At 36.1% G+C, this 144,179-nt stretch overlaps 9 protein-coding genes across 10 annotated transcripts; 3 read left to right on the top strand and 6 right to left on the bottom strand.

Moving 5' to 3' along the window:
• Nucleotides 1-8,051: 8,051 nt before the first annotated feature.
• LOC127806120 (probable galactinol--sucrose galactosyltransferase 6) lies at nucleotides 8,052-11,287 on the bottom strand. The gene is made up of 5 exons (XM_052343164.1): nucleotides 11,080-11,287; nucleotides 9,652-10,982; nucleotides 9,335-9,544; nucleotides 9,108-9,242; nucleotides 8,052-8,911 (listed from the first exon to the last, which is right to left on the bottom strand). The coding sequence occupies exons 1-5, from the start codon at nucleotides 11,242-11,244 to the stop codon at nucleotides 8,221-8,223; spliced, it is 2,532 nt and encodes an 843-aa protein (XP_052199124.1). The 5' UTR covers nucleotides 11,245-11,287; the 3' UTR covers nucleotides 8,052-8,220.
• A 5,372-nt stretch (nucleotides 11,288-16,659) lies between these two features.
• Nucleotides 16,660-39,029, top strand: LOC127806635 (uncharacterized). Its single transcript, XM_052344048.1, has 10 exons — nucleotides 16,660-16,981; nucleotides 17,067-17,134; nucleotides 17,756-17,817; nucleotides 17,907-18,056; nucleotides 19,268-19,444; nucleotides 31,972-32,184; nucleotides 35,322-37,051; nucleotides 37,496-37,561; nucleotides 37,651-37,720; nucleotides 38,097-39,029. Exons 1-10 carry the CDS (start codon nucleotides 16,770-16,772, stop codon nucleotides 38,736-38,738), a joined length of 3,390 nt encoding a protein of 1,129 aa, XP_052200008.1. The 5' UTR covers nucleotides 16,660-16,769; the 3' UTR covers nucleotides 38,739-39,029.
• Nucleotides 39,030-41,927: 2,898 nt separating this feature from the next.
• LOC127806242 (uncharacterized) lies at nucleotides 41,928-74,964 on the top strand. The gene is made up of 6 exons (XM_052343395.1): nucleotides 41,928-42,404; nucleotides 61,681-61,767; nucleotides 67,512-67,676; nucleotides 67,815-67,901; nucleotides 68,064-68,135; nucleotides 72,599-74,964. Exons 1-6 carry the CDS (start codon nucleotides 42,213-42,215, stop codon nucleotides 74,564-74,566), a joined length of 2,571 nt encoding a protein of 856 aa, XP_052199355.1. The 5' UTR covers nucleotides 41,928-42,212; the 3' UTR covers nucleotides 74,567-74,964.
• Nucleotides 74,965-82,121: 7,157 nt separating this feature from the next.
• LOC127806860 (36.4 kDa proline-rich protein) lies at nucleotides 82,122-84,069 on the bottom strand. The gene is made up of 2 exons (XM_052344407.1): nucleotides 83,184-84,069; nucleotides 82,122-82,319 (listed from the first exon to the last, which is right to left on the bottom strand). Exon 1 carries the CDS (start codon nucleotides 83,942-83,944, stop codon nucleotides 83,198-83,200), a length of 747 nt encoding a protein of 248 aa, XP_052200367.1. The 5' UTR covers nucleotides 83,945-84,069; the 3' UTR covers nucleotides 82,122-82,319; nucleotides 83,184-83,197.
• An 8,368-nt stretch (nucleotides 84,070-92,437) lies between these two features.
• LOC127805947 (CO(2)-response secreted protease-like) lies at nucleotides 92,438-98,766 on the top strand. 2 transcript variants are annotated; one of them, XM_052342802.1, is made up of 11 exons: nucleotides 92,438-92,888; nucleotides 94,201-94,301; nucleotides 94,880-94,977; nucleotides 95,335-95,487; nucleotides 95,755-95,866; nucleotides 95,996-96,500; nucleotides 96,601-96,701; nucleotides 97,086-97,139; nucleotides 97,229-97,343; nucleotides 97,448-97,652; nucleotides 98,030-98,766. In XM_052342802.1, exons 1-11 carry the CDS (start codon nucleotides 92,811-92,813, stop codon nucleotides 98,584-98,586), a joined length of 2,079 nt encoding a protein of 692 aa, XP_052198762.1. In that variant the 5' UTR covers nucleotides 92,438-92,810; the 3' UTR covers nucleotides 98,587-98,766. The 2 variants fall into 2 exon arrangements, with proteins under 2 accessions (XP_052198762.1, XP_052198761.1); XM_052342801.1 differs by having other exon boundaries at nucleotides 92,439-92,888; nucleotides 96,897-97,139.
• Nucleotides 98,767-100,535: 1,769 nt separating this feature from the next.
• LOC127806744 (putative clathrin assembly protein At5g35200) lies at nucleotides 100,536-107,645 on the bottom strand. Its single transcript, XM_052344228.1, has 16 exons — nucleotides 107,504-107,645; nucleotides 106,649-106,769; nucleotides 106,498-106,567; nucleotides 106,260-106,357; nucleotides 104,173-104,314; nucleotides 103,966-104,066; nucleotides 103,544-103,627; nucleotides 103,391-103,441; nucleotides 103,166-103,231; nucleotides 103,018-103,083; nucleotides 102,798-102,878; nucleotides 102,628-102,705; nucleotides 102,106-102,261; nucleotides 101,912-101,987; nucleotides 101,512-101,624; nucleotides 100,536-101,345 (listed from the first exon to the last, which is right to left on the bottom strand). The coding sequence occupies exons 2-16, from the start codon at nucleotides 106,745-106,747 to the stop codon at nucleotides 101,004-101,006; spliced, it is 1,623 nt and encodes a 540-aa protein (XP_052200188.1). The 5' UTR covers nucleotides 106,748-106,769; nucleotides 107,504-107,645; the 3' UTR covers nucleotides 100,536-101,003.
• A 2,773-nt stretch (nucleotides 107,646-110,418) lies between these two features.
• LOC127806599 (probable glycosyltransferase At5g20260) lies at nucleotides 110,419-113,190 on the bottom strand. Its single transcript, XM_052343983.1, has 3 exons — nucleotides 113,061-113,190; nucleotides 111,535-111,889; nucleotides 110,419-111,297 (listed from the first exon to the last, which is right to left on the bottom strand). The coding sequence occupies exons 2-3, from the start codon at nucleotides 111,877-111,879 to the stop codon at nucleotides 110,632-110,634; spliced, it is 1,011 nt and encodes a 336-aa protein (XP_052199943.1). The 5' UTR covers nucleotides 111,880-111,889; nucleotides 113,061-113,190; the 3' UTR covers nucleotides 110,419-110,631.
• A 4,401-nt stretch (nucleotides 113,191-117,591) lies between these two features.
• Nucleotides 117,592-120,248, bottom strand: LOC127805790 (heptahelical transmembrane protein 1). Its single transcript, XM_052342569.1, has 4 exons — nucleotides 119,803-120,248; nucleotides 119,562-119,654; nucleotides 118,630-118,687; nucleotides 117,592-118,439 (listed from the first exon to the last, which is right to left on the bottom strand). The coding sequence occupies exons 1-4, from the start codon at nucleotides 120,057-120,059 to the stop codon at nucleotides 117,759-117,761; spliced, it is 1,089 nt and encodes a 362-aa protein (XP_052198529.1). The 5' UTR covers nucleotides 120,060-120,248; the 3' UTR covers nucleotides 117,592-117,758.
• A 5,134-nt stretch (nucleotides 120,249-125,382) lies between these two features.
• LOC127806192 (probable sucrose-phosphate synthase 1) lies at nucleotides 125,383-137,814 on the bottom strand. Its single transcript, XM_052343319.1, has 13 exons — nucleotides 137,469-137,814; nucleotides 137,221-137,310; nucleotides 136,104-136,345; nucleotides 135,796-135,859; nucleotides 134,925-135,623; nucleotides 134,110-134,226; nucleotides 133,856-133,987; nucleotides 133,570-133,746; nucleotides 130,409-130,462; nucleotides 130,258-130,320; nucleotides 129,210-130,148; nucleotides 127,907-128,034; nucleotides 125,383-125,976 (listed from the first exon to the last, which is right to left on the bottom strand). Exons 1-13 carry the CDS (start codon nucleotides 137,661-137,663, stop codon nucleotides 125,694-125,696), a joined length of 3,183 nt encoding a protein of 1,060 aa, XP_052199279.1. The 5' UTR covers nucleotides 137,664-137,814; the 3' UTR covers nucleotides 125,383-125,693.
• Between the last annotated feature and the right edge of the window lie 6,365 nt (nucleotides 137,815-144,179).

Genomic DNA, 144,179 nt, shown 5'->3' with positions numbered 1-144,179 from the left:
TCTCATCACCTAGAAATGCATATTTTAACTCACTTGGCAAAGGTTTCATTTCAGGTGTGGGTGAGGTATTATCAGATTGTGACTCCTCATTGTTCAGAGAACCCAATGGTTCTGATTTGGGAATCCATTGAGCCACAGGCATTGCTTCTTCCTCCCTAGTGTTCTCTAATTCTTTTAACTTTCTCTCTTCTTGATCTTCTTTCATAGATTTGTTCAAAAATTCTTTTGCAAAATAGTCCTCAGCTAATGTTTGAACCAAATCTACTTCCTCCACCTCATTCTCAGCTATGTGTTGTTTGGAAACTCTAAAGATATTCATCTCTACAGTCATGTTTCCAAATGATAACTTAAGTATTCCATTCCTACAATTAATTATGGCATTTGATGTTGCTAGGAATGGTCTACCAAGAATGACTGGAACAGGGGGTTGAGGGCCTTGATGGGGTTGTGTGTCCAAGACTATAAAATCAACAGGGAAGTAAAATTTGTCCACCTGCACTAATACATCCTCCACTATCCCCCTAGGGACTTTGATTGACCTATCAGCAAGCTGTAGGGTAACTCTTGTTGGCTTGAGTTCTCCTAAGCCCAGTTGCTGATATACACTATAAGGAAGCAAATTGACACTTGCTCCTAGATCTAAGAGTGCTTGGTCCACCCTCTGGCTTCCAATTATGCAAGAAATGGTTGGGCTACCAGGGTCTTTGTACTTAGGAGGTGTTTTAAGTTGCAGGATGGAACTCACCTGTTCGGTTAAGAATGTTTTCTCCTTGATGTTGATCTTTCTTTTAACAGTACACAAGTCTTTTAAGAATTTTGCATAAGATGGTGTCTGTTTGATTGCATCAAGTAGAGGAATGTTAATCCTCACCTGCTTGAACACTTCATAAATATCAGCATTTTGTTTTTCCCTCTTTGTTTGAGTAAGTCTTTGAGGGAATGGTGGTGCAGGGTTGCTCTTGAATTCTTCCACCTTATTTTTTTCTTTATCTTCCTTTTTTTTGTTTTCAAGTTTTTCCTCCAAAGCTGGAGCATTGTCATTTTTTATATTTTCATTTTGTTCTTCTTCTTGTGCATTAGGTTGGTTTGTCCTAGGGTCATCTGGTTTGTCAATTATTTTTCCATTCCTAAGGACAGTGACTGCTTGCACCTGCTCATGATTATAGTTCCCACTATTTGATGATTCCACTTGATTTGTTTGCCTCACGGGGTTGGGATTTGGTTGAGAAGGGAATTTCCCAGGTTCTCTCACAGTCAAAGTTTGAGTTAGCTTGGTTAGCTGACTCCTCATGTCCTCAATTGCCCTATTTGTTTGCTCTTGGAATTTTGCTACCTGAGCATTGTTCCCCATCTGCCCTTGCATAAATTGTTGTAGAGTATCCTCTAGGGATATCTTATGCGGTGGCTGATATGAGCCAGATGGTCCTTGGTTAGGCTGGTAGAGCTGTGGCTGAGGTTGTGGCTGTGGTTGTGAGGGAAATGGTTGGTGTGGTTGAGGTGCTGAGTCATTTCTCCAAGAGAAATTTGGGTGGTTCCTAGAATTTGGATGGTAGGTGTTTGAGTTTGGGTTGTACCCTTGATAATTTCCACCCTGGTTCTGGTTTTGGTATATCCTACCCTCTGTTTGCCTTGGTTGTGAGTTTGAAGTTTGGCCATACAACACTTCTTTGAAAGCAGGGAGAGTTGGACACTCCTCTGTTCTATGGCTATTGGCTTCACAGACTACACAATGCACCTCTACCTCATTGATAGCCTTCATTTTTTTCATCTCCAATTCTTCCATTTTCTTTGTCAACAGAGCTAATCTAGCACTGATGTCATCAGTTTCATTTAATTGGAGTTTTCCCTTTGGTTGTGGATTGTATTGGTCTCTCAAATCTCCCATGGTTAATGGCCCAACTTCCCAATTTCTAGAGTTTTCAGCTACATGGTCAAAGTATGCAACAGCCTCTTCAGGAGTTTTTTCATAAAAGTCACCATTACACATGGTGGACACCAGCATTTTCAAATTAGGAGTTAAGGCATTAAAGAAGAAACTAACTACCCGCCATTGTTCAAAGGCATGGTGTGGGCAAGAATGCAAGAGGTCCTTGAAACGTTCCCAAGTTTGAGCAAATGTTTCATTTGGTTTACAGACGAAATTCATCATTTTCCTTTGGAGTGATGCTGTTCTATTAGCTAGGAAGTATTTTTTTAGAAATTTTGTTTGCATCTCCCTCCAAGTTCCTATTGATCTGGGCTCTAGAGTCCCTAACCACATTTTTGCTTTATCCTTGAGTGAGAACGGGAAGAGTTTTAGTCTAACAGTGTCCTCATGAATATTTTGATCCCCACAGGTACCACATACCTCTTCAAAATCCCTCATGTGTGTATATGGATTTTCAGAATCCATACCATGAAATGTGGGGAGCATTTGTATGGTAGCTGGTTTAAGGACAAATCGATGATGGTTTATTGGTAGGATTATGCAAGAGGGAGTGGTTTGCCTTGGAGGGTTCAAATAATCCCTGAGAGGTTTAATCTCATCAACATCATGTTCTCCATGATCACTCCCATGAGCAGATAGGTTTTCATTTTGTTGAGACATTATGGATTGTAAAAGTGATATTTCAGTCTTTGATAAAGAATCTATAGAATGGTTTAACTGATGGCTTAAGATTCTACCAGATCTAAGTCTCATACAATTTGAATAATATGCAAACAGTTAAGAAAAAAAAAATTATTAAGAACAAAGTTACCCGTGGAGTGAATTTTTTTCTTCTGTTGTACCTCCCCGGCAACGGCGCCAAAATTTGGCTGCACTCCTCACCCTACAATTTAAATAGCGTTAATCAGTTTTGGATGTTCAGTGTTGAAATGGTGAGGAGGTTTAAACTCACCAGTGTGTGAGTGTAGTTGTAGCACAAATATAAATTCCGGACAAGTCCGGGTCGATTCACTTGGAGGTTTATTTAACAAAAGAATGGTTCATTCGGGTTGATTTATCCAAAGAGAGCTAAGTTTTCCTGATTGTGAAAAGGTTTTTTTTTTTTTTTTTGAATATTAAAAAGGTCTTGGGTTGAGGCGAGTTCAGAACCAATGCCTTATAAATCTCTTATAGTAATTTAAACAGCAATATTAATCTGAAATAAACAGATGATCGTTTCGTAGTTATAATTCAAGATACGAATGATTCTTAGCTAAGCAACCCTCATACATGATATGATGGTTCTGGGTTAAGATATCACTGTAAATTTTATTATACTAGAGACTATGATCTGATCGTCTGAGCTTGGGTATATCTCATCTCCAATTCTAGCAACTTTCATACATGGCATGAGAGTTCTAAGTTAGGATGATGACCCAATCCAAACTCACAAAATCATTTATACACTCAACTCGAGTTTAACTCAGGTAAATCTTGCATTCATCGAGGTTTGGCTTATCTTGAGATTCAAGAACATTGGACACTGTCCTCGCCTTAACCCAAGATTAGATTTAGCTACTCATTTCCATTTTTAAAATAAATTGGCAGGAATTTAAATGACGGGAATTAAAAGACAGTATTTAAAAGACTATTTTTTAACCGACCATATAGGCGGTATATAATTTAAAGACAATAATTGAAAGACTATTTTGACCGACCATATAGGCGGTATATAATTGAAAGATAATAATTGAAATTGCAAGAATTTAAAGGCAGAAATTAACCGACCATTTAGGTGGTGGATAATAAAGTAACAATAAATGACATAAGAATTTAAATAAGAAAAAGAAGAAGTAAGATTTGCAAGAGAAAATAAAAAAGAACAAGAGCAATTAAAACAACTAAAATTTCATTCAAGAATCATCCCCTTTACAAGTGCACCTAAGTGCTCTATTTATAGGCTAAAAGATGTAATGGAAACCACTTAATTATATAATTTAATAATACAAAATATCTAATTGATGATGTAAGCGATGATGTCATTTTAACCATGATGTAAGCGATGATGTCATCCTATCCCATGATGTAAGCGATGATGTCATCATATCCCATGATGTAAGCGATGATGTCATCCTATTTGTGGGACTTGGGCTTTTCATGTTTTTGGGTTTTGGGCCTTCTTTGTGTTGGGCTTGAGCTTGGGCTTGGGCTTGGACCTTCCTTGTGTTGGGCTTGAGCTTGGGCTTGGGCTTGTCTTATGTTGGATTCTATTTGATTGTTGGGCCAAGTGCACATGAAACATCCTCTAGACTCCATAGTTGGCCCATGATTTTGAGCAACAATAATGGGTAATCCAACGTCTTCGATTTATGCCCCTAATTAATTGTAGAAGACAGCTTTCTTGCTTCATCATGTAATAATATATAATGCAAATAATTATTTATTTTAAGCATAATTATAAAGCCAAAATAGGGATATAATTCATTAGGATATCGGAAATATTGACCCTTATCATTAAACCCCTAAAGTCTTATTTACTAAACCCATCATAGGTGTTAAATTAGTCAAAACAAAATAGAAAAATACATTAAATAGAACATAATCAAATAAATAATAGAACATAATCAAATAAATTAACTTACCTCTAGTCTCTTAGTCTCTAGAGTATGAATGGATGCCCACTAGCTGCCTGCCAAGAACAAGAATTTCAGCAATCAGCTTTTGTATATCTCGATCTTTTACCAGATATCCTTAGTGGCAGAAAATTTCTTTATTTGTCTCTTAAACGATGTGTTGACAAGATGAGTTGGGTACTGAAGCATGCTTAAATTGATGGCAATCTAAATCCTAATGATTTTTCCAGAGCAAATGAATAAATAAGAAAATAAATAATGCTGGAGCAACAACAACTTCAAGTTGAAGAATGTAAAAACCCAATAAATAATGAATAAATGGTTTGAGCATATAAAGAAATAAATAAGAAAATAAATAAAACACTTCACAGAACATATGTCATGGAAAAGGAAAAAGTCAATTGAGAGAATAATAATTGGGTACTAGCCGTGCTTGAAAGAAGACGGATATTGAGTTCCTTTATAATGAAAATGTGTAGAATATTTATTTTTTTTTTTCAGAAAATATGTAGAATATTTACAGTCAACCGACCGGTGAATCTCGCACCAGGCGTGGGCCATCCCCGGCGAAACCCCCTCCAGCTATTTTCTCTTGTCGCCTCAACTTTTTCTCTCTCTCACACTCTCTTTTTCTTTCCTTCTTTCTTGCGATCCAAACACACACTTTAAACGAATTTTAAACTAGATAAATGGAAGAGATAGAGAGAAGACATGGCTTACTATGTATATTTGCTGAATGTTGAGGAAGAGTTGAAGATTTAAGAGAGCTGACAGCTGAGACAAGAAGAAGAAGAAGAAAAAGATCGTCGCTTGGCCAAAGAGGATTTGAGTTTAGGTTTAGGACCTTTGGGTTTAGGTTTGAGAATTAGGGATTAGAGATTGAGTTTGGGCTGGTTGGGGTGGGCTTGGAAAAAAAATCATTATTTTTGGGTTAAAAAAATTATTTTTTAAAAAAATTGAGTGGGCTCCATCCCGTGGGCTGGATCCGCCCATTTTCACAGCCATTATAAATGGAGAAAGTTTTGACCATTTTCACAGCCATTAATCTATTGAGAAGCAAATTTCAAGGAGCAATTCCGGAGATGATTGGAGAACTGATTTCAATTCGAGGCTTGATCTTATCTCACAACAGCCTTACAAGGGATATACCAAAGTCTCTTGAGAATTTGATAATGCTCGAATGGTTAGACCTCTCTTCCAGTAAGCTTGTCGAGGAGATCTTGATGCAATTAACAAATTTAAATTCTCTTGGGAGTTCTAAACCTTTTGCAGAATCAACTAACTAGACGAATACCTCGAGGAGGACAATTTGCTACATTTTCAAATAATTCTTATGTTGGAAACCTGGGCTTATGTGGACCACCAATGTCAAAGGCATGCAGCTATCCTCGAGCACCACAAGCAGCAGCAGAAGAGGATTCACAATCTTCAGATGGTCTTAATTGGGTAGGCATATTGCCAGGTTATGGATGCAGATTGGTGCTTGGCCTTATGGGATTTCTAATATTCACTACAGGGAAACCTTTATGGATTGTGAGGATGATTGAAGGTATAGGACAGAAGTGCAGAGAGGCTAAAAAAGCAAGATCACTACCACTGAAGTAGTAGAAATTAGACAAGTTCAAATGTTGTTATTGGTAAGTATTGTGAAACATCAAATTAAAAATTCCAATAACCTTAACTCTTGATATGAACACCCACTGAAATGCTACAAGGAAAGAGTCTCATTTCTTGCAAAGAAATTGGATTTTTTCAAAATTTACATCAAGAGCTGAGATTACTTTATTGTTTGTCAGGTTAATTTGTTTTGCTAGTTGAGCTTAAGTTTGTGGTGAATGACTCAAATAACTTGATTAGGTAGCTTAAGACACATGAAAACATTTAGTCTCCTTAATGGCACACAGCAATGAGAATTTTAATAAAAAGCTGAAATACCCAATACTTTCTAATGACGAACTGTAACAAATATATATTATCTTTCGAATAACTATAACATATAAATCTTCAAATATATGGGTTAATGCTCTTCACAAAAGAAATTGATAGAATGTTATCCTGGAGAAACTAGGCAACAAATCAAGCTTTTACCAACTTAATATGTTATTTTTTCATAATAGTGCACATAATATGGTGTTAGAATGTTTTGAGTCAACACTTGAGCTATGTACAATCTCGCATGGTCTGATTGGCATATGTTTTCTTTTTTCTTTTCATGTTTCCCTTTCGCTAATCAGTATTTTGTTTAATATGTTTCTTTTATTAGGTATTATAGTTAGTTGAAGTTTCTATTTTAAATTGTGCAGAAACACTTTGATTGAAGTGATTCTTTTGATATTTTCTCATCGATTCAATGATCTTGGAGTGTGTAAATTTTTTATTGTCAAAAGTATTTTTATGAAGTTTCTAACCATTGGCATTAACTTCTTCCTACATCAGTTTATGTTGTATGTTTGTCTTTTAATGTGCACATGCCCTCACTGCCTCTCTCTCTCTCTCTATATATATATATTATTAGGATTGGACTGAGAATATTTAGTACTACAAATAAATAAGTAATACATATTTATATAGAATTATTTAAATAAGTGTCTAAAATTGTCTAGCAATATCTAACAAAAAAATCTCATGAAATATTTAGAATTTGTATTAAAAAATGGAGCAATCCATCATGACTATAGAAACAGTTAAAGCAAATTAAAATATTCAATGTATGCATTTTGTATTTAAGCAGTTAAAGCAAAGACAAGCGAGTAATATTAAAGTCAAATCTTCTTCTTTTATAAATTGATTCTTTTTCCTCCAATTTTCATAGCCTTTCAAATTGAGTCCCACTCTTCTAGCACCTCAAAATTAGTCCCTACAAAAGTAAACCATTCCCAACCAACTACCACAAAATTAACTCATTCCAATCAACCAAATAATAAACATATATATATATATATAGATTTCCATTCCTTAATCTTGGGGCATGGTTGTGACAAGGTTTGCAACCTATGGATCGGCTTTGATCTTGAATGACTGGTTTGTACTAATTGCTGAAGCATTGATTTTGTTGTTATTAGCTCGATATCATCCTTTGATTTCTGAAAACTGCATTGAGTAGTTGAATTTGAAGACGAATTTTACCTGTAGTTTGCCAGGTGAATGTTTGAAATTTCTTGGAAAATTAAAATATTCACGACTATAAAGTTCGATCTCTGTGATGCATTTGTTGTGGCCAACTCGACAATCAGATTAGGGTCTGATATATTGTTTCTCTGATGCATTTTCTGTACAGAGACACTTCTGTTGAATAGTTGTAAAATTTTGAGTTAAAGACTTAAAGATTTACGTATATATTTTCTTAAATTCTATTTCAACAACTAAACACGACTGCTGGCTTAAAAATCTCAGCTTTTTGGTATCATGTTGGATTGTTTCTAACTCTAAGCCTTGGCAGCGTTGTGATATGATTGGCAGGATGGTATATGTTTCTAGCGCAAAAAATAAAATAAAAAACTAGAAGCACGAAATTATTTGAATCTCTTACTTCTCCTTCCAATGTTTTACATAAAACCATTGAAAGTCATGAAGCTAATTAAATCAATACCAGAGGGAACGATACAATATGTTTCATGACAAAGATCATAACTACTAGAAGTTCCCTCTTCAATCTCTCTTGTGTGGCTCAACTACAATCAATCATATCTCAATCTCAACAATGTGATACTTGTGCTCCTTCCCAGGCATATGATCCAAGCTCCAAGTCACCAAACCAGACACTGAATCGTACTTGAAATCAACAATGGCTGATCCCACAGTGCACTTCCTTGGCTTAGCAGACGAATAAGCACCAAACCGGCCACACCCTTTAACCTCCATCCAGACAGTGGCAACCAATTCCGAGCTCAAGTTCTCAATCTTCTCTGCGGCCAATTCATTTCCTTCACCTCTATACCCATCTTCTAGTTCAAACAAATTGGCACCTGCTTTAACTTCGTATTTGAGCCCTTCAATTGCTCCACCAGCATTGAACATGTCAATGAGCCCCAAGGGTGCGAATCTAAAGCCAGGGCCCAAGACCCTGATGGGTGTAACGGTGAAGATTTCATGTTCGAGGACCTTTAGGGATATGGGCATTGCAGCATTGTAAGGCAGTGTGACCAGCTCGCGGCTTAGATGGCAGTAGACTGCACAGTCACCATTCCAAGCGGGATCTGTGGCAGCCTCGCGGATGAGGTGGACATCCCGGCCCCTGAGAAAGCCGGTTATCGCCTCGGCGCTGGTGGGGTGGAAGGTGTTCTTTCTCTCAATGATGTTCCAGGCTGCACCTTGGCAGTTGTAGACTCCAAGAACTCCAGTGTATTTGTTCATGTTCCATATCTTCAACAGGCTGAAACCAAGCAAATTTTGGTCAGTCAGACAAAATGGCCAAAGTCCCAGTCAAAACCAATAAATAGTTCAGAATTATGGTAAGAAGACGACTAAAACTTATTGAAATTCAATCATCATTAAAGATCAGAAGTATATTTCAAGCACAAGTATAGCTAAAATAGGAGTGCTCAGCTGAGTCGATGCAAAATGCTCACCTAATACCATCACGGGCCGGGTCAGAGAAGAGGCAATCTGTGGTGGGCCGGCCCGGTAAGCGGGCCCTGAGGATCGACCCATCGGGCAAGACGAGTTTTTTCAAGAGATCAAAATTATGCTTCCCAGGTGCATCACTGTCAAAATGAACACACAGTCATCTCATCAGCCGTCGAATTAAGTATATAGTACATGATGAAGAGAATGATGGACGGCTAGGATTTCATACCTGACGTAAACGGGCCCGCCGCTGATGGCTCGGGCCGAGGCGTGATACTCAGCTGCCTGATGGAGCGAGTGGAACATATCCCAGTCAGGCTGCATGAACTCTCCGAGGAAGACACTATTGTATGCAACCGCGGCTATGTGGATGGTGTGCGACACCGGATCGCGCGGGTAGAAATCGTCTGATGCCCTCACCACAGCCGTCTGTTTAGAGCTGTTCCACAACATCCGGTGCACCACAACGCATCAGATAAAAGCTCAGACCAAGAACTTGAAAATGAGAAAGAAAAGAATGGGAAGGAGAAAGAGCGGAAAATGTACCAGTAGAGCGCATCAGTATTGTGGCTCATGCAGGCGATGCAGCCATTCTCCGGAAAGTTCTTCGCCACGGAAGCATCAAGCGCCTGGTGATACTGTCGGGTCAGCTCGACCCGGCCGCCCAACCCGGCGCCTAGGGTTTCCAATATGCACTGAACGTCCACCTTCACGCCGTCGATCCCCGCCGCCGCCAGGTAGGTATGAAGCTCGTTGTAGAATTTGTACACGTTCTTCGGATTCACAAGACCAAGTCCCTGCACCGCAATCGCGTCCGTCTTCCATCCCGGCTCGTTCTCTACCACGCCCTTCGACACCATCGGGTACTTCATCAATGATCCGTATTGCTCCATCTCCTTTACCCCCGGCCGGACGCCGCCCCAGTATCCGGTGATTGCGTGCCAGACGTAGACGTACTTCAATCCGTGTTTCTCTTTGGCGATGTTGACGATGCTCTTGATCCCAGCCGCCGGATCCTCCTTGCTCTGAAATTTTGAGTTCTCTTTGATTCCGGTGAGTCGCATCAGCGGTTGCGGCTGTTCGAGGTCGCCGCCGACGGACTGCCATCCATCGTCGATAATCACGAACTTCGGAGGCGCGCCGCCGGAGGCGAGGCTCTGGAGGCCGGCCTCGACGCCCTCCTGAGTCACCTCCTGGTAGAACGCGTCCCAGGTGCACCACCCGAAGTAGTCTACGATTCCAGGCAACCGTTTCTCGTGCCGCTGCCGGAACGTTTTCAGATGCGATTTGACGGCCCTGATCGCGTCCGTGATGGTCGCATACGGGTCCGTCCCTGCGCTGACATACACCGAATAACTGAAAGCCGACGACGTCGTTTCAGTGTCGCCGCTTTCCAAACAAAGCTCAACTTCGTCTTGCGCGTTGCCCTGTAAACAGGCCCGAAACGGGCCTTCGATCAGAGGGAGGAAGACTGTGTACACGATCTGATTTTCTTCATTCCCACCGTCCGATTCGAGGTGAGACCCGTCCTTGGTTTCGACCAACAAGAACTGCGTTTCCAGCGGAATATCGCTCCCCCGGACGCCCATTTTCTGGGCCATCCACCAGAGCTTGAACCGGAAGCATGCCATGAACCGGACCTCGCGCAGGTTCCCGAGCGACACCACGTGTCGGCTGCTCTCCTCGTCGAAGACCGGCCCGAGAAATACTCCCTCGACCGGGCCCGATGTCGAACCGGACGTAGCGACCACATTGTCCGGCACGTTCGTTAGGATGGTCCGGTCCTTCACCACCAGCTTCCGGTCCGAGATCCGAACCGCCGGCTTGATCGTCATCTCTCTCTTTACCTTCTTTTCCCTCGATCCCAAACCCCTCCTCTAGAAAAGAATCAAAATCCGGCAATATCACTACTAAGATGAGCCAACAATATCAATGAGATTGAAATGTTGCAACTTACAGAATCGACTTGGTTACCTGAAAGGCAAAGATGGATGGTAACGGAGAGATTGAAGTGAGTTTTGAGAATTGGACAGGTACGGGAAAGGCAGTGGATGTGATGGGAGGGAAGAGGAGGGAATGGTTATTTATAGTGGTGGCCAAGGACTGCGTGAAACTGTAGCATGACGGATGCGCCACCATGGCCACCAATGGCAGATCCTGCCTCGGTTTCTTGTGACTCTATATCTTGTTTTTTGCTACGAAACAGGATTTAATCCCTTTTTAACGGTGTGGGAACGACTGCGCTGGTTTCGTCGTCCAACTTAACGGCGGATCAGATGGCCACGTCGGATCCACCTCGAATCACCCGCAAACTGAGGAATCCTCCCCCCAAGTAATACCATCATGATTTAATTTTAATTTTCAACATAGATAAAAATATTATTTATTGTAAGATATTAAATATTTCTTATCCTCTGCTTAATAAAAATAGGTAATGGTTAAGGTATATTGCAAATATAATTTATTTTTAAACAATATGTTTGTTCATTATATTTTGTTTTTATCTTATAAACATTTCTATAGGTTGATGATAAATATATTATATTTTATAATATTTTATTAATTAATAAAATTATTTTAAAAATACTAAATTAAAGGCAGGGATTGTGAATTTTAATAAAATCATTAAAATGTCAAGTATAATTTACTATTTAATTTTTAAACTTGTACTTATTAATGTAATACCACGGTTAAATTAAATATTTACTCATTAATGATTGTAGATGTCTCAATGGCAATGTTCCAACTTAAGGCATTGTTTCCACGTTTTTTTAGCTAATTTTGAATAATTATATTTATTTATTGCATATTTAATTCAAATATTGATAAATATACACGTGAAAAAAGGTCTCAAATTTCCCAAATTTAGTAGCATTATCCTATTTCAATATGCCACGTGTTGATTAGAATGGGGTGGACGGAAGGCTGGTAGTTCCGGTGGTGTTTGAAGATTAATCTCGCGTGCAATCATTAAAGTGGTGATCTGTTTCCACGTTAGCACTGTGGCTTGTAGCAAACAGACCCCGTGCACGACCGGGCTACCGCGATGACGTGGAGCGGTCGTCGATCTTTTCACGTGACCATGAACCCACGGCGGATGATTCCTTGCGACAAAATTAATTGGGCCAAGTCAATCAATGGCAATAACCATGGCTTGAGTATTGAATTAAATACCACTTCCGTGGCAGTCCATGACGGCTGGAAGATCATAGCCGTTGAATAGTTTGATCAGGCAGCCAAAATATCTTTGCTTGCGGAGAAGTGCGGTTTGGGGGAACCCACGTGGAGTAATTGCGGGTCCCAGTTGGAGTTTGATTTGCTAACGTAAAGGGATTGGGGGATGAGCTGTAGCCTGATCATCGACCTGCTTGCGTGGATGAAGATCTAATCATTCGAGCAAATTATTGTTTGGAAAATGGCATTTATTAATATTTTAATGTAGAAAAATGTCAATGAAAGTGTTTGTAACTTGACCAATTATTGAAAGAATGGTCGTGCCACGTAGGACGGAAAGTCATTGCTATTTATTCCGTCTACCTATAAGACGACCCAAAGATGGTTGCCATTAATTGTATGAGAGTCTAGTTCAATACAAAAATTTAAGAATAATTATAAAAATTTGTAATTGATAATAGTGTTATATTATGGATTATTATTATCTTTTTTTATTTAACGTCTTTTCTAATAAAAATACAATACATAATTGATGTCGTAACTCTTAACATTACTCAAAATTTAAATACATAACAATATCCATAACAGTTGATAGCATCAAAATTGTTATAGCTAAGATTTAAGATTTTTACAAATGAATAATCTAATTTTGTCATATTGATAGTTTAAGATTTTTACCTTTGATATTATAAAATACTCAAATTTTATGAAAAAAAATTTCTTTCGTTCTTGATGAGCAAACAAGGTTACATGGACTCCATCATCATAGTGATTTAATATTCGTGCATCGTTGATCTTGTTAATGTAGCATGATCGTACGAATTTTAAAAAAACAATCATCATTAATCATGTTCAGATAATATGATTGTTTACATGGGGATACACCATCATCTGACATTCAAGCATTCAAACTAGTTTTCTATTATCCACGTGTCACAATTCAATAGATAAATAATGTTATTCATCTTTATCATTGATCATCAGCAGGAGACATGGCAGCTCGTGAGGGATAAGTGTTTGTCTGACAATACACATTAATAAAAAAAAAAGATTTAAATTGATCTTTCAACTTTTCAAAACAAACATTTCCCTCTCATGAAGTGCCACCTCTCTTGCGGAAGATCACTAATAGATGGCATTGCTTAAAGCATAAAGTATATTATATAGGGTAAACAACAGGAAAAAAAAAACTCAAATTTTTGTGTGAATTTATAAATTTATTTAAGCGTTTCAATTTTAACAATTGTATATCAATTGATTTAATTGGGTACAATTTTATCTAATACCTGAAATCAATTTAGGAGGCATGTCTCATTGCTAATGTGACAAGCCACCCGTCATAAAAAATATATATATGAGAGTGAGGCTCACATGTACACATATAAATGAGATCTACGTATATAATTTTATTTTTTATTTTTTTCACATATATACATGTGGGTCCTTCTCATATATATTTTTTATGACATGTGACGTGTCACATCAGTAATGACACATGTCTCCCAAATTAATCTTGGGTGTTAGATAAAATTGTATCAAAATTGCCCTGTTATATATACAAAAAATGTATTATATAATTATCATGTAAAAATCTTGTATGTATATAATATACCATTTATATTATATATAATATACTTTTTCATGTTATATATCACATTTTCAGGTTTTTTTTTGTTGAAATTTATGCTCTTTTTATTATTTTTAAGTCATTTATAAAAAATTTAGGTATTTTTAAAAATATTTTTAGTTTTGTTATGAGATTTAGATTTTTTATAAAATTTGAAATTTTTTGATATTAATGACTAAATGTTAAATTTTTTAATTATTAATCGATCAAATATTATATTTATGTATTAAATTTAATTTAATGTGTATCGATTATATGATTTTTTTATATGATGTGACATCTATGTTATATAAATAATTATTTTATTTACACTTAATTATGATAAAAATTTAAAATAATAATTTTTAATAGTTGAGATTTAACGTTTTATATTTTAAAAATTAAGAATTAATATTTTTAATTATGGAGAGATGTCGTATGTTTGGAACTAGGTGAATAATGTGGTCCCTAACATGGCATGTTGTAACCAAGTTGGATCGGACCCATGTGACTAGAAGCGAATCTGTACAGTAATTTACGGGAACAATCAAAGACACGGACACTGTATCCAATCGACGCCTTACCCGTCCAACGGTTCCTCTTCCAATTCACGTGCTTTCAGTTTCAGCAGCCGCACGAGTGTCGATCGTAAACCGCGAAGCAGGCGATTAAGTCCAATTATCTTTGTCCACGACTACGGGGATCGAGCGAGTGGCCACACGCGTGAGGAGAGTTGAGGTTGATGTTTCAGTCGTGTCCGCTTCGTCAGTTCTGCTTGCTTGTCGCGAAATGGAAAAATGGGTCCAATGGGAAGGGTTGGGCTTCGATTCACCGCATCGTGGAGTTCAATAGGGTTTGATCTTTTAAAATGTAATTTAAAAGATATGCATTCATTTTTATTAATTTAATAATAAATATATTATATTTTAAATTATTGTATTAATTAACACAAATATTTAAATACTAAAAAACAAGCCCATTAAATGTACTTTAATGAGTGTCCTAAACACAACTCTTAACAAAACTTAAATAATTTTTATGATTAATGCTAACGGTTGTTTTAAGGGTTATGGTTAAGTAATGATAAATATATATTATTTTTAAGTAATTTTATTAATATAATAATAAATATATTGTGCCTTAAAATAATAATAAATATATATTATTTTAGATCCCAACATAATTTTATAAAAATTCATGTTATTTTACAACTTAATTTTATCATATTTTTTTTTTATCAATTTTGTTAGTAAGTGTCTCCCAAAAAAAAAAAGCTCATTAAAGTTTATTAAGAGACTGTTTGGTTAGGTTTTTTTTTTTTTTTAAATAAAGCTTTAAATTAGTTTTAGCTTAAAGGTGTTTAAAACTTAAAATTTATATAGTATTTTAAACTAATAAAGTGTTTGAATAAGATGTGTTGTAAGCTATTAGTTATACAATTATATATTTGATAAAAGAAAAGTTTATAAGTTGTGAATAGTTATAAAATAACTAAAAAGGATATACCCTTATTCATGTAAATAAATATATTAATATATATATATAATCATATCTCCAACCCTATTATTTGCAATGAGTTGCTCACTAGTGACAAAGTTGTCCATCAATAATCAAATACAACAAATGCAAGAGAGAGAGAGAGAGATTGATATAAATGGAGAAAGATATTAAGAGAAAAAACGATACAAAAAGCAAGAGAGAGAGAGAGAGAGAGAAAGAGACTAAAATTCATTGGTGATGGGTTTTGTTGATAACCATAATTGATAGTTGCTAAAATCTATTATTAATGGAACCAGAGATTTCAACTAGAACCCATTGCTGCCATGGGTTCTAGTTTTAAAACACCATTGCACTAATGGCTTCTTAATCACTAAACTCGTTGTCATTTTAACTCATTGTCGTTTTAATGGGTTTATGCAACTTGAAACCCAAATAAAAAGATATACAAATAGATAGAAAGAGAAAGAGAGATGGAGGAACGGCCGACAACGACTTATTATTGCTTCATCTTCTTCTTTTGGTTGTTGTTGTTTCATCTTAATTCTTTTTTTATTATTATTATATTACTTATTCTTCATTTGGTGTTAGCGGTCAACGTTTAATAGAGATGAAGATAGTAACATTAGAGACGAGATAGCGATATTCAAGATTGAACAATAAAAAATATAATGAATAAGATAAGAATAAAAATATATATGAATTTTTATATTTGTTTGAGGGTAAAATAATATATTTTACTTTGTCAAAATTAACTTTTTTTTCTCTTTAACTTCAAAATTGAAAAGTTATCCATTGATCTGTTAGTTTTTAAACATTAAGCATGCATATTCTCTACATTATAGGATAATGTTTAAAGGTAGTAGTCTTTGTATCTATTGTCAAACACAAATAACAAAGAAGTTTGATTAATTATAAGTTAGTAGGATGAATTAATATTCATTTAAGGAACTTTAGCTAAACCCATTTTTTTGTAATTGTAAGGCTAATCATTTGTTCTTAAGAGCAATGGTTTAGATCAAGTGCATTTACTTTATCTTATTTTTAATATTTAAATAATTATTTAAATTATTCAAAATATAATATATCTATCACTGTTAATAAATATTTTGTGTGTTATATATTTATATTAACATAACACGATACAAATATTATAAATATTACTATAAAAATAAAAACTAAATATCTAAATAACAATGTTAAATATAATTTTATTGTCAAATTTTTAATTCAATTAAACTTTTTTGTAAATAGTAAATACAAGGGCACACACTTCCACATACCTTGAAAAGGCGCGAATTCTGCTGCTCAACCGCTCAATTACCCTCCAAAATTCGGTCGGACGAGCGTTCACAATCCCATTTCCCAGACCAAAACCCCAACAAAAATGGCGGATTTCATAGAACAGCTCGAAGAAATCAAAACCCTTTTGTCCTCCAACGCCAAAGCAAACAGGCCATTCGCTTACTCCTCCCTTCTACACCTCCAAGAACAGTCCAGTTCCAGCGCCGATCCTTCTCTGATCCACTCGCTGGCAAATGCTTCTCGCTCCCTCCTCTCTTCAATCCTAGCCGATGTTTCAGACGACGATGAAGAAATGTGGGTTTTTGCCTTTGAACTTCTATTAAATCAATGTATGTATATATATGTTATGTTTATGTATTGGTTTTTGTTGGGTTTTTAGTGCTGCACAGGCTTTGAAGTGTTTGGGTTTCACGATTTACCATCCGACCCTTGTAGCCGCAATTTCAGGTAGTGAAATGTTCTGTTTTAGTTTTGAAGTTTTCTTTTCCGGATTTATTTTGGGTGCTTGCTTGTCGGTTTGATGGATTGGTAAGCGTTCATTTTGTATTAGAAGGATGACATGGTATTGTTCATGGAATTGGAGTTTCTTAATACACTATGTTAATGACACGCATTTCTCTGTAGTTTGCAGATTTTATTAATTTGAGGTAAATGGGAAATAGAGGAACGATAAAAATAATGACATTGGATGGGACTATTGAGTACAGAAGTGAAGGAATTGCTGAAAATTTCAATGAAACTCACACTTACTTCCTTATGTTAAAAGATTAGACATCAGTGGTGACCATGCTTAATCTTTGTGTTTATTTGTTTCTCATATGCTTATTAGAAAAGACCTCCAATGTCTCTGTGTGAGGTATGGGAGTCCCTGCTGTGCCTCCAATCCCTTCAACTTGCCCCAGGGTAGGTGCCACCATGGTCATGTCGCACTCATCACCATCCTAATCTTCAATTGAAATTAAACGTGGTCTAGATCTATGCCATAATGATTGCCATGTTTTATACTTCACCATAATTGAAGAAGGAAAGAGAGAATTCTGAACTAGTGTTAGCTTTTGTGCATTGCAGCTGCTGATGCTTATCGCATTCTAGCTTCATTGGCTGAAGTCATCATAACCACAAAGATGAAGGTAAATTTTGAAACATGATTGTTGGTATCAAATTCTCATTGTTCAATTGGTCTTGAAGGTTTTGTAACATGTTTACCCTGTTGTCACAGTCTGTCTGTAATTTAGGAGCTTGGTGTATATCAATCCAGCAACTTGATGCGGTATATTTATCTGCAAATTTGCACTCCTTATTGAGGGCAGTTGTCCATGCCATTGACAATCCTTCAGGTTCCATGTCTACGTCATTTGAGGCTATCCAGGTTATTTTATTTTGTGTAATACAGCTTTTTTCTTGCTTGTTATATTAATTGTTTGGATAATAGAAATGCCCCATCATTAATAGGGAAAACACTACTGTTTACTGAATTCACTTGCCAGACCATTTTCCTACATCCTTGGAGATGAATAGAACATGAATTGATAACTGAAACTCTTTGATGTCTATATTAATATTGAGAGAGATCTACCATACATGTTGGTTAGCAAGCTTCCTACTTATGCATTGTGATTAGGAGTTTGCAGTGTTACAGCTACCTTGGAAGGATATTAAAGTGTGTCTAAGTTAACTGATTGATGTGCTCTTGTTCTTTTTGTTTTTTTTATTTTTTTAACATTCCTAGACTTGATTGACTTTGTTCATCTGCGAGGACCACAAGTAGACTACTAAACCCTCTATACTTTCTGAATTCCTTCCTTCTCTTTAGTGGCTAGGGAAGAAGGAAAAATATTTCCAATGTTGTATTTTGTTTTTGTTTTTCGTTGTATAACTTTCCCACTAGTCTGCATCAGCTTAATTTCTGACAATAGATTTGATAGATAAAAAAAAAAAAAAACGTGGGCACATAGTAACTATAATCAAGTGTTGATAACATCCTTTTGATATTAAAGATCATCAAGTGCAATCTAATTGGGGTTTGGTGTAAATTTGTCGAAGGGGAATAATTGGGGTTTGTTAAAATGTCCAAATTCAGCATGCAAGTAAAATAATGAAGCTTAAGCTTCAAAATCAGTTACAGGGGAAAGCATTTGCATTTCTAGATGATTCAAGCTCATCTTCATCATTTTTATGTGAAATTATTCATGCTTACTTAAGCCATCAATCAATGCATTGGACAATGGCTGTTACACATGTGAAATTGTATTGTAATTGTTAGCTATTTCTGTTAACTGGCACATTGGTGAAATTTCATACGTATATATATATATATATATATTTTTTTTTGGGGGGGGGGGGGTTGCCTTTTCAACAAGTATCTTGAAATTCGTGCTTGTCTATCTGAATGTTGGTTGACCTTGGATTTTATCACTTGTTGAGCTCAAATATTTGGAGAATCTAGTGCAAAAATGTCTAAGATCAGTGGCTTGCATATTTCTATTCGGTTTATTAATCTAAATTCCACTGTTCATACGAGTGTTGAATTGAAAAGTCTATGGTCCAATATTTTCTACTGACTTGCTATTATTGTTATAGGCATTGATGAAGTTAGCAACTCAGTTAAATGAAAACATGAAGGAAACATCAAATATATGGGCTCCTACATTATACAGGAGACTCATCAGCAATGACAAAAGGTTGAGAGATATGTCAGAAAGATGTTTGCTGAAGATTAAGTCTATAATATGCCCTCCACCATTAAACCTCTCCAAGGTAATCCACCTATTTAGTTGTGAAATTCCATCTGCTTTTGAACTCATCTTTTGGGTGGATGTGTGTTTGTCTTAAACCTGAAATGGACAAATGGCATGAAGGGAAGTGTTATGGGATGAGAGGCATATGTGCTACTTCTAGTGCTGCACCTGAAATATCAATTAACTAGTGTAAGGCTGGTGCAAAGTAATGTGGTACCTGTATTGCTTTTATCATCCTCATGCCCAAGGTTCTAATATGATACATGATTTGGTCATCTGAAAATTGATCCATAAACAATATAACATAATCTGACTTCTACAATAACCTCATGACTGTATGGTGGGATGACCAGTTCCCGCTGACTTTTTATTTGGAAGAAACATTCTCATTAGAGTTGGATAATGCCACGCAAGTTTGTTGACAAATATCTGTTTCCTTGTTGCCTTTTCCTTTTGAGCTTTGAGGCTTCCTTTATAATTACCTGTCATATTGCAGATGATATAGATTAATTAAGCTTAGAATAAGAATCCGTTTGGATTTCAATAATTGAAGCATGTTTCCTCTTACATAATTATATTTTTGCTTGAGAAGCTTATTTCCTTTTTGTCTCAGGGTTATGTATTTAACCATCTCATAACACAATAACTATGGTAGGTTTAATTTCACTGACTGATTCTCTCTCTCTCGTGCTGCTCGCACACATGCATTTGTGCATGTGAGCTTGGAATAGTGTTTGACAATGGAAACAGGTTACGTGTTAGCCTCTCATTTATTTCTTAAAATGATAAAGGAGTTTAAAATATTGTAGTAGCTTTATTGTTTCTGATTGGGGTTCCTGACCTAATTGGGAGCTTTTTTGTCAAAGATTAAGCAAGCTATATTGCTTGCATTCTATAAATGGTAGCTTCCATGCCCCTTATTTCCAGTTGAAATTGATGAGAAATGAAAGCTTGAGAGGGATCTCCAGAGTTTTATAAGTCATTACCAACAAGCAAGGTTCAAGTCTCATAGTTAACTCATTTTTAACTTTGTATAATTAATGAACATTGGAAATTATTTAACAACTACTGCAATAGCATAAAATCTACATAAATTTACAGGCAGTGTGCATCTCTTCAGGGAAAAAACACCTATATTCTCATTATTTTCTTCATACAGATGGACTTAAAATACTTGAAATTCAAAGCATGTAAATAGGGGATCAAATGAGTTCAGAAATATCTGAATTCATTGACTTTCACTATGATAAATCTAGTTGTATGATGTGGAAGTCAATGCAATCATCAAATGCATTAAGTGCATGCCCACCTCACATTTGTAGGTGTAAAAAATCAAATTGTTGAACCTTGAGGTCTTGTCAATGATCATCTTACATAGAGTTTGGGAAGTAACTGTAGAAAAATATGTAATAATGCAGTTTTGTATATTTTGTTAAGTGTACAGTTTGTTACATTTTTGTCCCTAGGAGATTGTCTTTTTCCTACTGCCTTATCTGGCAGTTTCCAACTCTTAACCAACTCCTATGTTACGGTTACTCTGTATCACATATATTTCTTGTCAGATTTGAATGAGAGTATGTTGTTTTTCTGTGCAAAACTTCATGGTATCAGAGCAGTCCTAATTCCAATTTGGTCATCCCATATCCATGACTGATTCCGATTGTTGCACCAAAATTCTGTCATACTTCCTTCAAGTTTTTCATCTGAAATGGCATCCACCATTGAAGTGTCTTCTTCCTCTCAAATTCCCTCAATTTTGACCCCTACTAGAGGATTCGATTCCTCTGCTCTTCTAATTACCAGACATAAACTGAATGGAAACAACTATCTTCAGTGATCTCATTCAGTCATGATGTTCATTTGCGGCAAAGGTAAGGATGATTATCTCACAAGTGTAGCCCCTAAACCAAAGACAGATGACCCAATGTACTAGATGTGGAAGACAAAGAACAATATGGTCATGTCATGGCTTATCAACTCCATGATGAATGAAGTTGGTGAAAACTTTATACTCTACAGGATGACACAAGAAATTTGAACTGCAGCCAAGGAGACATATTCTGACACAGAAGATGCAGCAGAAGCCTTCGAAATTGAAAGAATTCTCCATGATTTCCGTTAAGGGGATCTTACTGTCACCCAATATTTTACTCGGTTGACAAGATATTGGCAATAGCTTAATATGTATGAGACAACATGGGAATGTCAAACTGATGCTGGAAAGTTTAAGAAGATTGTTGAGAAGAAATGAATTTACAAGTTTTTGTTGGGTCTCAACAATAATCTAGATGAAGTCCGGGGGCGGATATTGGCCATCATACCTCTACCAAATCTGCGTGAAGTAGCCTCAAAAGTGCAACACGAAGAAATGAATGAATTTACAAGTTTTTGTTGGGTCTCAACAATAATCTAGATGAAGTTCGGGGGAGGATATTGGCCATCAAACCTCTACCAAATCTGCGTGAAGTAGCCTCAAAAGTGCAACACGAAGAAAGTCGAAAGAAGGTTATGATGGGCATTGCAATTCAACCACCAACTACAGAAGTTTCTGCCATGCTTTCTTGGGGAACGGATGATCATTGCACCAAGAAAGGAAGACCCTGGTGTGGTCATTGCAAAAAAGCAAGTCACACCTAAGATATTTGCTAGAATATCCATGGCAAACTTGTTGATTGGAAACCAAGAAGAAAGAAAGTCGGGGACACCATACTATAATAGAAGAGAGTTCCATTGCAGTTCAAAATGGTCAATTCAACAAAGAATAACTGGAAATTCTTTAGCAATTGATCTCCCAAGCTCAACAGGCATCAATCACTACGACTCTAAAAATTACACTATGTATTAGTGATGGTTCCATATCAAAAGTGTCCGACATGAGTTTTGTGATCCTTTCCGAGAACCTCACACTTGAATCGGTTTTATTGGTTCCAAAGTTGGATTGTATTAGTCAACTTGCTTGGATAAAAAACTGTGCTACTAAAATTTTCCGAACTCGTGTTTTTTAGGATTTGAATTTGGAATAGATGATTGGTAGTGCTGAGTTGCATTCAAGACTTTATATGTTCAAAATGATCAGAAGACAGTTGAAGGGAAATGTTCTTTTTCAGTTCTTAGGTCTAGTAAAAATAGTGAAATTATGTTATGACACTATCGTTTAGGTCATCCTAGTCTTTTGTATGTCAAAGAACTCTTTTCATCCTTATTTAATAAAAAAATAGTTGATATTCATTGTGAAGCTTGTCAATTGTCAAAGCATGTTTGCTGATAGCGATTTTTTACAAGTGTACGGATTGCACAGGTGATAAAGTAGTGAGTAAGAGCATTGTTCCCACAAGGATCAGGTGATAATTACCAAAATTATATTAACCCAAATGTTATTTAAATAATTAATTAATTTAAGGAAACAAAATGAAATAATAACATAGAAAATAAATATGAAGAAGTTCAAGTTTTGGAGAGCACTAGGGTATTTCAATTTCATCTAAATAATCTAATTTAATTTAAATGGTTGATGATCCAAACTTAATTATTCATGCAAAGATAATTAATCACACATGTCAAAATTTTACTTTTGTTTCAATTATATTCTTGAGGTGTTTATTATCTAGATCAAGTTATAGATTTTTCCTTCCGGGCTAAATCTATATCAACATATCAATTAAATATTGACCAAGTATTTGATAGTATTAAGCATAATAATAAACACTTGCATGAATAAAGAAAATCAATCCATAAAAATCAAATTATCATATTACATCAAAACACCCGAGTTATAGAGTTTAGTTCATATTACAAATGATAAAATTCATAACAAAATAAAAGAACATAAATATAGAATTTAAAGGAAATGGAAGAAGAGAAAAGAAATTCTTTTGATGTGTAGAATTTCCTTATCCAAAAATGTTGTCACTAATCTTTGAAGAAAATACAAGAAATCCTCCACTAAGAATGCTCCAATTCTCTAATCCTTCAAGCTCTCTCACCTCTAACTTCCCCAATTTTTCAGCCTTCATTCTCTTTTTATACTCATCACTTTTTTCTTTTCCTTAATTTCCTCCTTAAAACATGGATTAAACCATACCCTACCTCCCTAATTTCCTCCTCCATTTTTCCCTTTCTATGTTTCATGCCACCCATGCCCAGTCAAAATTTTAAGTCCCACACTCAAGGAAAAGTACAAAAATAATCCATCAAAATATCAAGAATTACAATTTAAGAATTTTTGTAATATATGGGATTAATTTGATTAGACTTTTGGGCTAGGCTTCTTTGGTCAATTTTGGCCTAATTCTTCATGAAATAGGCAGCTCAAATAACCCTTAAAAAGCCCCTTAATTCATCTACAACTCAACCCAACTTGGGAAAAATGGAATGAAAAATTCGTAGGTAATTCTGGTTTTTTAATAGCTTTGACCTTCTGTCATTCCAACAGCCGTAACTTTCTGTAGAAAATTCGGATTTATGCATCGTTTAAAGCGTTGAAAAGTAGGCATATAGAGCTTTCACATATATTTTTTCAGAATTTTTTGAAATTTCAATTGGTCCAGTTTTTATTTTTAATCGGACCTTTGAGTAGCGGAAATCCATAATTTTTGTTTTTCTTTCTCTCTTTTTCTTCAAATCCTATCAACATGATAAATTACCTAAAATTAATATAGAAAACATATAAAAGGACAAGAATTAAACATAAAATTAAGCAAGAATGATATAGAAAATATGTAGGAAATTTTAGCACATCATTTGCAATTCTTATCCACATCAAAATTACCAAGAATCTCATCATTTCTCATTGACTCATCTATACCTTTTATAGTGTTTGGTTGTACTTCTTTTGTCCATATTCCTCATCAAAATCGATATAAATTTGACCCTAGAGCCATCAAATATATCTTCCTAGGTTATACTCCAAATTAGAATGGATATAAGTGTTATTCTCCTCTCACAAAGAGATTTTATCATTCTATGGATGCTATTTTCGTAAAAAAACAGCCATATTATTCTGAAACCCACATTCAGGGGGAGAGTGAGAACTCAAAAGTTCAGTTTTTGGATTTTGAACCCACTCCTAGGGTCCTTCTTTCTATTGTCATTGTCACAGAAAATCAACCAAAGGTATAGCCCCTTAGTGTTCCTTCAATTGTCAATGACAAAGAATTAATTGTCTACTCTAGAAGGAAGAAAGATCAAGGGCATGTAGAAGAACAAGTGCAACTCACTACTAACCATAAAGCTAAATCGAATTCAAATCCAAAAGAGACACAATAAGGTAATATTGTTTCTAATTCTGAAGAGGTGAATTTAGATGATCTTGATCTACCAATTGCCCAAAGAAAAGGTGTAAGGTCTTGCACGAAGTATCCCATCTATAACTTCCTAACTTATAAGAGGTTGTCCTCGGAATACGGTGCTTTTACTACTAATCTCATAGACATTCAAGTTCCCAACAATATACAAGCTCTCCAAATACCTGAATGGAAGCAAGCTATAAATGAAGAGATTAGAGCACTTGAAAATAATGGAAGTTGGGATGTGGTCAATTTGCCTCTTGGAAAGAATCTAGTTGGATATAAATGGATTTTTACCACAAAGAAGATGGAAGTGTTGAAAGGTTCGAGGCCTGGTTAGTTGCTTAAGGTTTCATATAGGCTTATGGTATTGACTATCAAGAGACCTTTGTTCTTGTTGCCAAATTAAACACAATTCGAGTACTTTTATCTCTTGTAATGAATCATGGCTAGAAATTATATCAACTAGATATCAAGAATGTTTTTCTCAATGGAGAACTAGAAGAGGTGTACATGGAGATACCTGCAGGTCTTGAGAATAGGACAAACCCAAACAAAGTCTATAAGTTGAAATGTTTTTGTGGTCTCAAACCATCTCCTATAGCATAGTTTGACAGATTTACTAAGTCTGTAAAGAAGTTTGGTTATTCATGATGTCAATCTAATCATATTTTGTTTATAAACAATTTTCCTAGTGGAAGAATATCCATTATTATTGTGTATGTGGATGATATAATCTTAATAGGAGATCATGAAGAGGAGATTGGAAAACCCAAGAGGTTTCTTGCACATGAATTAGAAATTAGAGACTTGGGAAATCTGAAATATTTTCTTGGGATGGAAATTGTAAGATCCAAGATAGGTATTGTGGTTTCTCAGCGCCAATATGTTCTTGATCTACTTAAAGAAATTGAAATGCTTGAATGTAACCCTTTAGATACTCCAATGGAGATTGTCACTAATGATAGAGGAGAAGGAAAAAGTGCTCTTGCTGACAAAGGAAGATATTAGAGACTTGATGGAAAAAATTTCTGCCTATCACACACAAGACTTGATATTTGTTTTGTAGTAAGCATAGCCAGGCAATTTATGAAATCCCATCGAAAAGCATATGAATCGATTGTATCACATTTTGAGATATCTAAAGAAAACCCTTGGGGAAGGTTTGTACTTTAAAAAGACTAAGAAGAGGAATATTGAGGTATTCACTGATGCAAACTATGTTGGTTTTATTATGACTGCAAGTCAACTTCTGGATATTGTACTTATATATGGGAGAAACCTGGCGCAACAAAAAGCAAATAGTTGTGGCCTGGAGTAGCGTTGAAGCTGAATTCTGAGCAATGGCTCATGGAATATGTGAAGGAATATGGTTAAAGCGATTACTTCTTGAACTCAAAATTGCAGTAGGTAATCTAATTAACATATTGTGTAATAATTAAGCAGCTATAAGTATAACCAAGAATCCAATTCATCATGATTGAACTAAACAAGTGGAGATAGATAGGCACTTCTGATAGGATTCCAATAGAATTCCAATACAATCCAATATCAATATATTCCAATCCCTTTCAACAGAAAAACAAGAATGAAACAGGGCATTCGAGAGGCCCTAACTCTCCCAATTCTCTACCAAAAGCTCGCTGTCCAATTCTCCATCTCCTATCCTACTTATACCACCTTCCCACGCTTTCCTAACAGAATTCCCCATTCACACTGCTGATTATTCCTTCAGCAGTGTGGATTACAACTTTACCCCTCCTTCCCCATGCGCACATGCTGGTTGTTACACCTGCATGTGCGGTCCCCTTAATTCCAGCCTCAAGCCTTCAGTTGCTTGTTACGCCTATGATAGGTTTGTTGCACCGACGGCCTATCAATACTCCCCTCTCGGACTTTCACCTTGTCCTCAAGGTGAAAAGCTGGAAATTGTTGCTGAATCATGTTGTAGGGCTCCCAAGTTGCCTCTAACGGTGGTAAGCCCTTCCACTGGATCAGGATATCCAGCCCGCTTAAGTTAGAACCCTTCCCAGGCCGCACTCCCAACACTGCTTCTGGTTCAACCTTCATTTCTAAGTCAGCCTGCAGCTCTAGGGGAATCTGCTCCATTGCACCGGGCCTGCCCTTAGCTTTTTTCAACTGAGACACATGGAAAACCGGGTGAACCCGGCAGTTGACTGGGAGTTTGAGTCTATAAGCCATTGACCCCACTTTCTGCTCAATTTCAAATGGCCCATAGTATCTCGGAGCCAGCTTCTCATTAGGTCTGCCAGCTAGGGACTTCCTTCTATACGGACGTAATTTCAAGTAGACAAAATCACCAACTGCAAATTGCACATCCCTTCTCCTCCGGTCAGCCCCCTTCTTCATAATCACCTGAGCTCGTTCCAGCTGGTTCTTGAGCTCATCCAATGCTAAATCTCTCTCCAACAACTGCTGTTCCACTGTTGATACCGGGGTTGATCCTTTGTCAAATCGGATCAAGGTTGGCGGCTCCCTCCCATAAACAGCTTGGAAAGGAGTAATCCGTGAAGCAATGTGGTATGAGGTGTTGTACCATAATTCCGCCCATGGCAGCCACACATACCACCCTAAAGGCCTTGCTGATGTAAAACAGCGCAAATAAGTCTCTAAGGTCCGGTTGAGTACTTCCGTTTGCCCATCCGTTTGTGGGTGGTAGGCCGTACTACGTTGAAGCTTAGTGCCTTGAAGTCGAAATAACTCCTCCCAAAAACGACTCATAAAAACCTTATCTCGATCCGAAACAATAGTCCTAGGCATACCATGCAACCGTACTACCTCTTTTATGAAAATTCCAGCTATTGCTCCAGCTGTAAAGGGGTGTTTGAGACCAATAAAATGGCCGTATTTGCTGAGTCTATCTACAACCACCAATATAGCATTCATATGACCTGATTTCGGTAACCCGTCAATAAAATCCATGGCTATATCCTCCCAAATCTGACAAGGAACCGGAAGAGGCTGCAAAAGACCCCCTGGAGATAAGGACTCATATTTACTTTGCTGGCAAATGACACACCTTTCCACATATTGGCGTATGTCCCGCTTCATGCCCGCCCAAAAAACACTTGCTGCAATCCGCTTATAAGTCTTTAGGAACCCGGAATGACCCCCTACACTGCTATCATGACCCTCTTGGAGCACCAAGGGAATTAGGGAAGACTTCTTAGGCAGGAACAACCGCCCCTTATAGAGGAGTTGGTCGCCTACCAGCTGAAAATCTGAGTTGTAAGCTGGATCCGCCTTTAATTTCTGTATGATTCCCTGTAAATAAGCATCCTTCTCCACTTCTTGGACTAGCTGATCGAGTTGCACCACCCTTGGCACCGTTAGAGCGAATAGAGCTGCTGGGTGGCTGATTCTCGAAAGGCTATCTGCAGCCTTGTTCTCCAATCCCGGCCGGTAGTGTATCTCAAAATGGAAGCCCATTAGTTTCAGCATCCACCTTTGATAATCCGGGCTCACCATTTGCTGCTCAAACAAAAACTTCAAGCTTTTTTGGTCCGTTCTTACTATGAACTTCCTTCCCCAAAGATAATGTCTCCATTTCTGGACTGCAAACACCATGGCCATCAACTCCCTTTCGTAAACCGATTTTTTCCTCTCCGATGGTTTAAGAGCATGGCTGTAATATGCAATCGGTCTATGATTCTGCATCAACACTGCCCCTACTCCATGCCCTGAAGCATCGGATTCAATTATGAGGGGCTGATCGAAGTCCGGTAGTGCAAGAACTGGCAGCGACACCATGGCTGTTTTGAGCTCCTGGAATGCTCGTTCAGCCTCTCCATCCCAACGAAAGTTGTTCTTCTTTAGTTTCTCGGTGAGGGGCCATGCCATCTTACCATAATCCTTCACGAACCTCCTATAGTACCCCGTAAGACCTAGGAATCCCCGCAACTCCTTCAAGGAACTTGGCACTGGCCAGTCGATCATGGCTTGCACCTTGCAACGATCAGCCGACACGCCTTGTTGGGAGATGATATGGCCCAGGTATTCAACCTCCAACTGCCCAAAGGAGCACTTCTTTTTGTTGGCAAACAACTGATTTGCGGCCAGCACAAAGCACACAACGTAAGTGCTGCAAATGTTGGTCAAAATTTTGGCTATAGATTAAAATATCATAAAAAAAAACCAACACAAACCGACGCAAATACTCCCTGAAGACATCATTCATCAAGGATTGGAAGGTGGCCGGGGCATTTGTCAATCCGAAGGGCATGACGAGGAACTCATAATGGCCCTCATGTGTTCGAAAGGCGGTCTTTGGTTCGTCTCCAGCCTTGACTCGAATCTGGTGGTAACCAGATTTGAGATCCAATTTCGAAAAAACCTTCGCGCCATGTAGTTCATCCAGCAATTTATCAATGACTGGAATAGGAAACTTGTCGGGGATTGTCACCTTGTTGAGAGCCCGGTAGTCTACACAAAACCGCCATCCCCCATCCTTCTTCTTAACGAGCAACACCGGGCAAGAAAAAGGGCTAACACTAGGTTTGATAATACCAGCTGCCAACATCTCTCGTACCATCTTTTCGATCTCATTCTTTTGAAGATACGGGTAGCGGTAAGGCCGAACACTAACTGGGGGGGTGTCGGGTAGGAGATTGATGGCATGATCTCTGTTTCTAGTGGGTGGCAGTCCCACTGGGTTGGAAAAAACTCCTTCAAACTCGACCAATAATTCCTCCAAACTTCCGGGCAACCCCATTTGCAGCTCATTGCATTCCGCAGCCACCTCTCCAATTTCCAACAACACTCCCTCCCCACTCTCCTTCAACGCCTTCATCATAGCTTTTAGGGAGACTAATGTTTTACTTAAGCTAGGATCACCCTGCAAAGTCACTGCCATCCCCCCTACTGAAAACTTCATGGTCAGATTCCTCCAATCCACACTCATCTTACCCAACGAAGCCAGCCATTTCATGCCAAGAATGACATCCGAACTTCCTAACTCAAGGGGAAGGAATTCTTCCACTATTTGCAAGTTATCCAAAGACAATTTGACCCCTTTGCAAACTCCTGCACCTTGTACCGCCATTCCAGTTCCCATTATCACCCCATATCCCGCCGTTTCCGTCCTCGGTAAATTCAAGCGTTGCACCAACTCGGAGGAGATAAAGTTATGGGTTGCTCCCCCATCCATCAGAACTACCACTGGCTGCCCTTTTATGAGCCCCCTTAGCTTCATCGTTTGAGGGGTAGTTAATCCCACCACTGAATTCATAGATAATTCAATCACCTCTCTTCCATATTCCACCCCTTCATCACCTCCTTGCTCCTCTTCTTCTTCTGTCGCAGTCTCGCCTATTTCTTCATCATAGAGCATAAGCACTTGGAGCTCTTTGTTCTTGCACCTATGGCCAATCGAGTACTTCTCATCGCAGCGAAAGCAAAGGCCCTTCTCTCGCCTTGCCTTCCACTCAGCCTCACTAAGTTTCTTGAAAGGAAAATTGCCACCATTACCTGCGGACTGAATTCGGAGGCCTGGCTGGTTCACGGACCTTTGGGAGGAACCCACACCTTTCGCGGGTACCGGTGACAGCTGACTCGCGATTGCGGTGGTGGTGGAATAACCGCTCCTAGTTGACCCAGCTGCCCGATGGTAATGTTGAAGAGCTAAGTTCTTGTCCTCAACGCTTTGTGCCACCACCATAATTCGATCCAGCCCCCGCGGTTGTAATACTCTGATCTCGGCTCGTATCTCTGGGTTGAGGCTGTTGAGGAATTGGCCCTCCAAAAACGCCTCCGGCACATCAGGTACTGCCGCAGCCATGGTCTCAAACTTCAAACGATACTCCTTCACCGATCCCTCCTGCCGAAGAGCCAAGAACTGCTCCTCTAACAACCCCTTCTGAGTGGGGCGAAACCGGCTCAGAAGTCCTTGTTTCAGGCCCTCCCAGCTCCGAATTCCTCTTCGCCTGGTCTCCCATTGAAACCACGACAGTGCTGCGGCTTCAAAACACAGGGCTGCAGAGTCAATCTTCTCTTCATCCATGAGTTGGTTGACAGCAAAATACCTCTCGGCTCGAAAGATCCACTCATCTGGATTGTCTCCTTCGAAGAGAGGCATCTCCAATCGTCTTCCACGTAAGTCCACCCGGTACTCGCCCCCACTACCCCTTCCCGGATTGCAACCCCCCTTAACTCCAGGGGTTACTTCGGAATCCAAAGTGAATTCCGAAGGCCCTTCCCGTTCTCTGGACTTGTTCTTCCTTTCCCGCTCCAGCTCATCCCACCTCGTTCGTATGAAAGCGAACTGTTCAAGCAGCATCGCTACATTACGCTCCACCGACTGTACATTCCCTCTAATGTCGTCGACCCCCCTTTTGACGCCTTCCACCGTCGACTCCAACTCGCCAACACGCTCTGTCAAGTTCACCATCAGGTGCGGATTGGCTCTGATACCAAATTGATAGGATTCCAATAGAATTCCAATACAATCCAATATCAATATATTCCAATCCCTTTCAACAGAAAAACAAGAATGAAACAGGGCATTCGAGAGGCCCTAACTCTCCCAATTCTCTACCAAAAGCTCGTTGTCCAATTCTCCATCTCCTATCCTACTTATACCCCCTTCCCACGCTTTCCTAACAGAATTCCCCATTCACACTGCTGATTATTCCTTCAGCAGTGTGGATTACAACTTTACCCCTCCTTCCCCATGCGCACATGCTGGTTGTTACACCTGCATGTGCGGTCCCCTTAATTCCAGCCTCAAGCCTTCAGTTGCTTGTTACGCCTATGATAGGTTTGTTGCACCGGCGGCCTATCAACTTCATAAAAGAAAAAGTTGAAAGTGGAACTGTCAATATTTCCTACATATCTATTGCTCTACAGATTGTGGACATTCTAACCAAGGCTCTACCAAAGACCAAGTTTGAGAATATGAGATCTAAGCTAGGTTTGCTTAACATTTGCAACCTAACTTGAGGGGGAGTGTAGAAAAATATGTAATAATACAGTTTTGTATATTTTGTTTAAATGTACAGTTTGTTACATTTTTGTCCCTAGGAGATTGTCTTTTTCCCACTGCCTTATCTGGCAGTTTCTAACTCTTAACCAACTCCTATGGAGCAGTTACTCTGTATCATATATATTTCTTGTCAGATTTGAATAAGAGTATGTTGTTTTTTTGTCCAAAACTTCAATGACCTTTATAGATTGGATATTTTATAATATCACATGGCATTTGCTGAACAAAATTTTAACTTTTGCTTGTGTCTTGTTTCAACAGGCTCTTGCCATAGACATTAAGAAGAAACTTCTTCCTGGGATAAGGGAACTGCTAAACTGTGGCTTGAAGATTCAGGCCATTAAAGCATGGGGATGGTTAATTTGCCTATTAGGGCCTTATGCCATGAAGAATCGGCATTTGATCAATGAGATGCTAAAAGTTCCAGAGCAGACCTTTTCTGATGCAGACCCACAAGTACAGATTGCTACATTGGTATTCCTCTAATTCCTGATAACAACATACAAGCCTTAATCCCACTATATGGTTCGGCTAATTCCTCCAATTCTTGATAGGTTAAGTATTTTCTTGTGCATAAACATTGGCATTTCTGATAAATTAGAACAAGGATCACTGTTTTGAAATACTTTATATGCCGCCCTGTAAAACTCATTTATTTTCAGAACCCTTGTCAACATCTTGCTTAGGAAGGGATGTGTTTAACCTTCTTATCCAAAATTTTTACCATTCACAACAACCACCTGGGCCTGTGATAATTTGGCCTAAAATACTTAATTGATAGAGGACAAAGGTTCAGGATTTGGATTTTTGGATAATGAACCTCAGATTTCCATTATCATTCCGAAAACAACTTGTACCATTCATGTGGTTAAAAATTTGCATATTTTAGCACTCTTGCATTGTTCATGACCCTGAAGGCACTTAATATGGATAATGTCAATTTATGTCTTTAAGGTAGGGAAGAAATCAGCTATGCCAAATTCCTGTAATCTAGATTAATATATACCTGACCCAAATTTTCCTTTTATTTTTTCTTTATTTTGTGGAGTTTTTTTTTTTCCGCCCTTGGGAGGGAGCAATTGGGCTATGGCCCAACCTAACACAATGCCTTGTTAAATATGTTGGTGAGAGAGTAAATGGGCAGACATCGAATGAACTAGTATTAAAGGTTCACAAGTGGGCCAATCAAACGCCGCACACTTGTTCCGCCTGAAGTATTCAGAAGAATGCCAAGCCACAGAACAAACTTTTGGTGCTAGGTTAACTCCCAGACATTTCATCCCAACCCAGATGTCATGATCCTAGGGTTTAAGCTAGGGTATTTTAGGTAGAAACCGAGAATACAGAGAATTTGGAGGGAGAATTAGATTGAAAGGGAGGGAAATACAACAAGAATTGAGGGAGAAATGTAGTCAGAACAAAACCAAGAGAGAGAATCAGAGAGGAACAAGAGAGATCAGACTAGCAATCTGAGATTCAATTATCATTCATCTATGCCACTCTCTACCTAATCTAACCTATTTATAGGCTACAACAACAAAGTACAATCATTACAACAGCAAAGTATAATAACAATGTACAACCTACTACAACACATATAATACATAATTACTATTATATCCTTGGGGATCCTTGGGCCCTCGACAATTTTCCCCTCCTTGAGAGAGTTCTTGTCCCTAATTACTTACGATGACTAGCCACTACTCTTCATCCAATCCCTGTCTTCTCTATCAGATTTATCCTTCTTTCTTTCTTCTTCTAGGCAAATTCCTTTTCACTCCTATGTTCCTTATCTTGTTGTCAACGGGGCTCAAGAGTCACATTTAGTTTATCCATGTACACCAGATCTGTAGGCCAAAACCTGATTTGATGCTGCAGCTAACCAACTGGAATACGAACAATCAAAGGAGCAAAAGTCTTGTTCCCAATAGCAGAACTTTTAACTTATTTTTCCTCCTTCTCTCCGGCTCTATCCGGCAGATCCTCAAATACTAGCTTTGCATTGTTATCAGCTATTGGAGGAGTACCTATTTCTTCAACCAGACGATCACCTTCAATATTTACAGACTCTAGCGCCTTTAAAGCATATTTTTCTTCCTGATTATCGTAATCTAGCATAGGTGCATTTTTAGCAAATTTCTCCTCAAAATCTCTCCACTTACAACAGGCTCCACTTCGAAATCCAAGGAGTTTGCTGCCCTAGGGGTTGGTCTAAGTCCAGCAAAGATTGGATCAGTCCTTTCCTTGGGAGGAAAGTCAGGTGACACCCTTACCTGATTCTGCCTTGCGAACATCACCATGAAATTTTGCATTTGCTCTCGAATTTGACTGCCTACTTCCTCGCGCATATTGCCGACTTCCACTTGCATCTGATTGATCACATTGTCAAACTTCTTTTCCATTGTCTCTTCCATCGATCCTACAAGGATTTGTAATTCTGACACGTCGCAGACATTTGCTGCAACTGTGACTCCATCTGTTTCATTCTGGTTCTATCCGCCATTGTTATCTCTATCTGAGGTTTGTGTCGCAGCTTCCTGAAAGTTTGTATGGATCACCGGAATCGCCTGACTCTGCTTCCTGCCGAGGACAGCCTTCTGAGTTGCCTGTTGCAATCGGAATTATTGCTAGGCTATCGAACAGATTCAACCTCTTGGAATCCGTTCTCTAGTAATTTACTTCTGAATTACCATCTCAATTCAACTATAAGTATCTCCTCTGATCAACTGTGACTGATCATCAACGATTGCACTCGCTATTGTTCAATAATCGCTCAAGATCCGCTTCCGACTGCGCCTTCCTTCTCACCTCTATCACAGGCAGCAACTTGGGTCTAGTCGCTCTGGTACAACAACCGAAATTGCCTGGATCTGCTTCGCCTTCACATGCCTTCACAATCTGGACCTTAATCACTGCTAAAAAACTTCCTGATTCTCAGTCGAAAATTGTTGCCCTGTTCCGCCTTTCAAAAGTTTAGCTGAATTCAGCTATTAAAGTTTCCGAAATCACAATCGAGAACTGTCAGCTCTGATACCATTTGTCATGATCCTAGAGTTTAAACTAGGGTATTTTAGGTAGAAACCGAGAATACAAAGAACTTGGAGGGAGAATTAGCCTGAAAGGGAGGGAAATACAATATGAATTGAGGGAGAAATGCAGTCAGAAAAGAACCAAGAGAGAGAATCAGAGGGAAACGAGAGAGATCAGACTTGAGAGAGCAATCTGAGATTCAATTATCATTCATCTATGCCATTCTCTGCCTAATCTAACCTATTTATAGGCTACAACAGTAAAGTACAATCATTACAACAGCAAAGTATAACAACAATGTACAACCTACTACAATACATAATTACTATTATATTCTTGGGGATCCTTGGGGTCTTGACACCAGATTGATGAAGTTAATCCTGAGATATAGTTTTGCCTGAAGCAAAGCAATTAATACATACATATATGTATTCTTGTTAGAGTGCCAAGGATACTACTTATCTTGCTTTATATACTGGACAGAATATCCTTCCAGAAAAAGATATTTCAGTATGCTCAGTAACATTTTCAATTCTTGTGTCAATTACTTTCTAAGTAAACCATACACCATCAACTTGCAGGTTGCCTGGGAAGGTTTGATTGACACCCTCATTCAACCTCCAGAAGGAGCTTCTGAGATAAATATGATGGCTGAGCATAGTCTTGAGCATGGCGGAATACGTGAAGGGAAAACTAGTGGAATAGAAAGGGAAGGATTTTCTAAGAGTGTAAAGCTCATAATGACACCTATATTAGGAATCATGTCAAGTAAATGTGAGATATCAGTTCACTCGTCCTGCCTTAACACATGGTGTTATCTGCTGCACAAACTTGATACCTCTATCAACTGCTCTTCAGTGATAAGAACTGTTTGGGAGCCGATCTTTGAGACAGTGTTCTGTGTTAAACCTGATAGTAAGAGCATTGGGTTATGGATTATCTGCCTAGATCTGCTTGATGAATTTATTTTGACAAGAAATAGAGATGTTAATGATGACTTGAATAACCCAGAAAACCGCCAACTATTAGCTAAACCCCCTACTATTGGACCTCCAATATCTGGTGAATGGCTATGGAAGCATTATCCAGTTAAATGGTGGCCGTGGGATTTGAATAAGTTGGCCTTCTGCATCAAGATGATTCGTGTTCTTCTCAGTCAAGGATCAATGGTGACTGTCCCAGCAGAAGAAAAGAGTTTGGCATGCAATGCCGCCTTTAGGGTATTCAGATCTGTCCTGAAGGGAGTCAGTGGTGTATTTAAAAATTCATCCACTACTTATGATGAGGTTATGTGTTGTTTCAATGGAATTTTAGGTTTAGTAAAGGGGATATATGCCAACATAAATCCAGAACATAATGGCACCAATGACTTACTTTGTACTTGCCTTGAGTTTGTAGAGGTTATGATTCAGGAGTTAGAGCCTTCTATCCTTGAATCTCCTCTTTATAAGGTACCATTAGACCTCAACTATATTGAGCATTTGCAGGCAGTTAATGAGTCTAATCTTGCAGATTTATTTGCAGTCCGCTCTATAGCTTACCTGGATATGGTTTCACCCATTGAATATTTAACTATACTTGCTTTTTGTGGGTTGTTCAATTCAAGTTTGGATGCACCCGGGTCAGAGTTCATACTGCAAGGTGCCTGCAGAGTTTTCAAGCTCGTATTGTCTTCGTTCGATCCCTCTGAAATTCTCCATGATATTATTAGTTTATTGTACAAACATGTGGGATTTGATTACTTAAAGGTGTGGATGGTAATAGGAAATAGTCTAAAAGACTACATCATTGAAGTGAAGGACATTTCGTTTTTGATGCATGGGTCTGATAGCCCTAATTTTTTGGGAGTCTGCAATCTCTTTTCCTATCCATTTGTTGCATGTTTGTATCTGCAAAAACGATTGACAATGGTGCAAGATAGCCTGCTGCAGGAGTCATGTAGCATTTCATTACAATCTCAAAGAAAACTTGACCTTGAGCTTGAACATGTTATTGAAGTCTGGAAATCACTCTATGTTTGTTTTCATGGTGCCTCATATTCTGAGAATTCCACCTCAACTGGTTTTAATGATGATCTTTTGTTAACATTGAATGGGTGCTTAGATAAAGTAATAGAAATGCTTGAGCGTGGCCCTGAACTTAATCCAAGAAACACTCCTTGTTACCCAGTTCTCCTCTTAAGTGGAAATGTTGCAATATGCATTCTGGAAGATATGATTTCAGCAATCAGTTCTAGAGGAAGCATAGAAAGAGATGATGTTGACCGCAAGCAATCCAGTGGCATCAGTAACAGCTTGGAATTCATTGCAAGGTAAGTAAACCCATGTGCCAATTTTATTATTGTATGCTGGTTTAGGAGCATTTGGCAGGCTCGGTGCTTGTAGTGCGTGAAATCTGGCTAACCATGTGAGGAGTATCCTTTAAAATTAGGAACTGTATTTTCAGAGGACGAGGTGACTTTTTCTAGAACTTCTCAATGAAGGATTGTATTGAAGATGAAGAGATAAATATGATTTGGTGAAACTCAGCTAAACTTTTTTTCTAATTCTTTCAGAACATGCTAAACCCACCTTTTGCTTAGTGATATAGCAGTTTGGTGAAGTGGATGACAAAATCAGAAATTTTGACCATAAAGGAATTTTCCTTTATTGAGGCTTCAATCCTCATTGTTAATTATTGCTAGAACTGCAATTCTCATCCTATACTTCAATCTTCACAGTTACTTATTGCCCATATTTCATGTGGTATTATGCAGATTCATGACCCTGTCATGGATAATACCAGAAACAAACCCGCCAACCAGTCTTGCTGTAATCTCAAGGTATGTTTTTGAAAGCTGCTGCTTTTTGTACTTGGTTCATGTCTTGCATTGAGTCATAACAAGTTCACGTCTTACTGCGAGAGTTGCAGGGTTTTCTCAGTGTTGGTGCACCTTATAGGCTGCCTTCACTTGAAGAAAGATATCCTTGCCTTCTTCCAGGTTTTTTTTATCTCTCACTTGTGTTCCCTTGTTTGCAAATTACAGTTCTATGTAACAAATTGAGGAAACAGAGCCTTTAAATAAGCTTATCTGCCATTTTTTTCCCTAATTCATTTCTTTTTATAATTTGAAGCAATATTATAATAGACTAGCAGCTACTTGGCTTTTTTTTTTTTGTTGTTGTTGCCGGATTGCAGCCATTTTGGAAGTTGAAATATAATTTACCACTTCATCCTTCACCCTGGATCACATTGTCCATGAAAATGGACTTTTGTGGTCACCTACTGTTGCTCTTCCTCAACTTGTTTCATATTTGTATTTGTTCTTGTCACAGAGCATTCATTCTTTTTGTTTTGAATTCTTGTTTCTTTTTCAGATAATATCAAGTCCATTACTACATTGGCTGTCAAGTGCGGAGCTGCCACGTGAGGACACAAATCAACTCCAACTACTATGGACTGAAACCCTTAACTGTTTGCAGAGTAGTCGCTCACTGATAACCTTCGATTCCTCCTTCCTTAAACTTCAAGCACCTCTCCTTGAAAGAACACTCAACCATCCTAATCCTTCCATTTCTGAGCCTACAATCACCTATTGGAATTCCACATATGCTGTGCAGACCAAGTTGGATTACCCTCAAACCTTACTTCCTGTACTAGACAAGCTTTCTCGGAATGGAAGAATAAACCTTTGCAAGAGAAGCAGTCTCGATGCAGCAAAATGTAATCCTTTAATGACTGCTTCACTTAGACACAGAGTGTCTGCAACACATAACATGAGCTCGAAAAGAGTAGAACTGGTGGAAGACAAAGCGATTAAGCACAACAAGAAGCAGTCCTCTTATCTGAAGAGGAGAAGGCAAGAGCTAACTGAGCATCAAAAGGACGTGAGACGAGCACAGCAAGGAAGAGACAGGGATTGCAACGGACATGGCCCTGGTATCCGAACTTACACCACTGTCGATTTCTCTCAGGGGTACGAGGAGTCGCAAAATAGTCAGGAAACTCAGGATCCATGAACCATCTTGGAGACTCGAATTCTGAGTGTTATAGTAATATTTAAGGCTTGGTTTGGCATTTAATTATCACTTTAATCTTATGCTCTTCCTGCCCTTGTTTCATAATCTTGTGTCGAATGGATGTGTTCTAGTTTACACATTTCTGTCTTTGTATAGAGATGTTGGATGTGCTTCATACATGTGTAGATATGTGTTACAGTGATATAGATCAGTCTCCATTGTGCATCCTCCTACATCTTTCAAATGAAATTCCCTTGTACATTTCTCGGCCACTGAATGCCTTTCGGTATCTCTGCTTCACAGTTTTACCTTATTTTCAGTTACTTGCAGTCTCCTCAATTTATTTTATTCTTTTTTCTTTTAAGCATTATAGCATTGGGATATTATTTTCTCGATGTTAATTGAATTATTATTATTTCAAACTCTTAATCTTTTTAAGCAGAGTCAGCGAAATTATTTTTTGTCCTGTTTGTCTTGATTGTGTCAAAGGATTTGATGGCTTTTATGCTACTAAGTTTACTGGGGCTTGAGACTTGTTGAGTAAATATCTCGCAAAACCCATAAAATCTATGTATTAGATTGAAAAAAATTACACAAAATACTGAGTAAAAAACAAAATGAGAAATGGAAAATACCAAAACAAAATTTCATGTTGTGCTTTGATGAATCGTCAGCTATGAAGGAGATGAAAGTGGGGCTTCAAGGCTCAGATTGATCGGTCCAAGATCCACTAAGCTAAAGTCAATAATTGATCTCAAGAAAAATCCAAACCAACCTTAGATTGAACCCAAATCTGCCCAATCGAAAGAAAACCTCAACTTGAGAATGACAAGCACACAAAGGTTGAAAAACCCCACATAAGAGAATACCAACAAGCACTATTTTTCTTCTCTTATCATTTTCGACTATCTTTATCACTCTCTTTCTCTTTTCGTCTATTCAAAACTACATCTATATATATAATATATAGATAACCATTGAAGAATCAGATAACATTTTACTAAGATAAGGATAAACTTCCTAAATATCTAAAAAATATGAGATAGGGTGACAAAAACATGGGAGAACAAACTTAGGAGTTGAATGGCTTTGATGACCAAGTTTTCAACTTCTTCATCAAATAGGCTAGATCAATATAAGATGGATAATGGAATTTAAATAGGGCAACTAATGGGCTTAGACTAAAATGGGTTGGGTTTAGTTCTTATTTGAGCAATTGGGCCAAGCCCACTTTTCTCAAAGACAAGATAAATTTACTTAAACCATCTTTTTATCGGGCTTCTATAAATGGGTTTAGATTTTTTTTTAAATCTATCAATCTCGCGTTGAAACCTATGATAGTTTTATACTTATCCTATTTTATTAATATCACCCTATACTTGTTAAGTATCAGATTCATAACAAAACTAATTATCATTTAATATTTATTAGACGTAAAAAATGAGGTTAAATTGATTATTTATGTTGAGGTGGATCTTAATATATAATAGTCTTGAGAAACAATCAAAATATATTATCATAAAACGACTGTTTGTGTTAATGTTACAGAAGAATTTGAAACCTTCTGTTTTTTGCTGGGTAAAATTTGAAACTCTATTAATGGGAGGAGCAGAAAGCAATAAAGTGAAAATGGAGCCAAGCCCAAAGTCCTTCTGATCTTGTTTTAAGTGCTCAAAGCCATCATTCCGTGGGCCCCATAGCTGTAATTAATAATTAAATAATTATGATCACTTTACTTGCAACAATAGATACTCAACTGTCTGAATTAAGGTTTTTATAATTCATTACGCAAAATGCAAATGCTGAGTTTTGGTTTAAATTTTAAATTTATTATAGTGTCTGATTAATATATTTTTTAAATAAAAATTAAGAAAATAGCACTTTAGAAAATTCTAAGTTTTAATACATCAAAGTGGGTGTTTGCCTAAATAATAAAAATAAAATAATAGATTATTCTAAAATACATTGACAAATAAACCTTCTAAATACATTTACTTGGCAAACAAGTTGCTATATTAACAATATATAATATGGTTAAAAATAAAAAAATAATTTATTGTAACTCGTATATATATATATATATATTTGCCCTTAATATTTTGATCAACTTTTCATTTACACATTCTCTTTCAATAATTTCAAAAAAAATAAAACAAAGCTACTTTTTTTTTTTTTTTTGCGCTATTGGAATTGAAAGACATTCCAGTACATAAACTTTCAACAGAAATCATTATTTTTTCTCCTATACCTATCAGTATCAACCTAAATTAGACAATCAAGTTAAGTCAGGTAAGATCGAGTTAAAAGTTCATGTCCGTAATATCTTGTGTAATAAACCAATATTTATCACATTACCTAATATTCGAACACACAACCTTAACATATCCAGTACCTGAATTCCATGCGATCAACCATTTGAACTATCCCAGACTTAAACAAAGCCCAAATATGTCCTCAACAATTTTGTCTTGCTAACATATAGAATCTCTTACAAAAATTATCATATAATAATACCTATTATGTTTATTAATTATTTTAAAATTTTAATTTATTATTTATAATTTTAAAAAATACCTATACTATTTAAAAAATATAAATAAGGACAAAATATTATCTATACTCTATATTATTATTATTTATGTAAACACCCTATTTGTGTTATTTATAGGTGAAATTTTTTATTTTTATTTTTATAAAAATACCCTATTATGTAATGTAACTTCCACAAAAAAAAAGATTATATTAATAAACTGTAAACATACCATCTTTAATTATAAATAATTTATGAACACCCTATTTATCATTATATCAAATCTTATTAAAATTACTCACTTAATTTTTATTTAAAATATTTTATTTTTTGACATGCAAGTACATAGAATGAGATATTTCTCTAATAAAATAAAAAGCTAGATATGTGACAAGTATAAGTAAAAAATATATTTAATAATTAAAATTTAATTTAAAAAATTAAAAAAACAAAATAAAGTATAATGATAAATTTTTTTTATGTGTTTAAATTTTGTTTGCATAATTTTATTTTAAATAAAATATTTAAAAGGTATAAAAATTAAAAAGTATTCATTGGAATTAAAATATATTTATAAAATCGACCAAATTATCTGATATACCTGACTCACTGTAGTAAAGAAGAGCTCATATATATATGTATATACACTGAAGCTTTCCCTCTTGTGTCTCTCTCTCTCTAGATTTTCTCTTTCCCTCTCCCTTTCCCCCTCTCTCTATATCGACGCGTATCAATCTATACCGACATACGCACGGAGGCGTGTTCTTCTTCTCCAGCGGTGTTGGTTTCAAATCCATGCGAATTCAAATTTGTAATGTGAGTTAGAAGAAGGGATAAGGCTTGGGGTTGTTGGTCAGGAAGTGAAGTTAGGGTTTTTGGCTTTGCGGAACACGGAGAGCCTTTTGCTTTTGCGTTTGGCTGTTGATTTCTCGATCGATCTGGAGATGGATTCGAAAGATTCGCCGTCGTCTTCGTCTGCGCTAGTGGTCGCCAACAGGGACGCCCCGCCGGCGGAGGACGATGTCGTGCTGTCCGTAGTCGCGAGGGATGCCGGCGCGGCCTTCCACTCGGGGAAGTTTGCGGAATGTATGGATTTGCTGAACCAGCTATTGCAGAAGAAAGAGGACGATCCCAAGGTTTGATTTATTTCTTGTTTATAAATAGTTTGGATTTCGTCTGCCTGAATTTCGTTTTCTTGTGAAATTTCATTCTTGTCTCGTGGGGAAATGCGTTCTTGACCAGTGAATGACATGGAGAAATGAATTTCTTGTTCTTCTCGTTCGAAGTAAATTCTAGATTATTATGTTATTCAGTGTTTTAGTGCTTCCAGTGCTGATGGTTAGAGTAGCATGGAAATCTGAATCTTGCATTTGATGTTTGTGCAGTGGTATGCTTTCCAAATCGAGAATGTAGTTAGTCTTACTGCTCATTTACATGGAGTTTTGGAAGGTTGAAGGTGGCTGTGGTAGTGGGATTATGATATTGATATTGTACCTTCCACGCCTAGGTGAATGGGTCTGTTTTAGTTTTGGAAATTCATACGCAAGTAGAAACCAAGGACAAGGAGCACGATGACAAGTGTTGAGATCTGATTGAAAGAATCTACTTTTTGTTGACGCAAGTAAGAAATAGCTTTGACCAGAAAGAAGTTTGAGTGGTTGTTCTGATAATAGGGAACATTGAGCATTGATAGTGTGTGGTATTTCTGGAATGGCATTCTTAGAAAACGTGGCATTTTTTTATTAAGTTTTTGAAGTTTTTCTTTTTGGCTTGGATCTTTTAGAAGGGTTGGAAATGGGAGTGTGGGATTGTGGTATAAAAAATTGCAGCTTCTGTTGAGATCACGAAAGCTAATTCAAGTGAGTTTATGGGTCAGAAAGGAGAAATCTGAATTGGTGACTCAAAGGTTGGGAAAGTTGACACCTGAACTGAATTGGCAGAAGATCTCATTTGAAATTATTATGACTCTAGTTGCACCATACCTTGACATAGGGAAAACATGGAGTTGTGATAGTGCCAAATTGGTTAGGAAAGACTAGTCTTGCCACGTTCATGCTGTTACTGTGAGCCACAGAACTGTGAAGAAAGTGTGGGGCCCTTTTTCGGAAGTTATCGTAGAACTTGTTGATTTTATTTTTGGTTTTTGCATTCTGTTCTTTATACTGGACTCTCTACTCATCATGTCTTTTCTGATGACGTTTGGTATACCTTCGAACTTTAAGACCTGCTGTTAATTTGCATGGATAAAATGTCATGGGGTAGCGTCTTGTTTAAATTGGCAGAAGACAATAAAACATGTTGGTTTTCCTAGGGAAAAATTCTGATAAGTGTAGTGAATTTTTATGTATTTTGTAAGGTTTTTTTGCAGTTGTTGGCCTTATGGGCTTGGAATTGTCTTGATACCAAAACCTACTTGTTGGATGTAGAGAATTTGTAATTATTCAATTTTGAATTTTCTATTTGAGTGTACGGTTTGTTATAATTTTATTTCTAGGAGATTTCTTTTGCCACTGCCTTGTTCACGAGTTTTTAAAATATAACCGACTCCTATAGAGCGTTTACATGTGTACCATATGTATGAATTTGTGAATTTCCAATGGATGAAAATCAATTTTCTGTAAAAAAAACTATATGGTATTAGAGCAATCCTAGCACTGATCTGTTCATTCCAAATATGCATTTGATAACTTCGGTTTGTTCTTCTCAATTATGTATCTTATTCCATTTCTTTTCCACCAAACATTTGGGTCCTGTTTCTCTCATGTTTTCATCTATAATGGCATCCACTGTTGAAGTTTCTGCTTCCTCTCAAATTCCCTCAGTTCCTACCCCAATAGGAGGATTTGATTCCTCTGCTATTCTTATTATCGGACATAAATTGAATGGCCTCAATTATTTGTAGTGGTCTCATTCAATCACGATGTTCATTTGTGGTTGAGGAAAAGATAATTATCTCATTGTTGTTGCCCCTTGTTGTGCCATGAAAAATTGGTAGGAAAAATGAGGGATTTTTAAAAAATAAAATAAAATCCTTTTGAAGAAAGTTAGTCGCGAGGGCCAGCCTCGCGACAATGTTGGTCGCGAGCTAGCTGCAAAGGCTAGCCTCGCTGGAGCCTGCCACGAGTTGCCTCTCGACAGAGCCAGCCTCGCGGCAAGGTTGGCCGCGAGTTGCCTCGCAGTAGGGCTGGTTGCGAGTGCCAGCCTTGTGACAGCCTGCCGCGAGAGGTCTCGCGGTGCCATTCGTGGTAATCGACCCTCCTTCTTTCGTTAAAATTGGTCCCATTCAGAAACCGTCACGTGTCAACACCAGCCAACCTTGGGAGTCGTGCCCTATAAATACTTAGCTACAAGACAATGAACATGACTTTTCGATTTCAGTAAACTTTCAACCTATTGACTGCATTTTACGGTTTTGGTGAATAGTTGTTTTGATCCGGCACTGACTTAGGCATCAGAGGGTCTTTGCGGGGGAAGATTCTCGCGAGCCTTCTAACCCATTTTTTGAGCATCAACAGGACTAAATCCTTGCGGCGAGACCAAATCCTTGTGACGAGATCTTACGGCGAGACCAAATCGTTGCGACGAGACCAAATCCTTGCAACGAGACCTAGTGGCGAAGGCAAAATCTTGTGGCGAAAGTGTTAGTGGCGAAGTCTTGTGGTGAAAGAGCTTGTGGCGAAATTGCTTGTGGCGAAGCCTTGTGGCGAAAGAACTTGTGGCGAAAACCTTGTGGTAAAGGAGTTTGTGGCGAAATCCTTGCAACAAGCATCCTAGCAGCGAACTCCCTTGAGACAACTTCTCTTACGGCAACCTAACCTCACCTGACACTGAGCTCGGGTGGACCCCACTTCATAAATTTTAATTGTTGTATGTTTGACAACAACAATTTGGCGCCGTCTGTGAGAAATGCAACAAAAAGCCAATCTTAACACAAGATGCCGAGAGGGACAAGATCAGCCAGTTCGACGAACCTGCCTAACCCCACTTGAAGGAGCGCTCGTACCAGGATGAGAGCCACAAGAAGCCCCAGTCAAGTTCACCCTACGGTACCAGAATTTTCAGAAGATCACCTTGACAACGAAGTGCGTTCAGGGAACTTTCCTATGCTCGAAGCCGACCAGACTGTCGGATTGGGGGGCATGGAGCGTTCAGAACAGGGTGAAGTACTCGTAGTTGGATTGAGTAGACATGCGACATGGCGAGGAAAACAAGTCCCACATGCAGCGCCTGCTAGTCAGGAACAACACTCCTTTGGGCAATCTTCAATTCCGAATAGAAATCTCGTGGTAACTTCAGTACTTCCGGGACCCACGGGGATAGCTCCATCCACAGTCTTGCTCTCAGATTCTGAACAATTGCAGAAGGATTTTGAGGAGTTAAAACACCAGAATGATGAACTCAGGATGAACAATGAGGAGAATATGAGAAGACTACAGGGAATCGTTGCCCCAGACATATGCATTCCCCACATGGAACAAACTGATACGAGGGCAGAACAACGGAGATCCCAAGACAACCCTCTAAGGACCACAGGGCAGGGGATAGGAATCGGAGCTCCAGGGGCGAATAACCAAGTCCCAGAAATAATAGACTCGAGAAGGAGACGTGACAGGAGGGCAAGGAAAGCTCCCATGTATAAAGAGACAACAGAAAACACCTACTCAAGAGTTCCTTATGACCCATCTCTTTGCAAAAATGAAGCGTAACTGGAAACACTCAGGACGTTTGACATGAAATGCCACATAGAAGAGGTGCTAGAGCGGAAGCGGGTAGTGATGGTGCCAAAGGAAGCTCCCCCGAAGGGGTTTCCTCTATCTGAGGAACTTCAAAGGCAACCAATGCAACTAGGATTCGAACTGCCATAGCTTCCGGTATACTCGGGAAGAGAGGACCTAAAGAAGCACCTACAACACTTTGTCGCAGTGGCCGTGTTACATGGATGGAATGAGGTCACTAGGTGCAGGGCTTTCCTGCTCTCCTTGGCAAGACAAGCTTAGCAGTGGTTCATTGAATTACCAGCAGGACATATACGATCTTCAAATAGTTGAAGAAAGAATTCTTGAATGCTATATATCTGATGAGATTACAACAGAAGCCGAATGAATCCCTAAAGCAATATATCGAGCGATTTAGAGCCGCGACGCAGGAAGTAAGGGATCTCCCAATTGGATTGGCGGCGTCAACCCTGCTTAACGGAACTGCATACGCCCCGCTTAGAAAATCCCTGGCCATTTCCAAGCCAAATTCCATGACTGAATTATTTGACCGAATAGAACAGTTTATCGTCCAAATGGAAATTTTGGACGCAGGGGGAAGGTAATAGAAGAGGAAGAGAAACCCAGCCCGAATTGCGAAGGACCCCACAGAATTCAGAAGATGTTGGGCTCCAACATGTGCATACTATAGACGTTACAAGGCGAGGTGATAGGAAAAACTTGGAACACCGTGCACCTCAAGAGGTACTTCCCAGCGTCACCAATCATTAACTCCAGGGAAGGGGACGAAGCACGAGACACAAGAGTTGGACCTGTCACTAGAAGTGTTACTCGATTTGGCTGGGGGTCGAGATTGTCTTTAATTTTCCATTGTAATAATATCCCCTAATAAATAAAAGAATATACCCCCTGTATTGCCGTGGAGTAGGCAAAACTATAAGCCGAACCACGTAAAATTTCCATGGGCTTAGATTATTTGTATGTGTCATAGAATGTGATGCAGGTACGGTGGCTCAAGCACAACCTGCTCCCGAAGGTCAAGTCGCCTAGTGACAATCTAGTGCTGATGAGCACAAGCTGGCCTGGGATCACCAGAACATCCGATGTCTATGCCCGCAGACTCACTCAGATCCTTTGTTTGAGTTTGGTGCTATGTCTTTTTGGCTAGACTCAACTCCTTGGTTGATCTGACGCCTAGGTCTCTCGGCAAACTCGAATGTTTAGTAAGAATCCTACGCCGGACCACTAGCCAAACCCAGATTCCCTCAGATAGGCTTGCCTTAAGAAGGCAGAAAAGAGGTGAAGCAATCACAAGATAGCTTTAACATGAGCTTGCTCTTGAAGGTCAAGTCGCCTAGTGGCAATCTGGTGCCGATGACCACAAGCTAGCCTGGGATCACCAGAACATCTGATGCCTATGCCCGCAGACTCACTCAAATCCCTCGTTTGAGTTCGGTACTATGCCTTTTTGGCTAGACCCAACTCCTTGGTTGATCTGGCGCCTAGGTCTCTCAGCAAACTCAGTTGTCTGGAAGAAATCTTGCGCCAAACCACTGGCCAAACCCAGATCCCCTGAGGTAGACTAGCCCAAGGAAGGCGTGAAGAGAGATGGAACAACCATATGATAGTTCTGCCATGATTCCGCCTATCGGAGTTAAGTCACCCAATTGCAATCTGGTGCAGATGACCATGGGTTGGCCCGAGATCAACAGAACATCCGATGTCTATGCCTGTAGACTGACCTAGATCCATCGCTTGAGTTCGATGTTATGCCTTTTTGGCTAGATCCGATTACTTGGTTGATCTGGCGCCTAGGTCTCCTGGCAAACTTGGATGTCTGGCGGGAATCTCGCGCCAGACTACTGGCAAAACCCAGTTTCCCTGAAGTAGACTAACCTTGAAAGACGGATGTGGAGGACAAAATAGCCAGTGCGCTATGATCTGACCCGGGATCACCGGAGGCATCGAAGCCTATGCCTGCGGGCTCACCGGGATCTCTTGATTAAGTCAGGTGCTATGCTTCCAAGCTAGACCTGATTCCTTGATTGATCTGACGCCTAGGCATATGGTAAACTTGGGCGCTCGGCAGGAATCCCGCAGCGGAACCTATCCTCGAAGGCTTGGTTACCCAGCGATAATCCAGTGCCTATGACCCCGGCTGACATAAGATCTTCGGGTGTTCTGACATTGATGCCCGTAGGATCATTGGGATCCCTTGATTCAATCCTTGCTATGATCACAAGCTAGATCCGGTTTCTTGGCTGATATTGTACTCTTCAATTTTGTCTAAAGACAAAATAGAAGAGTAGGGGGCAATTGTTGTGCCATAAAAAATTGGTAGGAAAAATGAGGGATTTTTAAAAAATAAAATAAAATCCTTTTGAAGAAAGTTAGCTGCGAGTGCCAGCCTCGTGGCGCCATTCGTGGTAATCGACCCCCCTTCTTTTGTTAAAATTGGCCTCATTTAGAAATCGTCACGTGTCAACACCAGTTAACCTTGAGGATCGTGCCCTATAAATATCCAGCTACAAGACAATGAACAAGACTTTTCAATTTCGGTAAACTTTCGACCTATTGACTGCATTTTATAGTTTTGGTGAATAGTTGTTTTGATCTGACACTGACTTAGGCATCGAAGAGTCTTTGCGGGAGAAGATTTTCGCGAGCCTTCTAACCCATTTTTTGAGCATCAACAGGACCAAATATTTGCAGCGAGACCAAATCCTTATGGTGAGACCTAGCAGCGAAGGCAAAATCTTGTGGCGAAAGTGCTAGTGGCGAAGCCTTGTGACGAAAGAGCTAGTGGCGAAGTCTTGTGGCGAAAGAGCTTGTGGCGAAGACCTTGTGATGAAGGAGCTTGTGGTGAAAACTTTGTGGCAAAGGAGCTTGTGGCGAAATCCTTGCGACGAGCATTTTAGCGGTGAATTCTCTTAAGGCAACTTCTCTTGTGGCAATCTAACCTCACCCGATATCGAGCTCAAGTGGACCCCACTTCACAAATTTTAATTGTTGTATTTTTGGCAATAACACCCCTAAACCAAAGATTGATGATCCAATGTACAAGGTGTTGAAGACAGAAAACAATATGGTCATGTCATGGCTTATCAATTTCATGACAAATGAAGTTAGTGAAAATTTTATTCTATATGAGACAGCACAAGAAATCTATTCTTCGGGCATATCTAGCTCAAGAAGGTATAGTCCATCAAAGTTGTTGTCCTAATACCTCTCAACAAAATGTGATTGCTGAAAGAAAAAATAGGCATTTGTTAGATATTACTTGAGCTCTTATGATATCCTCTCGTGTTCCTAAATTTTTTTTTTTGGGGATGCTGTTCTTACTGCTACATATCTTATTAATCGAATGCCGTCTCAGGTTCTCACATTTTAGACTCTATGTTAAGTCTTTCTCAAAGCATATCCTACTAGTTGTCTCATCTCATCTATACCTCTTAAAGTGTTTGGTTGTACTTCTTTTGTCTATATTCCTCATCAAAATCAAGATAAATTTGATCTTAAAGCCATTAAATGTATCTTCCTCCCTTATACTCCAAATCATAAGGGATACAAGTGTTATTCTCCTCTCACAAAGAAATTCTATCATTCTATGGATGTTACTTTCTTAGAAAAGCTGCGCTATTATTCCAAAACCAACATTCAGGAAGAGAATAAGAATTTAGAAGAATTTTGGTTTTGGGAGTTTGAATCATCTCCTTCAACTATCATTCCTTCTACTCCTAGTCCAAAGTCTCATGTCACTGAAAATCAGTCAAATTTACGGCCTTTGAGTGTTCTGTTACAGCAGTTACAACCTCCTTCAACTGTTAACGACAAAGAGTTAATTGTCTATTCTAGAAGGAAGAATGTAGAAGAACAAGTGCAACTCACTACTAACCATGAAGCTGAACCAAATTCAATTTCAAAAGAAACACAAAAAGGTAACACTTTCTATTTCTAAAGAGGTGAATTTAGATGATCTTGGTCTACCAATTGCCCAAAGAAAAGGTGTAAGGTACTACACAAATTATCCCATCTGCAATTTCCTATCTTACAAGAGATAGTCCCTAGAACACCGTGCTTTTACTACTAAACTCACACATATTTAGGTTCCTAATAATATACAAGAAGCTCTCTAGATACCTAAATAGAAGCAAGCTGTAAAAGAAGAAATTAAAACACTTAAAAAGAATGGAACTTGGGATGTAGTCAATTTACCTCCGGTAAAGAATCTTGTTAGATGCAAATGGGTTTTTACCATTAAACACAAAGCAGATGGAAGTGTTGAAAGGTTTAAAGCTCGTTTAGTTGCTGAAGGTTTCACACAGACTTATGGTATTTACTATCTAGAGACTTTTGCTCCTGTTACTAAATTAAATACAATTCGAGTATTTTTATCTTTTGCAGTGAATCGTGACTGAAAATTACATCAATTAGATATCAAGAATGCTTTTCTCAATGGAGATTTAGAAGAGGAGGTGTATATGGAGATACCTACAGGTCTTGAGGATCAAACAATTTCAAACAAGGTCTGTAAGTTAAAGAAATCTCTTTATGGTCTCAAACAGTCCTCTAGAGCTTGGTTTGACAGATTTACTAAAGCAACAAAGAAGTATGGTTATTCACAATGTCAGTCTGATCATACTTTGTTTATAAACGGTTTTCCTAGTGAAAGAATATCCATTATTATTATGTATGTGGATGATATAATCCTAACAGGAGATCATAAAGATGAGATTAGAAAATTCAAGAGGTTTCTTGCGAATGAATTTGAAGTTAGAGACTTGGGGAATCTGAAATATTTTCCTGGGATAGAAATTACAAGATCCAAGACATGTATTGTTGTTTCTCAACGTAAGTATGTTCTTGATTTACTTAAGGAAATTGGAGTGCTTGGATGCAAACCTTCAGATACTCCAATGGAGATTGTAACTAAAGATAGAGATGAAAGGAAAAATGCTCTTGTTGACAAAGCAAGATATCAGAGATTGGTTGGTAGACTTATCCATTTATCACTTACAAGACTTTTTATGATAGTGTAGGTATTGAATTTATGAACAATCCCACTAAAGAGCATATGAATCGATTATATCATATTTTGAGATATTGTCATGACCCTAGGTTTTACTAGGGTTTATAATGGGATTTTGGGAGGAAATTGAAGAAGGAAGAATAGGATGGAGGGAGAAAACGGAACAAAAAGAGGGAGAAATTGAGAAGAGGGGGGAATGGTTTAGATGTGTGTGTGTGAGAGAGATAAGAGTGAGAGGGAAAGCATAATGGTTTCATTCCATTCATAGCCCCCTATTCTCTATTCGACAGCCTATTTATAAGCTGTCGAAATCCTTGTGGTTATTACCAAACTAACACACTAACAAACTCAAGCAACTACAAACTAACAAACTCTAGTACAATTACAACTATTGCCCTTTGGGTCACGACAATTCTCCCCTTTGTCAGATTCCCGACTTGACAATTAGGATTCTCAATTGCTGAGAAGAATTGAGAATTTAGGGGGAAAAATCGAGAGAAAAGAGGGAGAGAGAGAATTCAGAAATGAAAGGGAAATTGATTTCCAATTTCATTCAACATGTGAGTATAGGCATAGATAAGAGATATTTATACTGATCTATAGCTAGTTTGGGGGCCAAAAACAATTATCCCCCAGCCCACTTGGCCTTACAATTTGCCATAGGACATGCTGGAACATTCCTCCAGTTGTGCCAAAAACGTGGCTTATTTAACAAGGCCTAACAACCTATTACATAAGGTTCAACAACCTACTTACGTGACAATCCCCTTCTTTAAGGCATTGCTTGTCCTCAAGACAAGAAATGTGTAGCAAGCTGATTGAGTTGGGAAATTGCTGGAGAAGATCTGGAAAATACTCCCATGTATTTTTGTCTTCGAGGAGGGACGACCACTTAACTAGAACTTGGGTGAGAGGAACCCCATGTTTGTGGATCACCCTTTTGTCTAGGATAGCGATAGGGACTGCTTCTTCCCTTTCTTCTCTCACTATACGACTGGATCTCAATGCTCCAATGGCTTTCTTGAGAAGAGAAACATGGAACACAAGATGAAATTGTGTCTCCTTTGGCAGTTGCAACTTGTAGGCTACTGTCCCTATCTTCTCCAATATAGTAAATGTCCCATAGTACTTGGGGTTTAGTTTGGAAGTGGGTTGGTTGGTTAGGGCCTTGAGATGCTGCTGGCCAGCCAAGCTTCAGGTAAACATCCTCCTTGACTGAGAATTCCCTTACTCATTTTCTGTCAGTCAATTACTTCATCCTATTTTGTGCATTGGCAAACTCCGCCTTTACTAGCCTAATAGTATCTTGTCTCTGCTATAAATATGTCTCAATTGCCTCCGCTGTAGACTGTCCCCCAATTGTCGGTAATAGCCTTGGCTTATAGCCATAGAAAGCCTCAAATAGGGTCATCTTGATCGAGTTGTGGAAGCTCAAATTATACTACCACTGAGATATTGCTAGCCACTTATGCCATCCCTTTGGCTATAAAAAATTGAAGCACCTCAAGTAAGATTCCAAACACTGATTTACCCTTTCTGATTGGCCATCAGTTTCAAGATGATATGCTGTAGACATCAATAGCTTAGTGCCTAACATTCTCATCAATTCTTTCCAAAATAGATTGGTAAACATCTTATCCTTGTCTGATACTATAGATTGAGAAATCTCATGCATCTTCACCACATTATCCATGAATGTTCTAGCCACTTCTTGTGTTGTGAACAGGTGGGATAGGCTAATAAAATGGCTGAACTTAGAGATCCTGTCCACCATTACCATGATGCAGTCATTCCCTTCTAATCTTGGGAGCCCTTTTATAAAATCCATTGTTAAATTGGTCCATGCTTCGTTTGGGATGGCTAGGGGTTGTAGCAGACCCGGATGAGCCACTGATGCATAGTCCCACACATTTTTTTAACTGAGGCCAAAAGAATACCTATTGTACCGTACGGTAGGTATTTTGAATGCTTGAATGACCCCTAATAGGGGACTCATGTAGTGCTTGTAGTATCTTGCCCTTCAACTCTTCACACTATCTGCCTTTGTACCTTATCACTCCATTATTAAATGGATAATATGGTCTACTATTTGCATCTGTGCTGAGCTGTTCCGACAACCCTTTGGTCCACTCCCCCTGTAGATAGCTGTCTGTAACCTCTTGGGGCCAATCTAGGACCACTGCTAAAATGGCTGCAATCATTCCTTCTTCTTGGTAGCGAGACAAAGTGTCTGCTGCTACATTCTCCTTCCCCTTCCTGAATTGTGTTTCATAATCCAACCCCATAAGTTTAGTCATACATTTCTTTTGCAATTGGGTATGTAGCCTTTGCTGCAATAGGAACTTCAAGCTGTTATGATCCATTTTGATAACAAATCTTCCTTTCTCTAGATAGTGTCACTGCTTCTCTACTGCCATTAGGACTACCATCAATTCTTTCTCATAGATCCTGAGTCCTTGATGTCTAGGGGCTAGAGATTGGCTTAGGAAGGCTAGGGGCCTGGAAGCCATTCCTTTTCCAACACGAATGGCTTGTTGAAATCAGGCAAGCCTAGCACTGGTACTTCACTTAGTGCCTTCTTTAATTGCTCAAAAGCCTCCTCAGCTTTAGGGTGCCATCTAAAGCCATCTTTCTTTAGCAACTTTGTCAATGGCTTGCTGATTATTCCATAATTCTTCACAAATCTCCGATAGTAACCGGTGAGCCCTATGAATCCTCTTAATGCCCTGATGCTGGTAGGTTTAGATCATGCCACAATAGCCTCAATTTTCTTGGGGTCTATGCCCATTCTAACTCTTGAAATTATATGCCCCACATATTCCACTTGCCTTTGTGCAAAAGCACACTTTGACCATTTGATATACAATCGGTTGAATCTCAAGATCTCAAATGTAGCCCTAAGGTGGTTTAGGTGTTGCTCAAAAGAAGGGTTATAGACTAGGATGTCATCAAAGAAGATCAACACAAATTTTCTAAGGTATGGTTAAATTTTTTTGTTTATGAGAGCTTGAAATGTGGCAAGTGTGTTGGTTAGGCCGAAAGACATTACAGTGAATTCAAAATGGCTGTAGTGTGTCTTGAAGGCTGATTTGGGTATGTCATTGGGAACCATCCTAATTTGATGGTATCATGATCTTAGGTCCAATTTAGAGAATACAAAGGTGTGTTTGAGCTCATCCAATAGGTCCTTAATGATTGGGAAAGGACATTTGTCTTTAATGGTTATGGCATTGAGTTGCCTATAATCAACATAGAAATGCTATGTACTATCTTTTTTCTTAATCAATAGGACGGGTGAAGCAAATGGGTTGTGGCTTGGTCTGATTACAAATTGGTTTAACATCTCTTCAACGAGTTTTTCAATCTCATATTTGAGTTTAGGTGGGTATCTATAAGACTTAATGTTCACTGGTTCAACATTAGGTTGAAGGGGTATTGTGTGGTCCAAGGATCTTTTGGGGGGAAGTGACTTAGGCTTTACAGGCTTTACAAAAAGATCTTGATATTCAACCAATAATGCATCAAGTAAGGCCAATTCGTGTACCTACCAAGTGGCTGTAGATGATTGGCTCCCTTGTTTAGAATCTCCTTTCATCCCTTATCTCTAGCTACTTAGTCGCTTTCATTGAAAACAATGGTGCTACTTAGGACACTTTCTTTCTGAATAGCTATTGCAATTTCTTCCCCTTGATCAGCTTGCACGATCCCACTTCCATGTTCCCTTGCAACACCACTCTCCTTCCATCTTTCTCTAGGGTCACCTCCATTTTGTTAAGTCAAAATTGATTGGACTCACTCCCCTCATCCAATCAACCCCAAGTACAATATGTCATCCCCCCAACTTTAGTAATCTCAAATTAGCTTGGTAATCCTCTCCTTGCATTTCCCAACAAAATCCCAAACATGCGGATTTGCTGATTACTTTACTCCCATTAGCTACTGTTATGAACAGGGGTTGAGTGTTGGCTAGTGGCCACTTCATTCTTTTGGTAGTTCCCTCATCGATAAAACTATGGATACTCTCACTATTTATTAAGACCATGAGTGTGCTGTCTTGCACCTTTCCCTCCACTTTAATAATCTTGCTGTTGGCCATCCCTTTGATTGCATGCAAGGAAATAACTCCCTTACCTTCTTCTTCCTCTTCTTCAATCATTGCCATCTTATCCTCTTCTTCCTCTTCCTCCCTTTCTAGTAGAAGCAATTTCTTATTGCACTGATGCCCTGGGGAATAGTTATCCCCACATTTAAAACATAATCCAACATTTCTCCTTTGCTCAATGAGCTTGTCCCTCTATTGCAAATTCGGATTAGGGGGTGTAATTGCCACATACCTCCCCCTGTTCCTCCCCTGAAATTTTCCTTATTCTACATCCTTCCTCCAGATTGTATCGTCCCCGAATTAATTCCTCTTCTCTGATCCCTTTGTTTCTTCATTAAGGCTTATACTGTTAACTCTTGTAGTAATGCATCCTTTGTCGCCTCTTGCACAGATCTAGACCTCACCATTTTCACCATGGATTTGAGATCGTCACTCAGTCCACCGATGAAATTTGATACAAAATACTCCTCAATCATGTAGGGGTTTATGTTAAGCACGAGTGACTTAAGCTCTTCAAACTTGAGCTGATTCTCGTGCACAGTCCCATTTTGCCTCAATTTATTGAACTCCTCCACAATATCCATAGTTCTTCGTTCACCGAATCTTTCTCACAAACCCCTAGCAAACTCTTCCCAACTACAACTATCTCTCACTCCTGACCATCCTTGAAGCCATACATCTCCTACATCATTTAGGTATGCTATTGCCAAAGTGACTCTTTGGTCATTAGCCACCAGATGAATATTGAACAACTTCTCGCAGCTCCTGATCCACCACTGAGGCCTCATTTCATCAAACACGGGTAATTCTAACTTAGGCACCGAAAAATTCGAATGGCCAGAATTCATCAGAGCTTCTGGCCTCCTCTCCACTACATTTTCACCCATCACTATCGAATCAACCCCCAATTCAGAAGATTTCACCACTATTTGGCTGGTGCCAACACCCAAAAGTATTGGATCCACTCACGAGGGGGAAAGTCAGGGGATAGCCTTACCGGTGCCTGACTTGAGAACATCAGCATGAATTGTTGCACCTGCTCACACACCATGTTGTTGTGCTTTCGCATCTCCTCCTAGATTTGGTTGTGCATATCTCCTTGCAACCAATTCGAAACATCCTCTAGCTTCTTGTCAACCACAGCTCCTATAGCTTTTTCCATTGATCCTACCATCTCCATCACTGTAGTAGTCACTTGCTGCTATTGCATCTCCATTTGCTTCATACATGTGCCGTTAGCCATCGCAATTGGATCATCGGAAACCATCGGCCAGGAATTTGCTATGATACCAATTTGTCAGATTCTTGATTTGACAATTAGGATTCTCAATTGTTGAGAAGAATTGAGAAAAAGGGAATTAGGAATTTAGGGGGAAAAGATGAGAGAAAAGAGGGAGAGAGAGAATTGAGAAGGAAATTGACATGTGGGTCTAGGCGTAGATTATAGATAGTTATATTGATCTATAGCCTAGTTAGGGTGCCAAAAACAATTATCCCCAGCCCACTTGGCCTTACAACTTGCCATAGGACATGCTAAAACATTCCTCCAGTTATGCAAAAAATGTGGCTTATTTAACAAGGCCTAACAATCTATTACGTAAGACTCAACAACCTACTTACGTGACACCCTTCTTGAGAGGTTTCTTGTCCCCAGGAAACTAATTAAAACTAAGCCGTTGTTTTTTCATCCAATTCTCATTTTTATGATCTGGTTTATTCTTCGCCTTTTCTTGTTCATTTCTTTTACTTGCCTTTTCTCTTTTTCTTTTTCCTTCTTGGTTTTATTTTATGGATGAAAGAGGAAATAACATCTTTTTGTTCAGCAGGTATTTCAAGCTCTCTTGAAATATCTCCTTTATTTTCCTTTGCTAAAGGCAGCACTAACGCCTCTATATCTTTAGCGGCTAATACATCTCCAACAATATCATCTGCTATGATTTCCTTGGTAGTGCCTAAAAGATTAACAAAATCTTTTGTCAGACGTTGACATTTTTGAATAGTCTTTTCCACCTCTTTGGCTCTATTTTGTAGATTCTCAAAAATTAGCTTTGTACTGTCATAAGGTATTAGAGGAGTACCTATTTCTTCAAGAGAAACAGACTCGAAGTCTTCAAAATCCACAACTGCTGTGATCATATCGCTTATTGATTTCATAGCATCTTTTACTTCCTCATCTTCCATAGAGATCTCCTCAATTAGATTATCTTTTATTTCCTAAATTTCCTGATCCATTGCGGGAATTTCATCAACTTATTGCTGCAAACTAGGTGTAGTCGTAGAAATGTCTTCATTCTGCTGGCTGCTCTTAAGATAACTTTTAGGTGGTAGTCCGTGCTTTCTGTAAATGGCTTCTAGCGCCCACTCTTGCATCCTAACTCTCTCAACTACTTGTTATATCGTGGTAGGACACATCATTTTCATCATAGGCTTCAACGTATCGTTAAGACCATTAATGAATCTTGATACAAAATAAGACTCAGTCAAGGTTGGATGAGAATTGAGTACTAGTGCTTTCAATTTCTCTCACTTGACCAAGTACTTCATAACCGGGTCCTCTTGTTTCAACTTGTTGAGCTTCTCTTTGTAACTCTCATCTCCAACCTGATCCTTCTTGGTAAACCTTATAAAAAATTCATCAAACTTACTTGATAGACCTTTTCATTTGCTGTCAATTTTGTCCCAAGTATTTGCAATTCATGTATCCATCTTATCAGTTCAAATCCTTGCAAATTCTCCTCGGTAACAACATCTGATCATCTTCTAAATTCTAATCGACCCTAAAATGCTTTGCTGATCTATTTCCAAGGATTGCTTGAGAATCGCAGACTGCTATTATCTTTCGGAATGATGATTGATCGTCGCACCAGCCAACAACCTAGGATTAGTTGCTCTAGATGAATCACTTCAGTTTGCCTAGATTGCAGTCGCCTATGAATCTGCTTCCCAATTTGCGATCAGCTGCTCTGGATCCGCCTCCTATGTTGGTCGATTCTGTTGCAGCTACTGAAATCCATTGGAATCAAGTCAGAAATCGTTTGGAACTCACCTCTAGCTCAACTTCCAGAGAATCAATTAGATATGCTTCATGAGGATCGCTTTTGATTAGCAATTCACTGATGTTCAACAATCGCACAAGAATTTGTTTCTCCGTAGTCGCCCTCCTGATTTGCTTTTGTAGCCAAGATGGCCTGACTCACAAGTCAGAATTCACCTTCAAATTTCGAATTTAATGGCTACGGGTTTGCCAAAGTCAACTATTGAAATTGGTGTACTCACAGCCGAGAATCATTGCACTTAACTTCAATCAAGATCGCTTCTTGAACATGCACCCAATTCGCACCTTCCTTCTCGTTGGAATCTCAATTACAATCGCTAGGGTTCCACGCTCGCCCAGTCCTGTTATGTCGCCTTCAAGTCCACCAAAAATGGATCGAAGGAACTCGCATGGTCTGCTTTGCCTTCAAACGACGAACAAGAATTGCTCGAACTTTCGTCGAAAGCTGCCTTTGATCACTGTCGAGACCAATCGTCAAGTCTTGATTCTTTTTCATTCAACTCTGTTGCAATTTAATAGATGTTGCAAGAATCACAACCCAAAATTCGCTGAACTCTCTTTCACTGAATCAGTGACGGAATTTAACAGCCCCAAATCAACCAGCTTAATTACCACTTTCCTTGCTTTGGAATTGCGCCTTAAGATTGCTGAAGATCGCCGGCTCTGCTGACCTTCCTGCGACTACCTCTTACGGCTCGGTCACTGCTTGCTTTGTGTCGGATCAAACCCTAATTTCACTGCTTAAGATTTTTACCCAAATTTCCAGAATCACAACCAATGATTGACTAGCTCCGATACCAAATGTCACGACCCTAGGTTTTACTAGGGCTTAAAATGGGATTTTGGGAGGAAATTGAAGAAAGAAGAACAAAGTGGAGGGAGAAAACAAAATGAAAAGATGGAGAAATTGAGAAGAGAGGGGAATGGTTTAGGTGTGTGTGTGAGAGAGAGAGAGAAGTGTGAGAGGGAAAACAGAACGGTTTCATTCCATTCATGACCCCCTATTCTCTATTCAACATCCTATTTATAGGCTGTTTACATCCTTGCGATTATTACCAAACTAATCAAACTAACACACTAACAAACGCCAACAACTTCAAACTAACAAACAAACAAACTCTAGTACAATTACAACTACTGCCCTTTGGGTCATGACGTATACTTAAAGAAAACTCTTGGGGAAGGTCTATACTTTAAGAAGATTAAAAAGAGGAATATTGAGGTATTTATTGATGCAGCTTGGGTTAGTTCTATTATTAATTGTAGGATATTGCACTTATGTATGGGGATTGGGGAAATTTGGAAACTTGGCATAGCAAGAAGCAAATAGTTGTGGCCCGAAGTACTGCATAGGCTAAATTTAAAGCAATGGCTCATGGAATATGTGAAGGAATGAGGTTAAAGCGATTGCTTCTTGAACTTAAAATTGTATCAGGTGATCTAATTAACATATTGTGTGATAATCAAGTTGGTATAAACATAGCTAAAAATTTAGTTCATCATGATCGAACTAAACATGTGGAGATAGATAGACACTTTATAAAAGAAAAAGTTGAAGATGAAACTATCTGTTAGAGTATTTCGTAGCACCCCCTTTGATTATCTCAACTCAAATGGCTCACTATCACACTTAATTACACACCAATATTTGAAACACACAAAACATATTACAAGCACAACAAGAAAGACACAGATTTATCTTGGTTCGGTCTTGGAAACAAGACCTACATCCAGATTGTTTTGCACCTCTCAAATCCACTATCTTGAACATCCATAGGATGAATTACAACGAGACCTTGAATCCCACCTTGCCCATATGCACTGAAAGCTAATAGGATCCTAGAGAATGCAAGCTATCCCAGCCACTATCTACCTCTCGCAGTCAATCCCAAAGTACAAGGCAGAAACCGGAAACTATCCTTTCTGGAAATAGGCACACTAAGCTATATCCTACTCCTATCCCACAACCCTTATTTATAAGATACATGGGCAAGGATTACAAGGCAATAACTAACTGCCCAACTGACCGAAACAAACTAACTTGGTCAGCTGCCCCTTCTAGAAACATACCTTCTAGAAGATGAGTTTAATTCTAACTCTAAGACAAAAAATATTCATGAAGCAATACAACGATATTGATTACATTTATTCTAATCTAATACAAATGACATAACACTATTAATATTCCCTACATACCTACTACTCTTCAGATTGCAGAAATTCTAATCAAGGCTCTACCGAAATCAAGTTGGAGGATATGAGATCCAAGCTGGGTTTACTCATTTACAACCCAGCTTGGTGGGGAGTGTAGAAAATATGTAATTATTCAATTTTGAATTTTCTATTTGAGTGTACAGTTTGTTATAGTTTTATTTTTAGGAGATTTATTTTCCTACTGCCTTGTTTGGCAGTTTCTAAAATATAACCAACTCCTATGGAATGGTTGCATCTGTATCATATATATGAATTTGTGAATTTCGAATGGATGAAAATCAGTTTTCTGTAAAAAAAAAAATACGTTTGATATTATGCTCTTATTGCACTTGGGAGAGCTCCTTGACTGTACTGAAGAATATAATCAACTGCACTCAAAACTGAGACCTGGTGCCCTGTCTGCTGTTCTTCAACTAAAAGATCAATTCATTTTTCTAATTAGCAGAAATCAAGTTGTTTGAAGTGTGTAATTGCAATTGCTAAATGGTGCAAAATATGTTTGTTATGATTTATTTCATGAGCCTGGGAAATTCAGTGGTGCTGGAAGACAGCTATATTCTTTCTTGGGGAGGGTTGGTTTTGTTTCATTCTTGAGGAGGAAGTTGTACTGTGTTGTGATGTGATTAAGGACTTGATATTGTAGCTTCTGTTTGTTTGTGGGGTTATATTTGTAATTCACGTGCATGCATACAAAAGAACCAGGCAGGTGGTTTGACAACTGTAGAGATCAGAAAGGCTGATCAGGACAATTTAGGTATGTCAGCATGGTAATTGAAGGAATTAGTCAGTAAGGAGAAGTTTGAGTAGTAGTCTCAAGAATAGGGAACATTGACAAGTTGAACTGAATTGGAAGAAGATGAAAATTTTAATTTAGTGCAAATTGATTTGACCATATAGAAAGCATAGTCATGACAACATCAAGTTGGTTAGATAAGAGTAGTCCAGCTATAATCATGCAGTTATTATGAACTATGAAACTAGATGGAAGTTTAGGCTCAATTGTGGAACTTATCCTAAACTAGTAGATTGGTTTTGTTTGGTTTTTCACTTGTCTTCTTCTTCTTCTGCCTGGACTTCTTTTCTTATTCTTATCCTATTTTTGCTTCTTTTTGATGAAACTTGGATCACTTTGCAACTTGAAGTTGATTTTCTGCTTTTAGGATTGATCTTGATGATGTTGATATCTTGATTAAAACCCTTTCTGAATAGACTGGGAAACACTTTTATAGTCTGTATTTGTTTACAGAATGCAAGTCTTATATATTGCCCACGTTTTAAAGTATATGATTCTTTTCAGGTTCTTCACAATGTTGCTATTGCAAGGTACTTTCATGATGGTTGTTCAGATCCTCAGAAGTTAATAGAAGTTCTTACCAATATTAAGGTATGTGTTCGCATGCAACTAATGCCTTTTGGCTTAGCCAAAAAAATAAAAAAATGCTATTATGGAATTAATATATTTGGTAATTGAATTTGTTGATTTCTTCATCCTTTCCATTTTGTTTAGTCTTCTTTGATGTTTGTACAACTTTGGTGTCTTTTTGAGAAATTATATTGTCAAAGACTTGTGGAAGGGGATTAAGTTGGCAGAAATAATTGGAAATTGATCAATAGTATATTAAAAAATTTGACATGTATAGCAACAATTACAAGATAGGTGAAGATACTCATTGATAGATTGTTATGGAAGGGCATGGAACAATATTAATGCAGTTAGCTATGGAGAAGCAGATGTTGATTAGGAACTTTATATGTGGAACATAGCAGCACACACAAGATCAGGTTAAGCTGTTGGTCTTCACTACTTGCGCTTGTACTGCTTATAAATGTGCAATCTGTAATTATTAGCAGGACACTAAAGTACCTTTGTTCTGGTAGCTTAGTTGAAGCTTTAGAGAAGTTTTAAGCTCTTAAACACTAGTTAATCGTTACTTGGGCTTGTACTGCTTATAAATGTGCAATCTGTAATTATTAGCAGAAGGGCACTAAAGTACCTTTGTTCTGGTAGCTTAGTTGAAGCTTTAGAGAAGTTTTAAGCTCTTAAACACTAGTTAATCATTGTGCCAAAGTTCTTCTAGAATGTTTCTATGTTGACTTTATTGAAAATAAAGCAATAACTATTGTTTAGGCGACCTAATTTGTTTTGTTGTTTCTTCCTGGAAGAATGGGATCAAGCTGGATGCTTCGGGTCAACTCTAATCCTCTAGTTTGGAAACTTCTCTTTTCTTCTCTTTTTTTATGCTTAGTCAAAATTTTTTGTTTTGGCATTTATCTCATTCAATCCAATTTTAAATTTAAGACTATTTTAGAATGTTAAATGTCTCAATGATGGGAATACTACAATGTTTATACAAAAGCTGAGTAATATGTGGATATGTTTTGAATATTTTAGTATAATGCGTTATATATTCTTACTAACCTAATATCTTGTTATTTAGGATTGTACATGAAATGGAGTTGAGAGGCAAAATGAGATTTCTAAATTTCATCCTTGTGAGAGCCTTAAATTTTTTCCCTAGAAGTGGGGATTAGAAACCAAGGCTTGTTTTATAAGGCTCTTTTGGAGAAGTTGCAGTGGAGGTTATGCTAGAACCAGATAGTCTTTGGACGGGAGTGTTTGTGTACAAATATGGAAGAGACCGGGGGTGGGAATGGAGGTCTTGTATAGTCTTGTCCCCTTGCGCCATGTTCAAATTTGTTTCATTTCATTCTCAATATCATCCTTTCCTTTGACCCACTTTGCCAAGTACATAAGAGCCTGGTTGGGTAATTTGAGCTCGTGCTGATTTGGGATTACTTTCTTTGCTTTGCCAAATATGACTGTTGTTGAAATGAGGGTGGAGACATCTGCCGACATTACATAGAAGGAAGGAATAACTCATTTTTGGGAAGTTAGTGTACACTTAGAAGTTGAAGCTACTTCCCTAAGATGGTAAGGCCTAACAAACATGGACACCTCTATGAAGGTGTATGTAATGGCTTAGGTCAACATGCGAGACATGGTGAGCAAAAAAATGGCTAATGAGATATAGGTAATGAGTTAAGGAGGTAATTTTGTTAAGAGTTTATTAAGGGGTGATGAACTTGGAATATTTTGGTAATGAACCCTTGATAGCCAATGTCACTTAAGAGCTGGGGTATCTGAGGTATTTTAACCATTGTGTGGGGATCCTAAGAAATTAAATAGGACGTAAATGGTCAAAAAGATATAAGCAGCAAAGAGTTTGCAAAGTGTATTTAGCAGAAATTTAAGGGCGCGCTTAAGTGAATAAGCCAAGGTTTAAAGAGGGCCAAAGTGATATGTGCAAGAAATTGCCCTCAAATGTGTACTTTCAAAAATTCAATTCTTGCTAATGTTATATTTTCATGCATGAGTTTGCTTCTTCATTCCTCACTTTTCAAAGACATAGTCCAGGTTTTTTGAGAGCTTTTGGGGAAATGTGCTATATGTATGAAATTCTCCTTGATTTTGACTTGGTTCACAAATTTGTGGCATATATTTCTTGGATGGATGAAAAGTCAGAGAGGAACTGTTTCTTGCTGAAATTTTGTTAAGACTGACAGGCAGTGAGTGTGGGTGAATTTTAGGTAAAATCAAGCTTTTGTGTGTTTAATTTTCTTGGCTTGGAGTTTTTCTTTGCTTGGTTAGTTGAGGAATTGGAGGAATCACTTGGAGAGGCAGAATAGTCCAAGAAATTGCAAAAATCTACTAGGAATTTTGCACAAAACCAGCAAGTCCAGCCAGCTATGATGCTTGTGGGGATGAGAATTTCATGCTTAATGCATTATGTGTTACCCTTTGTTGTGTTGTGTATTTATGTAGTTCTGATGACATGCATGTTATAATGATTTTGGCTATTACAACGTGTAAATTTGCAAGTATTGTTATATTTACAATGGTGGAACTGAGGTGGCTGTTATGTACCTAGGGTTTAACCTAGGGCTTGGATTGGAATTTGGAAGAATCTGGGGGAATTAGGACCAAGAACAGACAGGATTGGAGGGAGAATTGGAGAGCAAGAGGGAGATAATAGACAGAAATGAGGGAAAGTTGCAGACAGAACAGAGAAAGGGAGAGATTAGAGAGAAAGCAGGGGGAAACAGAAGGGAATTTGAGAGAGAAATTTTGTGATTCACTTATCATTCAAAACATTACATTCTCTTAAGTGATACACCTATTTACAGGCTGGTCCAACCTATTCAATTGAAAGGTACAAACTGCTACAGCAAGTACAACTAAGAAGAAATACGTATAATATCTATTACTACTATACCCTTGGGTCATGACAGTGGCCTGGGGTTAAGCCAGTTACAGCCAGGAAAAATGCTAGTATTAGCTTTCTTATGGTGTAGCCTAAGTTGTTGTCATGCTTAGCCTATGTATATGATTCGTTTGCATGATTTATGTGGTTTTCTTGCATCAATTGTTTATGATGGTTATGTGATAACTCCATATGATTGCAAATGCATTTAAACAGGCCATATCATAAACGTGGGACACATAGCATGTGGTGTGTAATGCGTTGCATGAAGATTTTCATTGAGCTAAGAAGCTCAGCTATATACATATATATATATATATATATATGTACCTCATTAGCAGGTAGCCAGCAAAAGCCTGAAGGAAAGATTTTTTTTTTTTAAGAAAAAACCTTGTGAACTTGTCATCCCAGGAAAGTTTGGCTTGGGACAGCATATATATGTTTTTTACATCAGGCCTCGTATTTTGATGGAGGCTAGTAGCCTTTGGTTTGGAAAGAAATGTTTTAGCCAAATTGTTGCGCAGTTAAAAAGGATGTTTGTATGGCTATAAAGTTACATGCGTTACAGGTTTTCTTTGATAAATATATATGCTGTTGTATTTGGTAAACCTGGCTAGTAGAGGCTTTGTCAGCTAGAAAATTTTGTTGTAATGTTACTGTTTATATCCATACTTTTGAAAGAAAGCAAAGCTAGTTTCAGGTAGCTAATGAGGTATAGCCAAAAAGGAATTCCAGGTTTGCATGAAATAGATTTTGCAATGCTTATGAAAGTCCCTTGCATTTTTTGGGGGGTAAAGAGTAAGTCCCTTGTAATTTGAGTGTGTGATGAATGCTAAGCTAACTGAATGTAGATTGGGCATTGTGAAGTATGCATTCTCTGGTTAGGCAAGAATCTGACATTTCCTACGGGTTCACTTGAAAATAACTTGCATGATGTTTCATTAGTCTCATGTAATAAACCTCGTGCTAAATGGCATCTCAATAATTTTAGTTGCATTGGAAAGAATTTTGGTGAACAGGTTGATGAAATGGGAGGCTTACTAGTGAGCTCATGCTGCTAAAACGAGAAGGGAAATGGCCTGACCTGCAATTTTCTTATGTAAAAGTTGTACTAGGAATGTGTATGATGGTGTCACATGGGCTATCTTTGAAGAAATAGGGACTAGAGCATATGCCATGGATGGAATGTGTGTGTACACCTAATTTTCTAATTGGAGTGGAAAAGCTTGGTTTAGGTGCCTAGGGTTGTAAATATGGAAGTGTCCTAATCTTGCTCCTAAAATAAGGTATACTAAGGGTACACAACAAGCAAGATAGAATTTAACCCATAGCCAAGGTGGTTGAGACCTTCAGAATTTTATTAGTAAAATGGGTCTCGAGGGTCCTACACTGATGGTTTTTTTTTTTTTTTTTTTTTGGGGGTGGGGGGGGGGGGGGGGGGGGGGATGACCACGGCGTAAAATGGGTTGAGTGCCAGAAGTGTTAAAAGAGGTTCAGCAGAATAAGAATTTGGAAGCTAGGTTACAAGTTTCAAAACATACCCTGAGAGGTTTCTAAACTTGGGGTGGTCTAGAAAGTGCTTGATCTATATTTGGGAATTTTCATTCAGAACACAGGGATCAATGTTTTGGAACATGGGTTTGTATGTTCTGAAACATTGACTTGAAGCTTTGAAAATTTTTAACTTCTATTGAAATTATGCAGATTTTGACAAGTTTGAGTGAAAACTTGAGATCTTGGGACCTTTAAGGCTTCTGAGACATGCTAGGCTGATGTTTATGATAAAGAAAACATAGGAGCTATCATGAGTGTTGGTTTTTCCCTTACAACTTATCTAAGCAGGGTTGTAGGAGCTGTGGCAAGAGGGGTGGCACAGTGTTGTATCATGTCGAACAGCTATGTTAGGTATTGACACTCACGGAACACTTGCAAATGCATGTCAGAGACTAGAGGGATTTGGTGTTCATCAGGGAATCTTGCATATCCATCATTTAGAAGAATTAAAGCCAAAACATAAATTAAAAACATATGTTAAAAAATCAGTTGCACACATCAAAATACTCTAGATTAACATTTGTTATTCCTCCCATTTGTAAAACTTGTACTTCTAAGAAATCTGAATTTCACAACTTTTTTACAAATAATTTTTTTCTCAAATACAAATTTAAGTTTTCAATCATGCGTATTTCCTATTATATAGGATGTGAGTTTTTCATATAAGCTAGACTGTGAGTTTGTTCCTTGTAAATTTATGAAATATAAATACATTATTTGGTGTTTCTTTGTTGTGTTGGGTCCAAATATTTTTCTGTGTATACCTTTATTGAGGTATCTGGTGTGTTGTGTCTGGTCATGTATATATCCATGTTTCTTGGGATACTGTATGCAGCTGGTACCAATTAATATATTATGGTGGAGAGAGAGGTGATCAAAGGTGACACTACTGATAGAAACTGAAGGACGACTAAAAGGAAAGTGGATCAAGTTTATAAGAAAGGAAAATGATTTCACCTTTTTTGTCCTAGTGTGCTTTTGAAATGACTTCATCAACTCTAATGGGGTATGGCATTTGACATAAAGTAGGAGCATGTTGCTGAACTTGGTGGGACTAAGCAATAGTAAGCCATCAGTTTGCATCAGGGGGAATTAGCAATTTTGAAATTTAGCATGGTTCTGTTTATTGCTCTCTTTATATTTCCCTTGGGCTAATTACTCACCTATGAAAACTTCTGCATTTACAAGAGCTGGACACTTTGTGCATGTTTGCTTTGTTAATGGCTTCAATTTACCTTTTGGTAAAACCTTTTCACTGCAATATGGTGTTCCTGGCTTCATTTTTCAATTATTTTTCTCTAATTTGGTCCAGAAACGAAGTGATGAGCTGGCTTTTGCATCTGGAGAACATGCAGATGCTGTTAGCAGTGTAGAGAGTGATACTCTGTCTGGATCTAAAGGAACTGACTTGGCTCATTCTAATAGTTCAATTACTGTTTACAACGATTTGGACACTTCTGTGTTGATGCTAAATATGGTATGCTCATTTGATGTTATGCATAGTTGATTTTTGTGGTTACAATTATTTGGTGCCTTGTTCAATGATTTTGACTTTTAGTTTCCCTCTCTTTTTCAGTTGTAATTTATACTCCTGCTTCAAATTGGTTCTTTGTAGGCGGTTATCTGGTTTCATCTTCATAAATATGCGAAGGCATACCCAATTCTGGACTCTTTGTATCAAAAGATTGAACCAATAGATGAGGTATGATGATGCATAATTTGCAAGGACAAGATTAAGGTGACTTGATGGCCACCTTAAAAAAAATAACAAAAACAACCAATAAAAAGGAGAAAGGACCAAATTCATTAGAGAATTATTCTCCATTTCCTATGCGTAATGTTCTTTGAAATTATTTATTTGCAGGCAACAGCTCTTCGTATTTGCCTTCTATATCTGGATGTTGCATTTGCTTCTGAGGATCTGTGGAAATTTATTGTAAGTTTAGCTTTCATTTAAAAAATTCACTAGATATCACCAACTTTCTTTATTCAAATATTGTAATTTGATAAGCTTTGCTTTGGTCTTTCACCTTGTTGTTCCATATTTGTAGTCTTACCTTTTGCGTGCTTGGTGGCATTAGTGCAACTTATTAGGCATGTCTTCCCATTTCTATCAAATAGAAACACAGATTGGACTCATTTAGTGGCCAGGAGTTATTCTCCTTTGCTTTTAGAGTGAGAATTGTTTTTGCCTGGGACATAATAGTATTGCTTTTCAATCTAATTGGAACCTTGCAAACTTTTCTGCCTCATTTGAAATTTAAAATCAAGGCTTTTGCTCATTCCTGGTTATGGTTTCCCAAGTAAGGTTGAGCATGTCTTGATATTACTATAAAAACATATTAAAACTTTATTAGGAAAATTCCAAGCATAAAAACCTACTAAAACTTTAGTGTAAATTGCACTCAGACCCCTTGTGGTTTGGGCCAATTCACAGAGATTTCATATGGTTTAAAAAATGTCTTTGGTCCCTATGGTTTACCCTTTTTTGCTTGGGCACCCCTTCTGCTTGTTTAGAAATGTCTTTGCAGAGGGCTTTTGAGCAAAAAAAATTAAATCACAAGCACCTCTAGAGATATTTCTTAACCACAAGGGGTCTTTGTGCGAATGGCCTTAACTATTGGGGATCTCAGTGAAATTTACCCAAAACTGTATTCACTGAGAGATGTGGTTCCTTTATTATAATGGCATGCCAAGCATATAAGGTTGTACATCAAGTTTTTGAGGGTTTTTTGGATGGTGTTATTCTAGTCATCACTCGTTTGATCCTGTAGGATCAAACATTGCCACCAAGCATGTATCTAGGGTTAACCTAGGTTTAGAATGGAATTTGGGAGGAATTGGGAAAGATAGAACAAGAAGATAGGGAGAATTAGAGCAGAAAGAAAGAGATAACAGACATAATTGAGAGGTAAAAGAGGTGATTGAGAGAGAGGACAAAGAATTGGAGGAAATGATAGAGAAATCAGAGAGGAAATTGAGAGAATTGACAAGAGAGAGAGTCTGAAATTCAAATATCATTCATCAACAATGTTGAACTTGGATCATTAGCCAATTGAATTATGACGACTTTGACTTGAAACAGTTTCTAGAGTTTGCCTTCCTGAATTGGGCAACGCAGTTGAGATTCAACTTGACTCTGCCTCTGTCACCATCGGATTTGAGAAATCGGTAGCTTGAGAGTCGCCTTTGGCTCAGCTTCCTGAATTGCCTCAAGGTTAGATAGTTGAGAATTCCTAGCTTAGCTTCCTGAATCGCCTCAAGGTCAATTATTCGAGAATTCCTATGTCGGAATCACCAAAACTGAATTCACCTGACTCTGCTTTGTTACCGAGAATTCACCTTCTCACAATGTAGCAATCGAGGATCAGCTGCTAAGAATATCTAGAATCACAACCGAGAATCATCAGCTCCGTTATCAATTTGTCATGTACCTAGGGTTAACCTAGGGTTTAGAATGGAATTTGGGAGGAATTGGGAAAGATAGAACGGCAAGATAGGGATAATTAGTGTAGAAAGAGAGAGGTAACATACATAATTGAGAGGTAACAGAGGTGCAACCTTATTTCCTTTTAGAGTAACAGCCCATTGTGCCATGGTTCGATTGTGACTCGGACCAACCTGGCCTCCACCACGGTAGGAGCTGGACTCGGCCCAACCTGACCATAAACCTGTATATCACTTGAAAATCTAGGTGTCCTAATGATGTAACAGGTGTTGTATGGTTTAAATTGGATGTGATACAACATAATGGTTGTTCAAAAATTGTGGTCTGAGTTTGCATGGAAAGGTTTTTTTTTATATAAAGATGTTAGAAATGTGGCTGACATTCTGTCACGACCCAAGGAGAATTAGAGGGTCAATATTGTAATTACTTACCATTGTTTGTTAGGAGATGCTGTTGGTTCTGTAGTAGTGCGCACAGGTGCTGTTTCTAGATTTTTCTTTCAGTTGAATAGCCAATAAATAGGCTCTAATATGTAGAGAAGAGTATGTTGGAATGATATAGTGAATTCATATTTCCCTTTTTACTTTCTCTCTCTCGTTCTCCCTTGTTTTCCCTATTTTCTCTTGATTTCTGCTGTCTCTCCCTCCAATTCTTCTCTCTTTCTCTCCCAAATTCTTCCAATTTCCTTCCTAGACCCTAGCTAAACCCTAGGGTCGTGACACATTCTTCAACTAAATCTTGATCGACTTACCAATTTTTGAAGCTGGTTTGTTCTCGGAGATTTTTCCTCCAGCAATTTATGGTCTGCTTGGAAGTTAAGATGTAATTATTTGAAAAGTCAAAATGAGAGCAAGTTGATAAAAATATGATTGTCATGATGACAGCTAGCAAATGTGACAGTGGCTGGAGGTATGTTTTAGATTGAATGTATGATGGGGGCAAGAGAGGATTCAAACTTGTGGGTTGAGATAGCATTAAGGCATGTCTTGCCATAAATTAGTAGAAACGTATGTTCTTGATAAAGCAAATTGGGTGAAAAAAACTTGATGAAGTATTCAAGTTTTCCAACTCATCCTTTGTGTTTGAATTCTCTTAAATCTGATTCAAGAAGCTGTGCAAATTGTCTGGTGATTCCAGTTTCTGTATGACAAATGATTCTCCTTAAGTGAAGGTGCATTTATTTATGTTTTATTATTGGTACAAGTCGTGATCAACCATTCTTAGATTGGTTATTGTTGGTACATGCATCTGTGTTCTTTGCCTACAGTGCGTATTTATCAAAAAAATTGTTCCTATCAAAAACTTATAACTCTGTGTCTGACAAGCATTTCAAATGTAAAATTGCTTATTCAGCTTAAACGGAAAGGATTATCTTTTCTGGATTTTTTTTTTTAAGTGAAGGAAGAAGTGCCGGCAGGAAGGATGGGCTAAACTTCATGATTGGGGAAAGGGCTGCATGACTTAACACTCCCCAACCCCCGCTCCCAACCATGGGGCACTCATTAGCATCCCTACAAGAAAATGAATATACAATAGAAGCTGGAAAAATAAGGAATGGAGTTGGGGTAAACTCAACCCCTTCTAAAATTTTAGCTAAGAAGTCTTTGCTGTTGCCATGTTGGTTGACCTAGGAATCCATTCGATATCCATATTTCTTCAACTTCTTTCCTTGGAGTTTTGGTCAGAACCTTCTTAATACTGTTTCATGCTTATTCTTGAAGTACATAAGCATTATTTGTTTCTCTTTGGTGAATTTACTTGCAAATCTCTTCTTTTTTTTATGAAGCTTATTTGAGAATCTGAATTCAATAACTGAGATTGAATCTTTGGCCTTGATTCTGGTTAGTGTTTTATGTTGTATTATTAAAAAGGGAATGCAAACTTTTTCTATTTCTTTTGCATTGTCTGGGGGCCCATTAGTTATTGCAAAAATGTTGCCTTTGCTAACATGAATTTGGATCTTTGTGTGTTGGCAAGACAACAGATAATTTTGTTGCAATGGGTTACTGTAGTCATTATTTTATGCATTTTGATGCAGTTTAAACATTTTAATGCTCATTGAGGGCAGTTGGTTTAAGTTGTCCAATGACACTGAAATGGCCAACTGTGATTTTGTTTTGTTCATTTTTATGTTTTTCGTTTCTGAAATGACATGGTTAGAAGTAACTCCCTGATGACAATAAAAAATGATGGGTATGTAGAGCGTGTAGTGAGGTTTATTAGGCAGGAAGCCTCCACAATAAACCTCTGCATGGAATCTGTATTGCTTTGCTGGATTGGTTAGATGTACGAGTTCTGGATTCATAGATGTTGGCTTTCTCTTAGCTTGAACTGCCTGTCTTATTAAATCTAAGTGACTGGCAATTTAATGAGGTGAAGCAAATTTTGTGATGTTTATTCATGTGTAACAGATAAGTGCTTTGTCGTATTCTTTATTTGCTTTTTTGCAGCAACATGTACTTTAGCACTACTGTTTTGTCTTGCCCTGCTGTTCTCAACTGGCTACATTATTTACCTGTCAAGCTTTGCATTTGGTTGTCCATGGAAAGGATTGCGGTAAACTCTGGATTGTTGCACTAAACTGTCAAATGTTATTGAAATTTGGCATTCTTTGTTTGTTGGCTTTTAAGGCTGCTCCGTGTTGTACCATTAGTGAGACTTGGTTGCCTACTAAAGATTTTGCCCTTCCATCTTTTTAATGCATTTCTTATTGTCATTCTATTTAAAGTTGGCGTGAGAGCCTAGCTGCATCCAATAATTGTCCTGCAAGCTTTTTGTGCAAGAGGATTTTGTAATTTTGTCATATTGTAGAGTCAACACATCATCATCAGTTAATTATTTTTCTGTTCTTTTCCAGTGGCAATATTTTCCATATTGTTAAGATTGACATCTCACGTTGAAAATTTCCATTCCTCTTTATGGTGCCAAAATAATTGTGGTACTTGGTACAGGATGTAATTAATTATGTGGAGAGAGCCTATTGTGTCAGCAATGTGGTCAGTCAAAGTGACAGTGGAGCCTCTATGCAGCAACAGTCTTCCAACCTAGTGGCAAAATCTTCTTCATTTCCAAACAACCCAACTGCCACAGATGCTTCTGTTACTGATTCAGTTGCTACCGCCAATGTGTCTGAAGGTCTATCTAGAACTTTGTCAGAGGAGAACCTTGAAACTTTAATTTCAACGATTGACATGAGTGGACAGACCTTATCAAGACCATCAGGCCTCCAGCCCTCAAATGACCTTTCAAGGATCCCAGCTGATCATTCCATTACAACCAGTGATCTCAGACTCAAATTGCACCTTTACAAGGTTCGGCTTCTGCTGCTTACTAGGAATCTAAAGGCAGCCAAGCGTGAAGTTAAGACAGTTATGGCTATGAATGTAGCACATGGGAAAGATTCTTCCATGGCTCTCCACTTGAAGTCCCAGCTTGAGTATGCTCGAGGGAACTACCGTAAAGCAATCAAGCTCTTGATGGCCTCAAGTAATCGAACAGAAACTGGAATCTTAAGCATATTCAATAACAATCTGGGGTGCATCTATTATCGACTTGGGAAATATCACTCATCAGCTGTATTCTTCTCCAAGGCTCTGAGTAACCGTTCATTGCTTAGGCAGGAAAAGCCTTTAAAGCTCTCAACTGTTTCACAGGACAAATCTCTCCAAATAACATACAACTGTGGGGTGCAGTACCTGGCTTGTGGGAAACCATTACTTGCTGCTCGCTGTTTCTACAAGGCCAGTTTAATTTTTTACAAGTGGCCTCTCTTGTGGCTGCGAATTGCTGAATGTTGTATAATGGCTCTAGAGAAGGGACTTCTGAAATCCAATTCAGCCCAATCTAATAGATCAGAGGTTAAAGTTCATGTTGTTGGACAGGGACAAGGGAGGCATCTCGCTATTAGAGACGGTATTTCAGCTAACACAGAGGTGGATTTTGTTGGAAAGTATGATTGGCCTTTGTGGGATGATAAGCAGCCAAATCTCTCATTGATCCTTGCCCGTCAATGCCTGCTCAATGCCCTGCACTTGTTGGACTGTTCAGAAACAAAATATTTGAAATCTGGTTTGCTTCATAGTTCAGCCTCACAGGAAAATGAATCAAAAGAGACAGCGTCCTCTAAGGTTGCTAGTTACAAGAATGTATCTGGTGGTGATTCTAAGGCATCCAATCTGATGGTTGGCTCTGGTCAAGGTAACGCAAATGGAGATGCCAAAGAGCAAAAAAGTGGAAATAGTCCTAATGCCACCTTACAGAGCTCCATATTGGACTACGAGGATATTTGTAGAAGACAGAATCAGAAGATCAAGCAAGCTGTTCTGGCTGACTTGGCATATGTAGAGCTAGCATTAGAGAACCCTGTGAAGGCCCTGGCAGCATCACGATCACTCTTAGAGCTACCAGAACATTCGAAAATATACACCTTCCTTGGCAACATATACGCGGCTGAATCTCTGTGTCTTCTAAACCGGCCAAAGGAAGCTGCAGAGCATTTGTTAAGCTATTTGTCTGGCGGAAGCAATGTTGAACTGCCATACAGTGAAGAGGACCGTGAAGAATGGCGCGCTGAGAAAAGTATTGATTCTGAAGAGCCAAATAATGGGTTACTGTCTGCCAAGAACAACTCTTCACTTGACGAGGCGCAAGATTTTGTGATTTTAAATCCCGAAGAGGCCCGTGGTGCTCTTTGTGCAGACCTAGCTGTGATGTTTGCGATGCAGGAGGATCTTGAGCAGGCTCAGCATTTCGTGGCACAAGCTTTATCCAGCATTCCCCGCAGTCCAGAAGCTATTCTCACAGCTATTTTTGTGGATCTCGTGGCTGGGAAGACGAAAGAAGCAGTCTCCAAGATGAAACAGTATGGTCGCTTCACATTCCTGCCCAGCGATACAACGGCCAAAAGCTCTTCTTGTTGATGTGTTGTCTCAGTGAGCTTTTAGTTTGTGGTACTCCAGCGCCCACCCCTTTGTTAGGTTACAGGTCCAAACGTCCATTTTAGGAGCATTTGTAACATATATATAGTTTTCAGCCCAAAGAATAAGATTTTCTTTTTTTTAATTTCCTTTTTTAACATTTTCATCTTCTGGAAATTTTCATCTGTAGGGTGTAACTGGTGGCGTGGCTGAAAATATTTTGTTCGTCACAAAAAAAATGCCCACCCATAAGGTCTGAGGTGTAGTTCTGATTCCAGATTATTTTGTTTTAGTGGCTAATTGGGTTGGCATTCAAGGTTATAGATTTTCTCGAGAAAAATTGACTCTGAAGGAAATTTGCTCCTAGGTGTCAGTCAAATTCAAGGACGTTCCTTCTCCAAGTCTCTCGTCTCTCTCGTGAGTGTTTTTTTGGCTGTTTAGTTAACTTTTTGAATGTTAATTGTCTTCTCTTTTTGTTTAATATGGTCGTAGATCTCTAGATAGAGATTATGCTTAATTGTTTGGTTACCGTGAAAAGTCAGGATGAGAAAGGAAACATCATGAAAATGTAAAGCCAGCCGCAGCCCGGACCACATGGAGCACCACTCTTTTCCTTTTCATCTCATGGAATGATGGGGGAGCATTATTTATTAAAGATAAATGAATTTCTGTGACTTCCGAAAAACATGCAATAGGGAACTGCTATTAACTATTATTTCCCTTTTACACTGAATCTAGTAATGCAATTAGTGGCTTAAGCAATCCATAATCTTAGATCTAATAGTTGCATTAACTATCAGAAGCTAAAACGTTGGGTGCTTGCATTCTGAATTCGATGGAGAAAAGTAGTGGTTGTTTAAAGAAGCTTAGAAGAGGCCATCCAAAGTGGTAGTTTTGTGTAAGAGAGTTTTAATTAGTTCTTAACTAGTCTGTCATGCCTCTAGGTTTGTTTATGGGTTTAAGTTAAAAGAACACGTTTTACCATGGAATGAGACTAGACCAGGGTAAGATGGGGTGTAACTTGCCTTAGAAAACTTTTTTGTTTCTCAATAATTGAATAATCAATAAAGGCAGGCAAATATACACAACATAATGGCATTGGTGCTGCACCCAGAATTGTCCTTATCGAACAACATAATAATTGCTATTACTAAATGATATCGAATATTGACGTTTTCTGCTATTACTTTATAATGGGAGTTGCGCATGCTGGATTGATATGTTTTTACATATGATAATGAAAAGTAAAGATGTCATTGTTCATATGTTATAGTACTGATTTTTTTGTTGTCCACCAAATCATATCCTCTGTTAGATAAAATTTCAATGTGGCCGGTGCATATGATTTACGAGGGATCATACATCTGAAGTTATTACATAGCTCAAGTGGTTTTCCTAGATAGAGTCGAACTAAGTCCAACTAATTTGCCTCTACAGCCTCATTCGGTTTGGAGTACTTATTGGTCAACTAACTAGACAACCCAGTTTGTTGGGCTTGATCTAAATGTATTTTCTAAAATAAAAAAAATTATAATTCTTTATATTGTAATTTTAATTTTAAATTTTTGATATATAATTTAATAAGTTTATTGTTGTAAAAATTATAAATTATAAACAAGAAGTCAACCCAATGACAATGAATAAAAAGTAGATAAACATTATTCGTATGATTATTTAGACATGCCAAGTTTTAAATTAAATGTTAAAATGACTAAAAATAACTTTATAACAATATAACTATCTTTATGTTTTATAAATATTATTGATATATATGATTATTATGATCATTTGAGTAGTGATAATTTTTATAACATCTAAGAGCCTATTCTCTTTACTGTTTTTAAGTCGTTTTTAATTTTTAATTTTTTAAAATAGTAAAAATACGTTTATTTTCGTATTTTTAAAAATATATTTTCAAAAACAAGAAAAAATTTTGTAAAAAAAAAAAAAACTCAAAATAACAAATTTTTTTTGAGTATTTTCAATCAAAACATGTTGAAAAATTCTAAAATGCAAAAAACGGACAGCCTTCCCTCCCCCCCACTCTGAGTGTGTGTGTGCACTCATCACCTATTTCACCATCTCCTTGTCCTTTTTGTTCTCTAGGCAGCCAGCCACTTCCACTGCCATCGACGACCAAGGCCTTTTTGGTCATCACATCTATGTCACCATCATCGCCCGATAACCACTGTTGAGGTTCGACCACCTCCTCTTTCACCACTACGCTCGGCCATTGTGAAGCGCCACAATCATTGCATCTCTGCCTCTTCTGCAATTTTAGGCCATTGCCTCTTCATCTTCTTTGCCCTTTCTGTCTAGATCGACTCATTTTTGCCACTATATATATATATATATTCGTAGCGTGTGGGGGGCGAAAATTAAAAGTTAAATATGCAAATATCTAACCCATTTTTGGGTATGTTGGTCAATGTGGTGAGGTGAAGTCTATGGATAATCCTGATTGTTGGAATTATCGGTCGATAGTGGGTGAAAGTTTGGAAATTAATTTTTAGATCCAACTCGATCTGGCCTTTGGAAATTAATTTATTTTGTCTGTATTTATTTTGTAACGTAAAAAAAAATTACAAGATTCACCAACTTCAAAATGTATATATTACTTAATAATATACTAGCATTAAACTGTTTCAATTTATTTAATAATCAAATTTATTGAATAAAATATCATAAAATAATTTTTCTTAAAATTCCAAAGTAAACGCGCTTTTCAGTTTTCTATTTTGAGAAATAATTTTTTAGAATGATAAAAAAAATGTGTTTTCAACAATTTCAAAATAGACATTAAGAATATAAAATTAATAACTAAAATATGAAGGGAATATCATTTAAATTTTTAATAATAATAATATAACTATTTATATTTTTTTTCAATATTATTCATATATACATGACAATTATTTAAGAACTTAAATTATTATTTATTATAAATCATTAATAGAAAAATAAATATAATTTTTTAAATAATTTGAAAACTAACTATATATATTAAAAATAAGCCGACTTGGCCATCACTTTAGGGCCACGAGTAGCCCGACCCAACTCGTTCAATAACACTAATTACATGTAGAAGTAGAACGAAAACTAAAATAAGAATCATCTACAATGAAAAAGAAAAAGTAAAATTAAATTTATAGTTGGACAAGATATAAACATTGATCCATTCAAATATGAAAATGAAAGATTTATGACATCAAAAGAGATTTGACAATGAAGAGCAATAAGGAAAATGTCTCAGCCTTAAATCCTAGTACAATCCAATTTGACAGTATTAATGTGTTCTGTTAATAAGAGAACATGACACTATAAACTTACAGATTGTACAGAAACTCTAATTCTCATCTAAATTGGATTAGGTAAGTAAAGACCACTTAAGTGCAGGTTTAAGAATTTAAGACAGATTTGGACAATCATACTATAAAAAAATTGTACACTAATTGCATGAACTTATAATTAATTATAATATGTTGTGCTTAGTCAATATTTAAATTAAACAATAAATTATATTCCCTCCCTGATTACAACTCCTTTGCTCGCATGATGAAAGTATGGATACAAATATATATATATGGATGTCTGTATGTCCTTGACATAATCTGTGGGTACCTAAACCATGCATGCCCCATGCTGGTCAATAAATGTGAAAGGCAAAATGACAAGAATGGTCGCTTTCACCTTTTAGAGTCACTCACCATTGCTTTATAGTTGGCTCCAATTCCTGTGATCAGAATCTCCCACTCTTTCAGACTCCCTTTTTGTAGGGAATTGCTACATTATTTTTTGGTGTCGGGTACTGTATATATATATAGGTGTAATGTGACAATATTTTAAGGGGATTGATATGACAATATAAGGTGAAGAGATGTAATATTTTGAATATTTTTTAAAGAAGATATAAGGAGATCAATTTAAATTCAATTAAGAGATAATTTGAGATTGTTGGTAAGATTTAATTGAGCCCATGTGAAATCTAATTAAATGGTTAAATGTGTAAATATATGTGTGAAATTAGGGAGTGATCTAATTAATTAAAAATAAATTAAAAATGATAGATGAATATACATATATGTGTAAAATAAAAAATAAAAATATAAAGAGAGGTAAAGGTTAAAGGGGCTCCCACAACAGCAATAGCTGCCAGCAAATCATAAAATCAAAGGGGGTGTCTTAATTAGGCAACTCCTTAAAGGGGCATTTGATAGGAGAGAAATTTTAAGATTTTTGAGAATATTAAGTTGGAAATTTTTATTCCTATGTTTGGTATAATTTTTTTTATAAAGGGAATGACTTGGAAGACATCCTCCATTGATCCCCCATTAACCTCTTCTCTTTTTTTTTTCTCTTATTTTTTCCCCCTCTTCTCTTATATGTACATATGTTACATAAAAGGGGTGGCTTGGAACCCACCCTCTTTAAAAATGACCTTTGACCTCTATTTAAATAGTGAGAGATCAAAATTTTTCATCAGAATAAAATGAGACTTTAAAAAAAAAAAATGAAACCTTACCCAAGTGGTGAGGTCTATGAGAGTGTTGAGTATAAATAAATAGGGGGTCACGAGAGTGGTCTTTTAATTCTTAAAAGAAGAGAGATTCATGTGCGGTGGCTCGAGATGGAGGGAGAGAGATAGAGAGTGCACACATAAGAAGGAAAAAGAAGTTTTTATCAAGGTGAGTAAGGAAAGATTGGAAATGTATGAAGAGTAAACAAGGTCTTCATCAATTGGAGTATGCCAATATTGTAATAAGTGGTATTGTGGAGTAAAAATTTACATTTTTTTTCATGTACACATTTTATATTAATATTTTATTTTAAAGGGGTTCCTTATTTAAAAGATTTATCTTTTATATTTCTTGGATCATTCAAATGTTTTAGTATGGGGAGCAATTTTGAAGTGGAAGGAAGTTCTTGAACCAAAGTTTTGGAATTTCATAATAATTATTATTATTGTGGCATGCCATGAGCTATAGATACTATGTGTTTTTATACATGACGTACTTAAAAATTTGTATAAGTTTTATTTTAGTTATATTAAGTGTATTAAATACGTCAAACTCGTTATATGAACTAAGTTTTTTTTTAAGACATCATTTTATTTTGTCGAAAAATGGATAACTTATTCGTTATATGAACTAAGTTTTTATTTAAGGCACGTCATTTTATTTTGTCGAAAATAGATATATAACTTTTACATTCATATATCTCTTGAGTTACAATGACTTAAAAATTTATTTTAAAAATTTCTAAGGATTTTTAGTCGGAAGACTCAAAAAATATATTTTTTTTTACTTTTAAATTTGATATTTTGGAAGTAATTAAAAATTTAGACTTTTTAATATAAGTTACAAATTAAATTAAGTTTAACTCGTAATTAAAAAGAGTGTATACACAAGGATTTACTTTAATAAATTAAACCAATCACAAGAGTTACTTAAAAGGCAAGACCACGGGAGATAAACTTCACTATGCGTCATTTAGGGGATTAATCTCTAATGAATTTGAGAAAAAATTAATAATAAAAATAGAATGTCAAGCAAATAAAGATTTAAAAAAAAATAGAAATTCGTAAGGGTTGGCAAGGGTTATTAAAGGAAAAGTTTTCAAAAAAAATAAAAAGAATTTTAGAAAAAATATTCAAATTACGGCATGGAATTACGCTGTAAAAAAGAGAGATATTTCAAACGATAGGACGCGAAATGCCACAAAAATTAAAAAGTACACTATAAAAATAAAAATGTGCAATATACTTCAAAGGTAGGAGACCAACTCAGACCAACATCTGTAGTACTTTAGAATTGCCTGTGATTGCATGTTGTAAGGAATCATTGTGATAGCGATATATACTTTTATTTTTAATGTCTATCTCTCTATGATAAATTTTCAGAATCTAATTTATGAATATAATTAAACAGGAGACTTATTATATATATATATATATATAAATAGGTAATTGTGTGGTTATGCGACCCACATTGTTCATATCAATCAATCAATCAATCCAATGCACGGTAAGAGAAGGAATCTTTAGATGTGAAAGAAGAAGAAGAACCCCAGCTTAGCTAGCATTGGAGACAGTATCCACGTGTTGTGCAGGGAATACAGGACAAAACATACATGGTTCATCATCTGCTACCTCTCCTATCTTTATGAAGGTCCCCCTACTGGCTGTCGAATTCTACTCTTTTTTTTATTACTCTTGGCAATCTACTATTTGTTTGCTTCCTTCTCATCTTTATGCCTCTCTCTCTCTCTCTCAGGAAACAAGCCATACAAAAATCTCCATACCATGTACAATTGTACTGTCTGTTAGCTCTCTACCATCTCTCTCTCTCTCTCTCTCTCTGAGGAAGCAAGCCATACAAAAATCTCCATACCATGTACAATTGTACTGTCTGCTAGCTCTCTACCATGTGTTCTCACACCTTCATTTTCATAAATAGGATCTTCCATCAACCACTGCACGATGGTCACCTTCTTAGAGTTGAAATTCGAGTTTTGTGAATTTTAATGATTCTTTTCTCAAAGTATGTGTGAGATCTTTTGTCTAGTGAGTAATGGAGTTCATATTAATGATATTATATTAAAATATATAACAATAGTACCGTCATTTTATTAAATAATTTTAAGTCTATTTGGAGTAAGTTATCAATTATTTAACCACTCAGTATCAAACCTAATCTCATATAAATGACAGACATTAACTTACTCTTCATGCAAATTGGAGTCCTTAATTTCTCTTCTGGGTTATCCCAAATCCCCAGCAAGTTCGACTAGAAAGTTTATTTGACATGTTCTCTATACAAAATGATAATGTTTATTAGCTGTGGATTAAGACAAAGAATTATGTAATTATAATGGCTTGCTTTTACATATTGTCATGTCTTAATTGTAAGAAGTATCTTTTGTACAATATCAACAATCAATCAAGTAATGGTTTCCTTTTTTTCTCAGTGAAGGTATCATTTTCAATCAACCCATTACAACTTTATACATGACAATGGAATGGGAAGAGTTTTAAAAAGCTTCTTGTGGGCCTCTGCATCAATTTTATTTATTTTTTTTAATTTAATTAAGAGTGAAAGGATAAAGAGAGGAGGAATGGCTACTTTATACAATTAAAAAAATAGGTAAATGGATCTAGTATTGCCTTTTAAACGATCAGGGTCAGGGGCATTGGATTGATGATGAGAACAGGAAAGTTAATCAACTTTTTCATAGAATATGACCAATTTCGACTTGAAAGTAATTTTTTAATTAACTAATTTATTTAATTAAAAAACGTCCCCGTGACATTATCTATTATCATACATTATCTAGATAGAGTACTAATTTTTGTATTACTAAATTAAAAATGAAAGAGAAATTTCATTTACAAATTAAAGCTAATTTGTTCAACTTTCGAGATCAGGAAATTAACTGGCTTTCTAGCTAGTATTACGTATGTATATTATGTTATATGTGTATGCATGCATGTGGCAATGGCTACCAGTTGTCAGCAGGGGATAATTATATGAGAGAGAGAGAGAGAGGGAGAGATTGGAAATGAGAAAGAAAATCATGACCGATTGCAGTCAAGAATACAACAGAACATACATCAAATAATTTTGCAGAAACAAATGGGTGTACAACAATAAATCCAAACGTTGGCAGTTCCAATAAGCGAAGAGAGACAGAGAGAGAGAGAGAGTCTCGACATCCTCTCATGTCGATTTCGTCCAATGCTTGATATTAAGTTAGCAACCTGCAAGTCCGTACATCATGTGACACAATGAGCCAAGGCTGCCTCTTCTTCTTTATACTTACATAATATAAAAGGAGCATTCGAAGAACAAATACAACACCTTAATTTGTTTAATCTGTTATTGTCTGTGTTACACACACACACACACACATAGATAAGACTTAAAGAGAGAAGAACAGGTAATTAAGATTAATTGTGGAATGAAAAGAAGAAATCACACATATTATGCTAATATTTTTCTCTTTCCCGCCCAAAATTTCTTGTTCCAGAGACATTCCTAACAGCCAAAATGACTTGAAAATAAAGTTTAAAAGAAAATTAGTAATTTTAAACTGTGAGATCAACATGCGAATTTGGCAATAAAAGGTCAGCTTACATATGCAATAGTGACTATCCATAGGAAGCAGAAATGTGACTGTATATGAGCCAACTATCATTGCTCAGGGTGAAATAGCTAGAACTGTATTGCAAGGAAGAAAAATGATATTCCGATAAAATATTTTCTAAAACTATTCAAGTATATACTATATTCTACAAATAATGCACACCAAATAATAAAAATGTGTGAGACTAGCCTCCAATGAAGGTTTGAGTCCATTGTTTATTTACCCTAGACCCTATAATCTGACCACTATGTCCGCCCTTTTAGAATATACATGAGCTCATTGTTTATTCACCTTCACCTCATTTTGCATGAACTTCTGGTATAAATGCTTATATGGCAATGGCGAACAGAAAATTGAGCTATCATGCAAGTCTAAAGCTTTACAACAAGACATATATATATATATATATATTCAACAAAAAAGAAAAACAAGGCATATATATGATTAGGGTTTGATGATGGAGTAGTGAGTACTTAACTTGGATCTTTAGATCTAGAGAGAACAGGTGAAGCCAGGTGGGGGAGTCTTCCCACAAGTGACAAGAAGCTGAAGGGCCAGCGGAACATAGACATTGAGATTCAGAACCTTCAGCTTCAGAGTGGTGCACAAGCACACCGCCGCCTCCAGCTCCACCAGCCCCGCCAGCACCGGGCAGCACTGGTTCACTACCGGGTCGCCCAGCCCAATGTGCACCAGGCCACCGAGAAGATCCACACAGGCCCCCAGCTTCAGGGTGTCAATTGGGCACGTGGCAGGCGGTGGCGGGCAGGGCTTACCCTTTGGCGGGTTAGTGATCACTGGCGGCACTGTCACGGGTGGCACGGTCACCGGAGGGACTGTCACTGGCGGCACAGTCACTGGTGGAACAATCCCCGGAGGGAGGGTCACTGGTGGCTTAATTGGAGGGACTGTGACTGGTGGAACAATCCCCGGAGGGAGGGTCACTGGTGGCTTAATTGGAGGGACTGTGACTGGTGGAACAGTCACCGGAGGGAGGTTGATGGGTGGCTTCACAACTGGAGGTAGGGTTATCGGTGGCTTGATGGGGGGGACGGTGACCGGCGGCAGGGTGATCGGAGGCTTAACAATGGGTGGAACCGTGATGGGTCCCTTTGGGCCCTTGGGCTTCTTGTGCTTGTGAGAGGGCTTGCCGCAGTAGCCACAGCCGAGAATTGGGGTGGCTGAGGAGATGAAGAGCATGGAAATGAGGAGGAGAGCTGGGAGCTTAGAGGGCTCCATTGTTGCTTTCTTCTCACTTTCTCTCTGCTTTTTGTTAAAGCAAAGAGAGGGAAAGGAATGGAAGTTCTTGAAGATGAGTGAGGGTGTTATATAGAGTAGAGATAAACCCTAGAAGCCAATCACGTGAAGATGGGTTGGGCTCAAAGCCAAATGACAAATTTGCTAGTTGGCAACTTGTATAATGCAGATGAATCCATACTCAATATTTATTGAGTTTAAGTTATATGTATGTGCCTAATATAAATAATGCTTAATTAACTTTCCCTATATGGATAATATTCAAATTAAATTCGGTTGTGTTATAATTCCGAAATTTAAGTTTGTTTATGATTAAGATTCATAATTTGACCCTAATTAGGATTTTGAATTTGATTATAATTAGGATGTTAAATTCGATTGTGATTCAGATTTATCTTAATTGAAAATTAATCTTTTAATCAGATTATAATTTTTTAAGTACATTTACAGATAAGTTTAACTCTATAAATAAATCTCCAATGCCATGGAATTAGCGCATCTATATTACTATTATTATACTAATTTTATCATAGTGATATTTTATTTTTTCTGTTTGTAATTTTTCTAGATTTGGATTTTTCATGTTAAATTTTGTATTCGTTTGTGTAGTTAATGGTTTGATTATGGTTTGTATTCAATCCAATTTGTAATAAAAATTGGTATAAGAGCCATTTGATCAAACCATTAATGTTTAACATATCTCAGCCGTTGGATCTACACATCTTCATCATCTAACCAGAGTACTGTTGCCCAACCCTAGCCACCGTCCCCGCCATCACTTGACCACTGCCATCGCCATTCAATCGCCCTTACCTTCATCGTACTCGTCGGTGGCCTTCAATCAGACAACAGTGGTTGAGAATGACCATCATTGACTATTTGGGATTGCCTTCGAAGGAGCTTCCTATGGCCATCTTAGCGTTTGCCATCGTTAGCCTTTTTTGTAGCTTGACCAACCATCTTTTTCTTCATCTTTATCGCCAACGGTCAACCTCTACCATTGCAACCTTTCAACTTCCATTAAGGCTAACGTTTACCTTTCATTGTCACCCACATGACCATCGGGCTTATCCTCGTCTTCGAACGACGACCCCTCATCAAGCTTTTGCCATCATCGGTCATTGTCTTTGGCATATGTAGCTACTGTTCGATCAGCCTTTGTTTGCCATTAATGCACACCTCTTCCTTCCATTAGCACACCCATATCTTGTCTAGATCCGGCCTACTAGGATCCGACTCTTTTAGATCCTGTCAACCAGATCTAACTGATTGGCCAAGATCCAACCCAAATCTGTTTAGCCCAGATCTCAGCCATTAGATTAGATTCGACCTGTCAAATCTATCTAGCCCAGATTCGCCTATCATGGTCTATTTTCTATTGGGGTTTTATTTATTAATCATTTGACATTATTTAAGGTTATTTAATCTTTTGTAATAGCTACTTTGAAATACGATATTCCTTTGTTGGATCGGAATATTAGATTTTCATTATGGTAGTTAAGATGTGTACAATTTTAGATGGATAAATTTAGATGAAAGTAGAGTTATCAAGATAGATTTATATTGGTAAATGTTGAGTCATTAAGGTTAGTAAAGATATGTTGAGGTTGATCTTGTTGACTATACTTTAATATGACTGAAAATATCCATTACAGTAATTGTTGTGTGGATTTGGATGATATTTCCCATGGTGCAGTTTTGGTTGGTATTTATCAGGGAGATTAATTCTCCATAATTTTATTGGAATAAATAATTATAAATAATTTCATATATATTTGAATTTCTATCAAGTTAGAGTTTGTTATAATTGTGACTCGGAATTTAAATTTGATTGTGGTTAGAATTTATAATTTAACTGTGATTAAGATTTTGAATCTGACTATAATTAGGATGTCAAATTCGATTGTGATTGAGATTTATCTCAATTGAGGATTTATCTTATTTGATTCATCTTCTAATCAAAATGTAAGTTTAGATCTAGAAATAGGAGCTTAATGCCCTTAAATTAGCATAACTATATTACTATTATTGTATCAATTTCATCGTAGTGATATTTTATTTTTCTACTTGTGGTTTTTTTTATTTACATTTTTTGCATTAAATTTTGTATTCGTGTGTGTGGTTGATGATTTGATTGTAATTTGTATTCGATCCAATTCCGTAACATGTTGGTATAAATTTGGTTTTAGAGAGTTAATTAGTTATTAGGCAATTAGCAAGTCGAGGGCTTAAACAAATCAGTCCACATATATAGAAAGGGTTTTAATTAGCAAGGAATAAAGTTGGTGAAACTAGAAACCCTAGCTAGCTAGTTGCATATGTGCTTGCATATCCCTTTGAACAAGATAGCTCCAACGTCACCATCTATCCACATTGTGTGTCTATACCATTCTAAAACTTTGTAATAATAAAAATTTAAATATTATAAAATTGACTGATTTTTTTTTTTTTATTGTTGTCGACAAGAATCCATAGCCACTATTCTTCAAGTGTTCACAAATGACTTGTATTAAATAAGAATACAAAAATGTGTATCTATAGTAGTCCCCTTTAAAAAAAATAATTAAACTCTGATGATCGAGAATACCACTATATGATAGTACTTGGTAATTACTAAGTAGCTAGTAAACCTTGCTTAATTAATTCATGAGTTGGAATCATAAGTAAAAATCAAAATTACACTAATAACTGGTAGACTTATTGGAGCCAAAACTCAGTCACTCAAATACATAGGTCTCTAAGCACACTGGCTGGGCTCAACCCAAAAAAATTTAGATTCTAATCTCATAGAAAATAATCATCAAGTGTAAAACTATATATCTATTTCAACAATTGAATTAATTGTGAATGATTCAAATCAAATTTCTGGAGCCTCTCCAAGCCCCAACTGCATGTGCACAGTGCACGTCTCTTTTTGTTAATAAGATTGCATTATTTCACAACGCAAGTCCAGATCTGCATTCCTCTATTATTATTGGAAACAGACAAATGGGACTCAGACTACGGAACAAGAAAGTATGGCTGAATAACAAATCAAATTATTTAATTACTCATGCAAATCCATATGTTATAGCCTGGCAGGCAGGATAATATGCCAATCCAGTGGGCGGGGCTGATTGCAGTGCCCTGGAACATGTGCCACCTTAATTTTACAGTACATTAATTATTACACATGCATGAATATATAGGACGCACTTGATATATATATACAGAGAGAGAGAGAGAGGTTAAATAGTACTGTCAAAAATTAGCATCCTAATTAATTAATTAATTATAATTAGGAGAGAATCGATATGTTGATTCTGACAGAGGAATAATAATATATATTAATTAATTAATTCTCTCAAACATAAGATCATGTGACTAATGATATGGTGACCCTAGCCAGATGTCAAATTAATCCAAGTTAACACGTGCTTGGAAATGTGTTGATACTGGATTGTCATATACAATCACAATATGTGAACATTCATGCCGACAGAAATAATAAACAGAAAATTGATTAGAATTGGTTTGGACTGTTATACAGTCAAACTTCAGACTGTTTCTCAAAGAAGTTAATTTATACAACTATCTTGGATGAACTGCAGTAACTAATTAATTTAATCCTCGTTACTGTATTATGGGTGTAAGGGTAACAGTACAGAAATATAAATTTATAAAAGAATTAAAATTATCACTATTATTTGTTTTTATTTATTGGAGAACACAACACTCATCGTACAATTTATAATAGTAAAAATGTCAATCTCACATTTTGTTTTTCTTGGTAAATTCATTGAAACAAACAGAAGGGAATGGAGGAGCTACGAAAAAATTGCTCTAAACTGTAAAACAACTATCTTTTCATTTGAGCACTGTACTGAAATCTTTCAAGAAAGCAACGATACATAATGTACATGCCATGTAAATTAAACTAGAGTACATGTACATATAGGTCCCGTGAAAACTGCTTATGGAGGTTGTACTCATCTTCCACTAGCTTGTTGAAGAAGAATTAATTGTCCATCATTTGCTCGATGGAGGACAAATGAGCGTCCAAGAAATACAGTACCTTTCGAACACTTCATTTGTCATACCACTTAAAGTATGACTTTGGTGGTTCATTAATTCATCACTTCTCGACACTACCATATTTTTTTACGGCAAGTTAAGGCCTGCATCATTTTCCCTACACATCACATGATATGTCTAAAATCTTTCACTGATCGATCAAGCTTAGATGGAAGTAGCTTTTTCTATTTTTGAGACCATCAAGTGGGCTGAACAATGTACTGAATCACCATTTTTGAAGAAGATGAAGCCCTCTAATAGAGCCATGCTTATGTGCTAGGGGAAAAAATAATGATGACAGGAGAATCTAGGGTTTGGAGAAGCTATTGTATTTTAGGGGTATGAACCAAATTAATGAAATGGCACAAACCAATTGGAATGGAATATGATGATCCTGATCCAGTACCCTAGCTATGATATACGGGATCAGGAAGGATAGGTGACCTCTCATGGGTAAACATTGATTTACTTGTTTTGAGTGAAGAGGTTGATAATGTTGCTATTGATGAGCCATTAAGAGCTATTTATCCATGTTAGCCTATATTGCCTTTGTTGCATGTAGAGTGAGTAATGATGTATCCAATTGAACCTCATGGACAGTACATAGACAAAATTAGGTGATGCTTATTCTGCACATAAGGATTTCTCGACTATATTTTTTTCTTTTCTTGTTTTCCATGAACACTCGTCACTTGCCATGTCATGAATCTTTTTCCTTGCATTTTTCTCAAAAAAAAAAAAATAAAGAAAAAGAAAAACTTTTGAGTAATTAGATGCACATATTATTGCCTTTCAATCAGCCAAGCTCAGCACATATCCCTATCTACAGGACCTTCGAAAAAAATCCCTAATTAGTCACCATTTAAAGTAACATCAACAACTCCCCCCACTCTTATTCATCAACCATATAAGGGGGGAATATTTAATCACTTAACCCTAAACTTAAACTATAAACCTTAAGTCTCCCATTAGAAATATATCAGCGAAACCTACCACCTTAAGTTACATTTTTATCCCACAAGAAACACCATTGATTTGACCTTATCTTCCCCTCTTTCTTGTGAACACTAGATGTTACAAATGATCACTGGAAAGCTCTCCCCAGTCTTGCTAAATTTGGAGGTCCTACCCTTTGCTTTTCTCTCGTCCAGAAAAGCACAATTTGACCTTAACTAAAGGAAGCATGATAACATGTCCATGCATATATATATAGGTTTAGACCCACCTCTGTCAGAGAGAAAAAGAAAGGTAGTGGGGATGGGAAGATGTACAGTTCAGCAATTACACACACACACACACACACACACACATATATATATATATATACGCGGATTGGTGATTAGAGATATTCACAAAGAAGGCAACAGGTATAAAAATGCCCCTCAATTTTGGGTAGGAAGCCATTTGACTACCTCTAACTTCAAGTTAAACCTATTGCACCCCTCAACTTTCAATTTTAAATCTATTGTGTCCCTTTTAACTTCCAATTCTGTACAATCACACATCTGGGTCAAATAAGCATAATGCATGAAACACGCGTAGTCTGACGTGGGCCCCACATTGACCAGGCTAATGAGAAGGCATCACGAATCTCGACATTGCAAGAGAGAAGACAGGGCTAGTGGCGAAGGCTGGAGACGGCGACCTGGGTCTTGCGGAGGCTAGAGTCAAAGACCCTAACCTTGGTCTTTGCCATCGATTCACAACTTCATTTGCTCTGTGTCGCTCTCAATTCACAAACACAAACTGGGCTGAGTCATCATTGATTCAATAGACATTTCTATGCTCAGTGCCACCGTTTCTGTGCAACATGAATGGCCGCTATCCCTTGCTAGCTGCCTTCAATTCACGAACACAAACTCCTTTCACTTGATGCTACCGTTGATTCGGCGATAAGGAAGGCGATACCAAGGTTGGTCAGCGACGAGGAAAGAAGGACCGGGGTCGATTGGCGATGAAGAAGACTAGAAATCGATTTGGTCAAGAAAGACGAGAAATTGCAAACGACGAAAAAATGCAAGAGATTGTCAGGGCTAGGAATGAGGAAGAAGAAGATAATGGTACTACATTCACACACCTTATCTCTGTATGTGTGTTTCACGCGCTATGCTTATTAGATTCAAATGTGTGATTGTTATAAAATTAGAAACTAAGAGGTAAAATAAGTTCAAAATTAAAATTTGAGAGCACAATAAATTTAACTTAAAATTGAGGGGCCAAATGTCCTTTTATCCAAAATTGAAATATATTTTTATGCTTTTGTCCACGAAGAAAGAGAAACGAGAATGCATGCATGTTCCTGCTTTTGTAATCTTGTGCATCCGTGATCCTGCTTTCCTAATCCTGATGTGATCTGTCGCCTCTCCCCTGGACCCTACACTCAAAAATCTTACAAAATTTTCATATAATTAAAACAATATCAGAAGGATTTCAATTAATGATCACTGTAACAGATATTTAATTACTTTTCTAATATGTGATTATTAAAAACAATTACTCATGCAATTTTACTCGAATCCTGTGTACAGAACAGAAGCCTTTCAAAACATTCTCCGCATTATTATCTTTGCACGGTCTTCTGCCACTCGTATTTTCGATTTTAACAGAGAAAATAAATTGTAGATAGTTGCACGGTATTCTACTACTCATACTTTTGATTTTGGACAGAGAAAGTAAATTATAATAGAGACTTTATCTTACTGTGCAAGACAAAAAATCAAAATTAATACAAATCTCAATTTATTATGATCCAACCATTTATCGTGTACCCTATAAACCAACATTCTTTCCTAAATTCTTAATTGATCTGTGTATTAATTTTATCATGCACTTGAGAGGCATTTATATCAGGACATGCCCATGACAGTAGGATTTGTACCATTCATGTACTTTCATTTGAAATAAAAGGGTGGTCAGCATAGCATTACAAATCTGCAAGTTTTCCCTTTTTCTTTTCTGTTTATTTAATAGCTAAAGGTAATTACATAGATTTTAATTTTCTAATTAAATTTTTGACTATAATATGTTAAAAAATTCGTTTCCATTCTTATGTCTCTTATTTAACACAATTCTTTCTTTTATCTACACTGCAACAAAGGAGAATGTTTGAATTAATGTAATTTTTGTAGTCTTTTTGTTTTTCAAATCGAGTAAGAATTATATTGATTAAAGAGATAAAATTCTACTCCTTTCGTTAATTGTTTTGTTTTATATGTACGGATAATATTAATTATTGTCTTAGTAGTGACCTTATGTTTTTAAACAAGGTCTATTTATTTCATTTCATTTTTAACATTTAAACATTTTTATTGGTTTATTAAATAATTTAAAACTCAATATATTTATCATAAACAAGTAATAGAATTATTTAGATGTTAAAAACAATATATAATATATACATCTTATGTAAAAACAAAGTACGTTTATTATTACTATAAAGCAATGGTTCACATTACCTTATCTGTATAATAAGGGAGAAGGCCGGGTTTTTGAATTGTATATAAATATGGTAATAGGAAAAGACAAGATGGTCAATAAGTGTGTGCGCGCGGGTGGTAACTATCTAACCACCCAATTCTGGAGCCTCTCTACACATATATACACGTGTGTGGGGACAAGAATGCAATTTATTGAATTTTGTCGGCTGTGATATCTCCGCAGAGTTTACAGTGAAGCAGGTTTGGTGGTGGTGGTGGTGGTCTTGCTGTAAAATTCATTGGCCCAAAATGACCGAATGAATGGTGCCCAGAGGCTCTACTCTACTCCTCTGGATCATGATCTGGTGGTTCTACTCGTCTCAGATCTGCACTGCACTTCTGGATGCTCTCGGATTCATCACCACCACACAAACCACAAACCATAGCACAAGTGCGTACGTGACTTTAGAATAAAATATTCCATGTGAATGTGATAGTGATATATCTTCATCTTGTATTTAAAATCATAAAATTACATGATAGTGGGTGTTATAGAACTCTAGAAATTACACTAGGCCCAATGGGCTGCTTGATTTGTCTGCAGTATTATCGGCCCATTTGCTTCGCTCAAAGCCCATAGGCTCTACACAGTTACCTAGCGGCCCAGGGCCTTTCCTGGGCTGGTGCAGCCCATTCAAGCCGTCTTGGGCTTGCTTTTCAGTGAACTGATACAAAATTCTTAAAAACAATTATAAAATCTGCTCAATTTTATGTTTAAAAAAGTATAATAATACTTGATTGATTACATCAACTCAACACCCAACTCAAGAAACGTTCTTAATTAGTTACTTTTTGAGTGAAGATTAGTGTGTTAATCAAGGGATTGCCTTTAAGAGGTTTTAAATCTGCGACAATTACCCAAAAAATAAAATATATAAAAGAAAAGGAAGAATAAAGCAGAGCTTTGAATTTTCTTTTCTTCTGTCGTTCCCTTGCGGCATTTCGTTCGGTCGTTCGTTGGTTGATGGACGCTTTGGAAGAAAGCAAGAGCTTATTGAAGAAGGAGGGATAGAAATTTCATCTTTGAAGAACGTTCTTTACATGTGTTATGCAATAGAGAATCGGTGGCCTCTGTTTCCTACTAGTCTTTCTGGAAAGCCCTCATCAATTAGAGAGAAGAAAGTGAACTAATTATTGCAACAGAAACAGGCAATTATAAAGATAAAGAAGTGATCGAGATTGATTCTTTGCCACAGCTCAAAGGAAGCTAGGTAGGTTGCATATATAATAAATAAACCCAGAAAATAAGAATCTACCATCTCTCTGTGTAAGCGGCAGAAGACCCTTCCTTGTCAATTGAAGCTCCTCAGCCAATTTTAATGGCTTCCTCTCTCCGCCCACTTCACCTCCTTCTCTGTCTCCTCGTCTGTGTCGGTCCCTCCGTCCAGACTCCCCAGGTAAACTTCTCACCTGTCTCTGCTGTTTGTTTTTATCTTCCACCAGCACTCACATTTACTGTTCTTTTGACAGTGAATTGATTAAATTTGTCGAACGCACATAATAATTTACAAATTATATGTATGGATACGCATGCATAAATTTGTATAAGTTTACGTAAAAAGATTTGTGTCTAGTCATAAAAGAGATTGTTATAGTAATAGACATGTACCTAGAGATCACTGTTACGAAAAGGGCTAATTACGAACATATATCAATCTTTTTTTGTGAAATTCATAATTTTATTCAATCTTTTTTATTTTGATAATTAGGTTCAAATTAACTCAATTAGATTCAATTTTATCTAACACATAAAATTAATTTAAAGAAAATATATTCATATTAACTTGACATGTCAAATGTCATATAATATTTTTATTTATTGAACTGCATACATATATATATATATATAAAGATAAAAAGTTGACAACAACAATGGCCGAAGGAGGGGCTGACAACGATGGTGATAGAACGTGAAGAAGCGATTGAACTACCGATTGCAACAATTGAAAAAATCAGATGGTGAGAGTGGAAAGCGATGATCGTGGACGTCGATCAGTGAAAAGACGGTTGCAAATGCTTAGAGAAGAAGCAAAAAATAGAGGAGTAGTCCGTGATGGTAGATCGATTATAAGGATTGATGTTTGGTTGTGAGGAGTAAGTTGATGAGTGGAGAAGGTGAATAGTCGACAGCAACTACAAGAAGCTCTAACAACGATCGACGACGATAGAAAAGAAGGTGGCCAACAATGGTAAATTATGTTGAATGGGCAGCAATATTTGACGGAGATAGCAAATTAAGAGGAGCTAAGAAACTCAAGTTCTTTTTATCTTTATTTTTGTGTGTGAATTTCACAAATAATATTATTATATAACACCTAATGTGTCAAGAACATATTTTCTAAATTAATTTTATGTATTGGATAAAATTGCATGCAATTAAGTTAATTTGGACCTAATTGTCAAAATTAAAAGAATTTGATAAAATTATAAATTCACGAAAAAGATTGATATATTTTTAGAATTAGTTTGTTCAATTTTTATTTTATTTTATTTTTATATAACAAGTTGACAACAAACCTAAAATTATTGACTGGCGTGACCAAATCTTATCCTTCAAACCACTTTACTCTTAATATATCTCACACTTTAATTTTGAATATTCATATAAATATATATATATATATATATTTCTCTCTTGACTGCTTGAATATATACTGGAATTTGATTGATCATTTACTGATTTGCGATTAGTATTGATTTTGATGGCAGCATTATGTGGTTTATATGGGGAGTCCATCAAATGGTAGAGGAGGCAACGCCGCCGGTGAAGAGGCAGCTCATCTGCACCTTTTATCGTCTCTCATTCCAAGGTGGTTGTTATGATCGAATCACACTTATAAAGAAAGAAGACAAGAATTTATTTACAATAACTATATTCAATCAAATGATAAGGTAGGTATTAACTAAACAGACAGAATTACAAATCATCCAAATTCTCTCAAAATTACTACAATTATTTATTGAGTCCTCTCGCACTTCTTCTTTAAATTAATCTCCACGACAACCTCAGTCCCTAAACTCCATTAGTTATCTAACAACTTTCCCAATTGTGTGGTCGCCCTATATCTATATGGCTTGCTTTAGAATCATTTAGTGCTGGACATCCTTAAGCAACAAGTTATGCCTCGTGACTGGTTCTGCCCTCTCTTTAATCTTTATATTATATTAAGAGAATCTTAATTAAAGCATACTAATTATTGATTGACTACCACTTAAAGTCCTACGCAAAGAAGGAAACTTAAATACATTAAAAAGACAAAAAGAAAAGAAAAGCAAAAACCATGTTTTGTTGTTGTGATATTAACTGAATTTGAGGAACATTACTCCCTTGTTTCTTTTCCTCTTAATAATTTGTTAATGCAATTATGTGTGTGTATATTTTTGGCAGTCAAGAGAGTGAAAGAATATCTCTACTCCATCTTTATAGTCATGCTTTCAAGGGTTTCTCTGCCATGCTTACAGAGAAGGAAGCTTCCATACTATCTGGTAAAGTGTCCTTAAATTTGGGTTCTTTTCTCCATTTAGAACTTATTTTCCAACAATTGTTTTTACAAAAAAAAAAAAAAAGCAATATAAATGCATGGGCATATGCAATTTTATTATTTTATTTTAAATCCAGATTAAGAGTAAACTCAATCATGATTTTATAGTACCAAATAGAATCCTAATTCAGAACATAACAAATAGCAATAGGAATGCAGTAAAATTATAACACTTTGTAGCAATTAAACTGGACATTTTCATTTCTCCAAATGGTGAATTGCTTTGAGTTCTTGATTTGGATAGCTTTCATGTAAATGAAAATAGCAGATTATACCATTGATGATGAATTTGTAAACACAGGCCATGATGAAGTTGTATCAGTCTTTCGAGATCCCACGCTTAAGCTTCATACTACACATTCCTGGGACTTTTTGGAAGCAGAATCCAGAATTCGATCTAGTCTGAGAGATCAACACTTATCCAGCGACGTAATAATTGGAGTCATCGATACAGGTAGCTAGGTCTTTTGTTTTTTTTTTTTTTTTTTTGGCAGTCATGAGCTGGCAAAACTATTACCACTCAGTGTACATATATAATAGGTGGGTTCTTTTTTTTTCTTCTCTTTGGATCCTATATATATATATATATATATAATGTGTGCCAATGCAAAGAATTCTAGTAAGTTAAGATAAATTAAATTTTTATATAAATTGCTTTAAGTCATTAATAATTGTTTATAATTCTAGTTAATTGCAAACTAACCTTTTCTTAAAATTCAAGGGATATGGCCTGAGTCTCCAAGTTTCAAAGATGATGGCGTGGGAGAAATCCCTTCAAGATGGAAAGGAGTTTGTATGGAAGGACCTGATTTTAAGAAATCTAGATGTAATAGGTAATTTTGGTAATTCAGTTTATATCAAAAACTTATTTTGTTTTATTTCTTTTATCAATGGAAACCCATAATTACTGTCATTAGGATATACAAGCCTTCTAATTAATTGAAATAATTGATTTGTGACAGGAAGATCATAGGGGCAAGATACTACAACCCTAGTCCAGGATTTGGCTCACCTAGGGATGCTGTTGGGCATGGAACTCACACTGCATCCATTGCAGCCGGAGCAGTGGTACCCAATGCTAGTTACTATGGCCTTGCAAATGGCACAGCTAGAGGGGGCTCACCTTCAGCTAGAATTGCAAGCTACAAGGCCTGCTCCGAGTTCGGTTGCTCTGGTGCAGTCTTACTACGGGCCATTGATGATGCTATTAAGGATGGCGTTGACATCATCTCAATCTCCATAGGGTTGAGCTCTGAATTGGAAATGGGCATCATGAACGACGTCATAGCCATCGGAGCCTTTCATGCCGAGCAGATGGGGGTTATGGTGGTTTGTTCCGCAGGGAATGATGGACCTGATCCTTACACCCTCAGTAATTCGGCTCCATGGTTGCTCACTGTTTCAGCTTCTACGATTGATCGTGATTTTAGGTCGAACATACTTCTTGGCAATCGGGAAGTTCTTCCAGTACGTACCTATGTTATATAAGTTGAATTCTAATTAAGAAAATAATTTTTTTTGTCGAAGTAGTTAATTGAATTCATTGTATTGTATTGTTTTATAACAGGGCATTGGAATCAATTTCTCAAACCTCACTGCCTCCAAGACCTATCCTCTAGTACTTGCAGAACAAGCAGCTTACGATTTTTCGCCCTTGAGGGAAGCAAGGTATGTACTTAAAACCCTACAAGAAATCTGACAATTAGTAACTATGCTATTGGTGACAATAAAATTTTGTTTCGTCACTAAAATGTGGCCTTCAGCGACAAAAATCAATGTTTAAGAAACAAAATATTTCATCGCAAAAATGTCAAATTTTTGTAGATTTTGGAAAACTATAATAAGTTGTTATTCAAAATTCAGGAACTGCTATCCAGGATCTCTTGATCCAAAAAAGGTAGCTGGAAAAATAATTGTCTGTACCAATACAGATCCAAATACATCGAGAAATATAAAAAAATTATACATGGCTGATGCCAAGGCCAAAGGCTTAATTTTGATTGATGAAGAAGAGAAAAACACACCCTATGATTCGGGCATTTTTCCATTCAGTGAAGTTGGAAATCACACAGGATCTCGAATTCTCAAGTATATCAACTCCACCAAGTACGTGATAAAGTGACGATTTTCCTTCTTAAATCATGTTTCTATGATCATTTTTTGAGCTCATCTTCAAAATTCATAAATTTTTCTAGGAATCCCATTGCAGCTATACTCGGAACAAAAATAGTTCTCAAGTTCCGGCCAGCTCCCGTTGTTGCTTATTTTTCGTCGCGAGGTCCCGGACGGCTTACAGAAAACATTCTTAAGGTCCTATAATTTCAATTAAGAGCATAATTATGAATGTTAAAGAATCAAATGCTTATTTACTTGATATATATATATATATATTTATATCCGGTTATGTTCTTCAGCCAGATGTAATGGCTCCTGGTGTAGCCATTTTAGCAGCAATGATGCCGAAGAAGGAAGAATTTATTGGAAAGAAACCATCGCCATTTGCTTTCAGATCTGGAACTTCAATGGCTTGCCCTCATGTCAGTGGCGCCGCCGGCTTTATTAAATCTCTCCACCGTAGCTGGAGCTCCTCCATGGTCAAATCAGCTCTCATGACAACGGGTAATTTTTCTCTGTTCAAAGTCGCAAAATACATGCGATAGATATATGCATGATGATATAATATTATTGTGCATGCTCAGAAAAAATTTACCCAGTACACATATACACACACAGAGGTTAGTGGTCGCGAGTTCTCATCGATTGTTGTCAAAAAATGAAGATATAAAACTGCTTGTCTAATGATATTATTATCATTTCAATTGTTAAAACTGTAGCAAAATCCACCACATCTTCTTCATTGTCACCATTGTTAATGCCCTTGTTAAGTAGAAGTAATTATATAATTAGTTTCCATTATAATTGCACAAAATAGTTCTCATTTTCATTAATGTTCTGAATTATTTAAATTTAAATGTCTCTCTTATTGATTTTTCCAGCAACTGCCGCCAACAACATCGGTAAACCCTTGACAAACAGCTGGAATTCCACAGCAAATCCACATGAAATGGGTGCTGGAGAAATAAACCCCCTTAAATCTCTTGATCCGGGTTTAGTGTTCGAAACCACGACGATCGATTACCTCAATTTCCTTTGTTACTATGGCATTCCAGAGAAGAAGATTAGGCTAATATTTTCAGAAAGGAAGACATTTAGCTGCCCAAGAAACTCTAATGAGGATCTGATCTCTAACATCAACTACCCATCAATTTCCATAGCCAAACTCAGTCAAAGTAAAGGAATGAAAACTGTGAAAAGAACTGTCACTAATATGGGAAACCCAAATGCCTTCTATGTTTCTTCCATTGATGCTCCACCTGGCTTAGAAGTTGAGGTTTCTCCTAAAGAAATTGGTTTCAGTAAGGCTTCCAGAAAGGCATCTTTTAGTATTTCTTTTGGGAGCAAAGATAGTTCAAAGGGCTATAAGTTTGGAGCTGTTACATGGTCGGATGGTCACCATATTGTTCGAACTGTGTTTGCTGTAAATGTTGAATAGTTAAAGAAAGTTTTCTTTTTGCAGGAATCCTGAGATGTACTCTTGAAAATCTCTTCTACTTCCATAGCAAACAACTTTATAGATGTTGTGCTCTAAGCTTGGAGCAATCTCGTGATATATTGGTCATTGTGCTGGTTGAATTTTGCTCATTATTTTATGGAAAGTGTTCTTTTCTTTGCTTGATTATAGGAAGTGTTCTCAGTGAGATCATTCTGTATAATCACTATTGAAACCAAAAAATTGTAAAAAGAAATAAAAGAGTAAATCAAATAGAAACTCGACAACTATTATAGAAATCTGTTAATAGAGTGCCCCAAAACTAATCTTCACCATTTAGATTGTAGAGCCGTGCATTTTGATTACTGCATTTTGAATACGCTGACCAAATTTCAGCCAAATTGGACCGCGGATAAAATCCAAAACAGCTTCTTGATCAAAACTGCACTAGCCCTCTTTTTCCAAATTCTTCACTTTTTTCTCAATGCGTGCCACATTAGAAAGGTAAGGGTTAAAACCGTTTAATACTTCATACTTTTAGAAACAAAAATGCTCCTAAATCTTTCATATAATCCTAATTGATATGGGCTTTACTTTACTTAATTAATAATTAAATAGAAACTAATTAGTCATCTCACAAAATACGAAACTCAACCCAACAAAGATTAGTGTGTGAATTTCCTTTTAAGAGGTTTTAAATCTGTGACAATTAGCCAAAAAATAAAATATATAAAAGAAAGGAAGAATAAAGTAGAGCTTTGAATTTTAAATCTTTGACAATTAGCAAAAAAAAATAAAATATATAAAAGAAATGAAGAATAAAGCATGGATTTAAATCTGTGACAATTAGCCAGAAAATAAAATATATAAAAAAAAAAGGAGGAATAAAGCAGAGCTTTGAATTTTCTTTTCTGCTTTCGTTCCTTTGCTGCATTTCGTTGGTTCGTTGATGGACCCCTTGGAAGAAAACAAGAGCTTATTGAGGGAGGGAAGAAAGTTCATGGAAGCTAGCTAGGTTGCAATAATAAACCCAGCTATAAGAATATCTGTGTGTAAGTGGCAGAAGAACCACCCTTGAAAATCTCTTCTACTTCCATAGCAAACAACTTCATAGATGATCTGCTCTAAGCTTGGAGCAATCACGTGATATATTGGTCATTGTGCTGGTTGAATTTTGCTCATTATTTTATGGAAAGTGTTATTTTCTTTGATTGATTATAGAAAGTGTTCTCTGTGAGAACAGTTTTGATTGTCTTTTGAAAATAATTTTATATTTTTCGCTTCTGTTTCTTCTTCTTAGAGAAAACTCTAAATTTCTGCTTTCTTTATAATAATAACAATAACTTTTAGAATAATGACAGTAATCCAAATAAGAGACCGACTTGGGTATCTAGAAACTTAAAAGTCTCATTTACCCCTAATTGGCAACCAACATAGAGGTGAACGAGACTTTCCGGTCTTCCCGCAGCCCAAATGGGCAAATGGGTTGTTGTATTACTATCCTAATTTTTTATTGTCATAGTTGTGCTAAATTGGATTCTGGGCTTGACACAATAGTCGACAGCACACCAACTTCCAAGGCTACCCTGTAACTTTTGACTCCACACGTCTTAATTATGCACATAAAATATATTTTACATCCCCTGAGCAAAAAATTGTGTACAAAATTCCCCCATGGAAATATACAGAGCAAAGGGACTATTTTCCATTTTTAGGACTCTTTTAAGACAAAATCATAAAATAACTCAATAAGTCTCTAAATCAAAACGACTATCTTGTACGATGCACGCATCCCCTTCCTAATGTATAGTTATTAGCGATTAAAATTATTCTGTATTAGAATTCTGTGTAAAGGTCATGTTGCAGAAACCTAAGCTCTCTATATTCTAGCAACAAAAACAAGATAACAATAGAGTGGGGTCAATTAATAATCTGGTAATCAATGAACCATGTTTAACAAAAAAGTATCACTAATCAAGCATTGTGCCCACATTACACAAATGTTTAGCAATAATCACAAAAAAGAAAAAAATACAAATGGCTTTGTACTGTTCGAAGTTATACCTAGATAAACCCAAAAAGAAAAAAGAATTCAAGGACAAAAAAAGAAAAAAAAAATGAGAAGAACAGAATCCTGCTTCAGAATGAAGTACAAGCAAGCAGGCCAAAAAATGTCATCTTGTCACAATTATTCCCACCTTCATCAATGTAAGTAATCGACACAATCAGAGCACCATCCCAACCCTGTTATTGTACAAAATAATCTTTGTCCCATCTCTTTCCATTTGCACAACATATGATACAAATCTATGTTCTATATCCTTCACATCTCCCCAGCATTGCGTCCAAAACAGTTCTGCCTCTCCATGTTTCCATTGTCGAGTTTCAAGCAAAAAGAAGCGCGTTTCTAGAGATTGGGTCTAAATAAGTCCCGAGTATGGATTGTAGGCTTGGACAGGCATACCTGAGCCATATGGGTTGCCGAAAGGATTTGCAGGCTGCGGCTGGGGGCCCATCATCATCTGTTGATGCTGCTGCTGCTGGAACATGAAAGCTTGCTGCTGGCTGGCCATGGCGGCCATTTGCACACTGGGCGGGGCAGCCATCACATTGGAGGCATAGAACGGATCATGGGTTGTTTGGGGCATCATGGGACCAGCCATTTGGACTGGCTCCCACGGGTTATAGTTTCCTTGCTGGTTGCTTCTTCTTATTGCATCATCATATAGGCTGTCCAATGTAAGTTTGTCCAGTCCTCCAGCCTTTTTCCATGCAAAAGTAAACACCCAAGTATAAATTCGAAAGAAACTGTTAAATTTCGAAACACCCTTAACCTGAAGTTTCAATTACTGATGAAGAATTCATATATATATATTGCCTTTTTTTTTTTGAACAAATAAGAGGAAGTGAAGAAGTTGAATTCAATACCAATTTGCTAGTAGCTGTGGCGTTTTCATTTGAGCTTGGAGCGGTAACAAGGGCCAATTCCCAGCCAGTAGTTCCATTTGCAGGATCTGTGGCAGCAGGAGTTGATTGATCGGCTGCAATTTGAAAAGAAAACATTAGAGGCATATCCATAACATAGAGAAAATCTTCCATTTGACTAGAAACCTAATCAACAATGGCCAAGCTAGATCGTCAACAATGTCATAAGGTCCTTATATTAGGCACTTCAAATTTAAAAATATCATCTCTATTCATGTTACACAAGATAGAATAGAACCGCAAAATTTTATCATATAAAGTTGCTCTAAGGCCCTGATGGAATTTTAAAACTCTTGAGCAATTGTACGATGCTTGACATCATTAGATTCCTAAGGGAACTTACCAACAGGCACAATAGCCAAAGCCAGAGCATTCTTCTCATCTAATTCTGAAGCAACTGGAGCAGGATCATTCAAACCCTAGCAAAAAAGAAATCAAGGACGCTAAACAGAAATCTCATGGATTCTTCACATAAAGTCCAGAATAACAATCACAAATTGATATTTTTTGACAAGAGACAAAAATAAAAGTAATTACCAGCAGGTCAGGTGGCTCAGCAACAGGAGCTTGCACCTTAGCAGGTTCAGGTGCTGATTCGGGTTCAGGTGGAGAGGGGGATGGTGGACTTTTCTCCTGCACCTCTGGACTTTTCTTGTACTCTAAGGCTAGGGTTATCTTAGGGGCATCAGTCACCTGCTTTGAGAAACATGGGATAAAAAGGAAATTGAGGCCAATTAATAGAAGAATTAAAGAAATGTTTAACTGTTGAGAAACTGTGGATGTTACACTGATAGGTCACACCCTCCACAAGTTAGCACAAAGGTTATACAGTGCTCATGAAGCTAAACTATTCTTTAATATAAATGATTATGGCACATTTCAGAAAATGAAATGGAATTTTTTATATGTTGAAAAGCTCAAGCTCCAAGGTTTGACAACATGCCATACCTCCTGAAGACCAAAGATACTTTATGTTCTTTTGCTTAGTGACACCGGTACCCACATATTGCTTTATGCCAAGATAAAAGGTTCACAGTTGAAGTTCAAAGATTTCCTTACCTGATCCTTGCGAAATGTTGAACCACGTGGAGCCTCTCTCACATACTCTTCCATTGCTTGTAAAAACGATGCAGGTGGCTTCATTATCAACCAATAAACGACTCCATCAAAATTTAGTGAGAATAAATAGCAAAAAACATGGGCCTCATCACATATAAAAAATTACAAACCTGCTCAATCTTCATAAATTTTTCTCCACGCCCAACATCGAAGCTTTTACATACTTCATAGAACTCTGATAGCCCCTCTGCCTGAAGATATGTTGATAATTTAGGTATAAGCACCAAGGACACAATTTGTTTCCCTGACCTATTTAATAGATTTTTACTTACAGAGAAAATATAACAGAAAGTACAGATGATTGCAACAAATCGTTTGCAAAAGAATTACCTGTTTCCCTGCCCTTCGATATATTTCTAAAGCCTTAACAGCATCATGCCGTTGCATCTCAAAAAACTGTCAAGAAACATAGTATCATATATCCATGGTCTGATGAAAGATGAGCCTATTCATTCACAAATTCAGAAACATGATCTACCTTGTCAACCAAATTGACAGTACCATCGCTGATAGCATTATAAATTTTAATGCTTTCAGAAGCAACCTGGTGAATAATAAAAGGCACTTGTGATGTTAAATGCTTGCCTTGGAGCAACTCAAATCAAGAATTCTGTTTAATGATTAATTAAATAAAGAAAATGCCATTTGCATGGTACTTCAGTTAAGCCAAGGACAAAGCTATATCTGTATAAACTTCACTAACCATTGAGAGTGCCAATTGAATCACAAAATTATGTAATGAAGCTCCTTGTGGCTGCATTAAAGTTTCATTAGGGACCAGTATTATCATATCAGTGCCCTAGACAACAACAGGTTTGAGAGAACTTAATTCAGTAGACTGAACTGGGGAAGTTACCTGGCAACCAAGAACACGATATAGAAGCTGCTGCAAGGCAGGTAACTGCTCAAGCAATTCTGGAGTATCCAGATCTTTAGTTCTCTGCAGCAGGATTTCCATAAATAATTTTTGAATAACCAAATCAACTTAATTAGTCTAATAGAATTTTTTTTGCCAATTTTCAAAATCTAACTAAAGGAAACAGTAATTAATTCCCAAGAAGGTCATTAATCAAGATAAGCAATTATCAAAGTTAATGATAAAACACAAGATCATGCAGTGTTCTACTGATCTTCCCTGGCTGTGATGGAAACTTAACCCTTTTAAGACAGTTTTTTTTTTTTTAATTTCAATAAATGTATAGATCTACAGCTTTATTGTCAAAGCATAAGAAAAATATGATTAATATGCCAAAGGAATATAAGATTGTGATGTCTTACAGGGCGATCAGTCTCAACATCATACTTCAGTACCCGGAAACATTCCAGCCTTTCTTCTAAAAATAGGGCATAAGCACGAACCCAAGCAGAGTAATCCCATGCTGAACAGAAGAATGGCAACTATTAGGAAATTTTGAACTTACATGGGCATACCAATCATTAGAAATGATAGATAAATAAATAGATGGGTGAGGGGGAAGACCACACCATTGGGACTTGAATCATCTTTAAAATGGGCCATGTTGAGCATACGGCTTCTGCTCCTTCCATAATTGATTAGTTCTTCTTGAAAAGTGGGGTCCACTTCTCTCAAGGCACGATGAATAACAATTAAAGTTTTCAATGCAACCTAAACACAAAGAAATAGTCAGCTAAGAAACCTTGGCAATTATACATAATAATAAAGGGATATATTTAAATCGCATGATTTAACTAGTAAAGAAACAAAATAATTACTGCCATCACAACTTCAAAGAAGTGTATTCAACGAATTCTCTTACCACTTTAACACTTAATGCCAAAGATCTAGATTTCAAGTGATGAGGAATACAGCAAAAGAAGTTCAATAAAAAAAAAAGAATACATATCATTAATACAGTGTATACAAATAAACACAGAAATTATATTTGTTTCTACTCTTTGTACAAAGAAAGCATTCATACCAAAGAGAATTGAATTCTCATTCTCACACAAGGTATCAAATAGAAACATCAAATTTCCACTTAATCCTACAGACCCTCTGGTGCCAATCAATATCAGTATTTTAAAAGCTTGATACATTTTATAGGTAAACTTATGATTTAGTCGTGATCATAGAACATAAGAAAGTATACAGTTAATAAAAATTATAGGTTGAGGGAAGGGCAGAAAAAGAGTTGCTAATACATTTCAAAGCATTAGATACACATCAAGATTTTTCAATTAAAATGGGGAAAACTAGATTAGCTAATCACTATGTTGCAAGTGCTTCTTAGTTGCATAGATTTAGTTGGTCTACTTCCTTTACTAACTACCCACCTTGTGGGATTAAGGCTTGTAATTGTTGTTTCTGTTGCTGGTATTATTATACTTCCTTTACTGAGTGATAAGTTGGCCAACCAGCACAGTTTGGAACAATAAAAATTCAGCAAGTCAATCTTAACCTTTAAATTCTATCAATCCTCAAGAACAGGGGAAGAGATAGTCAATATTATATTACCATTGATTTTCCTGAGGGAACCATAATATTTGTCTTTATCTCCATCCTAGATAAAACTATCCCCTCACCTTTAGGAGAACAAAATCTTATAAATGAGTAGGCATATACATGTAACCATCGTTATTGTCTTAAACCTATGTTCTATTGATCCCCAGCTCAAGGTGTTATATCAGCCAACAGCCATCATTCATATTTATCGAATCAAACACAACTAGGCTCGCATACTATACAAATGTGTACAATGCAGGAAACAGCCCATAGAAAAGATTCCTCAGTCCACAAAAGCACTCACCTAAGTCTAAAACACAGTTACACAGGACGTGGTATGTTCTAATTCATGGTATGTATTCAGGTACAAGGTACACTACATATCTAGGTACAAGTTCTTTGGTATGCCAGTTTGGTTCAGTGGTTTGCTTTGAATAATATATTGTTATGTTTATTAAAATTTGAAGAAAAATTTGTGTTATATTCATAAGATATTACAATGAAAAAAGGTTCAACTTAACAAAAAGCAAGTCTGCAATAACATAAAAACATAACAGTAGGACCAGAAACGGGAAAAAAAAACTAAATGCTGACATAACAAATTTAAAGCTAACAGTCATCTCAAAAGCTTAATGATAAGGTAACTTCTTTCATCTCCCAAAGATTTCTGAGTTTAGACCTTTGAATTTGGGCAATCAAGTTGCTTTAAAGTTTTATACTTGGGATCACCATTTTTGGTGATCTAGGTTGCATCCCTCCACATTTGTACCCCGATCAGATATGCGCGATCAGAAACAAATGTGTGACCATGGTCTAAAATACGAAGAATTAGTGACTAAGTCTAAAACACAAAGAATTAGTACTTCAGAAAGGAAAAAGAAGTTATACAAAGTGATACTAAAAAGAAATAGAAGTGCCACTTCAACTTCCTCCACGGTTGCTAGATCATATCATTCACTACAAATGCGCAGAATTGCATACTCAAAAGTTATTAAAAATCTAACAACTACACAATTCTTGGATTACACCTTGAAGGCATTTCCAAATAAAAGTATGCCTGCCAGGATAAATTGTTCTAGCATGAATAATAATTTGCTTGAACACATACCGCCCAGTTGTGAGTCTTTGACAATCGTCTAGCCAAAGCATGTATGCAGTATGCAACATCAGCTCGAGGCCTTGTAGCTGAAATAGCAGCAAAGACAGCTGCAAAAGACAATAATTAATGAAAAAAATATCCATCAGGAATCATTTTCAAGGCAGATAAAAATTTGAGGGCAGAAATTGGAAGAAAGATCAACAACAAAGAGCATCCCATCGTGAATCCATTTGGAGAGAATACCCACCTCTTATGTGCTTTTCTTTTGCTGGGCGCTCAACATGATTTGTGGCTTTGACAATTGCAATATCCAACTCCTACAAATATGAATACCATTTAAGAAGATCAAGAAGCATCCACCACCGCAAGAACTATCGTGATATCCCAATAATTCATACCTTGTAATCGCTATTTACTTTTGCCAAACTGACAGTGGTGGTGTCCTTAATGGCTCCAAGCGCCTTCCTTAAACTATTCTGTGAGCCTCCTCCCGACATTGTGCCTCTCAATTACAAGAGTCTAAGCAAGTATTGAATAGAAAAATAACACTGACATCAGGAGATGAACCTCAATTCCTAACAAGAAAATAGACTCATCTTGCGAAATCACCGCAAAGAAGTTTCATTGATAAACACATATCCCCATGTCATTCAACTATCAACAGCTCCAATAATTAGCCTCAAAACCGGAGTTCTTTTAACCAAACTAGAACCAGATTAAATTGCTTCAAACATGGAAACAGAATCACAATGGCATAAACAAATTATAGGGCATTCTCAACTATAATCAAAATTAGACTCTCAAACATCATGAACCCTTGATTATTGTCTGTTAACTGAATATGGGTTCGAGTTCAAACAAACAAATATTATATCGTCACCAATCTGGAAAATCATTATGTCCTAAATTATGCCAAGCAAGCAAATATTTGATAAATGAAACTAGAAGAGCAGAAACAAAATCAATTGAGTATAAAACCTAAACAAACAAACAAGCCAGAAGAAGAAAATTGACTCTTGATCAGTAAAATAGCCGACAACCCAATACCAAAATCAAGCTAATAATTGGCACATGGACGAGCGAAACTGAGATAAACCCTCGACCACAATCAAAGATCTAGTAGAAGAGTCAGAACAACCACCCGACACAGAACACAAGAATCCCCGATTCACATGAATCTTTCGAGCTCAGACACCAAAACGAAAGCAAAAACAAAAAGGCAAAGAGAAATCATAGATAAACAACACACTCACCAGACCCCAAAACCCAATCTTGGAGAGGTAAAAAGGAAAGGAGAGAACCCAATTTCAGGAGAGAGAGAGAGAGGCGTCGGTAGAGTCTGGTCTGAGACGAAGAAAAGTCGCTAGAAATGAATTGGCTTTGGTTGGCCGTCGGCTTCATTCACGTATATATTCACATATATATATATATATATATTAAAATAAAAAATAAAGTTCATAATATATTTTCATGACAATCTATAAATTTACCATATTTTAAATTTAGTGACTTCTTTTTAAAACATATGCCAATGTGTGTTACCAACACAATTCAAATTTATCATATATTAATAATTAAGATATGTATATATAATTTACTACTATCATTAATTAAAATATCTCTAAAATAAGATCATAATTCAAAATTTTTAAATTAAGTTTATTTATAAAAATTAATCGAATTGTGTCGGTTTGTTAGGTTAATGGTTGGAGCCGCATTTCAAGTTCGGTATAACTAACTTTTAAAAATTATTTTTTTTTAATTTGAATTAAATTGATCTTCTTACCGATTAACAATTTATTTGGTCATCCAATCGATTTATTTTGGTTTTAAAAATACTAATAAATACAAATAATATATATTATAAACATACAAATCAAATGATAAATTTTAAACTATAAAAAAATTAAAAAAAAGCCACACCCAATTTTCTGCAATATTTATTGATTATCTCAAAATATTTCTATTTTCATATAATTTCTAAAGTCAGTATTTACTTCTATAAAATTTTTAAACATAAAAAATTCCCTAATCCTAATTGTATGAGAGTTAATCATATTATTATTATAAATAATTATCGAATTTAAAGTTAAAGTTAAAGCATTATTATCGAATTTAATTTACCTTTCAAATAAAAAAGAAAAGGAAAAAGAAATAAAAAATTATTATAAATAATTGATGTCATATTATATTCGTTGCCTTGCTTTGATGGCTTTTAGCCTTTACTTTGGCCCCTCTCCCTCTCTCTATGTCAGAATACGGAAGCGTACGACGTGAAATCTGGCTGGATGAGATTAGAACCGTTGGATGAGTTTGTGATTGGAGTGTTGTGGGAATCAAGCGGTTGGTGTTTTGCGGGAAAGGTAAGGGAAGTGTCCTTTTGGTTGTATTGGAACCTTTCTTCCTTGTCTTAAATAGTTAAATGTTGTCGTTTATATGACGACTCATCTCATATTGGGCCGCCACCGGAGAGAGAATGCTGTTCCTCTTTGGCAACAAGGAAAATAGTTTTATTCAGATTATTCTATAAACCATCTTTAAGGTAATCAACGGTAGCTATCACACATTTTAAAAATACATATTATTAAGAATCATCATAATTAATTAATGCCGTGTCATCAATTATATGACATTTTTTATTAAAAAAAATTTAAAAATTATATATTATTACCTCTTCTACTTATTATTTATTTTAATAAAAATATGACACATGATGATATTATTATTAATCATGACACGTAATATTATTTTTTAAAAATAAATTATCCTAACTTCTATAATACAGATCAAATAGTAAGATTACGATAAATTAAAATTTATATTAATAAATTATGGATTTAATTTCTTATCCTGCGTAACGCGACAAAGTCTTCGCCTATAATTTATTTCTTTTACTAAAATTTAAAACACGAGTGACGAAAAACTGCATAAAAACGATAATTTTAAAAATACATTATCCTCCAGTCAACTACATACTTCTAATTTGTATAATTTTACAAAACTTCTCATCATTATAGTAATTAATGCAAATTTTGAAAGGATATTAAAATATTTTTTTGTGGAAGAATATTCTATTTTTACTGGTGGCTTTTGTGGGCCCACAAAAAAGTACCGTCTTGATCATTGTGTTCCAAATTTGAAATCTCAAGTTCATCAATCAGACCTCCACTGTTATTTAATTGGTAAGTAGGAGGAAAATAATATTATATAAGCATGACTTTAATAATGACCAATTTTAAAAATATTCACCTAATTTATTACAATATTCTAGAGGATTCAATTTAATTACAGTTTTCACAAAATATCACACCTGATAATATTGTTTTATAAGCATGAGTTATTTTAATAATTTAAATATTAAGTAAAGGGAGGGTGATACTAATTTTAATAATATTTTCAAATGGTTGTCCTGTAATAAGGCACAGATCAAGGGGTATTCCAGCTAAACGTCCCTGAGAAGGATGCCGCGTGGAACAGCTAAGAACCTGCCAGCAGTAATCCTATTTGTGTCACGTTTACCGCTTTAAATAAATAAACGTATCTCGAAATTACAATAATACCCCTGGACAGGGTGGTGGGCTGGTCAAATCAAAGGTTTCGCCGATGATATATAAGCACAGCCACATCGGAGCTGGGCGGGCAGGGGGCCAGCTAGCATCAGGCGTACCAGATTGCACGGTGCAACAACTGATCCCTTTCGTGGGACCCACTGTCCTCACATAATGAAAATTAATTATGTGCCAACCCATCACAATAATTTTTATGTTAAATTATAAGTTAAATTAATTTAATCATAAAATTAAAAACCAACACAAAAGAGCAGAATCCATGAAGGCCTTCTCTGAGTGGGCTCAAGTTTGTATCAGCTCTATGGCCCACTCGAGGCCAAATTGGGCCAGTAGGACTTGTAGGCCCAATTGCAGAGAGAAGCAGGCCTTGCCTGCACAGACCATCATCACAAAAGAAATATGATCTCAGATTCGTATTAATGCGTCGTGAGTTTTATTTTCTTGTGCAATGAGATAAAATTTTATACTTACGATTTATTTTTTTTATCGAAATTAAAAGTATAAGTGGAGAAAATTATCTAAGGACGACCATCTCAAGAGAAATACTATTATTATTAGTCTTGGATCAATAGGTTTTCCTCATCGATTGAAATGAAGATGAAAATCTTCAGCTGATCCCATAAATAAAATATTAGTCTCTGGTCTGGAATTATGCTTTGAATGTCGCATGCAAACATATATTTTATGTATAATCACATGCTCTTATCCATTGATCGATCCGTAAGCAACCCATGCTCTCATGTCTCATCGATCTAACTCACCAATCGGGATAAAAACAATTTTGGATTAAGAGCCAAAAAGAGTGGAATTAATCAAGTAATTTGCAACCTGAAATTAAGTCTTCTTAGCCACACCGAATGAAGCACCATGTGAATTAAATCAAATGGCTTCGCCGGCCGGTTCATCGTGAAATGCCGCTGCAATCTCCTCACTCTCTTCTGCATCCTCAAGTACTTCCACGCCGGCACCGCTCGCAGAATCTCCTTTATCTCTGGTATCTTCTCCACCGGAATATTAACAGAAAACTGGCTCCAATCAAGAACATCGCCGAACGGCAATGAATAATTGTCTGATATGATCACCGGTAAGCAGCCGGCGTAGATCGCTTCCACAATCCTAGCGCTTGCCACTTCGTAGCCGCTAGGGCAGAGGCAGAACTTGCTCTGGCCCATTAATTTGGTGTAGTTTTGGCCTTTGGGGAGGTACTCGCGGACGATAACTTCGTCGTCTTTGTCCTTCCATTGCTGGATCAGGATTCTCCGGATGTAGCCGTGGGCCCCTCCGGCGAAGAAGGCCAGGATCGGACGGTCGTTCGGCGGTTGGCTGTAGCTCGGCGAGGCTAGGCGATCGGCCGGTCCGAAAACCTCCGGCAATGAAACGTCTCTTTTGGGGTTGAACCTTTCGGAGGTGTTGGCGTTGCAAAGGACTCTGATGAAGTTCTTGAAGAGCTCAGGGTTAGCGCTTGAAACGTCTGGTGCCTAGGGTTTCGAGCAGCAAATTAGTCGTCATTTGACCTAGAAACTATGAATTAATGGCAACTTTACTGTATCATAGATGACAATATTAAGATGAATATAAGAAATATATAATTAAAACAACTATGAAATATGGCGATCAACTCAGGGGAGTAAAAACCCTAGTTTCCTTCTTTATCCACAAATTAAATAACCCTAGCTAACGGAGAAGGGTAAATATATAATGGAGAAAAGACGTACCCAATCGTGACAAGAAACGAAGAAATGGTCAGCGCCATTGCTGCGGTTCCAGTAGGGATACTTATCGGCGATGATCCGGACGTAGTCTAGAAACAAAGTTTGGAGTTGAATTCGAGAGAAAGTGGTGAGGGGCTTGTAGACGTACTGAACTATCTTAACCACGCTGATAGGGATGAAGAAGGCGTGAGCTTCGTCGGGATGGGAGGCTGCAAAAGGGTTCGTCGCAGTACTCTCCATCTCTGCAATGAACTGCCCTTCAATGGAGTAGATATTCTTCATGGGTCCCGAATGTACCAGCGGTTCCTCTCCTTCTTTGTAAGTCCACACCTTGAACCTCTTCGTCATCTCTATGTGGCTTCTGCCCCCAACCCCCCCAAAAAAATATTAAATTTGAAATCTATATATTATTATATTTTAAAAAGACACAAATTGTAATATCTGCATGGGATTCTTTAAATTAGAATTTGTGACCATGTGATGTTATTTTTATTGACGATAGAGTTAGCACATTAATTAATAAAATTAAAATGTGGTTGGATCGATGGTGTTAAAAAAAAACATGTATCATAATAAGTTAATGTGACCCTGCATCTGATCTGATAATATAATGTCTCTTGATACTTTTTAAAATATAATGGGTAAATTGACCTTGCAAGTAGAGTGGTTTATTTGATTATTCTTAAAGCACAATAGTCAAATTGATCATGAGAGTAAAATACAGTGATTTATTTCACACTTTACCTAATATTTTAAGAAGAGAAATATAGATAGAATATTTTTTTTTTCTAAACATAGGATAAGATATAATAAATATATTTTTTTACATGAAATATATTTATTACATTTTATTTGTAGGGTCGATCAAAACATTTTTTATTGTCCGAATAAGTGTTTGGACATCTCGCTTAAAAAAATTTAAATAACATACAAAAAATATAAATCATCTAAATTGGAGATACCATATTACACTACTATGCTAAAAAGAAAAAAAAAAATATGTATTTATCAGACCTTATCATAGTCTTGTGATAGAAAAATCCTGAAAGAAATTGTAGACATATTGTTTTTGTGTTCAGCTTGTAGCTCCATAGCTCCATCTTTTGAGTTTAATGCTCTTTATAAGGATGAAATACCCCCATAAAAAAGAAGGAAAATGTGAACAGTTTGTGAGAAGGTGGCATGCTGCAAATTAATTGCATGGAATCTCATGGAACTGTCATGTGTCATCAACCTTTAGGTCCTTTAGACACCGGTGCATTTATCTGAAACAATTTACTTCCCCGGTTCGTTCATATATATCAGCTGGTGCAGGCTGGACTCACTAAGCATTATTGGACAGTACTCCATCTTTGGAACCATTGTGCCCTTAATTTACATTTCAAATTCAAGCTTCACACAGATAATTTTATGCGTCTTCAACATTAATAGTTTTACTAATACAGTTCAATTCGCATTTTAAAATTAAGAAATGTATGAAAGAAACCATAAATTGATCAAGAAAATTCTGCTGTGGGTATTAAACTTACTGATGAAAAGCATACGAGTTCCTGTAAATTGATCCTCTGGGAGTGAATTTCTCATCCTTGTAAGTTGTGTTTTCCCGGGCATGAACTGCCTTGCGGATGGCTGCTCGTGATCTTGCTAAATCTTCTTCAATTCGTTCCAGCCCCCTTTTCTTCTGCACCTACAAATAGTGAACAAGATAAACCATTAAAAAGAAACAAAAGAATGAAGACGACCCAGAAAGAGAAAAGCTTCAAAATCACTTATATATATATATATATAATATCACTCACTCTCCCATAGCTACCCCCATTTCCACGGGTTTTAAACAAGGAAGTTGAAAAAGAAGCCTGCAAAGTATCATAGCTGGATCTGGGAGGAGAGACTGGAGTGATAAAATGAGTTTTTTGATGGAGAGGGAAGCAGTAGAGGATGAGAAGAAGAAGAAGAAGAAGAGCAGGGAATAGTAAGAATCTTGGGTTGCTTCTGAAAGCTGCCAATTCCATGGCCAGTTTCTTGAGTTCTTTCTGGTCTTTTTCTGTACTTATATATAGGGTTCATTTGATGGAGAATACCCAATGGAATCCTACAGAGGACACGTGGTGCAAAAGCAGATATGTTAGTACACAATCCGATTAATTTTTGTCATTATGTAAGAGAAAAGTACATCGTTTAATGTAATCAAACTTCACTTAAGATTTGTTTTCTGAACGTAAAATCAAATCATTATTTTATTTATACTTGGAAAGGAAGCTAATTACATATTTCGTCAAACTCTCCCTTTATGTTATGGTTATATACTCTGGGTTCAACCGATGAGTTCTTGACTTTTATGTATACATCCCAACACATAACAAAATAAATCAATTGTTGGGGCAACTCATAATAACTGCCATCTGATATATATGGATTAGTAAATAATTCTGTTTTGATGCTAAAATTATAATTTTTTTTAAAAATAATAATATTTTTTTTTTTAAAAAATAAAATGGTGTTGGAAATAAGGTGCCTTGTAATTGGTTGAGTGGAGAACGATCTATAGCAAGGTTTTGGTCCAATAGGGGGGCGATTTGGGTAGTAAATGTGGATGATTTAGTCCCACTTTAAGTAACATGCTTCTTTTCCAAGGCAAATAAAAATTGCACAACATGGCAACCTTGTATAAATTAGGGCACAATCCATGTCAAAGAGCAACACAGCATGTGATCCATCACTGTTGCTAGATGTAATTGAGCCCACAAATTGTTGCAAAGCTTAGGAAAGAAGCATATGGGCGGCTTTTCCATTTCATTGCAAGTTAATTGATACAATACTAGAAGGGTCTCCGGATAGAAAGCAGCATGCATGTATGGCCTCCCCTCCAAGTTCATTTCAAACTAATTATATTAATGGAGGCAGCGAGTTCCTGCGGATTTGTAGGAGAGATCCATTGTTAATTTGATTAATCCCTATATTTATTTTATATAATCATCAGTCCTTTGGATGCGGAAAACTTCACCTCAACCCTCACTAGTTGATGATTCAGATGTGAAAGACCTCAAAATGGGGCTGAAATTATGGACTTAAATTAACACCCACAAATTTGCAATTTCAATCAATTCATAAATGGGTATTTACTTGTAGATCTATATATAAAATACCATCCTGTATATAGACCTCTCAAATTAGCTTGAGACTTAAGTATCACAAAAAATAACAATAATAATAATCAGCCTAAGACGACTCATTAGGGTATGTGCAGATCACTCTCACGAGATCCTTACAAAGTTTAGTGTGAGCTCTAATCCCTAGGTGACTGGAGTTTAGAAAATTAACATTAATTCATAGCCAAGTAATTCTTTCTGTTTTGTACTTACTACTTACTTTATTTTTTATATTATATCACTTGGGGATGCGTTACTATGAGAGCTTCAACTTTCAATTTTAAAATGCACTTGCATTAAACTTCCCGAGGTTTTATTATTATTATTTTTTTGGAAAGAATTTCACAAGTCAAAACCCTTCAGATTGCCATAAGATCTCGTGACCTTAAACTATCCTTAAATTATAATTAATTTCAACTACTTATCATTAATTATTTTTCTTAATTAATAAAAAATATTTAAAAGAAATATGTGGGTTTTCCATTTCATGTGCTTCTAAAAATAAAAAATAAAATTATTTTTTTTCTAATTTATAAAATGAGCTCCAAGGAGAACAGAAATCTGGTTTGAAATAAATATTATGGTGAAAACTTATTTGATTCTCATGACATTTACATCGAGAAAGAGAAAAATATACAAGGAATAATTAGTTTGCTTAATTCTTTTTTCTCCATTCAAACAATATGGTCTGTGGATTTTAAATTTGGGACTGAACCTTCAATTATTCCTAAATGACATAAGATCTAGTACTGATTATGGTTCAGAAAATTATCTTCTTATCCTGTTCTACTAAAAATTAAATGAATAAATTATTTTCTTATCCCACAATAGGGTAAATTCTAGTCAACATATATGCTTAAACAAGATTCTGGAAACTATTTTCAAAAAATAATCTTAAAATAGTTTATTTTTATTAAAGTTAAAATATATTAAATCTCCTCAAAATTTATAATTTGAGCCAGTTAATCCTCTTATAGTTTTATTTTTTTATCAATAACTCCATATTATTAACAAAAAAAATTATATTTATATGCTGGTAAAAGAAAATAATTATAATACTCCGATTAATCTTAAACAGTTACACGCAATTATATTTTTAAAAAGTCAATTAAAGATAAAAAAAAAAATACCAAACTTACCTAAAGTAAAAGAAAGTGACATCAATTGATGATTTAAGAGAGAAAAATTAAAAAACAAAAAGGTAGTAAAATGTAACCACTAACCCAAAAAGAAAACAAGAGAATTCCAATTCTCTTAAAAACATAAATTAATATAGTCTTTGAAAATTCAATCAAAAACTATATCTACTAGGGAAAAAAAAAAAAATCAATTAAGAAATTAAGATTTTTGTCATTCAATTGAATTTTACTTAGGTTATGAATTAATTATTGACTTTTGCATTTTTTTTAAAATAAATTAAGATTTTATTTGTTTAAGAACTAATCAAGGCCAATGGTTACATTTTTTTTTTTTTACTTTTTTTCTCTATTTGTTTAGTAAAATTTATCCTCCTCTTAGTTAATAACAATAGAACTTTCTGCACATTAATTGTTTAGGCTGCTGAAAATAATAAATTTTTACAAATGGATAAAGAATACTCCCTGTGAGTCAAAGAACAATATTTAAAGGTGAACTCCATTGAAGTCTTGGTCTAGCAATCATATGGCTCAAGAGTTAGGGTCTGTAGGCTAGAAAATTAAGTCATGCTTTAACTCATCAGCTGACCTTCCATGATTAAACAAGAAGCCATGAGTACCCTACATGCTACCATACAAGTTGACTCAAAATATTTAAATTATATTTGCTTAGGCTAAATTTAGCAATTTAAAAGCCATTTAAATTATATTTGTTTAAATGATATCATAACCCTGTTTTGAAAATTTTAATAACTCCTTTAAACTTGATTAAGGCAATTATATTAATGGATGGAATCAACCAGCAACTTATGGTTGTGTCACTAATTATATATGTTAATTAGATAATCAGTTCTGATAATCCCTTTGAATAATTAGTACTGTAGTGTTTGTTAATTAAGATATAGATCAACAAAATAAAATATAAAAGTATTATAAATAAAAATATTTTTTATTGTGTTTATTAAATTTATCTGAAAAAAATTATATGACTTCTTATTTTAGACTTTTTAGATAAATTTATTCTTTTGTGCTTGGATAAGATATCTTGAACTTTAAAGCAAGGCCAGCCCATGGGAGTTAGGGGCTTAGGCCATTTAAAATTTGAAATTCTTTTAAAAAATATAAAAATTTTATTGAGATCTCTTTTTAATATTAAAATACTTATCATTAAAAATTTATTGGACCCTTTTGAATAAAAAATATTTTTAATATTAAAATAATTAAATATTTTTCCCGTTGAACTTGACATAGGGGCCTAATAGTTAAATATTTTTAATTACTTTTTTAGGGGCCCTGTCTCACTGGCCTATATTTTAAGTCGGTCATGCTTTAAAAGTAAGTTATCTTAATATAATCTTATCTTATTCATTTTAATAAATACTAGGTTAGTATAATATCAAAACTAATTATCTAACAAGTTATATCAAAACGGATTGCCTAATAAAACACAAATGGATGTATATATATATATATATATATTATGAGTTTCATGTATGTGCATTGGGCTACGGCCCAAAGCCCAATCTGCAAGATGTCTAATCTCTTAAAAAATGGTCCAAACCGTATCATACAACAACTACTACAGTTATATTTTTCTTTAAAGCGTGACATACACTTTATAAAATTGTATTTTTTTTAAATGATTATTTACATTTTATAATAATAAAGTTATAATCATGTATTCATGCCCATTATCTTCTGTTTTATGGTCATTATTCTATTTCATCTCCATTGATTTTTTTTTTTTTTTTTGCATTCACATCACATGCACAAACTGTAATACTAAAACATCATTTATCTGAACATTTTTAAGAACAAGTCAAGAACCAACGAGCTTCGTTGATTCCCTCTGTATCTTCAACTACACAGCATTAATCCATACAACAAACGAATGACAACACAATCAAACATTAATCGCTGCTAAGACCCACATCATCCTTAATCATCCCTTCATCCCATCACACCCAATTCGCCCTCGATATTCAAGAAAAACCAGCGCCGCCCCGTAGTGAGCCAACGCTCCCAAAACCACAAAAACATGGAATATCTGGTGGCTCTGCCCCGCCAAATCGAACCAGCCCGGCCGCCATCGCTCCGGCACCCGGCTTACGTAAAACCCGGTCCCGGTCAAGTAGAAAACAGCCATGGCCGATTCATACGCCAGCGTTATGTTCCTCTTTGGGTCGCCCCAGTTCACGACGAGGGCATGAACGGCCGGAATCAGGCCGAAGAGGCCCATCGCCACGAAGAGCAGAGCCCGAAAGGTGCGAAATTTGGCGGTGGAAAGGGCCGGCGAGAGCAAAGTGAAGATGGTGAAGAGACCCATGACTGAGATGGCGGAGAGGTAGAGGATTTGCCAGAGGGGCTGGCACTGGAATATGTAGTAGATGGGGGGGAAGAAGGAGGAGATGATCATGGCGGTGATGCCGGCGTAGTCGAGGCGGAGGAGTCGGAGGTTGAGGCTGTGGGAGTGGCAGGAGAAGAGGTGGCAAGTGGTGGAGGAGAGGAGGCAGAACATGGCGCCGCCGAGGAAGATGAAGAAGGGCCACTGCGTTGCCACCGGCGGCAAATTAGTTTCCGGCGGCGGCGATGGGTGCTTCAGGTCAATGAGCTTTGTTTGGCCCTGTGAAAATGCCGGTTTTCATGGAGATTAAAAAGATTAGGAAGACGTTATTTGTGTAACTTTTCAAAGATCCTTCCAACAAAGAAAGAAAAATCATTTCTTTGGAGCAAAAAAATTTGTTACTAATCTAATATTTAGAGACACATAATATTTTTTAATCTAAAATTAAATGGTTTTAGAATTGACTTACTGAAAAGAACCTTTCTGGATTATGAGAGGCATTTGGCTCTGAACTCGTGGGGAAAGAACTGCAAAATCATTCCAAACATGAGTACCATGAAATATTGGATCACCTTTATATATATAATTAACCAAATATGTAATACAGCAATTCTTATTTTAAGAGATATTACTACATTCAACCTTCAAAAGTTTTGTTAATTTATTGTGGGATTATTATTTCTGCCTGTGATAATAGAAAACTAAAATGCCCCAAGAGGAGGAACAAGCCCTAGCTAGGCACACACTGTCACACAGATCATGTATTCCCTTCTTTTCAATAGTTTTTATTAATGTTAATTGCTGATGATTTTGAAGATATAGAGTTGCTAAATTAATTGGGGGACAATATGTATCGGTTGATTCATGTATAAAAGCAAAATATATCCTTATTTAGCCATCGATTCTGATGCTATTCTCTAACATCTAGTAACAGAATGTATTGATGACTTCAGACCATTGTGGCATTGTCTACTATACCAGGGAAAATCAGAGAGGACTATAGTTCAATTTAATTTATAAATAAAAATTTCAAAAAAAGTAACTTATTTTTTGCAGTTTTTGGGGACCCAAATTGGCTGTGAGAATAAAGAAGGAAAATGAGCATCCAAGAAGGGTTAATTCATAGACAACTCGTCAGGAAAATATATGATTTAATATCTCTATAAAAACTTCTTACAAAAAATGCCATAGAATTGAAGTTATATGAAACTGGTATTCCTACAATTATCAGTCTATTTGTTGGGTGTTTTCTTTCCCCATGTTTGGTTAATTATGAAATTGACGAGCTGTATGGAAATTCTATGAAAAGAAGAAAAGCTGAGCATTTTCCCTAATTTAGGGGGAAAGTGGAATTTAATTTGAATGGATGGGAGAAAGAAACTGTGCAAGATATGCATATACCTTGTAAAAATGCCAAACAGATCTGCCAGCTGAGAAGCATGCACGAAATTAGCAACTGTTAACCCCAAGAATAGGGCAAATGCGAGTAGATGCCTGTTATCATTCATAGGAAGAGAAAATCAGAAGGAAAAACAAGAAGACACAACCCATCAAAATTAAAGACACAAAAACATGAAAGAAACAAAAAAGGGGGGGGGGGGGGGGGAAAGAAAGGAAAGAAACTCAGATCATCATCACTTACGTCCAGACGTTAAGAGTCTCATTGTGCCAGCGAAACACGCTGAAGAAAGCCTCTTTGAGGGGCCAATCAGCTCTGTAATAATTCAGGATGAACTCGTTATCTTTCATGTAATCAGGCAATTCGTGAAATGAAAGCAAAGGGCACTGCTTCTTCTTCTTCTTCAGCTGCTTCCCGTTGATGGCAGCAGTGTTTGTCAGATCCATCTCCCTCGTCTTTCTTGTTTTTCTGCTCCAAACAGCCCCTTCACTGTTGTTCATAACTATACGTGTTCAAATCACAGCCAAGATGATGCTAGAAATGGCGATGACGATGACGATATGATCATCATGGAAGGAAAGAGATGTGTACTTCCATTCTTTCTCTCTCTCTCTCTCTCCCTCCCTCCCTCCCTCTCTCTCTCTCTCTCTCTCTCTCTCTCTCTCTCTCTCTCTGTGGAGAGTGTTTGCCCGGTTGGAGAGACTTCCACCAACAACATCCATCATTTAAAGACGGGTTCTTTGGCATTGATCGGTTTGTACGTACAGTTGGGAGTGTGCAGGTTGTTAGGTTATCAACAACTTCATTAATATGGGGCAAAAGCATTGAATTTTCACCTCTTTAATTTGTTGATATTTTTTTTTTTCAATTCTATATATTTAGTGGTTAGACATAGAGGAAAGGTTTTACCACATATTTATATATGTATATAATCCTTGTAGATATATAGCTGGTGCATGAATTTACAGTTTTTTAAAATTATTTTTAAGTTTTGGAACTGGATAAATTCAACATAATGCTTTGTCTTTTTTTTTTTTTTTTTTGTCAATGATAATCGGAACATATAACTATTTGAATGTATGTTATAAAAATTTATTAGACATGCACAATAACCCACAAATTATCGTACTAAATAATACATAAAATAAGATTAAACTACGACAGTAAAAAGAAATCATTACAATAAATAATAATAAGAAAGACCCTCAATATTACGTTCAATATAAATTTTATGCTTTCCCTTTCATTTTTGGGTTCAAAATTGAAAATCACAAAAAAAAATTAAAATGGAAGAAAAAATTTCTTTGTTTTTTTTATTTATTCTGTTTGATTGGGAAACTTGGAGACAAGTCATTAAACTGTCACACATTATTAATTAATTCCAACAATACAAGTAAACCTAAGCTGGCACATGGAATATTCTTTCTCCAGATAAGGGTTTTTGGGATGGATTGAGTGTCTGATAAATGAGTTGAAAAGGTTTTTGAGTGCAAATTGGTTAGCGGTAGCTGCCAAGTTTTCCCACCATATTTTGGGTGGGGAAGTTCAGCTAATTCTTGACATATTTCTCTTCATACATACTTTGACAAATTGTAATTTTTTTATACATAATAAAACTTTATTATTATTTCTCTTCACATATATCCACTGATCATTTTTAAATTTTGAGCCAAGACTGAAAGTTTTTTAGTTTAATAAGATGAACTCTTAACAGTTAATATAATTTTAAATTGCACACAGTTAATGTGTTGACAAGATACCTGAATAATGGTAAGACTTCAAATTTATTGATGTGATAAATTATGTACATATGGCCACCTACTATATATATATTATTATCATACGGCTATACTAATGAGTAATACTCAAGACATTAATTAGGAATGCTGACTTGATTGCAAATCATGAACATTAATATCTTAGCCCTATTGTTTTGGTCCCAGAAGCTCCCAAATGTTAATTAAGATATATCTGTATTTACAAGTGCGTATGATATTCTAAATTATTACGGAAGAGACAATTCATTTTTATTTATATACTCTTTCAATAAATGCTAAATTTATATTTTTTTTCTTTTAAATTTTACATGAAATGCCCTATCACTCTCCTAAATTTTAAATATGATATCTATTGAGTACTTATTTTTTATAATTTACATTCATTGACTACTTAATTATCTAGTTAGTAAAGTTCCTAAACTTGGAATGAATGGCGGAGCATAGGTGGCAAGCAATTATATGGATACGGTGCTTTACCCGTAGATGCTTCTCTAGCTCTTGCAAGAATTGCATGGGAGTCATCTTTGGAGGGACTTCCCGAATGATTGTACCGAGGAATTCTACAGTACTCCATGCAATTATTATTGTTGATCTTAGAGAGCTTACCCAAAGGTTCAGGCCGAATTATAGGAAGTGGGCGATACGTTTTTGTATTTTTATGAGAAGCTCTATGGCACCCACGATTCCCAATAGTAAGTTGTCGACATATTGCGAGTGACAAATCCTTATGTTGTAATGCATGTGATAGACGTGTCATTAAATACATAAAAACAAAGCAACAAAATAGCATGCCCAATATCACCGAATTATAAATTCACTAATAGATAGGTTATGATCGCCAATAAGAGAAAAATGACGGAAAAGGGTGGGTCAGTCGCGAATTGTCAATCAAAACAAAGAGAAACAAGAATGGTGGGTTAGTCGCAGTGGCCAGTCGGAGCAAAGAAAAAGGGTCGGGATCGAGACTACAAGAGATAACTGGAGACTCAGTTCTTCCGTTTGGGTCGATGAGAGCAAAGACGATAATCAAAGGCAGAAAGAAAGGTATAAGGAATGATCGATTCAATCAATTCTTTTTCCATTTTTCTTTCTTTTGTTTTTCTTATTTTTACCTTATTTCGCGTATAATTCATATATTATTTTAAATTACATTAAGTAATTAATATGTGTAAATTATAAAGATTAAGGATTCAATAGGTTACATTTGACCTTTAAGGGATGATAAAGCAAGATTATGGGTTTAGCCTTCAATAAATTAGCAATGTATCTTCCTCTCTAGTTTAGACATCGAAACCCATTTCAAGGCAAGCTTCGGGTAGCCTCTCTTCTTGATTGTAAGTTAATTTAAGCAACATAAAAAAGCATAGCCACTGGACATTCAATCGTTGATTCAACAAGAATTCTTATTAATTTGATACTTCATCACACACCATTCTTACAAAAAAAAGAAAGAAAGATAACTGTGTGTGTGTGGGTTACCAAGGAATTAGGCAACCCTCCCTATACCATATGGGAAGAGGCTGGTGAGCTACCATTAGGGTTGTGTTTCATGAGATGGTTCTCTGGTCTGGCCTCAAGAAACTTAAGGGTACCCTAAACCTAACCACAACGCAGACTAATTTGTTGCCTTCAAGTTAATGTTTGTGGTGCAAAGATCCAACACGAAATCTCAAAAATCCCACACGACATTTGCATTTAATCTTGATTTTACAGCACAATAAATTCGACGAATATTCCACAATTAATTATTGAGGGTCACACATCTTGCACTTGCCCATGGTTTCTTCACCCAACTCGCAAGCTTACAACAACGCTTTTGTTTTTGGATAACTTGTTCTCGTAATATTGGTAGAAAATGACAGGTCAATCCGGATTTGTTTTTTCTTTCTTATTCAAAGATTTAAATGTTTGCTTTTGCTTAATGTTTTCTCTTAGATTTTTATTGCTTAAATGTTTTCTCTTAGATTTTTATTGCTTAATGTTTGGTATTCAAATGATATGGGTCGAAAAAAATAGGATGTGAAAAGTATTTCAAATAAAAATATTTTTTATCGTACTTGTTAAATTTATTTACTAATACTTTAAAAAAAAAAGTCACGTGACTTCTTATTTAGAATTGTTCAGATAACTTTATTTCTTCTCGTCTTCAAATAAATTTATCTTTGACTTTATAGATAAGAAAAAATAACCCATATGTCTCTTACTGCATTTCAAAAAAATTAACAAATAATCTGATATGCACTAAAAAAAGTGAGATATGAAAAATATTTTAAATAAAATTATTTTCTATTATATTTATTAAATTTATCCATCACCAACACTTAAAAGAAAAAAGTCATGACTTTTTATATGGAATTATTCAAATAACTCTCTCTCATCTTATCTCTAAATAAATTTATTTTGAATCTTACTTATATGTCCCTTAATATATTTTAAAAAATTTAATAAATAATTTGATAAAAAAACTTAAAATATTTCCCACCTTATCTTGATCATTTCATATTTTGATTTAAAAAATATTCTAACTTTATGTTAATACATTCTTATCTTTCATATTTTACCAAACGATGCTTAAAATAATTAGTCTATAACATTTTTAGATATCCACGGAGCTGTAGAATTAAGCTCGTGATTGACGATAAACCCCCCAATTACATGAACATTGTACCTCTAAATTTTCACGAAGAAGATTTGAAGTATGATATAAATGGAATTTGGTCCCCCAAGAATCTGAAGATGATTTCATGGATTAAGGGGCAGGATGGCCGTGAAGATGGCGGAACGCATTCCCAATTCCCCAAGCAAATGATTCATGAGTTCTGAATGTTGGAATTGGTTTTGATATGGTTCCATCATATATTCATGGTCATGGGGATGGGATGTTTGACTTTGCCACTTTGCCATGACCATGACTCTTAATTCAAGCTCAGCTTTAAGGCATCTGCCAACAGTCGGAGAGCATGAGCCTGAAACAGTTGGACCCGCCATGAATATAGCATTCATTTGCACATAACATAACTGTTAATTATTATTATTATTATTGGTTTTGTTTTGGTCTTGGTCTTCTTTGAGATGGGTATATATTAGTTCCAGCAGTTTAGAGCAAATTATTTCTATTTTGCTAGTATTTATTATACTAACATGGTCATCTTTGCAACTCATTTATATTTGTAGGGTTTGAGAAAATATATAATTTTATAAGATTTATTTTTTTTTATAATTTTGATAGTAATAATAAGGTTATTAGCTTCTGATTAAAAAACTCAAAAAGTTTTTTGAGTCGTAAAAATATCTTCACAAAATAAAAATAAGATTAGGTCCGAGATGACCACCCCTTATCCTTGCAAAAACAAGAACACTCCATTCATTGAAACCACCCTTTTAATAGATTAAATTTGAGATGGGTATGGATTGAGTTCAGGAAATTGGTACAACCTAGCCCAACTGTAACATCAGCCAACCTAATGTGCCAAACCTACACCCTTATCTGTCTCTATGGCCATTTTCCCTGCTCTTTTGCCCACTATACCATCCCAATAATGGGCAAAATGGAGGAAGGATTGCTAATTTTAGTACAGTAGACATTACTTTTCTAATCAAGATGCAAGAGTCCATGACAGCTAACCAACTTTACATAAAATAGCCAGAAGATTGTGTCAAGTATTCTTGCCAAACAACATTAGTGAACATCCTAATTCCTTCTTAATGTGCTTATTTTCCTGGGAACCAAACACAGGATATATAGAAACAACCCACTCTCCTTGGTCTCAGTTTATAGAGCAACATTTGGTGATCTATGAAAAGGCCAATCAAATCAAGCTCTAAAAGTAAGTCACTCATCATATCTAGCAGCAAGCAAATTACAAGGCATCTTCAATCAAATTTTGAACTAACATGAGCCTGGGCATTGATTTCAATTTCATCCATCAGAACCAAATTGCACATCAACCCTAAAATAATAGCTAGAAAGAACTGAGGCCGTTGATCAAAATGAAGTGATTTGAAGTATAACAACCAATGAGAACATTACCTGAGAGGCATGATGTTTGCAAGAAAGAGTCGAAGAGCAACTTTCATATTTATTTAAAACTTCTGATCTGTAGTTTACTTTGTCCTGCGAGACCACGGGGCTCCATGATACCAGGAAAAATTTACAGCAATATACAAGATAAGTTGGCTTCAATGCCAATGGAAGCCACAAAGGATTGATTTTTGAAGCAAAGAAACAAAAGAATTACCAAGATTTCAGCAAGAAAACAAAACCAGCTTTAGGGGCATAGTTCTATTAGAGTTGGTGAAATTGCTCTTCAGGAAGTTGAAGATCCAGAGGCTGATCACAACCACAGAGAGCATTGCTCAAGGGGCTTTGAGGACTCCTAGGTTCTCCAATGAAGTCCTGACATCAGCAGGGCTGCATTCTTCACCTGTTTGAACAATGTTAGGGCTATTGACCGGCAGGACATCTGAAAGCGGGTAGCTTCTGTTGGCATGGAGTTGATTGTTCACACTGCTACAAACTCCCTTCAGTATTATGGACTTGTGGATACCACCAAGCAATCCTTCATAATCAGTGTCCCCAGATTCCCCAACGAACACCACCATTTTGGACAAGTCCACGCCCCACCGGAGATAGAGATACCTGTACCCGATTTTTATTCATTATAAAGTCAAGCAAAATTCCAAAGAAAAGGTTCTATTTATAACAAGTTGAGTCATACAGATCAAAGAATATCATTGAAAGAACAAATCAAAATATAACTTCATGAAATTATATACAAAAAATCATGAGGTTCAGCTTTCAGCAAGGAATTTAAAAAGGGTCCTACAGTGCTCAGAAAGGCAAAAAGGCACCCTTCGATCACTTCCCAAAATTGGTTTAATCATGTTGCCTCCTCAGAACCATGTCTAGATACTTTTAACATTTGCAAGAGTTATGGCATAAAATACCTGTCTTGAAGTTCCCCTAATGTCAAGCCGACTTGATCTACCGATTTCATAATCACATTCTTCTGTACTATTTTGTCCCGTAGAATCTCAAATCAATTATAATCCACAATGAATAAAAGTGGAAGCTCTAGACCAGGAAATTTTACTCTTTTTTGTGCACGTGTGGTGTGGGGAAGAATTTAGCCTTTTAATAAGTACAAAAAACAAGAACAAAAAGAAAAACAATTGAAACAGAACCAAATAACGAAGGGAAATAAGCATATGTTACATCACATCAGGGAGAATGATGCAGTAGACTGTAGCTGCCAAGACAATATCCTCTTATCACCTGAAGGTGAATGGAGGGCAGGGCATGCATGCAAGATAAAGATGAATAAAGGTGACGAAATGCTTTATGCAGCTTTCCCTATTATGGATGCATCAAACCAATATCTTTGGGTTCAATCCTCGTCTCTGGGGCATAAAGCATCAAGGCACTCCCAAGTAACGAGTTATTGACTAACGATCAAGGCAGCCGCCACAAATCTTAGCCAATTGGACTTTGGGCTTAAATTCTGTTGAAAATCATGTCATACAACAAAGGTAGTGTCATTATCTTGACTGCCCAACTAGTCCATACAGGCTCAAGATCAATTACTAATACAATCCATGGTCCAAAGGGCATACAGGATCATAGGCTGACACTGGTTGAGTAGACTAGGGGCACAAAACTAAGTCTCAAGAGAAAGAAGGCCGGACTTTGAGAAAAACAACAAAAATAAAGGTATTGCAGTTGGGGAGCACTGTTCAGATGAAAAACCAAATGATGACTGATTGGGTATCCCCAATCCTGTATTAGATTAAATACTTTGGGTGATTGGATACTCTGTGATTGTGTTGATATGCATAAAAACACAATAACAAAATGTTGAAACCAAGTCATTTTTACACAATGAAGATGGTTTCACCACTGCTGTGTTTTGTTGTTATCAGTAGTTTTACTGTTAAAACTAATTACTGGGGAGAAAGCTGCCATGATGAGCACCAAATATAGAACAGGGTAGGAATATCTTCTTGCCAAAAGAAAAGGTAATAATTATCTTGAATTCGATAAGCAACAACAAAGGAAGACGAGTGTAAATGCCTGAGATATTCAAACAAATGTCAGTTGCATAGGAATTAGGAAGTGAAACCACTACGTAATCCTTTACAATACATATAAAGGTGAACCTATATAAAGTTTTTTTTTGGTAAATAAACCTATATAAAGTTCAACACAGTGCAGGAGGCTCCTGCATTGAGAGCTCTGAGGAAGGTCAATTGTACACAGCCTTTACCCTTAAAGAGGTCGTTTCCTGACTTGGACCTGTGACCTTTAGGTCATAATGGAGAAAGCTTACCATTGTACCAAGCAGCCAAGGCTCACTTTCAAGCTTTTATAATATGTATGCTCGGTTTTAATACTAAACAGTTGCAAGTAGAAGGCAGAACATGGTTTTAGTACTAGGACCTAACTACCTAGTCATGCATATTTCAAGAACTAAAATCAACCAAGGTTTTACACTATGACCAAAATATGATGCAGTCATTGTAGTCTGAAAATTTTCAAAACAAAATTAAGCCAAGAGCTAAAACAGCTATACCTTAGTGCTTGGGAACGAGATGCCAATACCGGAATGACATTAATCTTATTTCCATTTTGGCAATAAATAACATGGCAGCGCAGAGCCTGAATTCTCATTACTTTCCGAATTTCCCTGACTGGGGGAACCTGTAAAAATGGAAATTGAAGAACAATATCATCTGACAATGCACAATACTCGTCAAATACACACACACACACACACATTGAAATGTATGCCAACAATCAATGTGCCTTGGTAGAGTACAGAGAAAGAAACACCCATTTTCATAAACAAAAGATCAGAAAGATAGAAATGCACAGGTGTGTGTTTGAAGAAGAAATGGAAAACGATTGGATTGTGTTCTCTAGCTCTGAATTAACTTAATAGACTCCCCCCCATACTCAAATCTGAATTATCATATTCAGTAATACCAACCCATCCCACATTTTGTTTCCTCGTAATGCTTAAAGAAAAAAGGACCTCTCATGATAATCACTTTTTCTTTTCCTTTTCCATTTTTTTCTTCTCTTTTTCTTTTCCTTTTTTTTCCTTTGTGTGGGCATGTGTATGAGATTGACGCAATCAGGAATTATAGGGTTGCCAACAATGATGTTCAAGGTCACTCAAACTAGACTAAATGTCAAGTCTGGCTAAAGGCTAGGTCATTCTTGAATACATTGACAAACAACGCAGCACCACCAGAATCACTAATGTTTGTGTTTGGTTACTTGCTTCAGTGAAACCTTTTAAGGTTATCATGTCAAGTAGGTAATTATAAGCATTAACGGCTTAGCAGAACTAGAGAATATGAAAGCTTGACCTTCCTAGGTTATGCGCTTCATGCCAAGTAATTCGAAAGTGCAAAAAGGCATTTTAGTAGAGCATGGAGGTCACAATTTTTGGATAGCTGTCTTAGTTAGTACATTATTTTTGGTTTAGCCTCATGGCAATGATACTAATCCATAGACCAAGTGGTCGAAGGATTACAAACCACAAGCCCAACCAAGCTAGGATCACTCCATCTGAAACCCATATCTTCCTAGCCTTGTGCATGTCTTTCAGAATGAATTAAAAGTTCTACATTGCCATCACATGTCATAAGCAATGAGTCTTTCAGGCCTAACTACAGATAGTTCAAGCTTAGGTTATTCAATTCCCTCTAAAAATTTCAAGCTTGAGCTTGTCTTCATTTGTCCTCTCACCAAGCTTGATTCACATCAATCTTGAGATACTCAGCTTGGTTACAACTATAGTGCTAAGCTGAAGTACATAAAACCATCCATTTAATGACAAAATCAGCACATGTAGAAAAGAAAGTTACCTTTCCCTGCTTTCGCACTTTAAAAGCATAACAATAGTTGGTTGAGATCTTTTCATCATCAGTAACAATTTGCTCTTCACTCTCACCCTTCTTATCAGTGATAGAACCCGCCCAACGGACCAAAGTCTTCCTCAACCCTTCTCCACCCCAGCGGTATTCAATATGTGAGTGGTAGTACAAGTCAATTACAAAAGGGTTACCCTCTGCATTAGGAGATGAATAGTACAGGTCGCTGCCACTATTGCAGATAAAAGCATCAAACTCAGTAGGGCTCAGCCCCCCTGAGACTAGAAAATAATGTATTTCAGACAAGGTAAAGGATGTGGCTAATATGAATCCTATAGAGCCTTCGAGCCTTTCCTTCTCCACAGCATCAAATATCTTTCTAGTAGTTTCAAAAAGATCTGATACAGCATCAAAATCAACAGCAATAACAATAATATGTTTCCTCCTCCGTACTGCTGGGAACTTACCAGGACCGCTGTTCTGATCTGCTTTGTCTGTAAGCCCAGTCTTTTGAGTGCCCTTAAGAACACCCTTAGACCAAGCCAAAACAGCATTCTCTAACTTAGTCTTGCGATCTCCAGATTCTCCAGAATAATCAGTACTACCGTTGCCTTCATTATTTTCTCCATCAAGTGAAAACTTTAAGTTCAAAGATATATCCTGTATATCTCTCAGGGAATCACTTGGTGAATCTGATTCTGAATTTTCTTCGTTCTCATTATCACCTCTCTGCCACCCCGGCTGCCTTGGTTTGCAACTAGCTATACGGGACAGGTAATTTCTGCAATGTTCTGGCCATGAGAAGAGGTGAATATTTTTCAATCCATTCTGCCTGCACTTTGCCCATAGTTGCTTATCTGCAACCAGCTTTAAAAGAGCATCAGCAATAGACTGCTGATCGTGGGGGTCAACAAGGAGACCATTATCAAGTACCTGCAACAGATACAAAACAAATCTAAAAGATATAGCCTTCCCACATAATCATTAAAGACAAAATGCCTCCAGATCAATAAATAAACTCAATCAGCTAGGTATCACATACTCGATGTATGTCAACTGGACCTCCATTTTTTGTGGCAACAATTGGTAAACCATATGCTGCAGCCTGTTCAATGGAGAAGAAGTTGTACTTGTTTGTAGAGAAGAGAACCAAAAAGCGAAAGACAAGGGATACACAAGTATCAGAAGCATACCTCAATTAGAGTAAGCCCAAATGGCTCAATGAAAGCTGGATTGATGAAAACGCCCTGCAAAAATGTCGTACCACATAAGAATCAATATTAATCCAAAAGAGTCACAGTTGATGCTGTAAGAAGTTCACCCTAATTCTAGTTTGTTATCCTGGCTTTGGCTGTGAAGTGAAGGCTCTTCCCTTTCAAGTATTCTAGTCTACATTTTCAGGCAGTCAATTATTTCCTATGAAGATAGAACTGATGCTCTGCTGATACATTTAACATGTTATCATAAATAATTTGTATAGATAACTTATATACAAACTATTTTTCTCTTTCAACACACAATGCCAGTTTATATCCCCCTGAATGCAAAAGATTTCTTGTTTTCCCAAACCATATACCTTGCACTCGCATCTTCTCATATTAACAGTCACGGTTATATGTTTCATTCACGTACAGCTTCTCATAACTAGGAGATCCAAAAGGAAATTTCATTTGTTTTACCATGTATGTGCACTTAATATTTACTTAACCTACAGTAGAAGAACCAACACGTCAACCCTGACCAAAGTTAAGATTAACTGCTGGAGCAGTCGCAACTTGATTACTCTTTATGCAGAAACGTACTCTCAAATGTTTCCTATTTCAACAAAACAACCTACTTTCTACCACCATATCTGCTTGTTATTGCAGTAACCAAGCATATCAGAACAAGTTCTCATGTTTGCTGACCATTTATAACTTTTACAAACCTCTTAACTGAAAAATGAGATTCTATAGATGAAAACATATATTACAAGACAAATATAAGTGGATGAATATATACCTTATTACTTGCTATAGTTACACAAAGAAGGGACAGAAGTAATGGCCAAAACAAGGACTCCCATAGCTAACAAATGTAGATAGGATAACTTCCACTTTGTCAGCTAGAATGAAGCTTGTAAGCCCATTTTTGGGGTGGTCTTGGCACTAGGAAACTTGGCCTTTCCAGGAAAACTTGTGTCATGTCCCCAAGGGTATAGTAGTAATAGATAGTAGATATAATTCTTTTGATTGTACCTGCTGTTAGTTTTGATTGAACCGGATGTACTTAGAAGTAGCCAGCAGTTGTACCTAGAAGGTAGCAGCCTTCAGTTGTACTTGATTTAAATATTTGGCAGCCCTATTGACACCAAATCACTGCTACCTGGATCAGTATATAAGACTCATCCAGCATAAGTCAAGGCATCGATGAGTATTATCCAATCAATTCAGATTTCTCTCTCTCAGTTCGACATAATCTCTCCCTCTGTCTATGTTCTCCCTGAATTTACCCCTCATTTCTTCTGATTTCCCCCTTCCTTTCTGATCTATCTGCCTCAATTCCTTTCAATTACCTCTCAAAGCCCTAGGCAAAACCCTAGGTACATGACAACTTGCTTGGCAAGTGTTTATGGAGGTTCACTCTTTAATTTAATAAACTATGGCCAAGGTCAATAAATATGGTTTTCATTTGGGGCTGGTCTACCCCACCCCTTGTATCAGGATCATAGAGATATTACTTGAGTTTGGTGATGATTTCTATAATTGTATTTTAATCTGTGTTGGCATAGGACTGAGAGTTAGGTTTTTTTTTTTTTTCCAGAGTTTGTGTTGACACAAATGCTTTGCCAGTCTTTTCCAAACCAATTTTTAGTTGAATAGGGACAGGGAGATATTGATAGAGGATTCCTCCTCCTTGTCTGAGGGCATTGTTTTCTCTCCACTTTTTAGATGTAATCTCCAAAACTGGAAAATTGACTCCATAACAGCTTTCTTTGGTTTTCTTCAAAACCACCTCATGACTGCACAACACGAAACCAGCTGGGTATGGCACCTATCAGGGGAATCTTTATGATTCATTCTTTTATGATGTGATTCATTATAAAGAGGAGGTAGGCATTCCTCAGAACGGTATTTTGAGACAGAGGAGTGCCCCAACTGCAGACTTTGAGTTGGACTACAAACCTTGACTCCATTGTCACTATTGCTCACTTGTAAAAGACAAGATATATTTTAGCTGATCGCTACTGTATATGCAAGCAGGGAATTGGTAGATTTTAGCATTGTGGAATGGCACAGTAATTTTAATGCCTTACTTTTTCCATTTTTGGGGTTACAAGTGTATGCTGGCCTCAGTTGTGAATATTTAGTTTTCTTGGGTGCGGGGTTTGCTGCAAAGTGAAGGTATCATATGGACAATTTGGAATGAAAAAAAAAAGATTTAGAGGTGTTGAGAGCCCATTGCAATGTATTATTGGGGGATATATACCCCTTTTTGGTTGTGTAGAGATCTTCTATTCAGCCCCCTTTTGAGTTGTTTATGGTAGAGATTTCAGCTGTAGATCATGAAACGGTTCAACACCAACACCCCCCCCCCCCCCCCCCCCCCCCCCCCAAAAAAAAAAAAAAAAAAACACCCATTGGGGTTTCATGAATTTTCACTACCACCATTACTAACCTTTTCTTGAAAGGAAATGTTCCTTCTCTCAAGTAAAGGATTTATCAATATATTAACTAAAGTAACCAGAAACTAGCATTTCATTGTTATGAAGGGATAGAAACCAAGTATTTTCCTTTGAGAATCAATCATAAATTCACTTAGCAGAAGGAAAGTTCTTGATTCCAGAAGATGAATACTAGGGACCCAACAAATTCAAGGAATTTAAATACCAACAGGAATGCCAGTTAAAAGCTCCATGTATGGAGATATGCAACGTCCAGCCTAACATTCACCACCAACACAACTAGCAGTAGCATTGGAAAACAAAAATTTAAAAGAATTTGTTGCTAACCTTCATGATATAACTCTTTCCTTTATAAATACAACAGTTTTTGCTAGTGTACTTATAAAAATTGACAATTTCAACTTTAGAAACTTTGATGACTTGTCATGAAGAAATTCATATCAAGAAAGGAATCTGCACAAAAAGAGCATATGGCAGATGAAATGAGTGTGGTCAGTGTGGTTTTACATGGTGCAGGACATAGGTCTTTTGTTTACTAAGTACAAATATCAAAGTGTATTATGCACGCCACAGCAAAATAAACCCCTATTGTTTTATCTTTTACCTCTATTTTCTATAAAATAACATAACTGAAGTTACATTATTGATCCATATCAAATCTGCTATGGCAAACAAAATATCAAAATATACCTTTGTCTTTGCAGCTAGACGGTAGATGTCGGGAACTTCACATTGCTTGTGATGTTTTGGATATGCCACTTGACCATAGAGATCATACTTATCAATCAGCTTAATTATTGAGAGAAGAACAGAAGCATTAGTGCTTGACATTTCATCAATATCGTCTCGGTTACCCATTATTAATGTCTGCAAATACAGATAATAGAACCTTAATTTCATTGCAAAATCAGCTGCTTTCCATGGGTCAGTAACATCCATTCAATATAAGCTCATTGACAGAGGTGACAAGAAGTACCAAATTAGCCAGCTCTCTTAATGGACGACATTCTCCAAATGCTTTGACTAATGTTGTAAGGTTCTTTTTTGGATCTGGCCTAGCTAGAGCAAGGATCATTGGCTTGCGTGGATTAGTAAAATACCGCATTATCTGCACATCATTAGTTCAACTTAGCAATTTGAACAATTTTCTTGACAATTTCCATGAGTAATCTATTGAAAAGGTTATATCTGGAAGGATGGACACAGCAAAGCAAGTGAAATGATTGGAACCTCGGACCAAATAAGTGGATCTGGAGAAGTTGGTTGATCTTCATTTCCTTCTGCTTCACCATCCATGTCACCTTCATGTGGAACAATGTGATGAAATTCCATCCCAGGAGGAATTACCTGCAGAATATGGGCATGTTACAAAATGTGCTTCCAACTAGCAATACAGGCACACGTGCATAACCTTGCCATAGAAAACACACATGCATAATCTTGCCACATAAAATAATCATATAGAGAAACATATACCTGTTAAGTGAGGAATAAATCAGGTCATTTAAAGATAACCATCACAGGCAGCTAGGCTTGTCAAGCTTACCTGAGATTTAGGCCTATGACAAATCAAGCAAAATCGAACAGATAGGCAGGCCAGATTCTCCCAATACCCAATCTTGGTTCAAGATTAGTATATCTCTTAATGCTTATCATTTGTTATAAGTGGAATCAGCAGTTACAGCACAATCTCATAATAAAAGTTCATTTCCAAGAACGTACTCACTAATAACACATTTTGGACACATGCAGTCAACAGAACACAGAATTACATTTTCTCTTTTCCGTAAATTTTTTTTACAAAGAAATTCATTTTCATCAAAGCCAATTATCATAACATAGTAAATACTCCCTCATGCATAGCCTCAAGAAGAAAAAGAAGAACTAAACTTCAGAACCATGGGTCACCTGCTTTTAAATTACCTCAGCATCAAGGATCTAGGATGGAGAGCAGGCCTCACTAACTACTGACAATTACTACTGACTAAATTTAACATAAAAAGAACTGAGACAAGATGAATCAAGAATGACAGTCCAATACTTACAGCCATCCGAGGCATGATCCTGCCATAACAGCTGACATTTCGCCTGATCCTAGCTCGTAGCTTACGTTCTAGTACAGGATCAAAACCATCATATAGACGCCACTGCTGCTCTATCTCCTGTCTAGTACTAGTTATGACGATTTCAGAGGCATCAAGAGCTAATTCCTCAGCCTCTATTCGACGCATTATTTTGTATGTCGAATTTATTTCATCTCTTGAGAGTCGCCCTTGTCTCAGAAGTTGTTCCAGCTTGTCTCTACCAAGCGAGTGACCAGTGAAAAGCATGGGTACATTCAAAGAACCAGACAGAAGAGCAGCAGCATCACCTGCATCTGCATAATGTCCGTGGATAGCAACAGGCCACACAGGATGACCGCCACCAATTTGCTCGCCAAGTACTTTGGACATTTGTATGATGTGATTAAGAGCACCATCAACAAATTCAGGGATGTAAGGCCATAAAAGTTCCTTTGGAATATATTTATCTCTTGGACCAAATGGAATGCGAATGATGTAAGCACCACTGCTCTCCCCAATCTCATCCGTCAAACCATCAGAATTTCTTGGAGGCAACATCTCTGTGGGTTCACCATAACTCCAATCTACTTCTGAAGATGATACTTGTCTAGTCAGTAAATCAACCCTATACACTCCTGGCATTGAGCCCAAAGCCCTTGCAAGTTCCACAACATACTTGACCTAAAGGAAAAAGAAATGGAGAATGAAAAAAAAAAAAAAAGGTGAACCTTTAGCTGTCTCTGTAAGCAACTACATGACACGAGTTTACTGACTTGCAGTCCTAGTTTAAAATGAGATTGGAAACAAAACTAGAACAATATTGAACATAAAACCTCTTAGAACAACAATTTACCTGGCCACCAGTGTCAGAGTCACGACCAAGCTCCATATTCTCACCCCTTATCAGGCCATGAAGGCTGCAAGAGCACTAACAGTTAAAAGTCCAACCAATTGCAGGACATATTTTGATCTTTCAAATCAAAAATAAAGAATAGCTTCCATATTTGAGCTTGTCAATTTAATTCTAAGAAATGTATGCAAAAACATGAGTCCATAACCTATATTTGTGATTGATATGCAATATTGCAACAATAAGCTATCACTTGAGAGAGCTCTGCATTACAACATTGGTAAACCAAACGAGTAGAGATCAGCTCATGCCTTATTAAGACAATGTACAGCTTTTTGCCCTTTTGTTGACTAGCCCATGCCTCCATTGTCTCAGCAGAGCTAATTCTAGGCAACCTGCCCCTGTTGCTATCACCATGAGCCGACAAATCACTAACTGTATCTCCTTTTTCCCCCTCTGACAAGTCTTCTGACATATCAGCAGTCGCTTCTCTGCGGCCTCTTTCACGTTCAAGTCGGCGTTTAGCCATCCTTTGAGCTTCCTCTCCCTCAAGCTATATTAGATAAACAAATAGATAATAAGGAGAAAAATACATCATGGCTAATTATTAGCATAATAGAACACAATTCATAGAAGCAGCAAATGGAAGAATGTGTTGCCTTGTTTGAAAAATAATGATAAAAAACAGAGAAACCCCTACACCTCCAAATGTTAAAGAAAGAAAATGTATTTTAAGTAGGAGCAGTAGGCCAGTAACTGTTAAAGAAAAGAAAATTAGGCGGATTCAAGTATCACAAGACGTGAATGGATTCTGTAAAATCTTCATTTAGAATGAAAAAGAGTTAAGAATTCAAGTACAATAAACAAATAACTGCCAGCAAAATACAAACTACTCTGCATAAGCCTTCTATTCTGTTTTTGCTCGGTAAGGCATGTTGTCTTTAGTCAAGCAGCATTAACGACTATCTGAAAATTTTATACAGTTTAAAGACATGATCACAAAGGGTCCGACAAAAATACTCTACTAATTCATATGGAAATAAACCACCCCAATACCATAACAGCAAAAATTGATTTCTAAAAGGAGCAAGTTAAAATCAGCAATTTTAGATAACAGAACAGCATAGCTTAACTGAACCCAATCGCAATCAGTAATTAACTGCACTGCCATCTCCACTAAGAAGCTCCTTGATGCGGTACACATTCTTTTAACACAATAACTAACTGCTGAAATTCAACGCCTAAACAAGCAATATTCACATCACGGAATAAATAAGAAAAAAGAATTAATTTTCCAGTGGAAACCCAAAATCAGAATACCTAGTTCCGCATCAACTGTCTCAGGCCCTCCACTTTACTACCACTCCAAACGCATAATCCAAAACATAATAAGTTCAAAACGAACTAACTAAGCAGAATATGACACACCTGCTTCTTTTGGCGCGCCAGATTCCAAATCCGCCAGCACATATTCTCCAACCTCGTGTTCCTCTCCTGTGGGCTCCTGGTCGCCGACGCCTGGCACAGCCAAAATATTCGAATCCACGATTAAACATACACTGAACATAGATTCACCAATTAACGCCACTAACACATTCAATTTCACATATACAACCAGAGATTCACACTCATGCAAAAAACGAGAGCGAGAGAAGTGGTGATGTGAAGAGACGTACGCGAACCCAGGTTCTGTGGAGATCGGTCTCATCGAAGCCGGTGATAACCTGCTCGACGAAGTAGCGGGTCGGGCTGAAACGGCCACGCTCCCTGAGCAGCAACGACGACTTCGCATCGTCTTGGAGCCCCGGCCCGACGTCCAGTATAGCCTCCAGGTAACTATTGATCCAATCGTTTCCCGCCATATTTGTCATAGGAGATAAATAGATAGAGAGAGAAGAGAGAAAGAGAGAGAGAGAGAGAGAGAAACAGTGTTCGGCGTCACCGCTGGAAGAATCTCCGGCGACTGTGACAATCTCCGGGGAGATAGAGGGAGAGAGAGGGCGCGCAGAGGGGCAGAGAGGACAAGACCGCTAATATATAGGAGATGGGAGTTATATTATTTATTTTGTTTTTGCTTCAAAAGGTAATATATTTTTTTTCTATTTTATTTTGTTTTCTAAATCATGTAGAAAACAAAATTTCCAATTCCCATATATCAAAATATAATTAAAAAATACACTGTTCAAAAATAGAAATACAGTTATCATATTAATTATTTTTAATGTTACTGATACATTATTTTTAATTAATACTAATTTTATATAAGAATTTTTCAAAGACAAAATAATATTAATTTTCTTATATACTAACTAATAATTGTGAAAATATCTCGCGTTAAATGCCTTCTATTTCTTACATAAAACTATCCAAATTTTACTGCTATAACACTACCAAAAATAATAAGTGTTTTCATGAAAGGTTCATCCCCCCCGCTTTACCTGAGTGGTGCTTCGTTGCACGCGCGAGAGTAAGCAATGAAAACGTATTCGCTTAAAGATGCGCCGCAGCCGCTTGCCTTTGATTAACGGAACAGATGTCGAGAAAATGAAGGGAGTGTGGTGGTATGTGTACCGCCGAGAGTGTGCGCTTTCTACCTATTTTTTAATTCATAAAGACATTTTTTAATTTAAAATCAATTAATTAATTTAAAATAATGTTAAAAATCGGAGACAATAGTATACGTGGCACCTCTTAACATTATTTATTAATTTATTTATTTTTTTTCTCTAAATTTTTGTTGAAGACCTTCAAACAGGGAATTGATCAAATGAGGGAATATTATTGGGATTATTCTAGTGCATGCGTGAGCGGTTGGTACGCTCAACCCAATGCCAAGATACGAAATTGCCCTTCTATTATTTTTCTATTTTGATTGTTGCTAGGGGCATTTTTGTATTTTGATTTGGTATTTTTAGAATTAAAAATACAATCATTTATAACTGTGTTTATTTTCAAATCAAATGGTAAATATTTTTTAATAAATAGAAATATGTTTTATTCTTATCTGATAATAACTTCCAAGTTTGAAGTCATTTTTTTATGATTATATTTCAATCAATCAAGTTTTAGAATCATATGTTATATTATTATTTTTAAATTTTCATAAATTACAAAGGTGTAGTTCTTTACTTTTTAAGATGTTATAGGGTTTGAGGTGGAGAAATTTATGTAAATATATAAAATGTAATTTTTGAGAGGTAAGAGGTATTTTTTATAAATCATACTTAATTTTGTAGGTGCATAATATATTATATTCAACATTTTTAAAATAAAAAAGAATAAATTAATCTTATTATTGTTGTCGGATTTCAATAATTGAAATTTGTTTGTTTTAATAAAATTTAGCAAAAAGTCAATAGAGTCAAGCGAGAACACAATAGTGTTTGGATGAACCCAACACAATTAATGGGATGCTTGATCTGTTGTCTTAGAGGGCAAAGAAATATATTTGAAGAGATTGCTTTAGGGACATGATCTACAAGGTAGAAGACGTGGAGATTTCTCACTTGCGGTCCCTCCGATACTTAAGTCAAATACTATTATGGTGGAGAAAATATGCAAATGCAATGTGGATTATTTATGCACTTGATGGTCCTATTATATGAGGATTTTCTTGAAATGCTACATGAAAGAGTTGTTCGAGTCACTTGAAGAGTTAGGAGGTATTCGATCTAGAATTAATAAATCAGAATTAGATCGAAATTATAACCTTGGTTGTGAAGAATTAAGAAGTATTTATAGGCATTAATTGGTGATGGGGACACGTGGCACGCATATGCAAAAAAGGCACAACTCCTCGAATTCTAGATTCCATGCCTTTTTCAGCAACACGCAATACCTTGTGGTTAAGTTCGAAATGATACTAATGAGAAACCCATTTGAATAAATGATTCATCGAATGAAGAAGGTCCAAAGAAAGGCAAACCATATTGCGTGAAACGACATGAGATAAGCAATGTGAGAGACGAGTCTCTCTGAATATTTTATCTAAAAAAATTGCTCCATTAGGTTATGCGTGACAAATAGGTCTTTGGGACTGACTCTAAAGACCTCTTATAAGAAAAAGCCTTTAACCAAGATTGATTGTCTTCCCCCAACCCCCCTCCCCCCCAAAAAAAAAAAATAAAACTCGAGAAACTACTCGAGAGGGTAAGTTACAATACTCAATACTCCTTGAATTTTTACTTTTTAATTTTAAAAATTTTAGAAATTCAAATTTTACCCAACTAATCCTTAATTTTTCAAAAATTGTCATATCTTTTTAAATGACCAAAATTCGTGATTAGTTTTAAGAAATTCAAATATTAATTAAATAAATTTCAAAAGAACTTTGGTTGCATCATAATTTTTTTATATATGTCATTTTTATCGATAAAAGAATGTAAAGTGTGAAAAAAAGAGTAATTATTAAAATCAATATAAAGATAAAGTGATGATTTTGAGCCATCACCTTCCTATTTGAGTCAATAATTCCAGCAAATCAAATATATCATTTTTCATGTGAATTTCAACCGTTGATTACTTTCAAAAAGAAAATTTCATTTTTCTAAAGATAAATACAAAAGTCAAAATTCATTCAATCTATCTTCTTCCCAATGAAGGGGAAGGGGACAAGGTTATGATGACTTCCTAAAACAGGGTCCACACTTTTCTTTTTAAATTTTGTCCCTTAAAAGCACAAATTAAGTACATTTAATATATTACTACTGGATCACCCATGCCATGCATGGATGAATGGATATCGTAAAAAAAAAAAAAAAATTGTTAAAGTAAAAATTATATAATTTAATAGTTACAATAAATAAAAATCACAATAAAAAAGTAAAAAATAAATAAAATAACTGTGTTACAATCATGAAAATACAACAAAAAGATTATAAATTTTGAAAGATTTCCTTATATGCATTCAAGAATAGACAAACAATTAAAAGCACATAAATCTATCCCGAAACCATGTAAAAATAAACCTAAATTAACATGTAATACAATAAGTAATGCGTAAAAAATAAAAAAATTACACAATAACAAGAAAAAAAAAACGATAACCAACCTCTTTATTTTGAAATATGCATTCAAGGGTAGACTTTTTTTTTTTTTACGTGTATTTGTCTCATATGTGCATACCACACGAACCCTCAAGGCCTAATTTTTCTTAGTTGCATTCATATCACTCACTTGACTGAATAGTGGTGCTATGTTACATCAGAAGACCAAATTGTGTAAAAAAATACGGTTAAAATTTACTAAATAAAAGTAAAGAATAAGAGAAAATTTGAGAAGAATAATCGAGAAATGAGAAGAGAAGAAATAGAAGGGTTGAACGGGAATGGAGAGAAAGAAGAGAGAGAGATATTTATTTTCTTTTATTAATTTCTCTTCATTCAAATTTTCCTATTTCTCTCAATTTATCAAATCACATGCCACCATTAAGTTTCTTTTTTTTCTCACGCTTTGCCACACAATTTGAATTTTACTCACTTAACATAATTTTCAAAACACAAATTTAATTTGCATTTAATTTCTCCAAGTCTAACATATAACACATCTTCAGTGTAGACTAATGGGAAAAAGGAGAATTAAATAAATGACAATAATCAATTAAGTTAAAAAATAAAATTATGACATTTAAAATTATAAAAAATAAATTTAAATTAATTAAATTGTATGTAAAATAAAGATAATTTAAATAATCAATTAATTATATAAAATAATAATAATCAAAATTTCAAAATTGATTATTTATACATGACTTTACATATTTCTCCTAACAATTAATTATCACATTTAAGACATGTCAAATTTTTAAGAAAGTAAAATAAAATTATAATATTTAAGTTATATATAAAATTATAATATTTAAAATTATAAGAAAAATAATTTAAATTAATTAAAATATATACAAAATAAAGATAATTTAAATAATCAATTAATTATATAAATGATAATAATCAAATTTTCAAAATTGATTATCCATGACTTTACATATTTCTCTTCGCAATCAATTACCATATTTAAGACATGTCAAATTTTTAAGAAAGTAACAAAAAAAAATTAAAAAAATAAAATTATAATATTTAAATTATATATAAAATTATAACATTTAAAAATTAAAAAAATAAATTTAAATTAATTAAACTATATATAAAATAAGAATAATTTAAATAATCAATTAATTATATAAATGATAATAATCAAATTTTCAAAATTAATTATCCATTTATGACTTTACATATTTCTTCTGACAATCAATTATCATATTTAAGACAGATCAAATTTTTACGAAAGCAACAAAAAAATAAAAATAAAAAATAAAATTATAACATTTAAGTTATATATAAAATTATAACATTTAAAATTATAATTTAAATTAATTAAACTATATAAAATAAAGATAATTTAAATAATTAATTAATTATATAAATGATAATAATCAATTTTTCAAAATTAATTATACATATATGACTTTACATATTTCTTCTCACAATCAATTATCACATTTAAGACATGTCACATTTTTAAGAAAGCAACAAACAAAAATAAAGTTAAAAAATAAAATTAAAACATTTAAGTTATATATAAAATTATAATATTTAAAATTATAAAAAAATAAATTTAAAATAATTAAACTATATAAAATAAAGACAATTTAAATAATTAATTATATAAATAATAATAATCAAAATTTTAAAATTGATTATCCATACATGACTTTACATATTTATCCTAGCAATCAATTATCACATTTAAGATATGTCATATTTTTTAAAAAGCAACAAAAAAAATAAAGTTAAAAAATAAAATTATAACATTTAAGTTATATATAAAATTATAATATTTAAAATTATAAAAAATAAATTTAAAATAATTAAACTATATATAAAATAAAGACAATTTAAATAATTAATTAATTATATAAATAATAATAATCAAAATTTTAAAATTGATTATCCATACATGACTTTACATATTTATCCTAACAATCAATTATCACATTTAAGACATGTCACATTTTTTAAAAAGCAACAAAAAAAATAAAGTTAAAAAATAAAATTATAACATTTAATTTATATATAAAATTATAACATTTAAAATTATAAAAAATAAATTTAAATTAATTAAACTATATATAAATAAAAATAAAATAAAAATTTTACTTGACAGTCGGTATTCAACAGTATTACTTAATATCTCAAGATTTCTCCCGATTTAAAAAAGTCTCATTTTTTTGTAATTTATTTCAATTAAAATTTTATGCTAATATTTAAAAATTAATAATATGGATAAATTAATTTTTTTTGTAATTTATTTTGTCCCTTAAAAGCACAAATTAAGTACATTTAATATATTATTATATTTTTATTAATTCATAATAAATATATAAATTTTAAAATATTTTATCCATTAAATAAAATATCTAATTGCTTTGAAATGGTTTATCAATCAACAAAAAGTATTCAAATATTAAAAATAAAATATATTATTTGGACTATTATTCTAATAATTTTATCTAAAATTTTAGTTATCTGAAAACCTCAATTATAATCTAATATAATTTAAAATAATATTTCGAGAAAGAAAAATCTTTAAATAGTATTGTTTTTTTAAAAAAATCTATTAAAAAAACACAAAATTATCAATGAAAATTGGCAGCCGGTGCATCCAAACTCAATGAGTGTCACAAAAGGATGGTAAGAGGGGCCCCACTTTAGGCTATGATTGTTGCAAAATATATCAAAGGTGACGCTACTTTGTCCCGTCAAATCATTAATTTAGGTATTCTAAAGTGTGTGTGACAACGTAAATCTGGCTACGTGTCCAAAAAGTATTTTTATAATTTGATGTACTTCTTATTAAATTAAATAATTTTTCCAAACTTGTCTCTTGTAAATGTTCCTTTTCCGAAAATGGCAACAATCCGACACCTCTTTTATATCTTTTTGTTTAATTAAAATAATAATTTAAAAATATTACTTTATAGGGTTGAAAATTGTGGATTTAACCGATTTGAGTCTTGACTTCTAATTTGTAAGTGACAAAATCTTACTTATGAAACATAAAAATTATGGGTTCAATTTTTATTTAGTCTTATATTAGTTTTTGATAAGATATAGTGCAAAAAGATAAAATAAAATAAAATAAATTAATTAAATCAATTGATCAATCCAAATGGACGAAATGAAAAGAAAGCACGTGATAACCTCGTGGCCCAAGTGACCCTAAAGGACCGCAGCTGTAAGCCATGACCCGTCTACAGCCCAAGGTCGTGATACAGTCCACAACCGCAAGCCATGGCGTTAACTCGTTGTCCCAGTGTCCAGTCAAGTGCACAGGAAATTTGATGCATCATCGAAGTATTTTTCCAAATAAGGGAAGGTTCCACAAAACGC

This window comes from Diospyros lotus, chromosome 7 (assembly GCF_014633365.1).
Source record: "Diospyros lotus cultivar Yz01 chromosome 7, ASM1463336v1, whole genome shotgun sequence".
In the NCBI taxonomy this organism is placed as follows: Eukaryota; Viridiplantae; Streptophyta; class Magnoliopsida; order Ericales; family Ebenaceae; genus Diospyros; species Diospyros lotus.
The sequence above is the reverse complement of the archived record's forward strand: the minus strand, read 5'-3'. Positions and strand labels throughout refer to the sequence as shown.

Excerpts from the sequence above, each read along its gene's own strand:
- LOC127806120 (XM_052343164.1), bottom strand. The coding sequence starts at position 11,244 with ATGGTGGCGCATCCGTCATGCTACAGTTTCACGCAGTCCTTGGCCACC. Across the intron at positions 10,983-11,079 it reads CATCCATCTTTGCCTTTCAG|AGGAGGGGTTTGGGATCGAG; the intron begins GTAACCAAGTCG and ends ATTCTTTTCTAG. Across the intron at positions 9,243-9,334 it reads GGCGGGCCCGTTTACGTCAG|TGATGCACCTGGGAAGCATA; the intron begins GTATGAAATCCT and ends TCATTTTGACAG.
- LOC127806635 (XM_052344048.1), top strand. The coding sequence starts at position 16,770 with ATGGCGGATTTCATAGAACAGCTCGAAGAAATCAAAACCCTTTTGTCC. Across the intron at positions 17,818-17,906 it reads TCATAACCACAAAGATGAAG|TCTGTCTGTAATTTAGGAGC; the intron begins GTAAATTTTGAA and ends CTGTTGTCACAG. Across the intron at positions 37,721-38,096 it reads ATATCCTTGCCTTCTTCCAG|ATAATATCAAGTCCATTACT; the intron begins GTTTTTTTTATC and ends TTTCTTTTTCAG.
- LOC127806242 (XM_052343395.1), top strand. The coding sequence starts at position 42,213 with ATGGATTCGAAAGATTCGCCGTCGTCTTCGTCTGCGCTAGTGGTCGCC. Across the intron at positions 42,405-61,680 it reads AGAAAGAGGACGATCCCAAG|GTTCTTCACAATGTTGCTAT; the intron begins GTTTGATTTATT and ends GATTCTTTTCAG. Across the intron at positions 67,677-67,814 it reads CTGTGTTGATGCTAAATATG|GCGGTTATCTGGTTTCATCT; the intron begins GTATGCTCATTT and ends GGTTCTTTGTAG.
- LOC127806860 (XM_052344407.1), bottom strand. The coding sequence starts at position 83,944 with ATGGAGCCCTCTAAGCTCCCAGCTCTCCTCCTCATTTCCATGCTCTTC.
- LOC127805947 (XM_052342801.1), top strand. The coding sequence starts at position 92,811 with ATGGCTTCCTCTCTCCGCCCACTTCACCTCCTTCTCTGTCTCCTCGTC. Across the intron at positions 92,889-94,200 it reads CCTCCGTCCAGACTCCCCAG|CATTATGTGGTTTATATGGG; the intron begins GTAAACTTCTCA and ends TTTTGATGGCAG. Across the intron at positions 94,302-94,879 it reads TTATCGTCTCTCATTCCAAG|TCAAGAGAGTGAAAGAATAT; the intron begins GTGGTTGTTATG and ends TATTTTTGGCAG.
- LOC127806744 (XM_052344228.1), bottom strand. The coding sequence starts at position 106,747 with ATGTCGGGAGGAGGCTCACAGAATAGTTTAAGGAAGGCGCTTGGAGCC. Across the intron at positions 102,879-103,017 it reads ATCGAAGGGCAGGGAAACAG|GCAGAGGGGCTATCAGAGTT; the intron begins GTAATTCTTTTG and ends ACATATCTTCAG. Across the intron at positions 102,706-102,797 it reads AATTTATGAAGATTGAGCAG|CCACCTGCATCGTTTTTACA; the intron begins GTTTGTAATTTT and ends TTGATAATGAAG.
- LOC127806599 (XM_052343983.1), bottom strand. The coding sequence starts at position 111,879 with ATGACGAAGAGGTTCAAGGTGTGGACTTACAAAGAAGGAGAGGAACCG. Across the intron at positions 111,298-111,534 it reads TCGTTTCTTGTCACGATTGG|GCACCAGACGTTTCAAGCGC; the intron begins GTACGTCTTTTC and ends TCGAAACCCTAG.
- LOC127805790 (XM_052342569.1), bottom strand. The coding sequence starts at position 120,059 with ATGAACAACAGTGAAGGGGCTGTTTGGAGCAGAAAAACAAGAAAGACG. Across the intron at positions 119,655-119,802 it reads GAGACTCTTAACGTCTGGAC|GCATCTACTCGCATTTGCCC; the intron begins GTAAGTGATGAT and ends GAATGATAACAG. Across the intron at positions 118,688-119,561 it reads CTGTTTGGCATTTTTACAAG|TTCTTTCCCCACGAGTTCAG; the intron begins GTATATGCATAT and ends ATGATTTTGCAG.
- LOC127806192 (XM_052343319.1), bottom strand. The coding sequence starts at position 137,663 with ATGACAAATATGGCGGGAAACGATTGGATCAATAGTTACCTGGAGGCT. Across the intron at positions 135,860-136,103 it reads CTGTACATTGTCTTAATAAG|CCTTCATGGCCTGATAAGGG; the intron begins GCATGAGCTGAT and ends GTGCTCTTGCAG. Across the intron at positions 133,747-133,855 it reads TAAGAGAGCTGGCTAATTTG|ACATTAATAATGGGTAACCG; the intron begins GTACTTCTTGTC and ends CTGTATTTGCAG.